Source organism: Nipponia nippon, unplaced genomic scaffold (assembly GCF_047370975.1).
Source record: "Nipponia nippon isolate SJK-2023a ecotype South Korea unplaced genomic scaffold, ASM4737097v1 scaffold_2, whole genome shotgun sequence".
In the NCBI taxonomy this organism is placed as follows: Eukaryota; Metazoa; Chordata; class Aves; order Pelecaniformes; family Threskiornithidae; genus Nipponia; species Nipponia nippon.
In genome coordinates this window covers 111,671,120-111,784,686 of record NW_028262336.1, presented here as the reverse complement: position 1 = coordinate 111,784,686, position 113,567 = coordinate 111,671,120, and the positions used below count along the sequence as shown (strand labels likewise).

Below are 113,567 nucleotides of genomic sequence, written 5' to 3'. Positions count from 1 at the left end.
AAAGCGTCAGAAAAATCAAATCTGATAACATCTGATAGATGTTAAGGTGAAAACAGTTGTTCCATGAGGTTCAAATATAGACGGGAGAAAAACTAGCAACGAGTTACATATCAGTCACAGTGGGTAACTGCAGCGTTCTTTTCGGACATGTAGATTTGCCTGGAATGTTTCCCAAAATAAAGATTTTATTATTTAATTAACAAAACTCACACCAATAGTATCGCATTTCATACAATTCCAAAATAGCACTTTCTCTTTTCCCCCAAAAATGTGCTGATGAAATGGCAGGCTTTTACTCATTCTTGTCAGGGTGACATGGGTTACCAAGTTATGGGATAACACTTGTATTATGGATTTCTTTTTCCTCTTACACATTAGCTTGATTTTTTTTTTTTTCTCCACATAAGGTTGCAAAATTTTTACTTTCTTCTCCTCCTCCTTCCCTTTTCCAGTTCATGTACGACCTTGGTTGACCTGCCAGGTAAATTCCACTTGGAAGATTGAACTTTCCTACCTTTCTGCTTGTAATACATGGCAAATCAGTGAAGGAAAAAAAACCCACCAACTCCACCACTCACGACTGAAGCAAATGTAAGTTTCATAAAGGCAAGATTGCTGGGTTTTGCGTACATTTCCACAAACAAGTGTGAATAAAGGCTTTGTAGCCAAATCATTCAAGTTTATTCCAGACCTTGTATTTAAGGTAATGCAGAATAGTTCCACTTTCTACATGAAAGGCTCTTGGATACGCTGCTGTTAATCTTACTGGCTGCTTTCAGGGATTTGCTCAAAATTACCTTAAACGTTTCTGTCCTTCACCAAAACACTCACTGAACTAAACCAAGCCAACATAAATATATAATTGCAATAATTTTACTTCTGAAACCAGTGAACTTCTAGTGATACATACAGCCAAGATGTATAGCAAGCTGTCACCACCATAGTTGCCGCGTAGTTTTACTTTCAGGATTTCTGAAGGTGTTTTTGTTTTTTGTTTTTTTTTTCCTTTTTTTAAAGATGTGAATGCATGAAAGTAAGAGGGGAGCAACAGAAGATAACTGTAGTTTATCCAAATGTAATTGTATTATAGCACATTAGGAACTGCTGCCTTTAACTGAATTTTTCTGATATACATGAAGTAACATACTGTTGGATGTTGCTCACATGGAAACAGATTACAAGCCTGGAGAACATTTCTGTGCCAGATATCATCAGAAACTGTTTTGATTAAATCTACACAAAAAAAAAAAATTCAAGACCCAGAAATCAGAATTCCTTCTGGGTAGACAAACACCACCAATAACAGTGACCTGAGAAGTCACCATTAAACTTTTTTTTGGAGGATGGGGGAAAAGATTAATTTCATTATATATTCATAGCCACTTCTGGTAATCGTAGTCCACCGTGAGATACTCAGGTCACACACCTAATCACTTTTTTTTCTGTTGATGGACAAACTCACGCCTTAAGTGCTGATGTAAATTAACGTTACCCCATCAACTTTAACTGAATTACTGCGCATTCCCAGTAGCCAAAGAGCACAACGTGTAGCCTGAGGTTTCATAACACTCCTATCTTTTTTTCTACCGTAAGGAGGTATAGCAAATGCTATCCCAGGGATTCAACACAGGTGAGATTTTAGAAAAATATTAAACAAGAATACACACAAATCACACACGGCCAAAACAAAATAATAAAAGTCTTTAGTGGAAAACAATTTTATCCTCCTCCTCCTTATGGATCTTAAAAATACAGAAAGTGTTCATTTCAAAATTGAAAATTCAGTTGTGATAAGGCTTGATTACACAGCCATTTCCCAAGTCTTATTGCAACAAATTGTGAAATATTTCTATGCAACTTCATATCTTCAACTGTACAGGTAAAACAATACTTGAAATCAACTTGCACTTCAATCCCTGTGGTTTTAATATATAAACTCAACATAGTACTGAATTATACATTTAAAATATTTACACGCTTGACCAACAGCAGTACTAGCATTTATTGCCTTAAAACTGCATGTTCACTGCATGGAGGTTCCTTATTTTGCACAAAGGGAACAAATAAACTCTAGAATGGTTCAATGGGAGATTGAAATATGCTGGGGAATGGTATTAGAAAGGATTTTATCAATTTCAAGTATCAAGCTGTAATAGATTGGAAAATCACATGGGTAGTATCTTTCCCTTGAGGTTGGAAAGGTTTTCCAAATCTTTTATAAGAATGGCTTAAAAGGACAGAAAAAGCAGGATAGGGAAAAGGGAAGAAATGGAAAAGCAGAATCTACTTTAATTCACTGAGGAGAAGGGAAAGCCAGGGATACCTTATTTCTCAGTTGCTAGGGCCCCAAGAAATCTCTCATTGAAAAAAGGGTTTTGTAAGACAGCCGAGAGCTTAAGGCTCTACAGCAAATCACACTTCGTGATTTGCTTCATGATTAGTGCTAGAAAGCATTAATCTCATTTACTGCAAAGAGGGCACAATCTACTCATATTAAAAGCTAATTTACGGGGGTGGCGCTGGCTCTTTAAATTTTAAGTGATATCATTAGGCTTTGGTTATACTGAGTGACTGGAACAGATAGGGGAGAAATAAGCAGTGTTTGTTCCTTGCAGAAAAGTGTAAAAAAAACAAAAAACAAACCCAAACCAAACAAAAAACCCTACCACCACAAGTGGCACTTGTCACAGAGGCACCAAAGCCTGAATAACTAGCAACTGTCCTTTCACTATTTAGACCAGAACCGAGGCACACTGGTGGGGAATCTTATCTTATTTAAGAAGAAGCCACCACTTCAGTTGGCTGTAATTGAAATAACTACAATTTACAGCAAGGATTACTGTACTGCAGTAGACCAGTCTTGGGGAATACTGCACCACTGCTGCCTCTACTGGGCTTTATAATTATGAAAATCTTCTGTTTTCATTACAGTAAATCTTACACCTCACAAAACTAAAATTAAAATATTTAATATTTACATAGCATCTCAGATCCTCAATGCATTTTATAGGCATAAGCTAATCCTCACAACATCCCTGTGAGGTAGGTAGGCATTATCGCTATTTTAACGACAACACAGTTCTAGCAACTTGCCAATAGCCACAGAGGATCCAGTGGGAAAACTGATACAAAATTAGAGGAGCCTGGCTCCTACTCCTGCGCTTATATTCATCAAGCTACTTCCATAAAAAACACCCCTTCTTTTGTAATTCTTTAACCAAAACTGAAATTACTTGAAGTGTTTTACAAGAGAAATGCTGCAATTTGTATTTTTGAATAGTTTTACAGCTCACAAATTAGAATTTGCTTTACCATTTAAAGAATTAGATTTTAAATGGACAACTGACTGCTCTGAACAAGCTTATTTTCTAGAACTACATGGCTTAGATATAAAGGGATTTACCCAGGTAAACACTGGGGCTTTAGTGAGTGCTATGCACTATCAATGAGATGACTCTGATTCAAACCCCTCTCTTTCAACTAGTAGGATTTGGACATGCTGAGAAAACAAGTTTCTCGTTCCTGAGGAAAATGGTGAGCCCTTGATCACTAAAGAGTGAAACACAAATCTCTGGGCAATAAGTAGCAGATTCTGGCAGTAATTCAGTGAAGATAATTAAGGCATAAATGCTCATGAAAGTGGAAGCTTCATGTACTAGTAGTCCACTTCTCCCGTCCATGTGTACCTGTGCTTTCAAGAAGGTCTTGAATTTCACGACCCAACTAGATGGTCATGCTTGCCAGCATCAAAAATTATAGGTTTAACAACAGAAAATTATTATGCCAGCATTAGAACTAGCTATTACAATGGGGAAGGAGCTGGCAAAATGGGAAAGAAGCTACTTGATTTCTAGTCTCAGAATGAAAACACTGGAGCAATAATCTGTATTAGCAAAAAAAGTCTAAACAAATATATTTGTTACAATTGTATCATGCAGCATTTATAATTCCGTTTGAATTGCCTTTTTTTTTTCCCCTTCAAAAAACAGGTGCATTTTTAGAACCATTATTCACTTTGCACAGTGAATGGAAAATCAATGCAGTGATGCTATAAAAATTTCAGAACACTTACATGGAGCCAACTCTCAGTGTTCACTAAAAATGGTCTATGAGTCTTTCCTATGGACTTGAATGAGCTTTTGCATCTAGATTTACAGCAACTGGACGTGTAGAAGATCACTGAAGGATTTTTTTTTTTTTTGTTTTTTTTGGAAGGGATATAGAAGCCAAATAGTTTAAGTAGAAGCAGCCACCTAGTCAGCAGGAGTACGAATTAATAAAATGTATTCCCAGAACCTTTTGCAACAATTTCATGGATGTCACTAAGCAGAGACATCTTAGCATTTGCTCTAAAAGAAACATAAAATGGCATGGAAAGATCCCTGTTGAATATATGAGAACGGAAGAAAAATTAAGAAACAAGAAAGGAAGAATGTTGTCTAGCATAACATCAAGCAGGAAAATTACAAAAACCACCTTACTAGGACAGCTTCCCTTTAACATATAATATTAATTTTAAATGAAGGGCAAAGGAAAGTTTTAAGCAACCTTCAAAACTAGTCTTTGAAAGTAAGTGTTCATACTTTAGCAAGTCTTGATAATCACAAAATGCTGTGCGTCTCTGCTTGTTATAACACAATGGGCCTGATTAGAAAAGTAATGGGTATGCACGTTACTTTGTCCTGAATACTAACTCAATTTGTGCTCCCATTCATCAATCGCAATATGCAAGAGGATTTCAAAATTTTAAAGTTAATAAATATTTTTAAATAGTGAGCCAGCTTTAGGATTACAAAAATGATAGTGACAGAGCTAGTTATAGAAGAAATGATGACTGAGAATATCAGTTATTCGGTCAGATCCAAAAAACTTGAAGGTATTTGCTATGATCTCTTTGAAGACTTTGGCCTAGATATTTGGCATTGAGCACACCATGACAAACTAGCAGCTCCTACTGCCGCTTACGTTCCCAGGCTTTAGTGACTTTCATCTGAAAAAATGAGGTTTCAGAGCTGCTGCCCTATCCAATGTACACACTCCGAGAAACTCCAGAAGCAGTTTCAAAAACATAGCGAAACCCAGACAAGTTTAAAAAATCAGCCATCAGAACAGTATAAAAACAGAAGGATCTGCCAGGATCATTATCTTTTGTGTAAGTGCACAGTCAGGAAATCTTTTAAAGAAAAGCATTAAAGTTTCAAGAAAAAAATTGAGAGCAATACCCCCGATCTAAAATACTATGCAAGTTATCTTAGAAATAAAATACTAGCTGGGAAGGTACATTATCTAACAAGTTTTATGGTCACTTTTTCCACGTGTAAATCTGCCCTAGCCAAGTTTTCACATAAATTAAAAGAGAAAAGTATAATGAAAAGATGGCATTTTTGGCCTTGTGGATCCGTGCTTGAGACAGGTATGGATTTAACTAAAAAATAAAAAAGCCTTAGACCACTTATAGCACAGAATTAGTCATTTATATCTTTTAAAAATTCTGGCTATTGTGACTAATTTTGAGATGAATAGCTGAAGAATGGCACAGAGTTGCAAACATGATGCTATACATAGCCATGTAAAGGTGTATACTGTACATTTTATATAAATTTTAAAAAGACATGGGAAATATTCAACACCATAATCTAGCAGAGGTCTTAAACAAAAGGGCCCACTTCTGCCTCCATCTATTTCCACAAAATATACTAGACATGCAGCATTTGTGTTTGCTTCAGTTTTCTCTGGCTCATGACTGGAGACAAAGCAGGCCTTGCTTTTGTACTCATGTGCTGCTCTCCCTTGTTGGTCCGCTATCCTCAGGGCACTATATTCTGCTGTCGTAATAGCTAAAGTGCTGATACAAAAAAAAACGAGCAAGAGCAGGGCAGCTGGGAGGGCTCTGCAGAAGTGGAGCTAGATTCAGCAAAACCAAAAATCCCCCACAGCACTACACATCCCAATTACCTTTCTCAGGTCAAACAAAGACGGCCCTTGCATAAAAGGGTTTGACGCCCCTGTTCTAGCATAATTGTTTTAGCTAATGCCCCAACTTTTAAAAGTTTGCCAGTAATTTACACCTTTTGAGTTATTGCTTAAGCAAACAGTTCAGTGTAGAAATACATTGCGTTTGCGTGCAACCCCGGTACGAATCAGAACAGATACTGAAAGTAAAACTACACATGAACCTTGCATTAGACACTCATTCCAAGATGACACATCAACATGAAGGGCTGCAACAGGTACACAGCAGCTTAATGCCAACATCCTAAACCAACTCTGAAGAGGCAAATCTTGCCTTAAATTTCTTATCTAAAGTATATGAGCTTTTTTTTTTTTTCTTTTAAATTAAGGCAATGAAATGGCTACAGTTCCTAAAGTTCATTTTAGGGGAACAAAAATATACACCTTTTTTCTTCTGAACTTTAGGCAGCAGAACATAATATAAAAACCTGCATTGCATTAAACATGCAATGTCAGATTGATGTAGAAAACCAGACCTAAACATGAGTTAAAAAATACCATTTGGTTTTTCTTCCCCATTGGAACACAAACTCAAACTTTAATAAGAGAGGAAAAATAAAGCTTAAAATCAGCTAAACTGTTTAGAGCTTTGTATGTATCTGCATCGCACTCTTAACATGATTTTGGGTAGAAAAGAAATCTGTATGTTTATCTGGCCATTCATATTTTAAACCAGTGGGGGGGGAAGGCACTGAATTTATTTTTCATTGTGCCCATATCTGTTTGCACATATATGGAAAAAAATTAAATTCAAATTTTCTGTTCATTCTCTCCCACACACAAGTATGACAGATTGCAGCTAACACGTAATAGCAGAAGCTGATTCAAAGTTGACCTCTCCTATTCCACTGTGTCATGTTCATACTTTCAGGCTCTCTAGAATCTGAGATGGCTGCAAAGAACCCAGAGACAGGTACAAGATTTAGTCAGCATTCAGCATTTCTCAGTGCATTTTGCAGAAAGGGTCTAAATTAGGCATAGAGTTTTGTTGTTTATTTTACACAGAGAAGTCCACCAACATTTGCCATAAATTCTTCTAAACTCTTTAAGAAGGCCATCTTCTGCTTACGGTCCAGTGTAGGAGGGGTGCTGCTTGCAGTAAGCTTGTTGAAGGCATCTGCTAACCGCTGGTAAATTACTGGATCTTGTTGAGTTGATAGCAATGTTTCAACTAGCTCTGAATATTCAGCCTGTTAAATAAACAAGAATCTTATTAACTTTAAAAAAAAAAAAAAGATACAATATATACAACTTCTCTCATCAGGACAAAATCCAGAATCAAGGCTGTGAGAGAAAACTACCAGTACCTCTCCACCCGTTATCCAGTTTCACTGATGAGGGTACCAGAAGTGACTACAGACCTGCAGCCTTTCACCTACCGCTAAACCAGATAAAGCCCTTCGATCAGACCAGGTTTTTCAGTAAGGCTAAAAGAAGCCTTTAGAGCTAGGTATAGTGCTTTGCAGTGCAGAGTAAAAAGAAAACTTTAAGGCACACCCTTCAAAGTGCCTTCTGCCTCTTACTTAGCATAGGCTTTGTCCTGCAAATGGCACTTCTCTTTCTTCACGCCTGCCCCACATTTGGTGTGCTGTACCAACCATCTCCTCCCACGGGTTTTCCCTACTCTAGATTCCCTTCCCTGGGACAGAGAGCTTAGATTCCTTTCTAAGTTTCCCTCTTACGCTTACTTGGACAGAAACAGGAGACAAAAACACGTTAAACATGACTAAAAGGCCAGCGAAAGAACCGTTGAGAGTTTTGAGAAAAGCAGCAAACTGACTGTAACAGGCGCCTGGCTCAGCCACTGTGGGGAACACCTGGCTACCTGGTATGCAGCAGCGCAGCTCCTGGAGAGGACTTAGCGGAGACTATGGAAGCTTGTGCAGCAGGGGCTGAGATGGACACCTAAAAAACGCTGCTGGGGGACAGGATCTGGGCTGCTACTGTGGACAGACTGCTGAGGATCATCCTCGGCCCTCAGTCTATCACTGCTTGTTCAGCCATATAGCCACCAATGACACTGCCAAGGGGCACCTGGAGCAAGTCCACAGTGACTACTGAGCTCTGGGAGCAAGGCTGAAGGACACAGGAGCCAGAATGGCAGTCCCCTCAATTCTACTGGTGAAGGGCTTGGGTGGGGGTAGATACAACATGAAGTTGCCACCCGTGGCTGGTGTCACAGGGTCTTTTTGTCTTACATGATCATGAGTCCCTCTTTGAGGGATGAGGGCTGCTAACAAGAGAGAGGATCCATATGACGAAGTGGCTTAGGAACATCTTTGCCAAAGGCTTGCCAGCTTGCAGGAAGGGCTTTAAAGGGCACGTTGGGGGATGGTGGTAACAGCTTGTAGGTAAGCGAGGAGACAGAAACCAAGAGTGGTAAGAACGCAAGGAAGTGTGATGGGTTTAAGAGTGCTCATCAAGAAGGATGAAACAGGTTGAAAGGAGGCCAACCTCAAATGCCTGTGCAGAAATGCATTCAGCTTTGGAAACAAACAGGGAGAGCTAGAGCTCCCTGTGCAGATGCAGAGCTGCAACATCACTGCAGGCACGGAGATGTGGTGGGACAGGTAGTATGACTGGAGTGCTCCAATGGACAGCTCTTTGGGGAAGAAGAAGACAGAAGATTGCCATTTATGTGAAAGGGCAGCTCAAACTAAGGATGCTTTTCTGTGGACAGGGCAACAATCTTATGGGTCACAATCAGAGGAGGGGCGGTAAAGATCACATCATGGTGGGAGCTTGCTACAAATCACGAAAACAGGATGAGTAGTCCATGTCAGGACCATGTCATCTTCAAGCAACTGGAGGAAGTTTCCAGATCAGACTTACGAGATATTATCCCCCTGACATTTGTTCAAATGCCAGATGAGCCACCCAGGGGTCACTTTGCATCTGCTACTGACAGCTAGGAAGAGCTGGTCAGGGATGTGGCAATTAATGGCAGCCTTGGCTAAAGTGATCATGAAATAGTGGAGTTCAGGATTCTTAGGAGAGCAAGGAAAGAGGGCAGGTGAGTACAGACCCTGGACACCACGAGAGCAGATTTCAGCTTATTCAGGAGGCTGGTGGGTGGGACCCTGTGGGAGGGAGCTCTGAAGACGAAAGGGGCTCAGGAGAGCTGACAGGTCTTTAAGGACAACCTCTTCCAAGCACAAGAATGCCCTGTCCAGATACTGAGGAAAACAAAATAAACACATCAGAACACTGACCCAGCTAAGCACAGAGTTCATGACTGAACTCCAGTGCAAGGAGGACACATGCAGGAGACAGAAAGCAGGGACAGCTACAAAAGAGGAAAACAGAAACATTGTCTGGACAAGAACAATGACAGAAAAGCGAAGTTCAGCTAAAGCGGAGTTTGGCAAGACATCAAGGACAACAAGAGCAGCTTCTACCAGTACATTAACCATAAAAGAAGGAACAGGGAAAATGTGGGTCCTGCCGCTGAATGGAGCAGGTGATTTAGTGGTAACAGACAAAAGATAAGGCTGAAATACTCAATGCTTTCTTTGCCTTCATCTTCACTGACAGGTTTTCCCAGACTTTTATGACTAGAAACAGGGTTCAAGGAGGAGAGGAACTACCAGTAGTAAAGAGGATCAACCCAGGATCTCTTGAGAAATCTTGATGCATACAAGCTCATGAGACCTGACAGAATCCACCCAAGGGTTCAGAAAGCTGGCTCATATCATTACAAGGTTGCTCTCCATCATCTTTGAACGACTAAGAAAATCATGAAGCAAGTAATCCTGGAAGCTATCTCTGGGCAGGTGAAAGAGAAAGGGATTGAGAACAGCCAGCATGGATTTACCAAGGGTAAAAACCATGCTTTACCAACCTGATTGTCTTCTGTGATGAAATGACTACATCTGTGGATGAGGGGAGAGCAGTGGATGCCTGATGTTAGTAAGCCTTTAGCAGTCTTGCACAGCATCCTTGTGCAAGCTGGGATTTTATTGTCTAGATGGGTGGACTACTACATGGGTGAAAACACACCTCTATCATCAGCCTCTAAAGGACTGTGGTTAATGGCTCATATTCCACCTGGAAGCTGGATACAAGTAGCACTGAGAGCGCTCATGTGGGCCTTGTCCTGTTAAATATTTTAGTCAGTGACCTAAGGAGCAGGACCTGAAATGCAGTCTCCTCAAGTCTGTGGATGAAACCAAACTGGGGGAGCACAGCCAGCGCATTCAAGGGCAGGACTGACATTCAGAGACACCTAGTCAGGCTGGAGGAATGAACTGACGGGAACCTCATGAAATCCAACAAGGAGAAATGCAAAGTCATGCAGCCGTAACAGACCAACCCCCTGCAACTATACAGACTGCGAACTGACAGGCTGGGGAGCCGTTCTGCTGAACAGAAGGACCTGAAGGTCCTGGTAGACAGCAGACTAAGCAAGTCAGCAGTGTGCCTTGTCAGCAATGAACACTAGCAGCTTTATTTATTATTTGTCTTCATGCAGCACTCATTAGATTAGATGTGGAATACTGCGTCCAGTTTTGGACTCCTTAACACAAGAAGGATATTGATAAAATTGAAGGAGTCCAGTGGTGGGCCACCAAGACTGTCTGGCAGGTGCTGAAAGCACATGAATTGTAAGGATAATAAAGCATTCAACAGGCTGCTCAGAGAGGCTTTGGAATATCCATCTTGGAGGTTTTCAAGACACAGTTAGAAAAAGTCCTGAGCAACCTGATCTGAATTCAGTGTTGACCCCTGCTTTGAGCAAGAGGTTGGACTACAGACCTCCTGAGGGTCCCTTCCAACCTGAACGATTCTATGATTTGCCAGATGCACAGTAACTAACCACTCTCCTTTAACAAATGACTGGTTTTCAGGGTTTAAGTGTCTAAATGACGTACCTGATGCAAACACACTAATGTGTAGAATGCTTCACCTGCTGCAGTTGTCATTTCTGTATTATGCTTCTGAAGTACCAGCATATCAAAGACCATCTGAAATCACAAAACAGAAGTAGTTATGGAAGTGTAAACTTAACTTTCTACTTCACCAACATCTCATCTTCACTTCTGATAATAATAATGAACATGCATTTACAAACATCCAAGTTTGTTGTTTGTTTTGTTGCCCTTTTTTTTTAAATTTAGGTATCAGTAATTGGAAAGCCTAGTTCTTTTAGAAGTCGAGTCTTGTTTCTCATTCTCTCAGCTTGGCTGATGTATGCTTTTAATGAGCAATCCTCAGAAGTTTGAATGTCAGTTTGGTAGGAAAAGATGTCTCAAGGAAAACTGAGGTCTTTACAAAATCAGAAGACACAAGTTTCCCAATTACTTTGTTCCCAGTTAGCAGGAACCTGGTTGCTACCAGGTCACTCCAAAATTCAATGAGATAGAGTGGATGGTCCTAAAAGGAAAGTACTAAATATGATACCGGATTAAGAAAACGCATAATTCACTGGATACATTGAATAAATGACAGCATTTTCTTTCTAGTTCCCAAATATGCTTTTTTTCCCCTCTCTCTTGTTTTAGTACTCTACCCAGCCTCCAGTTCACACAATTCTGGAAGCTTTCTATTTCACAGCTTTCACAGTAAATGTGAAATTTTTCAATCAGGTTCATTCTAGAGCTCACGTCCAGAGCATGGATAAATATAAATTGCATTCTGAGTGGCTCAGGTGTTTTGTTGATTGGCAGTAAGTAATTTCGTTCCTCTATGCCTCCATCCTCCTTTGCACCCCAGTCCTTCATGCTCTCTTTCTTCTTAAACTGCCACTTTTTTAGGTAACAGGCTGTTTCTTACTATATGTGTGATCATGATTAACCCAGTCGGATATGATCACTGTTTGGCCTCTTGATGCTACCTGTATGCAAAAAACCAAAGGAACACGAAACGCAGATGCCTTACCTTAAGAAAGTGCCTTGTTGCTAGAAAAAGGGTTGAATCTGTTTCTTGTGCTTTTGCACACTGTTCTGCTAATGGTGTTACAGCCTCCAGACAGAGCTGGCAAACCTCCGAACTCATTCTGGTAACGGGCGTTAACGAATCAAAGTCAGATTTCAATTAAATTGTGGTAAAACTTCCCAGTGGTGTCACTAGAAAATATTTTAAATGTTTGTATGTTCCAAGATTTCTTTTTACTATAAAGCTGTTAATTAAAAAATTAAATTAAAAGAAAAAAAAAAAGGGGACAAAAAGAATTCCAACTTTGTTGCCTTCTTATATTAGCTACATGCCCTAAGGTAACATAACCCTCTGACATAACATTTTCAGAAAGAGTCCCTTATGGTCAAGCTCATCTGTTTCTGACACGTGCCACAGATTAGTGAAAATGGTACTCCCATTATGAGAGGGAGAGCCCATTGGCACCCTGACAGGAAATGCTCTGGAGCCAGCCCAGTAGAACAGCAGCAGTGTTTTGTATTACCAGCTGAGAAACTAATTCAGGAATGGCTTTGGGATACCAGCTGAAGGCTTATGAAGTTACACACTCTGAAGTGAAGTAATGGAGGAGGCAGGAATGGCTGCCAGAAAAAACTTACACGCTAAACCACTTAAAGGCTGCATTCAGGCAACACGAGTCGGAGGAAATTCAGCTAATACTAGAATCTCAATAGCCACTACAGTGAAACTCCCAATCACCAGAGAGCAGAGAGTAAGAGTTGATTACCAATATATAATTATAGATACAGAGATTGATAGAAAAGGAAAAAAATGCAAAGAAAAATAAAATCAGATTTTTAACAGGTCCTTATAAAAGCAACTCAGATTTTTAAACACTCCCAAGCTCTAAAAAGGATACGATGACATCCCTAACTCCAGTGAGTACATTAGGCTCTTAAAGAGGTCCTCTGGAAGTTGTGGAATTTTCTCAGGGAATATCTCACAGATGAAAGTGATTAATTTGTAATATTGGTTACACAGGGATGGAAACTGTCAAAAGAAAAACATGGTAATTTTAGAATCAATCACGTAACTATTCTGACATAATTTCCATCTGTACAAAGAGACAGGACTGATGCTTTCCACTGAAGAAGAAAAGACAATTTTAGTAGACAACTTCAGAGTCATTAGAACGGCTACAACTTTATTAGCAAACACTGTGGTACAATAAAAAAGATTGCTAAAGCTAAGCAGTTGATGGTGGGAGTCTGGTGTCTGCTCTGTACAAATTCAAGGAGTTTTACTTCAGGCATGAGCAAGTCTAGGCCTGTGGGGTAAAAGCCTTGGTCACAGCAGAGGGGCTCCTAGGGTACATCCTTTGACTCAGTTTCATCTAAAATGGATGTAGCTCTCCTGCTCAGCGAGCGCCACCACATGAGAAAGCATGTTAAGAAGGGACCACTGAGATACACTTCAGAAGTGTTCCCCTGATTCAAAGTAAAACGTCAACACAGTGCAACCCAATGAAATAGTGCCAGTCCATTGTTTCGTATCTTACTGTTCTACTGACAGGCTGCTGCTGTCTATGATACGAAAGCCAGCTGTGTTGTGAAAATAATTAAAAGGTACTATGTGCTCCCGGATTTTTTTTTTTTTTTTTTTTTTTTTTACTAATATCACTGTTTATACTTACTATCACATTTCTGACACTATCAGAAAAAGGATTCCACAAGCCACGTTTCAGGTTTGGTTAATTGTTGACGTGCACGGACTCACTTTTAGAAAAAAAAAGTTTTGTTTAGGCCCTTCAAATATACATTTTTCTCGGCTTACAATATTTCTTTTCAAACAGTATGCAGAACTACAGAACAGTTATTTGCATTTTTGAAAGCCTAGAAAACTCAAGTTATGGAGGTGGAATGCATATAGGAATGAATTCTGGGAATTCAATACTATAAAGCTTTCATATTCTAGCAACTACATGTAAAAATATACTTACCTTCAGCAGATCCTGGGACATTAGAGGCAGAACTAGATTAACCCCATATAAGACAACATCTGCTGCTGATACAGATCTATTTGTAGCTTGCCCAGGCTCATGTCCTCTAAATACTTCATCTGTAAGAAGGACAAAAAATGTTTTGTATAAAAGGAGGATTAAACATTGAAGGAAGAGTCCCATTTATTTATAATGAAGACATTTTTAAAAATAGGACTATTCCCCTCTCCCCAAACAAAAACACGAGGCACTGTATTAAAATAGAAACGTAGTGAGTGGAGGCTGCCACATCACTCTATATTTATATTCATTAGGACTAAGCATTTCATAACCACGTGTCCCAGATGGCATGCTAAAACAGAACACTTCGGATACTCTGAGGGCTCCCTTCCGTTACAGAACATTGCATTTATTTCTAGTGATAGCTGCTTCATGCCTGCACACATAAACAGATAGTGAGCAAAATATTACTGCTTTTTTATACTTTATATGTACATTATATATTTACCTATGTTTATATATATTTTGTAAATACAAGGAGGAAAAAAACGGGGAGAGTTAATGCAGAAAATTCTGTAGGTTAGACGCTGCCGAGCTTTCTCCAGTTACAGGCAAGACCCACCTTTCCCATCAACTGGCAGTGACCTTACTTTTACATTTCCTGCATTGAGTCAGCAACAGCATGCAGACAACTTTCGATACATTTGATCTCTGGGTATTACATTTAGGTAGTATTCACATTCTTTAGTTTCACGGTAAGTATTTTACAGTGTTTTCCATGCGACTAACTTCCAATGTCTGACCTCAAAGAGAATATGTTACATGGCATCGAGTTGTCTATTCAATGGACAAAGTCTAAATCTGGCTCTGTATTTGTGTTGTGCATGCGTGACAAAAAAACTAGACTGATGCACTGAATTTTGGAGTACAAGGTTCTCTCTTTCAAGATGTACCTCAGAAGAGCAACGAACACCATCAAAACAACCTAGGCAGATTCAGTTTGTTACTGAGCAAGTTTTCTGTGCAAACTGTATAGGACATGGTGAGATCTGAATCATGCAAATGTGTTTCAACTTATTCAAAAGCAGCACAGCACAGCTAAGCTAGAACTGGCAGATCATATTCATGACTACTGCAATTTTAAGCGGCAAATATATGGAAGAAAGTAACAGGCTGGGATACAAAACCAGAACCCTTAACTACACCCATAAAGCATGTTCTGTGAATGAGGAATACAGAAAACCCTCAAACGTGATGGAATTTTAATGAGCTCAGCATTTCACAAAAGTTGGATCTTGTACTAGGATGATAATCCATCTGCCCTCTTGCGGTAATGTACTATTCTGACTTCTCTATGGATTTTTTTGTTAGAAAACTGCTGCTACTACACGTTCAGACTTGCAACATTCAGATTTCAAGCTGTTTCATACATGCCGTATTTATTTTATGAGAGCAATAATAATTTCAGATGCTAGAAGGCTGTGAAAAGTCCTTCCTTTGCTACTGGCACATTAAATAGTAATTTCCATATCTTGATCTAATCAAGCCTAAACTTCAGTTTTCACTTTACCTGGATTGAACACATGCCCCACAATGGTTTTTACAGTTTAGAACACAAGTTGTGGTTCAGCAATTACCAATTCCTTCATACCTGTATCACTGAAATCTATGAATTCTTTTGATAGAAGGTTAGTGAGAAGCTCCATAATAAGAAGGAGATCTTGGTACTGGTCTTCTTCTGCTGTAACATCTATCCGTTGTCGACCTAGATTATTCTTGGAATACACCTGGAGCAGCGTTAGGCAGGCCTCATACAAGTTCATGGCTTTGGCCTATAAAACAATGTTAGATAATAAGAAAAACTTCCACATGCTAAAAGCGACACACTTTGTTTTAAGATGGCGTTACTTGGTTGATGATACCTCAAGATTTTAATTTCAGTTATATAACCACTTTTTGTAACAACTGCACACAAAACCATCAAGAGAACAGCCACTTTAAACAATAAGAACACTTACAGCCATATATTGATGTCCTAACTGTTGAAACAGCAGAACATTACTTTTATCAATTCCTCCATCTTATTTTTTTTTTTTTTTAAGAGTGGCTTGGGACAGCACTGCAATTCTCCTAGAAAAGCCTTCAGAGAAGTCTGATATGGTTAAAAAAAAGTATTCAACACGGTCTGTACTCTTTTGCCACCCATGCATCGAGTTAGGTTAGTGATGAATTATGGTTAAGTTCATTGGTATAAGAACACTTTCGATCCTGCTTTTAGTCTTTGCAAGTGTATGTTTTTAAACAAAGGAATTCCTTTAACAGGTGTGACCATATAGCATTTCTTTCTCTATAGAATCTAAAAATCACTATCCTTTATTTTGTTTAAGGGATAGCACTGTACACACACGTACACGCACATACACACACACACACACTCTTCCCCTCCTTCCCCTTTTGGTTGTATTTACCTCTCCAAGATAGCAAATTTGTTTATGTGCAACTTCAACAAAGACTTCTATTATGAGATTAACAGTCTCTGGTGTGTTTTTGTATACTTCCATTAATCCAATGCAATTATTAAGGAAGTCCATTAGGAAATTGAAGAGAATTGCTACGTTATCAATCTGGGTAGCCTCAGCAATGCCACAGAGTGCTTCTAATGTAGCAGTGATCTCCTGTTTCACTTCCTCCTCCTGACAGATCTGCTGAAAGTTTTCTTGGTTTATCACATTCAAGAATCGCTGCTGAAGTGGCTGAAGAACCTTAAAATTTTTTTAGAAAAGTCACATTAAGATAAGCATACTATCACGTGAGATGTGAGGTGTAATTTAGCAAGCTCAGGAGCTGCTTTTGGCATGGCAGTACAAGAATCAATCACTTCCCGTTTCCAATGGCTCAGTTATGTTATTATCTGTCACATTAACATAAGCTGAAGTGGTAGGGATTAGTGATTCTCATTATCCATCACCACCTGCAGGCTGGTTTCAAAATGAGCACCTCCGTAAATATTTTTTGTTATTTTGTAGTCTTTAAACAAATGACAATGACTTCCTCTGGCTCACAGTATTTCATTCTCTTCCAAATGCAGTATTAGGGGAAAAAACTGTTACAGTTCATCAGTGAAAGCATTAATTAAGATTCATGTTCAAAATTATCTTTGTCATATTATGATTCTCAATAGCACAACATCTTTTGTAATCAGCTGTGTTTGTAACCAATTTAGAAACTTCCATAAAAATAGTTAAATGCTTTTTCCAATCACTTCCAGTGCATTATAGTCTTACCTTCAACCACTGATTTCGTAGCTTTGCTAATAAAAGCAAGTTTCTTTCAGAAGGCCAATGCTTTACAAACTCATGCGGTGCTCACTGATCACTTTTCAGCTACTTTCTAGCACCAATCTTCCTGGTATTACATATCGGAGCTTCAATGGAGCCAGGGCACAAAAAGCTGGTCAAGGCTCTTAATTATGTTCCACATTAGCTTTTTACTTACTGTCATTATCATTAAGTGAACAACTAAATAATTCGTAACACCATCAAATTAAAATAAAAGGAAGAAATGACAGTTCCAAGGGAAATTCTTAACTTTTTATAATAGTCTCTTTCAAGTGTACTGCTGTACTGGCTGTTTCATGAATCCTCCAGGTAACGATTAGTTGTTTCTGTTTAGGTTGTGATGTTTTAGATATAATTTTTGGCAGCTCCTGGGTGCCGTACAACTATTGACCTTCAAATACAGAATAATTTAAAAAACTATCAATATTACATATTCAAAATCAAAAGATTCTGTATGAGTTGATTTTGTGTCACCATAAAATTCCCTAAACTAAGTTTTTCGTACTACTTGCTAAAATGAAGGTGACAGAAGCATAAAAATAGCTTACCTCTGTCCAGTATTGTTGCTTTGTTTCCGTATCCATATGAGCAAAACCTCCTAAAACTAAAGCTTTCATTAGTGTTCTCTGCACAGAACTGGACAAATAGTGAAGAGGAGGGCTTCGCCTTGCAAATTGTTTAGCTAAATTCCACCAGTTTTCACACTGAATAACTAAGTTTGCCCTAGAAGAGGGAAAAAACAGTTTAATTAAAGAAAAGACTTCACAAAATTGTATGAACAGAGCGCATCAGGTTGCTAGCAGTTGTCAGAAGATTTTTTTTTTTTTAATTTTAATTCCTTTATTCTAAGGCTAAATCGCCTTGTGACTTTCATCTTATTAATGCCTCACCCCGAAGATTTCTAAAGTATATACTCTGAAAACAGCTCAATTCATATGGGAGAAAAGCAGGGAAGTGCTTTAGTTTTACACACGTACACACACAGAGTTAATGGACATATTGCATGGATTAAAAGCTTAGTCTCATTATGTCATGATAAAATAAGCAGTTTATTCCAAAACTAGCTCCTGTGGCTTTTAATTTTTTTTAAAAAATAAAATTCCTTAAGCGTTTAACTCCTCAGACTTCAGAACAGTCTTTCAGGAGACTGTGAATGCATGATTGCATGTAAAATTGCATGTCAGTTCACAAAAGTAAAACATTCAAGAATTTCCTGCTTCACAGTTTGCAATACCAAAGAAAACTTTGAAATTTGTCTGAATCCGCCAAATCCTGGATTTTTAAAAAAATTTTTATATGTTTACAAAACACATTTTATACTGACTTAGCCAGTATCTGAACTCTAAATCCGGAAGAACTTATTCAACAAAAATAAACAACAACACAAAAATCCTTGCAATAAGAGTGGAGACCAGGAGAGTCTTCCCTTCTCTCTGTTTAAGAGTGAGGCACAAAGGTAGGGGAAGGAGAGTGCACTTCTAAACAATAAGAAAAATTAGATTATGTTTTGTCAAACCTAGGTCTCACTCCTCACTTTGTCAGACAAATTTTTCCCACTTAAAGTATGTTACTAAAGTAATTTGACTTACAGAGACATGAATATGAAGTGCCCTATATCTGGATTACTTTGGCCAAAAAAATTTAAAGGAAGCAAAAGAAATTTTTTGACTTCCATAGGTATAGCAACTTACCGCTCTCTCCTTTCCACTAATGTTACTAGCAGTTGTACAGTATCATTTGCAAGGTCCTGCTCTGAACTCCACACTGCCAGGTTACTGATCACTTTTTCTAAAAGGTAACCCACAATCCACTGGGAACCCTCTGTATCAGCACCAAATGCTGTACTAAATGGCAGACTTATCTATAAGAAAAGCATTAAAATGAGTGAGTTTTACAGAAGCCAGAACCCCAAAGTGTATGGTAATCATTGTCAGCAAATTCTTTTCAGGCTGTCACTTCTTCCCTACTTAAAATACACAAATGTTACACAGACAAAGGCAAAGAATACCCGTAACAGGAAAATCTTTGCCAAATTTATCTTGCAATTTTAACCACAACACCTAAAACAAAGAAAAGTTCCAACCTCATTACAAAACCAGGTTTGAGTATGTCTAGCTTTTAATGCCAATGAAAGTTCAAAAGCTTTAAAAATTAAAAGATCCCCAAAGTGTTTCCATGAATTTACGTTGAAATTCCTCAAAATTCAGTGATAAAAATTATTACAAATAAACCTAGCTGTTGATCTAGATCCACTCTTGTAAAAACTTATTTTCATTGCAATTTTTCTGCATCTGCTTTCTGCAGATTCTTCCTTCAATCTATATATCTTTCAGGAAAGATGTCGCATTCTGGTCCTGGCACATTAAAATATGCTTCCTTGAAATTGCCTGTTCTCCTATCTTTAAAAAAAGTTTCTTAAGAGTGAAATCCAAGGATTTTGTAATAATAGTGCAGGGGCTTCCTGTCACCACACCACTAACATTTCTAACTTTAAAACTCATAATATATATGTGACTGAGCATAGGATTTAAATAGAGGTTTCAATCACTTTCACATGTCAACACAAACTAAACATGCCCATTTCCTAGATACTCTATTTTGTCTCTTCACATTGTTTCTCATGTGGATCTCCTTCTTACATGCTCTCCAATTCCTCCCCAACTAGTACCTTTACGAATTCTTCTCTCTGCTGTAACTACAAGCTGAATAACATGATTCCAAGTATTTACAAGTCTCTGGTATACCTATTTTTGTTAAGGAGGGGCATCCTGAAGCGTTAGTATTCTTAGTTGCTTCAGTAGTGGAAATAAAGGGGAAGAGGAGGAGGCTTCCTTCACGAAAGTTAGAGTCAATAGGACCTCCTCAGGATGAGTGGCCTCCGTCAGCTAGCTGGATTGCAGTTAGTTCTATAAGCAAAATCAGGATCAAGGTCTAATCGTGATTAGTGCTGTCCAAACAAGATAAGAAGTTGCCCTTTGCAAAGAATGCACCATTGAAATCATGATGTATACAATGAGAACATATGAGAATGGGGAGAGGAGAGAAAGCAGCATGACATTAGCTAATGTATACTACCTTGTGATTGTGTTAAATATCTAATTCAGAATCATGACCAGGTTACTCACTAAAGCATCTATCAAGGGCAACCACTGTATTAGAGATGAACTGTAAGATCTGATGGAGAGTGAGAAGCAGCTTATAAAATTGTCAGTGAGTTTCACCCACTATGCAGCTTGAGAACGCGCTGTGCTATTCTGCTATGGCAATGGCCACAAAAAAAAAAGAAAAAAAAAATCACATTTGCACCAAAATGTGCAAGAAGGGTCCTTTAACAACTTGTATTTCCAATTAAAAACCTGAAGAAAACATTAACTTTTAAACAAATTCCAAAATAAACCACAACCCATTTAGCATTAAAAATGCTTTATCATTGCACTTTAAAATAGCTACACTGACATCTGCATTCACAGGATAATATTATTGCTAATACTCACCAATTAATTCATAAAAGTTATACCCTTACCTGATCATACAGCTTTTCATCTACTAGGAGGTAAGTCTTTGCCCAGCGCTTGAGGAACCATACAATATCTTTGCCCATCTGCGGGCTCAGGAGGTGCGTGAGATTTGCTCTTATTGCTCTAGATTCTACTTCTGACACTCTTAAAATAGCAGATAACAACCTGCAGATTTAAAATACAATGAGAATGCTGAGAGTGGTTTTTGGAGAAGCAACATGACTACCAAACACACTTAATGAAAAACAAGTATGACAGAAGGAACGGGATAACACAAAGTAGCTCATCTCTAATGAAGTAAAAAGCACCTGAATTTATTGTTTCTTTAAATGCAAGGAGAGAGACGGGATAGACTGGCAAATACCCTCCAAAAAGTCAGAATATGCATTAAAAGATAGGGTGATTATCTTTGACATCAAAATTACTGCAACAAAGAATCCTCACAAGCATTCTGCCACCAAGGGAATGAAGACAAATGGACTACTTGGAGTGCTTGAAAAGCTTTTTTGAAAAACTGATTCTCCCTTCCTTGCATCATCAAGCTTAGATGTGCAGCTTTTGCAGTGTGGTGCATACTAAAGAGCAAGTACAGAAATGATCGGTTATTTCTCTCTTTTTTATTACTGCAGAGAAACAGTCTGAAATAGCAGATCACCAGGTGATTGCATTAATACAATCAGTCCATAAAACTACACCAAATAGTAGCTTTTGTAGTGTATCAATTAAATTTGGTAAGAATGTGATAGTGCACAAGGAATTTAGAAGTTGACAGTGGTCTATTTCTTGAAGGCATTTCAGAGCTATTGCAGAGAGCCTCAAATCTCTGCTTATTTAGATCTGATTTTATTCCCATCACCACTAAGACACTGCATCAAGAAATCCTCTTTCTTGGCCACTTCTTGAAGCTGCCAATAGTATCAGTGAGCAGTATTCAAACTTCTAAACATTAGGCAAATCATTGCCAATGAAGACTCATTTTTCTAGCCTCTTCCAGAAGAAGAAAATGTTAAGTACACAAAACAACTAATTGTGGGTGAAGAATCTTCCACGTCAACTAAAAGTGGAATACAATCTTCTGAAGTGTGAGGATTCAAATTGAGGAGTCCTTTGTGGGCATCAGCCTTCTTGCAAAAAGAGAATGGAAATCCCCTCCTGCTCCTTTTATAGGCTAATAGTGGTACGTGTACGTAAGTGACAACAACTCCTCCCGCACCGAGGACCAGCTGAGCTGCTACTGCCAAGTTGGGGCAGTAACTCGTGTTCAAAGTAGACAAGCTCACTGATGCTCTGGGAAGCGTTTGCGTAAGGCGTGCCTGTGCCGAATGAATTATAGAGCTTGTAGTATATTATCTAAAGATTTTGATGTACCAACTTTTTAGTAATTTAAGTCATTTTAAGGACTTTCTGTAAGAAATAGATCAAAGATGGGTTTTCAGTAGAGATATAAAAACATTTCTGTTTATTTCAAAGACTTTGGCTCATGTCCTCTGTTAAGACTATTAGGTCAGCAATCTAGTCATTTCAGCCTTCCCATCTTGACTCAGTTTTATCTGTTTCGATGCCTTACTCTCATTTTTTTTCAGTCCTCCCCTGGATCACCTCAACTTGAAATACCATCTATATTTACCCTGCCTTTCTCTACCCTAAAAAATGATCATGTAATCTTTTCTGTCTTTTCTTAATCTCTTTTACAGCATTGCCTTAATATGTCTGTTATAAAACCATTCTCATAAATTATTTGCCCTTACTTTCATACTAGTTAAGAGACATTTCTTTTCCAGTGTTCAGTGTTTACATATTGCTTTTTTACTTTTCAAATTCACAAAAGTCCACTCACATTCTCACTTTTTTTCCCCTCTGAAAAGGCATTTAACATACTTAATAGCACGAGACGCATCCTTACCTAATTACAGAATCAGTTCTGTTGTACCCTGGGATGGAAGAGGCCTTTTCTCCTGGAGATCCCAGAATCTGAAGTGTTGTATTGATGTCAACCTCAGCTGAATGTTTAATGGAATATTCCATTACTTCTGGAGGTATTAGCGGAGTCTCTCCCTGAGTATCATTAGCCAAGAGGTAGCCTTACATTAAAAAAGAAAGAGTGATCACAACTTTCTACCCTAGGTTAACTCACGGCTTTTTGATTAGAGAATCCATTGGCTTAACTGCACGCATCACACCAGAATCAAACGTTTGTACAAACCCTGACTAACACTGTTTAAATACGTATAAGTTAACTTTAGAATCCTTAAAGCCATTTAGTAGAGAAGAACCTAAAGAAACCAAGACTGGAAAAGAAACCACCAAATTAAAAAATAAAAGACAGATAAGCTTTGTTTCACATAAAAGTACTACAGTCAATTCAACTGGGGCAGGTGGGAGCAACGTTTTGTTGTCACTTCTTTCTCCTTCTGTTATGTGATAAAAAGCACCTTGATCTTACAGGTTCCCCACCAAGTCCACCTCATTTGGGACTTCAGTTCTGCTAACATTTCTAATCTGTCAGAGGCTTTCAGACACAAAGCACATGTGCTATAATAAAGCTTTCCTTGCATAGCAACTGCAGATCTGGTGAAGCATGGATTTTTATACAATACTCTGGTGTCCAGATAATTAATATTAATTCCAGCTTTAGTTGTAGTTTTCAACGTCTGACCTCATAACCATCTGTGAGCTACAAATACAAACTCCATCCCACAGTGATACGAAAAAATTATGAACACATTCATGTCAACACCTGAGAGCGACTAAAACATCAGATGTTCAAAAAAATATTCACAAAATATTCCATAAAGTATACATTTCTCCTAACAAAGTACAGACACTGTCTTGGTTGTTATTATGTTTTGCAAACAGATGAAAGATAGTTCCATCTAAAAATCAAAACCTAAAAGGTTCGAAATTCATGTTCCCCGAAACATAACAAAATGCCAGGACATGGATCATCAGCACTGACAGATTCTGGAACTTACCTGATTCTTTGCCACCACTGAGTAATACTGTTATCCTGATTCCCTTATAAAGTCATGTGCCCCCAGACAATACAACTGATTTCATGAACGGACTAATTTCTTGAATAGGTTGACTGATAACACATCTCAAAAAAATCTATAACAAAATTAGTTGCGGGAATTTCCAAAGGACATACCTCATGTAAAGATTTCATCAATCTTGTAAAGATAATGTTCATGTTACTCAAGGCAGATGAAAGTAAACCAAAGACTTTGAGTAGTGTATGTAAGATGAAAGCATCATAAGGGATAAAATGTGTAGTCAGTTAAGAGTAGTTGATATACAGAGATTTTATTTTTTTTCCTGGAGTGTTCCAGCTGCAATAAGAATTCCAGAATAATTACTGTTTACAGCGGTTCACTAACCTGTGACTAAAATAAGCCAATGAATATCCTCATATAGGTCATCAAGCACTTTATTGTCAATTGAGCCTGATGCTGGTGAGGCAAGTAACTGCTGCTGATGTCTTTGCAACTGACCATGGAGCCTCGTCACTCGGTCTTCTAATAAACTGTGGACAAATAACAATAAAATGAACTTCACTGTTTTAAAATTGTTTTAGCAAAGTCAGGCTTTTAATATTTCATGGCTTTATTGGTTTTCATTCATGACTATTTTTTTTTTATACCTTGTAAGAAGAGGTATACAGTGTTCTGCAGCAATTCTCCCCAGCATGCCTACGCTGGCCAGCTGGTCACAGAACTGGTCTCTGTCATCTTCCTGCAGTTCACTTATTTCTTCTTCTTCCCGAGAGGCCACACCATTGGCAGTCTTTGGTTATTTCAAAAAAATTAGTAGCAACCAGTTAGTGTTATACTTGTTAAATTGTATCATCACCACAATTTTCTACATGATTTTGGCTTTTTCTTTCAAGGTGTTTTGCATGGATGAACAACAGACAACTTGTACTAAATTAGACCGAGAAGAGTTAAACAGAGGAGTAAACATGGCTTCCTATTGCTTTGAAATCAGCATTTCACAAACTTATTAGCAAAATGCCACATTCAGTTAATTGTATATTTGCTACTGTTTCCAATAGTGCTCTCAAGTCAAAAGATTCACTGTTTGTGAAAAGAGTCAAGGATGAGAGTTATGAAAATGGATACTTGTTATTAAAAGGATAAGCACAGGCTGGACAATAGCAAAACAGCTTCTTCAAACCACAGGGTATGTAAATCAGCTCTGTTGAGCATCCACTGCTAGAAGTGCAATATAAGGTACTGAGTGACTCTGGCTCACAGAGATGGTCTGCAAACCCAGTGGTCAGAAGATTGCTGAAGTACATTTGCATTTCAAATCACATATATAGCAGACCAAGAACCATTTTAACCACTGGAACTTCCATGCATTCCCCTGTTCATTAGTCAAAGATAGTGTTCTCAGTTGTCCGAGATCTTCCATAAATCACAGAATAGGTAGTATTTTTCATGATGAAATGAAAATCATCTCTTTCATTAAAGATTTTCCATAACCCATTGTCAAGGGGAAAAAGCTTTAAAAAGTAAATGCTATAACCTCAGGGAAACAGAATACTGATAGCAATCATCATCTCCTCAGTTTTATTTCTTGCTGATGCAGAAGTTGCACTCTGATTTCTCAAAGCTTATCTTGGCTGCATTATAAAACTACTTAAATAATAATGAGACCTTATTCCTTGAAGAGATGAACCATTGCATGTAGAAACTAAGTATCGATGTTAAAATGTTTTAAAAAAAAATCTCTTAAAGAATCATAAAATTTACACAGCTAAAAAAGTAAAATACAAGTGACAGAGAAAGCTATCACTCTGCTTTGTTTCTATAAAGGCTCTGGAAAACTGAATCCACACACAGCTCCTTATCCGAAGTGCTTTTAACCCATCTTTTCTTTATGTAACCCAGCAAATCATTCTCTTTTGGCAACTTCAAAGTTGCAGCTGTTTACTGAAGAGTGAAGCCTCTGCTCTCAAAGCAGAGACTACAAGTTCCTGTTACTGCTTTGATATCGAACAAGAAGCATTCTGAAATGCCAGCTGTGGCTTTTAAAAGGTTACCCATGGGATAAATGACTTATCTCACAGAATGACATGAATTAACCTGTGTATACAAGTTATGTCAAGACCGCCTGATATGAATTCAAAGTTCCCTTACAAAATATTTCTCTCTGTTTTGGCACTGTTATTACCATCTGTTACATATTGAGATAGCAGAATTAAGTTTTATATGGTGCTTTTCAGAATGAGGTATCTCAGAGATCTTTGCACAGCATCAAATTAAAGAGAGATTTTATACAGTTATTGAATTGAATCTATGCAATAATTAATTCATCCAACATCTATGTCCAACTTTCTGTATGAGAATCTATTTTAGTAAGATCCAGACTCCTAGCAAAAAGACTAATCTGCTTGCTTTCTCAATGGTTCAAGAGATACTTGAGGTACTTTTAGGTTTTCTCTACAACAGTCACCTCAAAATTCAATTGGGAATTCATGTGCCATTTTATCTAAAAGAACCACATAATATTGCAAGTTTCTTCTAGTCTGAGCATAGTCATTCTACATTTTTTCAGATATTTATGCATGTCAATTACTTCAAAAGTATACTTCAAAAGTATACTTTGAAGATAATGTAGGGGAGGTAACAACCGTATAAAAGGCTTCCAATTTCAGTGGGGATTTTAACTAGGACCCTACTCCAGAGAAGGATGGTCAAAAGTTATGTCATTGCATCTGTGGGAAAAAGAGTAAGATATACATTGATTTGAGAAACAGATCTACTTTTTTCTATTTTTCTTAAAGTAATTTCCCACTTTGTATTCCTTTATTTCTTCTTCAGAATGAGAGAAACAGACTGGAAAATGACCGAGTAACAAATTCAGCAAGTTTTTCATTTCCAAAGTCATGAATAGTAATTCTATACTAGCTCCCTTGAGCTACATAATGTAGTACACACCAAAAGACATGGGCTAGTTACTATATATCATCATCAAGAACTACTAGATTAAGAGCTTACCAAATTCCTTGTACCATCAGGAGCAGCTAGATGGCACTGAATGTAGGAATTAAAGACCTGAACAGCATGTTGGGTAAAGAAACCTTTATGGAAATGTTTGTCATCTTGTACCAAAGTAAGCCAAGATTCCAGCAACTTATCATATGCTTCCATATAGACCATGTCATCTTTGTCAAGCTGTAAGAGATGAAAGAAAGAAAACAAAAATCTTATTCCTAAACTAAACCAGAGGAACATACTTATACTCATTATTATTTAACAGATGTTCTAATCTTGAAACAATTTAAAAAAAAAAAAAAACAACAAAAAACAAACCAGTCACAAAACCCGCCTAAGGATAGCCAAGAAAATATCAGAATGAACTGAAGCAACGCATCGAAAAGGTCAGTGCAGCTTTCATGCTTGCTAGGCTTCAAAAAACTGCCGGAGTGTTTAGTTATTTCTCTTCATCTGATGTTTAAAACCAACACTGTCTTAAATTGCCTTTAATGCATAATTACCTAAATACAGGAGCTACTCAACTTTTACCCCAAAGATGTCAAGCATCTCAGCTCTTATTAGTAACAACAAAGAATTGAGCCATTTCTCTTTAATTAAATAGACAAATATAGAACATGTGCATATAGATTTACATGTATTCCACTACTGTTGAAATGAAGAGAGAGAAAAGATGAGAATTCTCTGTTCCAGAGGAAATCATTGTAAGATTGCATGTGTTCAAGAAACCCTGCTGCAGGTAGCCAGTTTTGATGATGATATAAGACTTTTCATTCTATAAGCAACCAAAACAAGAGCAGAATGCCACAGAATAAGCCTGCACCTCTAGTTGCTTACTGCATTTTAACTGGTGCTTCATGTTTTTAGTTGTTCGTATGTGTTTCTACATGGTACTTAAGCTGCAAAAGGAAATAACATATCTGAAAAACAAAGTCCTGGGTTACAGGCAAACTAAAGAAGCCAGATAGCAAAGAGGCCATTTCTTTTTAAAAGTATTTTTAATGTACCTATCAACTTTTTGATCTGATGCAAAACCGGAACTTTAGTAAATATATCCAACTTCAAATAACTTATGTGTGACTGTACGGATAAACATGCTGCTAAAGCAGGACATTTCTTTCCTCTAAGAAGTCTTCTCAAGTTTTAACTAACAGGGTCACTCACAAAAGTTACTTTGAGATAGCAGAGCTTAGTAAAATGATTCCTTGGTGAAATAAAGAGATATTAGGGCCTTAATCATGCTCCAGACAGAAGAATTCCTGACTTTCAGTGAAGTTACAAACACGGCTGGATGAACAGGCAAGGAAAAGAAAACATTGGCTTGGATGGCTGATTAAGAGGGAAAACTGATATCACATTGGAAGCATTTCAAGATAACTTCACAGCATCATTTTGTAACTGCAAAGTGGTCATATTTACAGAAGTTAAAATATGGGACACACTGATGCAAGTGTGAAAACCAAAGCTGAAGATGACAAGGAGAGAGGCAAAATTGTATTCAACACTAACATAAGCCACAAATTTAGGATGGACACCACAACTTGTCTTTTTAAAACTTGGCTAAAGGACACACAAATTCATAGACAGTCATTCAATCCTGAAAATTTTGACGTGTGTGTATAATATATTTACATATATAACTTACATATAACTTTTAATGATTTATAAGAATGCAGAGCATAAACCAATAAACAGACATATCTTTTTATGAACAACAAAAGAACTCAAATCTATCCCATTCATTTATTTGAGAAGGTAATACAGAAGGTAGCGCCATGAAAAAAAATGTTTTAACGGTTTATGGTATTCGTATAAGGAAGCGAGGATTAATAAGTGCCTCCATAAAGTACATGCCAGATAGTAAAGAGTTTATCCATATTGAACAAATTTGGTCACAAAGGAACCTTACTAAAAATTCCCAATCCTTATTTCAGATCAGCTACAGCTGGGCTACCAAAGGTGTCATACACGTAAACTAAGTGACACGCTGCAGACTGGGGAGCTGGATCATCCTGATGGACCTAAGAGAAGCAATGGCAGATCCCAGTTCAGAACTCAGATCTTCAGGACAGGCAAGGTACAACCAGTAAAGTCAGAGCAAAGATGCTTAATTTCTCTAGTGTGGGAAAGGAAAAGAAACTTGGTGGTACTTTCTTCACAGTCTGCTGATGACTTGAAGAAAGAACACTTCTAAAATTTGTCAAGCAGCAACAAGCTGGGAAGAGTTGGAAGCACAGCAGAGAGGACCAAATTCAGAATGATCTCTCCCATCACATCGTCTTTGAAAAAAAAAAAATCATGGAACAAGAACAGTGCATTAAGATTCATTTTCAGAAAAAGAAGCTTTCGATATAATTTCTATTTATAGTTGACTTTTCATCCAACATCCTGCTCATACGCCTCCCTAATTCAGATGGACTGTTTGATTTCTATTTCTGCATAAGCACAAAGTGTTGAGCAAGGCAAAGCATAGCTGTGGACAAGCATCTTCTCTCAGACCCAGTGCTATTAAAGGAAGAGATTACTGGTCCAACTTGCACCATAAACTAACCCCCGGCCTGGCTGAAGCTTACTGCCTTCCACCAGTGTAGCTGTTCAGGCAAATGTTTCAACTTCCTTCAGCCAATCTCCGCAACCCCAACAGGCAGGTTAATATAAAACAGCATTTGAACATGATGTTTGGATTGTGGTTTTTTCCCCCTTAGTTGAAAATCAATATTAGCTGCTTTGAAGCAGTTTGCATACTATGGTTCAGGACTTCACAATTTTGACAGTATCCATAGCAGGTCTTCAGCTAAGTAGAATCCTTGTGCCTGATGGGGTTTCTGCAATGTTCACACGAGCTGTTCCGCTGGCATATGAAGTGGCAGAAATATGGGGAAAACAGCTTTTCCGATCAGCAAAGCTTGTGGAGTATGCCTGGCTGCATTTCAGATTTCTGAAAAGTTCCAGGAATATTATCTTAGGACTCTACTGAGCCCAATGCACATTGTATTTCATCTTTAATCAAAAGCTCTTAATTACAGACAGCGCATGAGCTCACTGAAGGTGTCACTACAAGCAATCTATACGCAAGAAGCTTGAAGAACACATTAACCATGGTTGGGACATGCCTAAGTCAAAAGATTGCTTTCAGGGATGCAAAGTAGTATTTTTTCAGCACACAGTATCGTTACACCATCTGGATTAAGTCAGCAATAGCTTGAAAGTCTCGGTAGCATGCCTTATTGCTGACACACTGCTAAGATTTTTTTTTTTTTTTTTTTAAGGCTCATCACCACAGAATTCTGTATCATCCCGGAAATCAGAGAAACAGCATGAAGTTGAGATATATACTATACATCTGAAAGGCCTACAACAGAATGGAAGTAGCCAAACTGTAATGCTTCTTTTTCCACATAATGATTTAAAGATTCAAGGACAGTGAGCAAATTCTCTCAAAAGAAAAAAAAAAAAAAATCTTGTATTCTCTCTTTCTGATGTTGCTGAATCTGAGAACATTTAAGTTTAATATTGAAAAGACATTCTTCAGCAAAAAGTACAGGATTATATAAGCATAGGCAGCCACAGTTTACCAGGCATAAGTGGCCAGTCATTTCCAAAACAAACTCTTTGTACCAGATAGTGGTACAAGCTTTTACCAAGCAATGAAGTGTTTTGAATGGTGTTATGCTAAGCACTCCTTTCATTAAACTTGGTTGCATATTCTAGCTCTCAAGTAACAGGAGGCTAACTGAGGAAACAACATCACTTTAGTCCCTTTAATTTAAATGATAGGTGCCTATGATTTCACTGAATCTTTTCTATAAAGGCTTCAGGAGCATTCCTAAATGTGTCGGTGAGCACCAGAACATCTGTTCAATGTTCTACTAAATAATCTCAAAAGCAAGGCAAGTTTTGACCAATAAGGTTTGGAAAGTAGCTGTATTTTAGATTCTAAATGTAATCATCAATTTCTGGATTAAAACATGAATACACTTAAAAGTTTAAGTGAGCACTGGGCCAAATGTAATACACTTTAACCTTGCAGCAAAGACATGATCTAATGCTCTGCAATGAATGCTGCTTAACACACCTGTGATCTCTGGTAAAGAAACACGTCCATCAACTTTATAACTAGATAATTCTATAATTATTTTCAAACTCGGGTAATTAAGCCCAGTCAATATAGCAAGACTGGTAAAAATTCATACTTTTTAATGATAATGGGGAAATATTGGCTAGTATCTTGATAGTCTAATTTTAAGTAAATAGCTACTGCACATAAATAGCTCAAGTGCAAGATTATTCACCTAAATTCTTACGGGCTTTTTTCCTTAACTAAGAAGTTTTTACTGTTAATATAATTTTTAGAAGCAGAAAACTGAAGACTACCCCTACTGCTCTTTAATGTTACAACCAAAGTTTAAGAGAAGTAAATAAACAGAAAAAAACCCTCTGAACTCCTGTGCTAGATTTGTACACAGAATTACCATTTGAACTGTGTCAGCAACGAAGGGATGATCTGAACAGCTTAGAAGTATGGACTAACAGCAGATCTTAACAGCTACATTCACTTAAAACAGAAGTTCCTGACTCAGAACTCCTGGCAGCAGTTAAGTTTCAGTCTGTCCATATGTTCATGTAGTCATTTTAAGCCTTCAGGACTGCAGCTCGTTCATTATCTACAACAGTTTTCAGAGAAGTCCTACAAGAGCAAGTCAGCGATATTTAAAGACTTCAATAGTTTTAAATGAATCCATTCTTTTAAAAATGAAAATACAAGAGAGGTGCTTTAAATCAAAACAAAGTCTGAAAGATGCACACAGTGTGTAATTATGTTTATTAGGTTGTTTGAAACAAAAAGAAAATCCTCTCAGATGTGATTTCAGAAATATCTAGAAGGAAACCACTGAATTCATTCACAACAGTTATTAATAAAACAGCCATGTCCCTTATGCTTATCACAAATAGAGAGAAACAAAAAAAGACTACCTACTATTTGAGAGTGGGCACTTACCACTTCTTCCAAGGCAGCACTTCTTCCAAAAGAACAAGTGAGGTGTGCGAGGCAGTTAACAAATGAAGAGAAAAGTTCATTTGGAATAGCAGTTAAAATATTGCGAGGAAATACGGTTATCAGGTTGCTGATAATACTGGAAATTCCCACTGCTTCAGAGTCTTCTATTTCAATTCTATAGATAGAAATAGCAGTTAGTTTTTTGCCAGTAAGAAAAACACTAAAAGTGAATTGATTTTGTTGATACATTCTCAATCAATAAATCTATTTCATATTACTTAAGAAGTACCTACTTTAAACTGCCTTTTCTTAATTTCAAGCAATCCAACAGTAAGCACAAATTATACCCAGAAATAAGCAAGCCATACCAGTTCGCCGCACAGATAGGCTACGCTCCAAACTAAAGATTAAAAGATGCCATCTAAATTTAGAGAGCAGGCATACATACCCATTGATAGTATTCAGTAATCCCTCAATGAAGTGTGCCAGGTAATCAACTTGTGAACCTTCATCGGGAAAGACTGGCCCATGCAAAGACGCCAGCTGTGCCAGACACTGTAATGAATCTTGGGCCATATCTGTATCTTCTCTGATTTTTCGATGTACCTTTCAGGAAGTGAGATAGTTAATAATACACGGAAAATAGGGTGTTCGTACAACAGTCACATGGCTCTCAATCCAAAAGAGCACACACCAAAAAAAGCTTACTATAACTTCCATTCAGTCTGAAATGCAAGGGTTTCTATAACCCTCTAAAACATAGTAAATGTCAAGATCGTGACTCAGCTCACAAAATCGCAAGCCTTGAATTAACTCACTGAAACTAACATTTAGTTAAGTCTCACCTACATGTTGAAAATTGAACTGTCTACTGAATGTTATGTCTTAAAGAGAGAAACAGATGCCAGCCAGTCAGACATGCTGCTCCTTCTAAAAACAGCAATAATGACAGTCATCTCTATTATGCCAACTATGCCTGGGCTACGGAGTCTTGCTAAAGTTAGTCAACAAGTTCAATCAAGATTATATAGATGCTTCTTTAGCAGAGGTAAACACTGCAGACACATACAAAAATGAATGCATCACTTCCTTGGCGACACCCTTACATTATACAAAGCCAACAGCAATCTTCCCGCATTTCTGCGAACAGTTATGTCATTACTTCTGCTGGTGAGACTCTAAATTCCAATCTTAATGTTTCAGTAATCGTATTCTCACATACTTATTTTAATTGTCAAGTATGGATTTAAAGAATTTTCTTAGGCTTGTGCCTCCTATTTTTTCACATAAGATTTACTGAATAAATAAATATAGGGTAGCTTTTTCACCCAGAAGCAAATATAGTTAAATTATTTCAGCAATATCATACAGTTACAAAAAAAAAGTACAGTTAAAACACTAACCGTTTCTCTGTGGCATTATGGTTGCAACTTCGCCCAACTCATAACTAGTTGGATTAGCTGCACAGTTAATCTCTGAAAGATCAAGCTAGCAGGAGAAACAAACCCCGCAACAGAAATACCCCTCCTAATAGTCATCCCACACTAGGCTGAGATTAGTACTGAAGGCTCTTTCTTTAACACGGCAGTCCTGCCAACTTTTGCAAGGTTATTAAAATTTCTCAGATCAGATAAATGAATATAAATTACTACCATTCACTTACATTACTTCAAACAGCAAACTAATACTACAAGCCTCAACCATTGCAAATCAGGAATCTAAAACCAAAACTGACAGCATACTGCCCTGGCTAACATTCATTATAAAAATAATCAAATACAGGCAGGTTTTGGTTACTATTAAGTAAAATGCAAATGTATTAAAACAATTCTACATGTTATTCAAAACATTATTTTTATCATGAATAAGTAATTGTAAACCAACCAAAGAAACAGATCTCTAACCCTGACAACTTCATGCTATTAAACGTGGAAGGGTTAATATGTAAGCCAAAAAGTTATTTGCATGTGGAGGTTCACAGCTGACAGTAGCAACTGTCTGGATAGTCTAGACAGCTGTTCAGATTGTGCCTAGCTGCTAAGAGTTCTGCCAGTGATTTTTTCACCTTTTCAAAACTGCTGGAACAGAAAAACTTGCAGTCAAAAAAATTAAAAAAAAAAACAAAACCAAAACTAATTTATCAAAAAAGCCTATAAAGTAAGGACATGTATCCAAGCACATATCAGAAAACTCTCAAGCAGCACTGGAGAGTTACGTTTTCTTTGTCTAATAACAACTTTGTCCAAGTTTTGAGCACGTTATTTCTCTGCTTTGCAAAAATGAAAATAGCCTGAGAATGCTGAGTTCTCAGGTCCCAAGAGATGTAACATAAGATAAAATAGCACAGTAAACGAATTTATAAGCCAATATATGTTGCCACTGCAGTAACCCCTAGCTGAGCAAAGACTACAAACTCTCTCCCCCCAACAGTGGCAGACAGAAAACAATACTAATTTTATTCAGTTTTAATATAATGGGTTTTTTAAGCTATAGAAATTGAATATTACATTCCCCTATCCCAATACTACCTATTCCCCATCCCTCCTAACTTTAATCTATTTTAACTTGTTTGGATTTACTTTGTGCTGAGGAAAGAGATGCAAAACTCTGTATGCTGAAACTGGCTAGAAAACTGTAATTACATTACTTATTTTCAGCTGCTCTGTTGAGCAAATGCTTTAAGATCAGCAAACACATACTGTTCATTTGATCTTTTCTGAAAGCCGTTACACCTTATCTGAAAGACATACTCTACTACCGCTCACCACACTTGGTGTCATTTGATGAATACATGTCCAAAAGTATTAAATGTATAAAAGTTTAGATAACTATACCCCTTTTTCTTTTGTTAATGCTCATCAATTTAAGGCAATTTATAGGCAAAATACATATTCAGTACCCTAGGAAAAATACAGTGCTTCTGTTTGCTTTGATAAGCAAGCTGAAGTTAACAGAATCAGTCCTACCTGATGCAAAAGGAAGAGTCCAACAAAACAGTTTTAGAACAGGAAGGAGCTGCTTTCCCTGCAGTCTGGACTATGAAAGTTGAAGAAAGAAACTTACTGTAAAGAAAAGCTCCATAACTCTGCTGTCCAGGAGGGTCTCACGCCAGGATTCTGTTGGCTTTAGCATCACATTTTGTGAGGATTCAAACATAGCTATATAATGTCTGCCCAGTTATCTGGTGTCAAGGTCAACAATAACATTCCTACTTGGCTTTAAAAAAATCCTAGATACAACAGGATCCATTCAGAAAGAATGTAATGGAAACAAACTTTAAGCCTCTTCACATACACAGCATAATTCATGCATGAGGCCAAGGAATAAAAGGTATTAAGTATTGAAAAAAAGAATGCTCCAGGAATGTTAGATAACAGTTTGATCATAATTATGAGACATACCATAGTGATACGATCACTTTGATAACCAGGGTGTCTAATGTGACACAGCGAGAAGGGAAAAAAGCAACCGCAATTAACAGGTGTTAAAATTTATGCAAAATGGGAAATAATTTTCTAAAAAATTTTCCTGGCAGCTTTTAAAAAGGCCTTATGATAGCTAAAGATAGCTCATTGAAATCTATATCCTATTTTTCTAAATAGCCAAATATGCGTCACAGAATGCAGATATGTTAGCCCTGCATTAATCTACATTTTCTAATCACACTGTGAAGAACAAAAGCATAAGGCACCACAAGGCATCGTCACATTAAACACGTTTGTAAGAGACGTGCGTGAAAAATGGGCACACGGTGAAGCCGTGATTTTGCTGCACTCATTTCAGTTCTTACCATGTGTTTTGGCATAACTTAATTTACAAGATTCTGCAAATGCTCTAGTACAGAAAAAAGAGAGACGTGAGCAAAATCGTTTAAACAAGCAGGTTACATTCTTTGTCAGTCTGATCACGCAGAAGAGTGTTTAGCAAAGATTTTTGAAAGTGCTTCCTTCTGTGATGCCCCCCCAATACAAAAAGTAGCAAAACTGCTTTAACTCAGCAACTTACGTTTTCATTTGTCTTTTTTAAACCCTTCTGATCCCTTTTCTAACCCCACCATCAGAATAAGTAACAGCATGTTCAGCTGCGTGTAATTTACTTATTGGTACTGAACTGTATTAACTTTTGTACTGTAAGTCATCAGGTATTATAAAAAACATGTATCAAAAAGTATTTATATGTCTAGAAGAAAATAAATTTCACAATGGTATCATTCAAGAAAGCAGACCTTGTAACTTGTGATGGGTTTTGTTTAAGAGAAGAATATATAAAGCAAACATCTAGCTTAATATGAAGGATTGTGGCACAAGGCAGGATGCACAATTTTACTTTATTTACACTTGTCTTCCGAGTTCTGCCAAAACTAGAAATTCCTAACAACACTGTGCAGAACCACATTCCAAAAAAGCGACTTCTTCCACGGCACAGTACCGAGTGGCCCTTCACTGGCGGTACGTGTCCAGAACTGTTGTCAGCACATTATAATGCATAACAACAATCAAGGATTTTCACATTAGTGCAAAACAAAACCAGTTTCACTATTTTCAAACTTAACAACGTGTGTTGAACCATACGAGATCTCCATTATTTCAGATGGGGAAAAATAAAAATAAAAAAAAATAATCACAGAATTGTCTATTTTACTTCCATTTGAAATACAGATGTCATTTAAGTAATCAAAGATGCTTCAGTTGTCCCAGATAAAAAAAAACAAAAACAAAAAAAAGGGCATGAAATTATCACATGCAAACATCCTTTATCAGGAGTAATATTACAAATTAAAACGAATTTTATCTGGCAAATTAAGCTATGCTTTTTTTCCTTGTCATTTGGAATATTTTAGGAAAAAAGTATTTTAAAGTTATTTAATGACAAGTGTCCTTTTCTGTAACTCTCCAATAAACAATGGGCTTGGAAATACATCAATATCAGAAGACTGTCATAGAGACATTATCAATCTCTGAAAATCAATTTGCTCTTCACTAGGTTGTTGAGTCTACAGAGGGGACCAGCTACATAACACTTTTCATGTGGAATGAAAGAAGGGCCAGTTTGCTGTCACTATTTTAACAAGCCTCAGTATTTAGCAGGCCTATCCTGTTATTTTTAGTACTGTTTCTCATGCTAACGGACCGATGACACATCTGACAATAGCAGATTTGTGGGTAAAATATCTGTTCATGGAACAATACAAATTACGCCTGCACCTATCATGGAGATCTTACACCCATTTTCCATCTCGTACTGGACGCAGGCAAACATTAGCATAAGCTGGCTGTGGAGATGCTTGCTACCATGAAATACCTTAACTTATACTCTGCTATGGTTCAGTCTTATTAGCAGCAGCCCGGTTATGCCAAACTTGAAGCAAAATGGCACTAAATTACCTAGTACATGGGTGTACACAGGATAAATGCAGTCTTCATCATCAAAAATTAATTTAATTCGCAATACTTACGAGGGAACAAAAAGTACAGAACTAGCACAACACTTTTTTGTAAGCGCTCAAGCTATAACGGATTTATGATAAGCATAGATAGTCTACTATGACATCTTGGAGGGTTTGGGGGTTTTTTTGTTTGTTTTTTAAGTGAAAAACAATTGTAAACCACTGCTGGTAGTAAATACAAATGTTCATAACAATCCCAGTTCTACTGAAGAATGAGTAACTCTCATTACAGTTCACTTTGAATGACACAGAAATCCAAGCTAAGAATCAGCTACCAGAAGCACAGCAATGTTTCACCCAGTTCACAGAACTTATGGCACCGATTCCTACAGAGACCAGAAATTTCAGCTTGAATCGCAAAAGATTTTTCTATAGCATGTACCAAGCTCTACTGAAAAGCATAAGACTACAACTAGATGCCTTCGTCTATGATAAGGCTCATATGCTCACTAAATAGTGCCCAGAGAGGAAGAGGAGAAGACCATAATGTGTAAGACAGATTTTCTTTTATGTTCGCCTAAATCTATATATGTAGCCATTAGCTCTATGCTTGGTTTTGTTTCATGAGCTCAAGAAATAAGAGTAATCTTTTTAAAATTATAAATTTGCAATTCTAAAATTGCAATTTGTAAAAAAAGATAAATTTGAAGTTTTATATGCTTCTTGCATATATTAATATATTGAATATATTAAAAGAAGAAAATAAAAGATTTCCTCCCACTCTTTGCCTCTGTCCCAGGAAGGGACTGATGGGTGAGGATGAGTATCAAAATATTTCATATCCTAAGGCAGCCACAAGGGATTATAATGTTTCACTTCAGGACTTCCCACAAATTCCAGTATCTGAGAATGGATCCCACAGTCTTTTTCCTAAGAGAGGCAAGGCTTGCCCTTCCACAATGCAGTAAATTAGGAACTCAAAAATCAAAGCTGAGATTTCTTCTGCCAGACCCCCATTCACAAATTTGTCCACAGGAATGAAGAACAACTCAGAAATGCAGGGAAAACTCCTGGACTGCTAAGGCCTGAATATCTTTCTTAAAAGTTATTTTAATCACTTTACCTTTGTTGTTTGGAACATTTCTGGAGAGCTTTGTGTCAGTCTTAGACTTACATTTTACAAATGAAAAACCGCATTGGAAAGGTAACTGCTTGGAAATCTGCCACCCAGTGTTATAATGCCAACATACTGATTATATTTGGATTTAAGACCTCCTCTGGCTTGCTAGGTTATCAGCCAAGCACATGGGATGAGTCTAGGAGCAAGCGTCTAACACTGATGCAGAGGCTTGCTGCCCCCTATGGAGAAAGGCCTCACAAACCTTTCTATAACTTACACTCTCAGCAAACCTATCCAGCAGTCAGAAGTAGGAATGTATGCTTAAATATTTAATTATTAAACACAAGTATGCTTAACTGCCATGGGAGTGAAACAACTACTTTTGTGTTGGAGACGCTGGATTCAGATGGCATCTGTGCAGCAACAGGCGTTGGAAGTGTAGGAAGACCCAAGCTAATTTTAAAGCTGGCCGATTCCGGAGCCGCTAGCGGTGTAGCCATGCCAGTACCAAGTCTCATGTTGACCACCCCAGTGGATTCTGCAGCTCCTGCTACATTTTGCTGCTATGGTTATACAGCTAACATATGCAAGCTAATGACTTTAAGCCTAGCTTACACCTAAAGCAGCTATGCAGAAGTGACTGCCATGCAGATGCAGCTCAAGAGTCACACCTTTCCACTATATACTGGCTGCCATCTATGAAGCCGATGACAAAGCACTGCAAAACTGGAAACTGGAAACCACTGGAGCAAGAGAGCAGAAGAGAAAAAAAAAAAACCAACTATGTATTTTATCAGTTCCCCTTCATAAAAAAAGGTCATTACTAGTTGCTTTTCCTCTTCTGATATTAATGCTTTTAAGATGCTCTTTCATTGCAAACTGATTTCGGAATTAATTCAGGAAAATGCAAATGATGAAACACTAATTATTAAGAAGTTCAATATCAATACAAATGTGTTTAATGCAATTATGACCAAATTCAGGGGATCTGTCTATCTTCTTGGTTTTACCCAACTCAGTCTTAAAAAGTTGCTAGAAAGGATTGTCAAGAAAACACATAGTACCCTAGAAATAATTTCTAAATATTGGGGATTTCAAAGTCAGGTCAGTTTTCACCTAAGAGTGTCTGATACAAGTAAAATGCAGCTCTCTTTCGCACTTTCCTAAATACAGCTATTTTACTGACATTGAATTTTTCTTTATATCCCAAACAATAGCCAGGATAGTATCCCAACCCTTCATCTTTCAGATAAGGACAGACTGCTGTAGTAAATTCAGGATAATCCCAGGCTGCTAACAAACACAAGACCTAAGGAAAGCAGCCCTGCTGCTGAAGGAAATCTGTGTTGTTGCTCCTTAGTACAGGTTCAATCATTTCTGTAGCTGTGCAACAAATCAAAACTGGGCACCTCAACCTGCTAAAAAAAGTTTTCAGCCAGGTGGTTCCCTGCTCAGTGTCACGCTCATGGGAGGTGCGAGGGCAGGACGCTTTTTCAGCAGCAATGCCAACTTGAATCATTCCTCAAAACAAACCTCAAGTTCTCTGGAGCATTCTGTGTGTTTTTCATGCACTTCCATTACACATAACAGATGCTACCAATCTGGGTTGGACCGAGTTCAAATCTTGAAAGTCTGCAGAGCTATATGGTTCACAGGATCTCCCAAAAAGGTGTCTCATTCTGGCTTGAGGTATAAAAGGCATTCTCAGAACAGAGATATGAAGAGCTTGTTCCTTTAACTGTGTGGCCGAGGAACCCACATACTTAAAAAAAAGTGTTCAGATCAGACAAAAGCTTCACTCAGTTCATACAATTGCCATCGCACCATCAGTGGAACAGCAACGATGCACATTAGTGGAATGCATCCCATTAGGTTTACGTAACTTGTATTTTAAATCCAAGCCCCTATTCCACATTCACTTGAAAATTTGCCAGCTTGCCTCCAAGCAAGTAGAGGCACCAAATCCAAAGCAAGAACTAAAGCTCAATTTCCTCTTTATTCACGTGCTATTAGCACTCTTTACAAAAAGCTATAAAAATCCATACCTTAATGAACAGAGGATAAGTAGTTCTATGACAGCTCCTAGTGACAGTTAATAAACACCCTTCTGTAGATGGGAGACAGCTGAACAAAATCTTATGTTCTGTTTAAGAACTTTTGCATTTGAGGACATTCATCGCAAGTCCATTAGAAGGTGGCTGCCAAGAACAAATAAATCCCAAAGTCAAGAAGAGGCGAGAAACACCTCTGGAGGTAAAGGAACATAAATTACAATTATATCCTGACTTCACAGGACACACTATATGTCCATGTCAAGGTGCATTAAAGCCCAGCAACATTCAGCTCCTTAACCGGAGACTCTGGATGCTGATAATGTACTAGGAATGGGACCCTTGAAGGCACTCTTGTAAAGGAGAGAGCTGTACCTCTTAGTACTGATCACCTGTACTTCCTTAATTAGTCAAAACATTCATTTAAGAAAAGATGCAGTTAAAACTAGTTCCATCCGAGTAAACAGTATTTAACAGTGCTGTAACGGCACTGAAAAAAGAAACTCTGCAGAAGCCAACATGCCACAACAGACTGCCATATGTTCTTAGTGCAAAATAGGAATCCTACGTTATTGTCATTTCCAACAGTACTGCCAAAAACCTCCGAAGCATCCGCAAACACCAGGTGAACTAATACCTTGAGGTAGCAGATAAAAATAACAATAGATGATTGCTTGTGTGTTAGAAAATCAAATGGAAGAAACTGCGTATGACTGGAAGGAGGCCTCCTAGGTCGCCACGCCCTGCCCTTCCTACTGCAGGCACTACATCCTAAGACACTCAAAAATTATTGAGTTCCAACTTAAGAGTAGGTAGGTCCCAGCCTCTCTTCTTTCGTTGCTCCAATGAGATGGCTATTCCAGAATGCATCTTTCATGCCAGCTCTTCTTGCTAGCAATAGACAATACAGACTTACTACAGCTCTTCTGTTATAATTGGTGCCAGCACTGTCCATTTAACAATGTAACACATACTAAGTTATCCCATAACAGCACAAGAACTCTTGAAAATTTATACGTTTTGACGTAATTCTCGCACTTTAGTGATTTAAATAACGTGCTTCTTGGAGACGGTCACTGTAGAGTTAATGCACGTTTATGCTACTTCCTTTTTTTGGAGATACAAGAATCTTGCTAAAGATTATATACAAATACTGCAGATTACAGTTATGCTGTAGGGAATACGAAGAATCAATACCATCTTGCCAGGGGAAATGCCAACTAAAGGAAAAAAGATACATCTGTGGATACAATGGATCGTTTTACTCCACGCTTCGAGTATTAAATTTATGCCCATTGCTTCGGCATATGTACTGTCAAGATTTGGAAAGAGGATACCAAAAGGATACCAACTGATCAATCAACACAGCAATTCTTACATTCTTATGTAACGTGCTACCTATTTGGAAACTGCAATCAAGTTTCACTGCCCATGAGCTAACGATCACCAGTTACTTTTAAACCAGTCTTCTTAAGGAAGAGAGATTTATGCCACAATATAATCAACATGGTGCTGTAAACCCCAACAGTTATTGAATCTTCGTCAGCTAAGACCCGCATTTCTCGAGGACGATTAAAGCCATTCCAACTTCTGTGAAAACAGGCTTCTACACAGAGGAGGGAGACTCAAGCTGGTGCTGTAATTCTTACAGCAAAATGAAACGTCCCAGTGATAGAAAACAAAAAGATAGTATCAAGTGGAGCAGAAGTTATGAAAAGATTTGAAATAGAGCCATGCAAGAGCACTTGTGGTGGTTCAGACTAAAGGTCCATCTGATCTCCAGAAGTGGCCAGGATTTGTTTAACAGCTGTAGTATCTCAAGTAGGCCAAGTAGCAGAAGACACTGTTAACCTTAAGCAGCAGTATGGCTTGCTTAGCTATTTAAATTAACACTTATTTAGTAGCACCTATAGACTAAATCACTTCATATTATATAGAGTTATAAATGAAAGCTGGAACTCCCAAGGCTTCACATCTTGCTTGTATACATCTAGCTCCACCACTGCAAACCTTAGCCTAGGATAAAGTGCTCATGAAGAACCAGAGCCTTCATTTTCAAACTGTAACATCATCAGTATTTGGGACTACATCAGAGGTTTGCACAGAGCAAGACTGAAGTTGAGGGAACCACCTTTACCCACCACTGCACAACACAAGAGCATTTCCTTTCTATTTAAGATTACAGTTTAGGGAAACAAAAAGTGTTCACGCATCATTTGAATTCTTACAAATCCCAAATCCTCTTCCAAAAACTTTTATAAGATGCAATAATTTAACTCCGGTCTCAGTCTTGTAGGCACATGCATTAAATTCCTCTCTGGGCCCCTGCCAAATCACTTCAGTAATTAATAGGAGTAGGATATTTACTTTTAATCCACGACACCTTCAATAAAGACAATATAACAGGCATTCTGCTTTACAGATGTGAACCAAGGAATATCCAGTTCCAAATAAATTTCCCTTTTGCTGCCCACTGCATAATGAACAGAATCAAAGACAACAGAAACACACAGATCTTGCATTCTGACTATCAAACCAGGAAGCAAATAAAATCCTTCACAGTGGATTTGAAGGCAACATCCAGATTCCTGCAGTATGTATAACTTAATAGCAACTTCAAAAAGGTCTTAAGAAAAAAGTTTATAAACCAGCTTAAAAATTTGGCTCTTGGAAAGTTTGCTGAGCATCTTACAGACAGTCTAGCTATTAAAAGAGGCATTGTAATGTTTTACTGCAAGTGCTGTCTTAACCCTCCATAAAATAGAGAATGTGATTGATTATTTCTACAAAATTCTTCTAGCCCATTTTTTGAGCTGAGCATTTTTGTATCTTTTTTCTTCTCTCCTTCCCTAAGACTCTTTCTGATTCCCATTTCCTCCTCTACTTTCCATCTCCACCTTTCTCTGGACTTTCGTAATCAGCACACATCACAAATATGTCCAAATGGAAGCAATGGCACCTATGTATTGCCAAAAAAAGGAGATGCCATTTCTTCTCTCAGCCAGCAAATACTTCTTCTTCAGACTAAAGAGAACCTGTTACATGTTGTAGTATATGACCATGCTCTTTTACAGGGAGTCAGTTGAGCAGCCACATACCTAGATGATGGGGCATTTACCTGCCCCCTCCTCTTCTCTGAGGGAGAAAAGTAGGACAGATCAGGTCTCCACATAAAAATTCAACAGAGCTTAGACCTCTTCCCCTACAGCAGCATACTACACTTTTCCTCTCCCTGGCACCAACCAGATAGACCATCAACCCATAACTAGGGGCTGCTCTATGGAACTTGTTTTGCCTTTTATATAAAACACTTTAAAACTTTAATGAACAGCAACAGCAGCTTCTGTACGTAAGCATCTGTTAGCAAGCACAGGGGTGACCAAGAGCACTAATGGAAGAAAACATAAACCAAGGACTAAATGTCAGGCTTGTAAGTTTTACATTTTTCTCTCCTCACAAAGACTTTATTTATCGCCTGGTAGAAGCACCCCAAGTCAGCTGAAATAAAGGGCCTGACGTTAAAAGGATATAATTTGGAGGAAGGAAGTTCCAGCTTAAGACCTGATTGGCTAGTGCAAGATAACGCTGAAACACTGAAGACATCTGAGCATTGAGGTTTTCACGTCTGCTGAATTCCTGAAGTACCTCTACTGTGAGCATGAAGATCTGCCGCAGATCGTCCTCCTATAGTCAGGACGAACACAATATATTAATAGAGTCTCCCAGTCATTAATTAAAAGGTTGATTAGAAAGAAATACTTTTCTAAAGAGAAAAGAATTTTCTGTTTTCACCCTATTTTTCATTAAAATACAGAAGATATTCTGAAGTTGTCAGTCAGAACCCGCCCCCCCCCGCTTTTGCCAAAATTAATAGATTGTGTTTGTAAAGAATAAGAAAAAAAAAAATCTTCTCATAAATGCTAGTCATTAAAAGGAAAACATAACAATATCTTTTTAACAACTGGTGGAGGAGAGGGTTGGTCTTTGGCATGAAAAAAAGTTGATAAGTTGTTCCACAACAGTCAGTTTAAAGCAATGCCTTCACAAAAACATTTCTGCCTGGCCAAACAATACATCTGAGACAACCAGACTACACCATCTGCAATAATATTTTTAAATACATAGCTCTCCTTGGCTTTAAACCAAAGCTATATTTAAGACTATCATTGTTCCACAGAGTGTTCGTTTTGTTTGCAATTGGTAGCCAAGGAATTAAAGAGTCCAACCACATAAAGATCTGTAGCTCTACATTCATAAAATGAGCAAAAAGGGATTGCACCTTTTTGATATAAGTTTTTAAAAAATACGTTATCAACTTTCCTGAAGTAGCCAGTATCTGCATTTATAATATAATATTTGTCCTGTTAAATGCTGTTAGGCACACACTGTACCTGAATGCACCTGGCACAAGAAAGTACTTCTGCTTCTCAGTGTTTAAATTTTAGAAAGACAGGTAGCATATATTGACACAGAACTAGTTTACCTGAAATATACGTTTACAGTTACCATGGAACTCCATGCTTAGTCCAATGTTGCTGGTTTTACTTGAACTTGAGAACTCGCTCAACAACGCCGTTAAAATGGAACAGGCCAAAGTTTGCTATAAAAAAAATAAGGGGGAATAATATAACTAAAAGATGTCCAATAACGTAATATCACCTACATTGTCCGTAAATTATTTTATTAGCATATTTCTATGTTTATTACTTCAGTTTCTTCTAATGCAAACTAGAACAACTCAAACTTTCAGGAGTATAGATCCTTGGGTGAACCACCTCTGGGATCATCCAGGCTCCGTCCTTGCAAAAGAAATTCAAGTATTTGAGCAATATAAAAGCTAGCACCTGTGTAATCAGCACTACAAAATGGAAACAAACATATTGCAATCCATTTCCCAGCCTTGCTGTTTACTTTCTCTCCCTGTGCGCAGGGCTTTACAGGTACCAGTTTCAGGGAAGATTGGGTTTCCACTTATTTCTATTGATCTAATAGCTCAGGTCACTCCGAAGTTTGCTTTGGCCCTTCTTTGCATTTGCTACACTTACCGTGCTGGTATTTGATCGTGATTAAATTTATACCACCGAAAGTGATAAAAGCTAGTCAAAAACACCACCTGCAATACACCACCTACTACATCTTTTCCCTCTCCCCCCATCAAAAAAAAAAAAAAAAAAAAAAGACAAATACGCAGAAAGCCCTGACGCTTGAAAGCTTTTGGATACCTCCCTCCAAAGCACAACATCCCCAAGCCTCAGAAAGAACCTTTAAAACTACTCCATTAGAACGATGTCTCTGAAGCAATATAGAAATTGGTGAGAAAAAGGCACGTTAATTTTGGAGAAACAGATACATGAAGACTGAAGGTTTAAGTATTTTTTTCATTCTCAAAATTTAAGGTAAGGTAAATTAAATGCTTATCCTAAAACCCAACTTAAAAGACAACTTTCCTTTATGAAACACACTGCTCCAGCCTTTGTTGCTGTTCTTTGAAATAAAAAAAAGCTTTTTTTCCTGATGCCAAAGTCCAGTAACCATCAACACCAGTTTTAATACGTGTTTTTTTTTTTTAACTGATCATTACATACAAAGGGGAGTAAATATTCTAGAGTGGAGATGCAAGAAGTACTTCAGAAGTGTGCCATACACTACTGTAACAAGCACAATAGAAACTGTATACCGATGAAATGAAAACACTTTTTGTTAAAGAGATGTTCTTAACAAAAAACTTCAAAATTACTGGCTATCCTCCCAGACTGTTTGGAGCCAAGGTGCCAGGGATGGACAGAGGGATAGGAATTGTTAAAGGGTCATGCATGCCAGCAAGTGTCCAGGGGTTAAACAGAAATATGCACACTACCTCTGAACACCCGAAAGATTAAAGTGGAGATGATACTATTTATGCAAGCTCATACAACAGCTGAGACCAGTGCCATCCACCCACCAACTGCAACATCTTTGTTCAGAAATGCCTCTGAAGTCAGTACCTTGACCCCCCGGACAACTAGTTATCTTAGCCAGTATACACTAAATTAACATTCTTACTTGCTAAATAAGTCCCAGACAGATCAAACATAATGGCTTCATGATAATACATGGGGTTTCTCTTCTACTATATAATAAAGCTGTACAGTGGACCAGCATATTGCTGATCAGCTGCTAAATCCAAGCTTTCCCATTTTAAAGAAGTAACTTTATTTCAAGTGGACTATTTCTCATCTACAGTCACCACTTCACACGTCACATATGATAAAAGCAAAATTTAGCCAGTGAAAAACAACATCACGCTTCAAACTACTCCAGCAAAAGTGCAATTTTGCTAGTTCTATACTAAACTTAGAAACATTTCTAATTAGCTCAAACATTTCAGTATTTTATTTCCACATTTCTGTGTAAGCTATTTACACAATAAATATCTTTTATTTAGAGGAAATCCAGATTTGATCCAATATAAAAAAAAAAATTACTGTAGGCTAACACTGAGTTTTAGATCCAACGTTAAAAGTTCCATATGAAAAGAATTAAGGGGGGGGGGGGCCGGGAACCCTGACTTAAAAAATAAAAAAAAACCCAAACCAAAAAACAACCAAACCCAAAGACTGGCTCTAGAACAATGCTTCAGATAAGAATACATGTTTTTAAAGGAATAATGCAAAGTTGCCAGGGAACACTGCCCAATTTCATTATGTGCCAGGAGATGCAGAAGTCTCACAATGTTCTTTAAATACTTTAAAATGCAGGCTTTTATTTTATGCTTGAATTACTGACACACTGATACTTTTCAGCACAGAGAAGCCATGATGTAAGGACATCATTAGTTGCAATTACAAATCTGTACAGTTTGATGCTCTATAACATACCATGATTACCATGTGGTATTAATGATTACAACAGTACAAGAGCCTGGCTAAAGCTAAGCTGATTCTGCTTTATCACGCAAAGATCTTCACACCAATCCACCACCCAGACCACCACAGGGTAGTGATGCAGACTACCCATCATCTGCACTCAGTTGCCCATTATTGAAAAATAAATCAGTAAGTTCAAATGATAGGTAAGGAGCAACAGGAAAAAAAGTGTTTGTTCCCACTGTGATTACAAATAGTTAATATTAGCTGAAATAATAGACACTTTCTCCTTCCATTTTCTCCAGTTTGCTTATATGGTATATAATGATTTATCCTTTCTGTTTGGATAGTAATGTGCTATTGCATGATAAAACTGTGTTCTTTTTTTTTCTGTGTGCTTTTCTCCTGATTTCAAGAAATTTAGAAGGAAGGTTAAATTTTATGATTGATGGTACAGAAATCTCTTCAAAGATGTTAAGAGCAATGGATGCAGCTAGGCTGACTGAATCTGCTAAGAGCCTGATAAAGGAGCTTGAGCAGTGACCTGCCCCCCTGATTTCAGTAAGAGCTATTTCATGTAGTTCTGACATCCATACCTGCTATGAGCATGAAAGGAGAAGCGTGACATTACTAGAGATTTACACACTTTATTCCCTCCACAGCAGCCTAGCGCACAGCAAACAGCAGGGCACACTGCATCTCCTCCCTCCCACTGAATTCTCAGCATCCCACCAACTCCTTCACCTTGGTATTTCGATACCTGGGGTGCAAATCCCGCCCCATTCCCTCACCATCCCAAGGGCGCTGCATGCACTACAGGCACGTCCATGCCTTCCTGTCACTCCCTGCATCCGCACTTACCCCTTGCATCCATGAGGAATTGTCAGTACACCCGTATATCCAGGTCACCAGAGCAGCAGAAGACCAAAGATAAGACATTGGCCAGTAATTTAAAATTTACTGTAACGACAGGCTGAGAGGAGACTGCTTGAGACTGGTTTCCTAGAAGGTAGGTGCCAGCCCCCAGGAGTTTAGCTTATACACAAGAGCAGAAGAACAGATCAAGACCTGTAACCTGTCCTTGCAACGTCAAGCATTTGCAGAGAGCTGCATACAAACCACCACTGCTTTCCAAAACTGCCATAGGACTATAGGAATTTATACAGATTGTTGTGCATAGCAGTAAGATTGCTATTTTTATATGAATATTAACAAAATAATTAGCATAAAAGAACATGTGCCCTGCCATCTATTGAACTCTTCTCAATACACAGTAATATGTCAGAAACTCTGAAATAAAGCTTAAGTAAACTTTACTAAAAGTAAAATTTTACTTTATGAAAAGTAACTTTACTAAAAGTTAACTACTAATATTTTGAAATAAATTTTTTTTTAATTTACATGTGTGCTTGGTAGGAAGACACTAAGTACCTCAACACAAATGCAGGCTATTAGAAGAAAGATTTCAAAAATGTGAACAAAAACATAATTTCAGATAAACTAATACAGTTGTGCCCTGTGAAACACAACTGAATGCAGTTAATACATGTAAAGTTCTAGGGTGGAGGGTTTTTTTGTTGTTTTGTAGTGTGTTTTTTTTAAGGGTTTTGCGATGCCACAGGAGAGATTAACAATCCAATTTAATAATACCATACAGTAATAAGTAGAAAATGCACATCATTCTGGGCATCATATTAAAAGTCAGATCTGAATGTGTACTGTGCAGTAATGCCATTAACTTCATACCAGTAAGAGTACACCTCTGAACCTAGTTTGACTCACTCACTAGCAATTTCACTAGTTCTGCCACAAGTACATACCCAAACAATAACCCCATCTAACAAAATAAAATACTTCTCTTGTCGAGAGCAGACTGCCTCTGAGAATAGCTTGGCACTCACCCCAGTTAGCTTTATTACCAGGAATAAACTTCATGAAAGATCGCTATACATAAAATAGACTCTCAGCTGCTCAAACAGAAGATCAATGGGACTTGTGATAAGAGATTAACTTGGCAATCAGACACCCAGTAGTAACATCGTTTTAGTGTTTTTCTTTTTAAATTACTCCAATAGAACACAGACACTACAGAAATATCATGCACCATTTTAACAATAAACAACATTTATATATAATTCATAAAACTCAGATGCTGAAGGTAAATGCAACTTATTCCTCCAAATGGAATGTCCCCTATAACAAAAGTTAAAGCCATAATGTTTGAAGGGATTTCACACTTGTGCCTGGACTGCCCATGGAATAAGTGAACTGCTTCATTTGAGGGTAGTTAGGTTACAAAGCATCTGAAAGGAAGAAGAGTTCAAATACAGCTTAGGAAAAAATGGACATGTGGTACACCAGCTCCAAGGCAGAAAAGCCAACAGACAAAGCAGAATGAACTACACCACCAAAAGCGTTTCCTCTGTTCTGAAATTCAGAGACAACAGCTAGCTTGTCAGAGGCTTGATTAAATTCTTCATTTTACTACAAAACCTAAACTACCAAGCAACCCCCCCGCCTTCTGCAAGTGTCATTTATACCTACAGAAAAATGAGTAAGTATATTTAATAGAATAAAGGTCTCACCTGAACAGAGCAAATCGTAACATCTACCCTGTTACATTAGATCACTGCCAGCCTGAATGTGCATTTAGAGGACTTTTTGTCTCCATCCCTATAATGTAAACTCTGTTACTGAAACCAAAGGGAAACCACAAGAAGAATTTAATAATATCCCTAAACCAGCTAATTTTAACTTGCACAAGAGCAGGAAGAATCAAAGAGTAAATCTATCAGGGGCAGAATTTGCTATGCTGCTCCTAGATGATAAAATTCTGTAGTGAGAACGTGTCAAAAGCAATTTTACCAAATAAATTGTTTAAAGCAAGGCTTCCTTTATAAAGGTGGCAATATACTTCTTCCCTAACTTCCTTGAATAAGCACAGCTGTATTTGCTAACATTTTCAGAATATCTAAATCACTAGAATGTAAGCTGCAACTCCAAATGGAAAGGTTAACAGGATGGCCACAGGACCAAAAGAAATACCATTATGTACACAGAGTAACTGGGGCCACTCCAGCTTTTCAACTTGTGAGTATTGCAATGGGGCGGGGGGAACCCAGGAGCTGAAGTAGTAGTTCCCAACCAAAGAAAACCAGAATATATTCTGAAGAAATATAAGCAAGCACCAGGAAGAACCCACTGGATTTTATCTTTGTTCCTTCCCAAATGAGCCAACTGGTGGAAAAAAGCTGTAAAGCAGGGACAGGACGATAGGAATAGGACCCACAGCTGCAGTTTTGTGCTGTCAGCAGTGAGGGACTGGCTGGGCAGCGCACCCCTTTCCTCCCATTCCCTCTCTGCCACCGTGCAAAGACAGACGAGCAGCACCAGGTTAACACACCATGCCTAGAGCGGCGCAACGGGCGAGACCCCGCTTCCCTTCCTTGGGGGGAACCAGCCAAACCAAGCAAGGGAAATCCCCAAGGTTGAGCTGAGAAAGAGAAAACCAATTCCTCTGCGAATCACTGGGGGCCACAGGAAGATGATCTTGTGGCATGTGAAGCATGCAGGCTTTGGCCAAAGAGAGAAGGGAAGTAGCAGCCTCTATTAATAATGGAAGAGGTCCAGGCAGAGTTTGCTGGAGTTTAGGGTGCAAAACATGCTTTTTTTTGTTTCTCTGGGGACAGGCAAAGTTGTGAAGCAGAAATCAGGAGGAGGCAAAAAAAAAAAAAGTAATCTCATGAAAAAAAAAAATGAAGGTCTGAAAACCATTTATCTAGAGGTCCTTCTTCAGGTTCTTGTCTGAAAGGCACCAGTTGAATCTTCACTCCTACAGTAGCTGCATGAACAAATCCAAGACTTCCAACTAAATTCAAAATAATGAATAGTAAGACTAGCCATGCAGCTCGCCATCAGTATCACCCTTTAAATGTACATCATCCTGGCAAGTGCTCTTTGGCGGGCAGGTGTCCCCTCTCCCCCGACTTTTCCCAGTACTCATTCCTGGTCCTTCTTGCCCGCCTCTGCCTGCCATACTGCCAGATATGCCAAATGAGCTGCATCACATGGCTGTGCTCCACAGCAGATTGGCTTAAAGAGAAAAATAATGTTAGGAGGGCGAAGGCTGGTTGTTTTTAAGTAGACTCCCACACAGATCCAGTTTATTACTGAACGTATATATTCAGAAGGGCAGTACCTCAGAGGAAGAGGGACTAAAGACCAAGCAGCTAGGGTCAATAAACTTCTTAAAGAAGCTTTTCCCCTCAAGCCTGTTTATTTGTGTGTCACCACAATAACAAATAAATGTAGGTGTAACACATGGAAAGCCATCATTTCTCCCTTCCCAGTGAGTCTCTGAGGTGAGGGCCTCCACACCTGCACATCTCATGAGATGGTCGAATTGAGGAAACGACGAGTCCCGGATGCCGTACGTAGAACAGGGGGCACACATCTCTCCTCTGAATCACATCTCCTCACTTCCCAGCCCTGTCTTTGAAACTGTAGCTCTATTGTAAATAATAATACTGGGAGCTATCAATTTCTAATATTGAAGTTATTAAGCAACTAAGCTGCAGTCTTGCTGTACTACATCTCCAGTAAAGTAGGCTCTCTTTCAAAATAAAAATGGGAAAACTTTAGAAGGCACCCTGGTTAATACAACTACTAAAAAAATACTGATGTTTTAAAGTTCTCTTACACTTCTACTACCAAGTTTTAACGTCATATTTGGAGTAGTTTCTGGATCCCTAGAATTCCCAAACCAATCTTTAACACACTAACTTACGCCTTTATAGACCACTTGTCAGCATGAAGGAAACAGCTTAAATATCCTGGTTTACCATCTGGTTTTTATACTCAACATGTCTCAAGGGCAGTAAGGTTCATAGGACAAGGTAATAATTTTATTAGACCAGAAGATACAGCTGAGGGTAGAGGGGGGAAAATGATATAGATATGTTTTTGTCTAAATGTGAAAGTCATGAGAGCTTCTCCAACTCCCACCCGACCACAAGACAGCAACAGCTAGACAAGGATCCAAAAGTAAAATACCTCTTAAAGAACAGAAATAAGAATGATAAATGCTAAATAAATGTAACTAATTATCTATGCAGCGATTATTATTGATAGATTAATCTCAATGAAGATGAATGCCTGGAGTTCTGCTTATTAATATTTCCCACTGTTCACATAAGATCCATTCACAGCATATTCCTCAGCAGTTTTAGGTAACCTGAAGCATCTGAATCTCCTCTCTAGCTCAACCATGAATATTGGGAAACAGACCAACAGATTTACAGATTTTAAGAGAGAAGGAACTGTTAGGATCCCAGAGCTGTTCCAGTAAGTCTTGACAAGTCTTCTTGCATATACAGAAAAATGTAGGCTTCAGGTACGGAGCTTTATATTAGAATACATTCTACTGTATGCGTTGTAGATCTTAAAAGACACAGCTTCTGTTGCTTCCCAGTCCCATGTCAGGTCTACAGCAGTTGGACCCCTCTGCATTTGCCCACCCATATTCTGGAACAAATCGAGGTGTGGCCCATATGCTAGTCCAGCTTTAAACAAAGTCCATCTGATTGTGTTCACATGCAGACCAGTTCCTCCTCCTGGGAATCAGTCACCTCAGCTGCCAGGATTCCTGTCCTTCTGGCAGGGATGAAGGACAAAGGAAATCCTTCAGCTATGCGAAAGCAGAATATTCTAACACAAAAAGAAAAGGCCAAGAAATTGAAGGCATTCATAGTTGAGAAGAACTTGGCCCACAGTTCTCCAAATTCTTGAAATCAGTGATAGGAAACATGTATTTAGCATTTTAAGATTGGCCCCTGATACTGTGTCTACTGCCAGAAGCTCTGTCCCCCAGAGATGAAGATTTTGAAAAGAGATCCTGAAATTGCTATTGGAGGGAGATTACAGGCTCTCCTTCATGAGCAGGAGGATGGCTTGTATTAAAGTTACAGGAGGAGCTCGGAAAAACAAAACCAGGAACTCTAAAGCTAATTCTTGTCCTCCCAGAGGAATACTACCTAAAGTAATTTATAAATTAATAGGCAGCCAGACCCTTCTCAGGGTCTAGTTTGCTTTCCCTTCTCAGACAGAGGTTTCTTCCATGAGATCCGTAAAGGTCCATACAGCAGAGAAGCAGCAGCAGGAGCCAACGCTCCAGGTTCAAACCCTGGCTCTAACCATGCATCCTTTCCATCCTTGTAGTATTACCTCTCCTTAGTGCCCTGTTATTTCCTTAACATGTACAGTGTGTTCCACTATTAAGAGATTACTCAATACTAAAGACATCTTTTTCATCTCCTGCCCACTTTCTTCCTCTCATCACTATTCCTCTCCTTCTCTTCCTTCCAATCTACTTCTCATTTTTTCATTCTCAACAGTTCATCCATCAGTCTTGCTCCCATGTCAGTGTGCCACAGCAATACTCAACATACCTTCAAGTTCCATCCTCAAAATACATCCATTTCTAAAGATATTTTTAACTAAAACTCAAGAAGTTAGATATTAAGCGTATCAAATCCTGCAAAAGGACACATGAAAAAGACTTGGTACCATCTACAGTCACTGTTCTCCTCATTACACCAACCTTCAGGACTTGACCCTGACAACACGCTACTGAAAAGTCCCAAAGATTCTAAGGAGCCCGAGTGTAACACACACAAAGCTAGTACAGATGTCTGACAGGAACCGGGTGGAGGGCTGCAGGGAATAGAAAAGATTAAGTACCTACTTTGTTCTTGTAAGATAAAGAAGGGCCAGGAAGCTTCAGAGACAGCAGAGAGGAGAAAGCAAGCGGGAAGCAGGCATGGGACCACTTTGCTTTTTAAAAAAGGACTTTCTCTCAATTACAAACTGTTGTAGAAAGCCATTACCAACAGCTAAGAGCCATGCTTGAGAGCTTTAAATGTTTTTAAATGTGAAGTGGCCTGCTGCTGACTCCATATGTTATTTCTCAGCTGCTGGAGTGAACCTCAGGTAGGAAGACACAAATGGGTGGGCAGTAGGTCGGAGGAAACACAGAGCAGAAGTCTGGGAAGGATAGAGAAAGGGACTAAGAGACCCAACAGAGAACTGGGAGTCACAAAGGTGTGACAGACTCCTGAAGCTTGAGTGTACAAGGCTCAAGGCAAGAGTGCACATCACAGGAAAGAAGTGTTAAAAAAGTGGAAGGAGTTGGGGAGGCACAGAGGGCTGGAAAACATCTCCTGATCTCTCTCACAACACCCATATCCTAGCCTCCTCCCTGACTTGGGTTGAGGCACATTGTTATGAATAACTAATATAAACACCTCTCCAGTGAAGTGCAGAAACACCTGTGACGCTGCATGGCACTATCCTGACAGCACAACTTGGATCTTGAAAGCAGTACCACTCCCTTAGCTTCATACCGTACCCTGAAGCACCCTTCGCTGAGACTCCACACAGCAACAAGGCAACACCACTGTGGTTCCACACGGCCTGATGGGCATGGCTGAAGACCACAGAGACACTAGTAAAAACACCCACCCATGTTTGAAAATATAAGTAGATAATTCATTGTATGAATTATTTCATACAACCTTTCAAAGTTATTATATATTTATACAAGAGGCATGCCCTGAACCCACTCAGAGCTCAGTTGTGGCAGGTACTGTGCTAACACGCAATTTTATTACTGCTTGGGAATTGTGTATGCCAAGTCCTGGGTCACATAAAGCTGTGCCAGTACCAGAGTTTCTATGCAGCAAAGTCTCAGAAGATTACAAGAACATTTTCATGAATGAGAACTATTTTATAATATAAAACCTCATACGTACATGGGAGCATGTGTTTAACACCAGCCTGGCAAAGACATACTGCACCTTACAGAAAAGATGTTCCAGCAGCATCATGTGTTATTTTTTACTAGTACACTGTATTAGCATACTGGAATAGAAAACATCTTTATATACTAAAGACGTTTTAAATACCCTTCTGAAAACCTAAGTGCAAATACTTTGGAAAAACTATGGAGAAAGTAATACTTGTCAAGAGGGGTAGATAAAGGGAAATAAAAAGCTGAGTTGAACTTTATCTCTGTATGGTGGCAGCGAGTGAAACTTGGAGAAGAGGAGAGTGAAATATTGTCCCTTCCCCCAGCCAGAGCTCCTCTGCGATGTGCTCTGCTCTGCAGCAAGCCCAGGGTGATATACTTACAGCTGGCAGTCTTAGCTTGCTGCATGCTGTGTTCAGTGTAGCGTGTCTGTGTATTAGTGCATGCACAGAACACAACCGCAGAAGTTGGACTGTGCAAGAGTTAGTTCAGAAAGGACTTCTCTGTCAACATCCAGGTTTCTATTTACTCCACTTTTGTATCTTTACGGAAAGATCATATAAACTACATAAGCATACACACCAGCATGCAAAAAAACTTGAAAATTTCAGTTTTAACTCCATTTTATAACAAGGCTATGTTCCCTGGAAAAAAGCATGAACTTAACATTGTTCTCCTAAACAAATACCCATTTCTATCCAAATTATGCACGACCAAAAAGGCTGAAATGTTCTCCTTAAGCTAAATAACAGTGAAATTAGGGTTTAGAAGTGTAACTGAAATTTCCATACCCTGGGGGCATATCACTTGTGCTCAGAGGTGACACACTATTTTTAGGACCATGACATGAGCTGCATTACTTCTAGTACATTTTGATCGAATTTTCAGAGTTAAACATTTGCTGCTCACATCTAGTACAACTGTTGCTCTAAATGCTCAGCAATGTTAGCAGTCTGGTCCCTCAAGGTCTGTTTTGTTTGAGAAACGCTTCGGTTAAAAGTTTCAGCACAGAATCTACATAATCTTTGATTTGCATTTGGTAGGAGAAAAATCACTTCTCTTTAATCTCTAGTTACATGCCTCTATTATGACCTATTCTAAACTTATCTCCTGGCATAGCAAACGGAATTTCGCTAAATGCATAGATAGATATTGGACACCTTGTTTCCACTTTGAGCTCAGTATGGAAGGTAACACTTACCCCTAGTAGTATGACATTAAATCTAGAGTGAGTTTTGTATTTCCATTCCACGTTTTACTTCCTCACACCCCTTTCTCTCCACCTACCCGTCTCCCAGAGAACAGCAGAGGCTATGCCTCTTGCTGGGTAGCCTATTCTGACAGCTGAGGCACAGGAGGGTGCAGCACTGCACAGATGGAAGGGGAACAGAGTGTGTAGAGAACCTGCCAGCTAATGGAAAACCCATTTTAGATCATGCTGTTTTATTAAAAAAACCCAGAGAAACAGGAAAAAAAACCTAAACCATCACATTAGTGACAGTTAAAGCAGCTATTGAAACCTGTTCCCTAAGAAATGTGGTGTAATTGTGTACCAAAGAACTACACATACTATTAGTCGTCCCAAAACATTCTTACTCCAAAATCTGACCTAGTAAATGATTGCTTGAATAGCTATCAACTAATTACTAATTTAGATAAGTATACAAGATTTTATAGTCACGAAGTATATAGCTTATGCTGCTGATACAGATTGCTTAAATTTTGAAGAAAATAAAATGCTTACCACAGTGGGGTTACCGCTGCTGATCAACTGGCTGACTTCATGAAAAATGCTTTTGCAGTCGATTGATTTGTCTAATGATCCCCGTTTCACTATCACCGCTACTGCTAATAGAATCTGCTCCCGAACGTACTTTTGAAGGCTGTAAACAACATTGCAAAAATATGTTTGCAAATAATTTTGAACATCAATGTGCAATAACATTTTAAACTCATTTATTTTTCAAACATTTTGTGTGAATTCATAAGGGAAAGCTGACAACTCTACAGAATTCAATTAAGTGTTAAGAATGGGAGACAAATTGTTGAAATGTCTTCCACTGCTACCCTTGGAAACAAAAAGGTAACCCAGACTTTATGCAGAATCCTACATGTTCAGAGCTGGTTTTTCTATACTTACTTAGGCCTTTGTAAGACATAGGTTAGAAGGAATGTTCGCAGTGACTCGATGCTAGTTTTTTCCAAGAGAATCCATTCTCTTACAACTGCTTCCATTATCGCTGTAGCAGCTTGAAAAAGGACATAGTCCACTTTACTAGTTTCTGTGGGGAAAAACAAAGGCAATTTGAGTATCAGAAGACATAAGTATTTAGCTCGTATGTATTTCTACCAAAAAAAAAAAAATGGAATTTACTATTAGTTAATTTATTATTAAACAGAATTTTGTTCCTATGAAATCAGACAAAGAATTTACAGCTCAAAAGGGAGCGGAAACCAATAACCTCATTATCAAATTGTCCAATATTATTTGAGTCAGAGACTCAGGGGAAGAAAAGTTGACTGCATGAGGAGACTGACCAAAAAAATCAAGAATAAGAATGCTAACACAACTGTGGAACAAAAAATAAATATGACAGATTTAATCACAATACAATAAGATATGATTAAATTGTCAGGCATGCCAGAGCTGAAGATTCTTCTTTCATTCGTGTGCTTGCCTTTGGAACCAACAGTGCATAAAATTACATGTATTTTATGGATAGTAATGAGAAGCAAGTCCACTTACACATAAAGACAACATTTGTGTTTAATTATTACAACAAAAGGCTTACAGACTGGTGTATTTAAGGTTATGTTCAAGCTTCCGTATTTATCTTGAGGTAATCAAAATATAACTTTCTAACAAACTGTAGGAATCACTAGCCTTTATTATCCGAATATCTGATTGCTTTGTATATAGATGCACTAAAGAAAATAGAAAAAGATGTTATGGAAAAAGGTGACAGTTTGTGTGACTACAAAATATAATTTACAGAAAAAACCCAGAATTTGAATTTAATTTATATGGCAACAGAAAGCTACAGAGAATTTATTTTTGTTGTTGTTCCTTTGCTTTTAAAAATTGTAACTTAGGAATAGCAGGTATTATCTCAGTAGCTAGATTCAAAACATTCTGAGCTCTGTAGGAAGCATAGAAAGAGCATTTGGAAAAGGTGTAGCCATGGGGTGGCAAGAGCATAAAATATGAAATGGTGAAATAAAATTCTTGAACACAAAGTGGAGTTTGAGCTATGGTGGGCAACCTGCCAGGACTAGAAAAACTGGGTTTATTCGAGAAAGCCTCAGTCAGGGGATGATGGGCTTTAAATAACTACAAAACAAACTTTCTTCCCCTGATGACATATACACAAGTTCATAACATCTATTTCCTTTATACGCAAGTTCTATATCCAAGATAGCAGCCAATTTGCTAAAATGTTTTTAAGTAATTTAACCAGGCTCCAAATCTAAAACCTACACAGGTAAACATGATTAAATCAAAATAAACCACCTATAAATCTACTTAGCTTAATTTGGAAAACTAAGTAACCACTTAATTAAAAGATTTATGTATGTGTCTAACACACACATAAAAATGAGCTAGATTATTCCTGCATGGGTATTTTAATTGTGGCATTTTCTGCCTTCTGGGTCTTTGGCTTTTCAAGCTCATACAAAAAGAGAATGCTATTAAAAAAAAAAAAAGAGGATGGAATTTCTCCTTTGCATCAAGTACTGCAGATGCACAATTGCAATCATTCACAGACGTCCAGCACTTGCTGTAAGCTTATAACTAGTCAGGGCACCACTATCCTCTACATGAAGTTACTAAAGAAAAGCAGGACAAGTTTTGCCAGTACATTTGAGAGCTATAAGCTTATAGCAGAAGAACGTAAAGCCTCATACTTCCTGGGTTCAACTCCAGGTTTCTAAAGCAACGATACAGTAGTGGCTGTTCCCCTTTTCCTTATGCACATCGTATCCGTTGCTCTCCCTGTATTACTCATACGCTCTTCTTTCCATGAACGCTGTCAACATCCTTGTTATCTCTGTCTACCTCCATTCCAACTCCTGTCTTGACTGTTTTTCCTGTTTCTTTTTAAACCCATCTGCTCTGATCCTCTGGTTCCTACCCATCCTTACCTGCACATGTCCCTTCAGAACACGTTAACTCTTTTATTCATCACGAACAGCTTGTTTCCCTTCTTGGTTCCTGATTTCATAATCCCCGCCTTTCCCTTCTCACCTCCCAGGTGTTAACCAGCCGTTCTTTCTGTCCAGACTGTACAAACTCACGAAGAACAAAGTTTTCAGAAAAAGTTTCTCGTTTCTAGATCTCAGCATCACAACTGCCTACTGGAGAAGCCACCGCCAGGAAAAACCTGCCCCATGTGGAAACATGCTCGTTTCTTAATGGTGATAGCACATGAGCAGTTTAAGGATGTAATATTTCTAGACATCCAAAAGGTGTTAAAAACAGGATCACATTCCTTCCAACCAGCCACATTTCAGAAGAAAAAAAAAGAAAAATATCTGCAGTGATATTTCATTATTAATACTAAACTGTATTCCCTTCTTTGAGAACAAGATGCAGTGATGTAACCCTTAGCACAGATAGCACTACTAGGTACTTATTTCATAAATTTCCATTACTTACTTCTGAGTAGTGACAAATACATCACTTATAAAGGACCAAAATCTTCTGCAAAGTTACTGAAGTATGTTTTTTTTCCCCACTTAAAATTCTCTAAAAATCAATGTGAAAATAAAAAGCACCAATTTTGCAGACCCATAAAGCAAAAAGTGTGGTTATAGTCTTCAGGACCGGATGAAATACTAATATAATACACTAAGACTACAAGAAACTCATTTGTAGAAAAAATTTTGGTTGGGGAATGGGTGTAGGAAAGAAACCACAGCCTGCTCTGTATATCACAGTATAATTTAACAACATAGTAGTAGGCCTGCAATATTGACATCACAATATTCATGAATTGTATGTCTCTAATCCAGTAAATTTATAAATAACTGTTAAAAAAATTACTGTGAAATGAATTAAGCATGAAAATAATCATATTTTGAACACAATTCTAGTATTTCTCTGTCCATTCTGGCTACTTCTTTGAAAGAAAAGTTGCTTTTTGTGGTTTTGGCATGTGTTCTTTTCCACGGATTTCCAGGTTTTCCTCACCAGGCTTCGGAGTCAGCTTTCACTGTAACTTCCCCCTTGCCTCCCCCCAACAGTCACATCTGGTCAGTACAGTGCTGCTGGGCAGGAATCTTACATGCTTACTGCTCCTGCAATTTTCAGATTATTTAGCTGCCAAACTCTAATAAGTCTCTACAGCGCCTGTAAAAACAGACTTGTTTTTAAAGACTTGTAACACAACCACATTTACAGTATTTCCATTAAAACCCAAGAAATTTCTGAGAAAAGGTGATACCTACCCATCTCTCTCCTTTCTCCACAGGTATAATCCCACAAAACTTTGACTCAATACTCTATTGCTTCCACCACATGGACAGAAAATTTTCTAACTACTTTTTAAAAAAAAAAAAAAAAACCAAACCAGAACAGTTGGTCTGTTAACAGCAACTTACTAAGACACTCAACCTGAAATAAATTCTCACCATGGAAAAGTGCAGCAACAGTGCAGAATCTGGCAAAAGTATCTAAAATTGCATTGTTGGTTCATTCAATGGGAAGCATCAAGCCAAGCAATCGCACTACAGGCAGTTCTACAAGCTCCACAGATTAGACAGTATTACAATAATCATGTAGCAGAGGAAACCTGAATCTATTAAATCAGTTTAGGAACTTTAGCTACATGAAGTTGTGTGTTGTAGACTTTAAAGCTGCCAGAAACAAAACCGGAGGGCAGCAGTAATCTTCACGCTCCATCAAAGGGTACCTCCATCAAAAGCTATCAAAACTGATGTTCATATTCCCAGCTGCAGAAGAACAGCACAGTTCCAGTTTTTAAAACAGGTACATGCTTAACTTAAGTTATCAAAACTTACCCAAAATGTGTTTGCAAACAGCAAATGGTGATTTTGATTTTCTAAATGATAAAAATATGTGCTCGGCATGTTGGCGTTGTTCGTTATTGACCATGGAAGGTGGTGCCTGAAAGAAAAAAAAAAAAATTAAAGTTATTCAAGTCCTAAGACCCCACCCCTATTGTAAACACATATGAACAATGTCATGAACTTATAAATATTTGCTAGTTAAACATCAAAACTACGTATGTTGGTAAAACTGCCTGTTCTTTCTCACTCATGGCCTCTTCTTATATACCACTGTGTATTTACGTTGTGTACACATAAGCCTGAATATTGAGACATCAGGCAGAGAGTGAATAATTCTAAGTATTGGGTTCCTAATGATGCTTCTGAAGAAAGATAAGTCAGATCTACATCCAATCTAATCCTTTTTCTACTTAAACCAAAAATATCATTGCACACCACGCTCACAGTTACAGAAACAAAGCACTATTTTTTCTTTAATTCCACGCTTGTTTTAAAATATTGAATTGTATAATAAATTCAAGGGATTAAAAAATCGTGACTATGGATATGTTCTAAAATAAAGTATTGGCAGTAACATACTACCCTCTAGTGTTTCACATTACAGTTGACATCTTAAAGACTGAGTAAGGGCTTGAATTTGAGAGAGGGGTCAGCTCATTTGGGGATGGTTCCCCAGCTGCCTACGCCCATCCTCTTATATACCCATGCCTTTCCATCATGGGCACCTTAACTGCTCAGGTAGCACCTGCTGCTCCACTGCTGCTGGAAGGCAGCTCCATGGTGGTTTCTACCTGAAAATCAACTATAGGTAAAGCATGAAACTAAGCGGTAACCTGGATCATTGCGAGGTAGGATGTCACCTACGGAGCGCAGGTGAGAGCTAACCGCCTGTACTGCAGCCTCGCCTCACCAAGCAACCCTTAGATCCCCCCGCTGCTGTCCCACAAGGTAAAAAACAACCCGGCAGAAAACACCGGCTGTTCATAACACCACACTGCTCTCCACTTTTGCCATTAATATTCTCCAATTTCTGCTATTTGGGATTTATCTGAACAAGCAGACGGTACAAAATACTCTTAGAGGGGACTGATACCACAAGGCAGCGTAAGCTGAACTGATGCACCTTTGAGAAAGGAACATGCACACGTAGAAAGATTGCATAAAAACTACACAGCCGGGTCAGGGTGACAGAGTAGGTTATTGAACTGCAGCTGGACTTCCAAACTCCAAACTCGACTCCTGTCCCTGGCAATCTCAGGAGAACATAGGTGCCACGTATCTTTTGGTTTTGATTTGTACCTGATGCTTTGGGAATAAAAGCATGAAGACCTCAGCATAAAGACCAAGGTTTTTAACTTAAGAGAAATGTTTTCCAGTAAATAAAACATATCAAATCTGATTTAATTCTTTCACCCTTCAGAAAACACAGACAACAGAAGATTCAAATATGAGCTAATAACACCACAGATTAAAGCTGCTGCTCCTCAATCATTTCTTCAATAATCTGACTACATGAAGCAAAGAAAAGCAGATTGCTGATCCTCGGATCAAGGGGGTCCTAATAAACAGCTGTGCTCCTTCTTACACAGCCAATTTCTGACTCTCACAACTTTTCCAGATATTATGAATGCCTTGGGAAGGGAGCAAAAAAATAAATGGAAGAAGGCGGCTGGAAAAAAGCCTCATGGATGCAGAATAAATGCTCTGCCCCTTACAAACCTGCTCTGCTACAGCCGATTCGGGGCAGGACCTCCCTGGACAGTGATTTGAACGTATATGGGACAGCTCAACCTTAGCAGCTCTGGGGACAAATCAGTGTTTGTCCATGCCCCCTTCTGGGCAGGCGGCAGTGGGCGTTAGGTTGTGCGCACATGTAGAAGGCAGCGTGCCTTCAGTTCAAGTCTGTCTGCTGTGTGCTCGGAGCCACGTTGCAGGGTGTAAGTCAGCAGGCTGCACACAGATGCACACAGAAAAGCTTTTGGATTTTTGGGGCGTTACGCACTGCTGAACAACTGACACAGAAGTAAGCTCCATGGCAGCACCCGAATCCTTCCAGGACACTGAGCTTCAGCAAACTCCAACCCAATGCAGGAACTCAAACTTTTAATAACTTTTTAAGCAAATTTAAATTTGTAAAGAAGCAGCCTCACTGAATTGGGGCACATGACACTTCTGTGATAAAAACTTAACTCTCCTGCATGCAACCAGGCATCAGCAGGAGCTGTTGCCAACCACTCGTGCTTTCTGCAGTCTGAAGGACAGTGCTTCTCTGTGTGGACTCTAGCTACATTCACTGCAGAGCCAGCTGTACTGAATGCCAGAAGAATATTTGAAGCAAGTTATCAAAAACACAGGAATGGCCTATACAGCAACAGCTTGACATGCACTTCAGTCAGTGCTATCACAAATAAACCAAACCAAACAAAGAAGCAGTCCCCACTTTTTTTTCCCCATTGTATGGGCAAGCATTTCTGCAAGCACCCAGAGAAACAGATTGGGGAAGTGATCACCAAAAAGCATCCCACCAAAGGCAGGTTATTTTCATCTGGATCAGTCCCCCAGCCTGGTTCACCATAAGCCAGCAGAGAAGCCTGTGCCAGCACAGTATAGGACATAATGGCTGGTGACAGGCTGTTTTTTTCCAGCACCAACAGCTTCTGTTGCTGTGCAATGCCATGGGAATACTCAGAAGTCTCAAGGAACACATAGCTTTGGTCAATGAAGTTTCATGAGAATTAAGAATCAAATTTATTGAGACAAGTGACTTATTTTAATAACTCTCTGCTACCAAAAAGAGAGATCCCACTCCTCTCTTGCTCTCACCTGCATGGTCTTGTCACCTCCTTGCATTATCCCTTCTATCAATTAAGCCACAAAAAAAAAGGGGGCTGGGGGAAGGGGAATGAACATTCTTTTGTTACTTTAATAAGCATCAAGAAGTCAGGCAAGTGCCAGAGCCAGTGCAACAACGGGGAGAAAAGGAGTGACATGCCCTTTCAGCAGTACTGACCTTGCAGCTCACAGCTCTGCAGTCTCGTGAACCCTCACTAATTACAGCCAAGTTAGAGAGAATCCTAATACTTTGCAAGTCTGGGGTCACTGATATTCACATTCTTAGAGCAAGAGCAGCAAGTCAGGGCTACCTGATCTTGAAATGATTTTGCATTAACAGCACATTTGAGTTTATCATATAGAAATCATATCTATTTTATGTGTTCTGTAATACTTATGGGCACTTTCAGGGACATCAGTAGCAAATTATGGCACCATTAAAAAAAAAACAGGATTAAAGTTTTATGGGAAATACCCCCTTATGCTTACAATAACTAGAAGAGAGACCTCTAACTTTACGTTATTTTAACTCTTCTACTTCATAGAATCATAGAATCGTCAAGGTTGGAAAAGACCCTTAAGATCATCAAGTCCAACCGTTAACCTAGCACTGCCAAGTCCATCTATACCATGTCCTCGAGCACCACATCTATCCGTTCTTTAAATACCTCCAGGGATGGAGACTCAACCACTTCCCTGGGCAGCCTGGTCCAATGCTTGACCACCCTTTAGGTGAAGAAGTTTTTCCTAATGTCTAACCTAAACCTCCCCTGGCGCAGCTTGAGGCCGTTTCCTCTTGTCCTATCGCTTGTTACTAGGGAGAAGAGACCGACCCCCACCTCGCTACAACCTCCTTTCAGGTAGTTGTAGAGAGCAATAAGGTCTCCCCTCAGCCTCCTCTTCTCCAGGCTAAACAACCCCAGCTCCCTCAGCTGCTCCTCATAAGACTTGTGCTCCAGACCCTTCACCAGCTTCGTTGCCCTCCTCTGGACACGCTCCAGCACCTCGATGTCCTTCTTGTAGTGAGGGGCTCAAAACTGAACACAGTACTCGAGGTGCGGCCTCACCAGTGCCAAGTACAGGGGGACGATCCCTTCCCTAGCCCTGCTGGCCACACTATTCCTGATACAAGCCAGGATGCCATTGGCCCTCTTGGCCACCTGAGCACACTGCTGGCTCATGTTCAGGCGACTGTCAACCACCACCCCCAGGTCCTTTTCTGCCAGGCAGCTCTCCAGCCACTCCTCCCCCAGCCTGTAGTGTTGCATGGGGTTGTTGTGACCCAAGTGCAGGACTCAGCACTGAGCCTTCTTGAACCTCATACAGTTGGCCCCGGCCCATCGATCCAGCCTGTCCAGGTCCCTCTGTAGGGCCTTCCTACCCTCCAGCAGATCGACACTTCCACCCAACTTGGTGTCACCTGCAAACTTACTGAGGGTGCACTCGATCCCCTCATCCTGATCATCAATGAAGATGTTGAACAGGACCGGCCCCAGTACTGAGCCCTGGGGAACACCACTCATGACTGGCCACCAACTGGATTTGACTCCATTCACCACCACTCTCTGGGCTCAGCCGTCCAGCCAGTTTTTAACCCAGCACAGAGTGCACCCATCCAAGCTGTGTGCAGCTAGCTTCTCCAGGAGAATGCTGTGGGAGACAGTATCAAAGGCCTTACTAATGTCCAGGTAGACAACATGCACAGCCTTCCCCTCATCCACTAAGCGGGTCACCTTGTCATAGAAGGAGACCAGGTTAGTGAAACAGGATCTCCCTTTCATAAACCCATGCTGGCTGGGCCTGATCCCCCAGTTGTCCTCCACTTGCTGCATAATGGCACTCAAGATGATCTGCTCCATGACCTTTCCTGGCACCGAGGTCAGGCTGACAGGCCTGTAGTTCCCCGGATCCTCCTTCCGACCCTTCTTGTAGAGGAGCGTCACATTTGCTAACTTCCAGGCATCCGGGACCTCCCCGTTTGACCAGAACTGCTGATAAATAATGTAGAGTGGCTTGGCCAGCTCCTCTGTCAGCTCCCTCAGTATCCTCAGGTGGATCCCATCTGGCCCCATGGACTTGTGCACATCCAGGTAGAGGAGCAGGTCAGTGACTGCCACCTCTTCAACAACTGGGACTTCACTCTGCATCCTATCTCCATCTCCCAGCTCAGGGGCCTGAAAAACCCAAGGATGACTAGCTTGACTATTAAAGACTGAGGCAAAGAAGGCATTAAGTACCTCTGCCTTCTCCTCATCCTTCATGGCAAGGTTACCTTCTGCATCCAACAAAGGAGGGAGATTCTCCCTGGCCCTCCTTTTGTCGCTGATATATTTATAAATAACTTTTTTGTTGTCTTTAACAGTGGTGGCCAGTTTAAGTTCCAGCTGCGCCTTCGCCTTTCTGATCTTCTCCCTTCTCTTAAGTCTGAAAACAGAAGACCCTTGGCACCTTGGAAAGGCATACGGCACATCATATTCTTGTATTAATTTTAAAAATCACAATATTTTAATAATACATTATGCACTTACACTCTCAAAACTGCCCAGAACAGACAAGTGCAACAGGTAAGCTTTAAACTGTACTATATAGCCACCAGAGGGAGCTTAAAGCTCACAGTCTACTGCCTTCACTTCATTCAAACAGTAGTTATCTGTACACTGAAAGTAAAGTCCAGCTAATTCAAGGCTTTAAAGCAAAGCCCAGCATACACATATTCTGTGTACAAATTCCACATTACAGGAACACTGGCTTAGGTGAGTGCCCAGCATCCCCTCAGCACAATAAGGACAGAAATGTACCCCTAGTACCCACCGTGCTTGGAAGGTCCCCCCAAAATACCTACGCGTTCACTGTTTTCTTTCTAATTGTCTCCTTCAAACTCTTCTCTACCATCCAGCTTACAGGGAATTAAAAACCTGGCATATTGAAACTATTTCCAGCTATACCACTTTGCTTTCTCTACTGTCTGATGATGTTATTGCTAACACCCATCTGTTCTCTCTTTTGTCTTTCAAGTTACCTCTAAAAAGTTCTGCAGGACAATGATCACCTTTCTAGTTTTAGCATAGCAAGATACTGCCCCATAAGAATGGAGTTCCTATATAACATAGCATTATAAATAAAATTACATCCTTTCAGCTACAAAGGTTGTCTGGATGCAGAACAGGAACAACAATAGCAGTGCCTACTGCTCAGATCCAGCAGGACTACCGACTCAAATGGCGATTATTGACACAAGGGAGAGAGAAACTGAAAAGAGACAAGACTAGAAACACTCTGGCAGACTAGCACTAATACTTTAAGACCACTAAACTTATCTGAAAGCCTGGACAACTAATAAGGAAGTGATGTAACCCCTTCCCTTTCATGTCAACCAGTTTATAAAAAAAAAAAAGAAACACAGTTTGTTCTACTTCATTATGTCCTACTATCACTAGTCTGAACAAAAAAAGGAGGGGGGGGGAGGAGGGGAGGGGGAGAGAGAAAAATTAAGGTAAGGTATTTGATGACAAAATTGTACCAATGCCAATAAGCATGTTAGAAGATCTAAATCCTGCACGTGCTTACAGAAACGCCATACTTTCTCCGTGTGGTTGTGAAAAAAAATTACTGTGGTTTTCCTGCTCAAAAAAAAAGGCAAGGGAAAGCCAAGGTCCTTGCTTCCCTTCTCACTCTTCTTCAAAGAGCACAAATCATTGTGATGATTCTCCTCAAGCCATCAACAGTAAATGAACCAGTGGAAAAAAAAAAATCTTTTTGAAAGGAGCAGAAACACTAAACTTCAGGAGGAAATAGAGTCTGTGAAGTCAAAAGTAGAAAACACCTTTAACACCTCACAGTCAGAAAAGAGGACTGAGAAAAAAAGAAGAGCTGGAGATTGAGCTTCTCCATATTATGGAAAATACAGGACTGAGTCCTCAGCAGTCAGCATCTTTCTAATATTTTGGGATACAGGCAGACAGGTGCAGTTTGAAGGAATGTGTTGGCACAGGTCAGCCAAACAGAAAAGCTGTCCAAATCATAGGTACAAACACATTTTTCTGGTGTAGTTTAAGCATGCTCCAACTCTCTTTATGAAGACTGAATGCACAGGGAATGACTACAGCTCCTGCTGTACATAAAGATCAGTTCTACCAAGAGCAAGTCCTTCGGTCTGTATCTGAGATGCAGGCAAGCCTTTCAAAAGTTCTTCAAAAGATCTTCAATAGCAGGAAGAGAGATTAGGCTCTTATATCCTTCATTAGAGTCTTAATAGTTTCCTTTCACAGACTCAGATATCACCTTACATTTGATTTTTCACTTTTTGTACATTTAAAGAAAAACAATAAAATCAGCCCACTCTCGGGAGATCACTTATCTCAGCTTACATGGGTGTTACAGCAATGAGACAATTATTTTGGAAGGACAGCAACTGTCATATAAAACTAATCGCAAGTCGGGTTTTGCCTTCCTTGACTATTAGACCAGATACTTTACAAAAATCTGAACATAACTTCCATGCAATTACCTTTTCTTTCCAGTGTGGAACCTGATAAAAACAAAATTGGATTTAGCTTTCCCTCAGAAATAAAAGATTTTCCTCAAGGAGTTCGAGGTCAGCACACCCCCTTTAAATCCTCCTTCTCCCCTTTCTAACCACTATGAGAATGTTATGAGAAAGCGTATCACAGAGGAAACTCCATTGCCCCTCTCCCTACTAACAAAACAGGAGGAGCATCAACATTGTTCATAACAACTGTTTACCTCTAGCGATCTTAGTATAAGCAATCCACTGATGTGAAAAATGCAGAAGTTACAAATGCAACAAATTAACAATATTAAATGCTCCAAACAGCATGGGTTCCGCAACAACCATGACAGTACTGGTACGTTTCTAACTAGCTTTCCTGTTCTTACTGCCTGCAACCATCCTTTTCTGCCATGGGAAGATAAAGAAGTGCACCTGATACAGCAGCACCATCTAATTCCGTAAGTTTATATATTGCCACTTACTTTTTTCCTCTCCACAATAACCCATCTTTGTTTCTTCCTCATATAACACAGATTTCTCATTTCTAACTTTGATCATCTTTTTTTCTGCTCCTCCCTTGATGGTACACCATCAATTTAAGTGATATCCTATTACTCACTGATGCTACAAGAAAGGACAGCACAACTCGGAACAATTAAAAAGGCTAAAAATTTGGCATACATTACCTAAGCAGAAGTTGATTAATACAAACAGATATTACAAATAATTTAAAATATTAATGCATAGTGACACTCAGAACAGGAAAGAAGTAGATATGAGAAAGGGTTAGACCAACTGTCATTTGGAAAATACATACATGACTAGGAATCATCTGGTGGAGGTACATGTGGAAAAAATAAGGGGTAAAAATAAGGGGCTTGGGGGTTTTGTTTTGTTTTAAACAGAAGTAGTAGTTAGATGCAGACAGAGGATCTGAAGCTACACATATATATGGAGAACCACATGCTTAGTACAAGCATTTCCTACCTCAGTAACATACCTTTAAAAAATACATATAATTATGACCTGTCAGGATGGAGAGTGCCAAGCAACAGAGACATGACAAAGGCAGCAAATGGGTTGCAAATATCAGATGCACTCTTCATAAGACTGAAGTTGAAGTCACCGCGTATTTGCCAATAACAGGCTGAAGAAGTAACACCACATCCACATTTGAAGTGGTGTCTGCTCTTTTAGCTTCTTCCCCTTATTTCTGAAAACACTTTTTGCCTTTTTAAAAAAAAAACAGGTATCAAATCCCCCCCCCCCCAAGTGATTCTGTTCAGGCAGTTTCATGTTGATCATCACAGACATACAAAATACAACATTTTTTGATCATAAATTAGAAGTGATGTTATTTTCTAAAGTGATTTTAGATGCCAGAGTATATTACTTATTTGTCACTTGTGGACAGTGGCAGTATCTTAAAATTAACAACTTCTAACATTCAAGTGACAACATTATTATTAAAATCAATAATGGAATAGTTTCTTATTTAAGTATGATTTAGTTAACCAGTTTGCACTGTTATCTCTGCAACGTACTTTCGCTAAGAAAAATCCTGCCCACGATTGTGTATGAACATAATTAAGGATGGGATGAACAGTGTTCATTCCTTGCAGACAGAAAAGTTTGCTAGAAACAAATTCTGATTTTTCAGACTTTTGCTATGGCAAGACAGCACTGAATACAACTGAATTCAGCATCTTTCTACAATTACACTGGGGGAAATCTGCAAATTAGCATGTCACAAAGAACAGCCACACACTCCTCCAGATTTTGCTGCATAAGAGCACACAGAGGGAGTGCACCGGAGTGTTTTAAACTGACACCCACAGTATTCCCACCTACAAAAAAGGTCCCCTGTGAACAGTACAGCCTAAACACTAGTAGGATTAAGGAAAGGCAAACATGCCTACTAAGATAATTTTCTTGGGTTTAAAAATAAAAAGATCAAATTGCTTGTACCTGCTACAACTAAAGCCAAGAAGGAACTTTCTTGCCAAAGGCAATGTTTATGTCTGCAAGTAAAGCACATTACAAACTTGACAAGGTTAGAAATAAAAATCTGAGATTTCTACTGAAGTGTGACTTCATAAAATTCACCGCAAACTCTCCAAACTGAGCTTCCCCAAATATGTAGGGGAATCTTGCCTTCCCTGCAGTCAAGAGGTAAAATAAAACTGTTCCCAACCTCTGGTCTGTGGGCCGTTATCAGCTTATGAAAAACCAATTAAACACGTTAGCTATTCTTCAGAATGGTGTCTAGACTCCATGCTGCAGAGAGCCTGGAAGCCTAGCAGAAACAAGAATAAGAAACTGAATCTCTATCAATATACAAGGATAAGCAAAAGCCACCACAGACGGCAATGGCACCACTGGGTCTGGACCTTGCTGACAGCCACCATCAGGCAAGGCACGCTCGGAGAAGCAAAGAATAAAGGAAGCCCAGATGGCCTGCCAACATGTCCCAGCAGGCAGGGAAGCCAAGTAACAGCAAGGCATATGCAAAGGAGAGAGATCATGAGTGAAACTGAGAAGCATGTGCAGGGGAACACCATGTGATGGTGATAACGTATCTGAGGATTATAGGCAAAAATAGAAGGAGAAAGAAAAAAAAAAAGAAAAAACATAATCAAACACAAGGGCAAGCAATAATTTTTAACTAGTGCACTTAGGACATTTAGGACAGCTATATATATTACTCTATCCATGTAAGCAATTGTTATAGCTGCAACACACCTAAATAATCAAAAGTCATGAAATTTTAACTTACTGTGCTCTTCTACTAAGAAGTTCAAAACCCCCTAAAAACAGATTTCTATATCTTAAATAACAAAAAACACCTTAAGATAATTACACCCCAGCACAGTTCTGATATATAGGTGAGATATACAAAAGAATCAGATTCTCAGAATAAGGAGATTCCAAGTTTAACTCTACCAAAGTCACGTCAAGCAACATGCCCCAGAACTGCATTACCCCAGCTTCTGTGGAGTCAAGCCATGAGTCTCCACCCCAGTTTTACCAGTAACACTTTTCAAGTGTTTTAAATAAGCTTTTTCTTACAGCGTATCATGGCGCATTCAATAACTGTTGCCTGCCTTATTAAAACAGCTAATAAAAGAGATCAAATACAGGGGTCAGACACAGATAACTGGATGATTAGATACTTTCATTCTCAGCTATTCACCCTACTTCTCTAGCAGACGCTGATACCTAACAAGGCAGGGATGTCTGATCCACTCATGAAGGAGATGCCACCAGCCAACAATTCAGGCTACAAGAAGGTGCTCAGCTCTACAGCGTTCGGCAACTGCTTCACAAGTGGATCAGACGTTCCTGCCTCAGGCACCGGGCCAGAAGGCAGTTTGGACAACTGGTATCAATAGCAGCTTCTGCTGTCCAATTTGATCTGTCGTTACACGACTGCCAAAGCGTTGAGTAATAGCTAAGTTACTACAGAAAATGTAGCTAGTGTAATAAACAACTTCAAGTATGCTCCAATTACCTCATTTGCACTTGCTTTTTGGAATAATCACTTAAATTACAGCAGTAACTCATCTCCCAATTTAAAAGATACTCAAGATTATTTTTGAAGATTGGTAAGAAAGATGCAATAGATGGCTTCCAATCAGACCTGCAATAAAGACAACATGGTAGAAATTTAAGACTTTCTGAACAAAAACTTTGTTTGATTTAAAAAAAAAAATTCTTTCCCAAAAGTAATTATGATTTGAATTATTTAAACCCCAGAGTGCCCAGTATTTTTCGGTATATATTTGGAACAAATGCGTGACTGCTGGAGGAATTACCTCCTACACATCTACTCGCTCATGTCTTCCTTTCATGCAGAGACGTAACAATAGGGAAAAAAAGATTTTTTTTTTTTTCCCTTCGTATCAGAGTTTGCTTTGTATTTTGGAGCTAAAGTACTTAATGTGAAGTCTTTTGCAAGTAAAACAGGAGATAAATTGCGGTTTGTGAGAAGATCTGTTCTCAGTTTTGAAATGGTCTTATATAAGATACTATATATACACATTGATTGACTAGAGAGCCAAAGTAAATCATTACCATCAGTATCAAAATGTTTTCTGAGATAAGACTTCCTCTCCAAGATAAGCAGCAAAGACTCCCAAGATTTTACTTCTCTACTAACAATTCGACCCTCAAATATAGACTGTTACAGGTTTTCCAATGAAATTACCATTCATTTATAGGCACAAGACACTTCAGATCCATGATTCGTGGTAACCAGTCTGCATAGGAACTGTCCTCACTGCCTGAGGACACCGCTTCCACTGTTCATGTCTGCTTCTCAGCATCAGAACAGGTACCGAAGACCTACTGCTTGAAGAAGAGCGGGTAGGACTTGAACAGCAAAAGGGAGGAAGGTGGAGTGAAGTCTTTGTTCAAGGAAGCAGGACCATAGAGGAGCAAGAGAAAAGAATCGAGGATGATGAAGGCATAGCCCTCAGCTAGCTGTGGTAGGACACTGAAAAACAGATGTCTGTAGCTGCTCTATGTATCTACGTGAGCCGTTCATCCACTATCAGCTCTGACTGTTGTTGGTCTCCTCACAGGATTCATTTAGGACTTTCTCTTTTCTGACCACTGTGCACATCGCTCAACAAGAAAATGAACAAATTCAACTAAACTAACAGTACATCGACTCACGCCAACCTTCTGGAAGCATTAGGTGAACATGATCAGCCTAGACTCCATCCACCCCACGGAGGATTGCTCCAGCAGAATTTGGGAAAATGACTGAATTCTGCATGGGAAATTCTGCATATGAAAATTATGTGTGCACTTTATACCTATTTGTTGCTGTTTCCTCTGCAACTGCAGTTAGGACATCGGTTTAAGCACACTGACAACAGATAAATCTGAGAAATGCCCTATAATGGATATTTAGCTTACAGTAGTCTGGCCGTGGACAGCCAGAGGATGAATGCTGACACAAGGTTACGGTTCAGACTGTTAAATAAAACGTTATTTCCTAATCTCCACATTCACTGTTCTAACGTTTCAAAGCACAAGCAAGGTCCGACAGGCAGCTCTGTTCAGCAAAGTAATTTCTGTAAAACGCCTGGCTGACGGCAGTGAGCAAATCCATGCCCAGTCCCTTGAAGCCAGTAAGATCCTACAAAGCAACAAGAAGTCAACCCATGCAGACCAGAGAAAGCTCAGTCAAGACAGAACAAGTGCAACTCAATACAGAAGAGAAGGGCAAAGATAAGAAAAATATCATAACTACACAGAACAGCTATGGAAAACCTCATTGTTCCAAATCTTTTTAAACCATTTAATGTTAGAAAATAAAATCAGCTTGCTTTGACTTCTGCAGGAATGAAACATCACTACTGCAGTAGCACAGGAACCATAAAAATATACATTCCTAAAGGATACAAAAAGTCACAAAGTGCCCTTACTACAACTGCACTTGCACTAGCCTCCAGTCCTGCTCTCCTGCCTCCTTCCTCTGACTGTTCTCCTGGAGCTGGCGTGAACTTGGCCTCCTCATCCTGCAGCAAGGAGGAGAAGGGTGGGTGGAAACGAACCAAGCTTTTCCCTCAGCTCCGACTAATTACAGGTGCTTCTCTCTTTTCCCTACAAGGAGGCATGGAAGACAAATGGGTCCCAAGTTCAGGCCCTGAGTCTGTTATTCTAGAGGGTGGGAAGGAGAGAAGCCTCAGCATCAACACACACTGCAGCCTCCACTGCAGGGTGGACTATCCCCACAACACATCCTGGTCCTCCAGCAAGAGACAGGATCCTAGCCCACCCACAGCTCCTGAAATCACAATCGCAACTCGATCATAAGATTCAAGTAGCTCATCTCAATATTGTCCATTTCTGTACCTATGAGACAGCGTAGGCACAGCTTAAAAAAGAAAGCCAGGACTGTGGCAGCGAATTTCAAGACAAAGCTTTAAGTCAAGGAAGGACTCCTCTTCAACTAGACAGCAGATCATAATAATGCTGGTAATGGCCATACTCATTTTCCAAAGCTCACAAGTTGAGATGTAGGTGATATATAGCCTATTTATCAGGCTCACTGTACATCAAGTATTGCTATCAACTGCTCTCCTACTGCAAGAGAAACTTTAATATTACCTGCATATGAAGAAGTATCTTGTAGTATCTATTTCTTCCTGCTGTCCAGTTTCAAATTAAACTTGCTGAAACTACAGCTATAACCACCTATTGTCGCAGGGGTGACATTATTTTTACTTACAGGTAGCCTTCTACAGTAAGCATGTGCAGATGGAGTAGGACATTACAGGGGTAACAGGACATCACACGGGTAATGCCCCAGCTGCCTCACACACCCCCCCCCAACACAGAAGTTGAAAGTCATCACTCCGTGAAAGATTTAAACCGAGATAATGATGCATTTTAGTTTCTGAGAGTTTTAGGCTTTGCCTCCAATCACAAAAGCATTTCCTGTCATCAAGCTAATGAAGAAAGGCAGGCACACAGGGCAGCCAGCTCCCCTGCCAAAATTCAGGTTTTAGCACTTCCTCCTCCATCAATCCTGCTAAAATTTCAAAACTAATTGGTCCCAGCATAGTTATTTGGAAGGAGTTGATTAAAAGCCAGATATGGAATTTTTTTTTTTTAAGTTTTCAAAGTTTATCTAAATTTGACAGGGAAAACTCCTTTTGTTTAGTGTACTTTCAAAATGGCACGGCCTAAAACCTTTACTAACGGCTTTTAGCTGTTAGCACATTAATGGAAACTTACAGACAGACACAAGTAAAATACACATGAAACACAATACCTGCATTGTGTAAGCAAACAGAAACGTAACTACAGGGAACATGAAATCAAGACATAGCAAAAAAAAGAGCAACAGAATAGAGGCCAGAGGAGGAAGCTCATCACCTAAGCCAGCCTGCAGGATAAGGAAGCCAAGAGGAACTGTAAAACTGAAAGAGATTTTGTAAAGTGAATAACTTCTTTCACTCAAAAAACAGGAAAAACTCTGGACTTCCACTCAACACCTAGAAAAAGCTCCTTTCCCTAACATTTAGCCCACTACTGGGAAATGGCAAAAATACCTCTAGAATTGTACACACTTGAGAGGGTAGGATGTCATTTACTTTTACCTTGTTTCACCGATTTGTTCTGCTCTTGCAGGTACAGCCTGAACCATGTTACCAAAGAAGTTAATCTCTGTATTCATCCTCCAATATACAAAGGAGCAAACACATGATAGGTATTTTGAGAGATCCTCTTCTAAAACACACTTCTTTTATGAAGACATTTATTTTTTTATTCCACATACACAGATTTGGGGGTTTTGTTTAGAAAAGGCAATTTTTAAGACTCCCTTACAGTTAAGGGCCTGAGTTCACTCTAAGAACCTGCATAAATTAGCTAAGTCTCAAGCTCTGAACAGTCACAGGGCTCCACATACCTACTGAAAAAATGATTGTGAAGAAATGTGGTCATAATTATATATTTTATTCTTAGCGCTGTTAGTGGGAATGTTATTGTAACATGAACAGAAGAATAGCTCCAGAAACAATATTGTCATTTCTCTTGATATTAGAATGTAATATTTATATATTCCCCGCTAAACAATTCATTATCCCGCAGCTACCCAACATCTGTTCTTAATCCCACTTAAAACAACCTCACAAAATAAAGACTTTGCAGCTAAGCCTCCCTAATTCACTCAGGAAGAAGCACGTTTGTTTTTTGGGTTGGACTTCTGTTGTTGTTGTTGGCAGGTAAGGAAAGCACTATTCATGTTTTCTTCACCAGAGAGGAGCCTGCGTGTTTTGTAAACCCATTCACACATTTTGTCTATAAAGATGCAAGACTTCAGCCATCTGGGAAGCTACCAAAAAAACATGGTTGACAGAAAAGGCAAATAGCAGCAACATTATTAGCAAAGCAAATAGTAGAAGCCAGTGACCGAAGACATGATAGAGCTAAGCTAAGTGTGAATGGTTAAGACCTTAACAAAAAAAAAACCAACCAAAACTATGGTCAGTGCAGAAAACACCCAAAGCTCTGTTTGCACATAAGATCAGTGAAGTTTTAAAGAAATGCTTTTAAGCCCCTACTTTAAAACCACACAAACTCAGCTTTAAGGCACCTAATATCAAACCAGCATCTATAGCTGCAAGGGAGAACATATTTTTTTCCCCCCAGGGCTGCAGTCCTGTTGCAACAGAGATACAGATCCGGTCTCCCATCTGGGGATACTGTATACACATATATACATATAGACGCTGTGGAGGAGTCATCATGAAATCTACCAGTGACAAGTGCGTAAAATGTAGCTTTAAGACGAGGGGTGTAACATAAGAGGAAACTAACTGAGCTGTAAGGTGAAACCCAGAGCAGGCACGGGGGGTCCGCCAGCGCCAACCATGCCTGGGTAAAGTCATGGCAAGATGAATGAGGAACTGACTGAAGGGCCCACGTGATGCCAAGACCACCGATATGAGCCCAAGCTGTGGCAGATGGAGTCTGGGGAAGTTCATTCCAAAACCTTGAAGACCACCTATTTGCACAGCCAGACAAAATCAGCAAAAAGAGAAGAGGACCCTGCCTTCGCTGCGTGCCCAAGGCAGAGAAGCTACACATGGAGATCCTGGCCCAAAGAAGACCCCAGATTGATGACGCTTGCCCCCACACCACCAGCCTGGGAACCCTCCCCGTCCCCCGCCAGGCAGTGGATGGAGGTACGACTTCTCTTGTGCTGCCACGTGACAGAAAGGTGGCAGTTCTGCAGTAACTCATCAACAAACACATAAACGAGCCAGTGTGGTTTGTGTTTGCACAATTGTTTCTGCTATTGCGTTAGCTTTGATCCTGTTTGCATATCATCACCAATGTCACAAGTAACAATAGTTGGAATATTGTTTTATAATAACAAAGGATGGTATAACTCAATGTTGGTTTTCATCCAATTGCACTGTTGCTCTGCACAAACCAATGCTTAAGTCCCAGCCGCAGATGCCCTGTGGCACAGGTCAATGCACCAGCCTCTGGAGTACATGCAACTACTGGATTTTCAGACTCAGTGTTAATGATGCTGCACCCTGTTCTGTGAGTTCTACGAACTGTCTCTGTTCTCCTTCACCTGTTGTTGGAGCAAAAACCTCAGCGGCCAGGATATTTACTTCTGATGTGAAAGAGTCAAATTTAAGGTCCTTCCAAAGCAGCCTGATGAACTGATTCAACATGGCTCAACCACCTCTGGGTGTCTTAAAAGCTATCAAGTTACCCGTTTCTGAAAAACTGGAAATATGAAGTCAAGGAATACACCACCCACTCCAGTACAGCCTTAATGCCATACTGCAGCAACGCCCCCAGAACACCAGCACTCTAAACATTACAGTCCACTCTTACCAGGAAAACAGAATACTTCTGTAAAGTACACAAAAAGACAAGTATCATGTAACTTTTCTGCAGCTCTCCCCATGAACATATTTCGAAACATATTTGTGAAGGATGCCGGTTTTATTCTTTTTGCTTTGTCACAACAGGATCCTGGTCTAAGTTAATAGTTAATAGCTGCCTCTCCAGAACGCCAAGGCTGTGGTTCCCAGAGAGGCAATGCAGTGATGGAGACCTTGCTCCTCTCCTTCCAACCACGTTAATTCCTCTCCACTCCTAGACACACATTATTAACATTATCATGTGCTAGCTTTGGCAACTGGCAGGTCCTCCCTAAACCAGTCCAGCTCACTAAACTAGCAGATAATCCATCCAGCAAAAAGACAAGTAATGGTTTTCCTCAGGCCCTGTTAGGCTGGTTTAGGCTTCTGTGAAAACATAGCCTACGTCTGCATCATGCTTACAAGCCTGGGACTCCAGATGTTTGTCACCTTGGCCAAGCCTTTTGAAATCCCAGGGACCGCCATCATAAACAGCAAAATTCCATGGAAAAACACCTTTATGCACTTCATTGATTTCACAGCCACAAGTTAATTATACAAAGCCTTCAAGAGACCCTGGCATAAGGCTTATTTTCAACACTACCACAGCTGTGCCTCTACGATTTTGCCCAGCTGCACGTAACACAGCTGGACTGCATCAGGATAAACACTGAAATTCATAACTTCAGCACAAACCATTATATATATTTAGCCTTTCTTCATACTCACTTTTATAGTTCTGTAAATTTCTAATTTGGTAGGCACCATTAAACCAACTTATCTTCTAGAGTAACAAAAGCAATACAACTTCATCCACTTGCTCCTATATTAATCCAAATAACTTTAAGTGTATTTTCCATTAAAAAAAAGAAGTCAGCCATGATCTGAAGATAATTATATCTGCTACTTCCTAAGTGGTTTAACAGCATAATTTTTCCAAAGTTTCTTTTAGGAGCATAGGCAAGCTGTTTCATCTCAGTCAAGGTAGCAAAATTGTTTATAACGCAACAGAGTAAAAATTACCAGAATTTAAAAAAGTTTTTCTTCTTCCATCCACTTCCCAATCCAGTTCACCATGCAGCCACTCAGGTGGACGCACTACCACTCTATGTATTGGTAGAGCCAAAGGCAGCACTGTACAGCTGCCACTCATCATTAAGTCTCAGAAGTAAGAAAGTTCGGGAAGGCAGGGAAGGGAAAGAATAGGGACTACTTAAAATATATCCTCCCGCCAGCTTTCCTCTATGTCTTAAACTCCCTATTCAAACAACTACTCCCTATTCAACAGGATGTTTTAGACAGACTTTAAAGGGATGAAAAAGAACCAAAGACCCGTATCAATGTCTCCTACAGCTCAGACCTGACACCATCCCTTCTATGCTGCATCTCCCAGTATATACGTGGTTTTATGCCACTCATACACACCACTATGCATCAAAATTGCTCCAAATGTTATTGCATTCCCTTTGCCAGGTCACTGCCCCAACAGGCATCAGCTCCACTTTCTTTTGTTCTGGGGAAGCCAAGGAAGAATACATTCTCCCCTGGTAAAATGGAAAAGAACATGATCATCAAAATCCAGAATTCCACCCCTACATCAAGCCAGGACACAGAAATGGAGATCTTATGTATACCTAATCCAGACAGACTTTTTAGTGTCCAAACAGTGTCAGAAATTTATGAAAAGGAATATACTACTTAGCTGCTTGTAACAGCATCAGCTCAACTTAATAATCAACAGGATTTCTTCCATCCTTCCATATGCAATGGAATTAACTAATGAATAGAGATTAGCATAACAACAGTAAGACTCTTAGGAATCAGGTTGAAGGGAGCAGTAGGTAGCGCCTGAAGAATTATCCACTAACGAAGCTCCCCAGCGGATGAACCTAGGAGCAGACACACAGTATTTTCATTGATGACTCAGAACAAACTATAGAAATATGCCAGTGCAACAGTGACATGTCAAATGAGTGTGAAACATCATCTTGAATCAAAGATGAATACTCCCTCCGTGAAACAATCAGGGGAAATAAACCCTACGCATGAAGAATCCCATTTCATTAGATTTTCATTTCATCAGATGCTATGTTTGCTTTTCGAAGGTATCGGAATCTGTATCAATCCTCATATTCCTATTCTCAACTCCTCACCCTTAGTACTGTGTGCTTGGGTTTGCTCCACACACATTTGTTCTCAGCTCCCAGGGAAGTTTCATTAGCATGCCGCACGCTGCACGTACTTACCTTCCAAGCTGTAACCTGAAGCGTGTGCCTGTAAAATGCACCAACCATACCAGTTCTTAAGCAAAAGTAGGAAAAACTATACATACACATCATGGACTGTAAGTAACCCAGTACTGCTCCAGAAAAAGATCCGGACTGCTCAGGCACAGCCCTCTGAAAACATCACCTTGCTGCTCTGAAGTAGTAAAGAAACGCACAGTGTTAAGTACTATTATGAAAGGAATACAGAAGAATACCAAAAATTTACAACCATCTAAAATCCTCACATACCCACATCACAAAAGAATGCAGGTCTGGTTAGTCCATCTCAAAAATGGTATCATAAATCTAAAAACCTACAGAGGAGTGCAGGGATGATTAGATGTATGGGGAATCTCCCACACAAAACTGACAAGACCCTTCAGTTTAGCTAACAGGTGACTGGAGGATGCAATATGATAGACAGCTATAAAAATCATAAAGGATACCATAGAAGAAAAATCAGAACAACGGATCGGGCATTTCTCATAATTCAAGAACAAATGATATGATCAAACAGCAGGCTTTGTCAACTAACATTATGTTGGGGTTTTTTTTCAAAAACACCTGTGAAACTCATTACTACCAGACAAGTATAATATAAAAACTAAGAAAATAAAAAAATATAAACACATTCCAGAAACAACTGGATGCATTTGTGGAGGAAAAGTTGATCAGCAATCACTAAACACAATGATGCTACCTCGAGCTCTTGAAATTGCTAATTCAAATAAGGTAAAGTGTATACTAGTGAAAGGATTATCCTCATTTTTCAGACCCTTTCCCTAAAGCAGCAGCTAGAGGCCATCACTGGAAACAGAACTCAACTGGGCAGATGTTTGGTCTAATCCAGCCATAACATAGCACACATCCAGCTTGTTTTGCCGGGTGATGACTTGGAGGACTTCAACAAATCTTCTCAGCATTTGAATGATTCATTTGTCTGATTTCTTCCAACAGGCAGCCTGTCATAACAAAATCAGAACTAGTCCATCTCTTCCTTTCACCCTTACTATTAGCCATGCTTCAGTCTGAAAAACTGCCCTGCAATGAAGACAGAAACTGAACTTCCTCATGGAAGGAGGATTGTCATGGTCCTGAACTCCAAGAAAGGCAAGTCAAAAAAAAGCCAACCATACAAATTGTCAGCGTAGATGATATAAACAATTTGTTCTTGGATTTTAAGGATACTAATGTGCTCCCTTATGCTCTTATTCTATAAGCTTATTTCAACATCTCAAAGAGAAGTTTGTATGACCAGTGTCAGACTACCCAACTTTAGCCTGAAACCTCCCTCAGAAGGGCAGGACAAGCCACAAACTGAAGTAGTACCCTGAGAAGACAGTAACGTGTGAATCCCCTACCACCCCCAAAATAGACCACAGTGAAACGAGAACATTTACAAACTTTTCAGGAAGGGAATTCTTCTGCAAAAGCCTTTGCTCAAGTGTCCTTGAACCTGTTAATGCCACCCAGACCCATATAGCATAGAATAGCTTAGGATGACAGGGACCTCTGGACCTCAATTTGCTCAGTCCCCTGCCCAAAAGAGAACTCGTTTCAAAGTCAGATCAGGTTGTTCAGGGCCTTGTTCAGTCAAGTTTTAAACATCTCCAAAGATAGGAGATCCCAGAGCCTCTCCAGGTAGCCTGCTCCACTGCCTTCACCAACCATACTTATGGAGATTTTTTTTTTTTTTCTTTTTGCCTACTCTCCAGCTAGAATTTCCCTTTCTGAAACCTGTAACCTCTTGTCTTTTCACTGCGCACCTCTGAGAAAAGTCTGACATTTCTAATATCAAGACAGTCTGAGTTAGCAAGTAAATTGTACAGTGAAGGTATATGATACACTTGAGCCAACCTGACAGCTCACCACTGCTAATAGGGGCAGACCAGCCCTGTACATGACCAACAATCTAATTTCAGCCCCCCCCCGTGCTAGCTCTGCAACTTAAATGGCTGCACAAACAGCCAATTCGCCTTGCTAACTTGACAGAAATCTATTCCCTTGTTTAATTCCTATGTCATCTCAGCAATATGAGTATTTTCAGCACAGGGTCACAAGGGAGAAGGTGGGGCTGCAGGTAGGAACAGAGCACCCCTTTTTGGAGGGGGGCAGGGGGAACAAGCTATAACCTGTGAATTTAGATTTAGGTGTCACAGAGCATCATATGCTAAAAAATTTCAGCCTGCTTTAATAAACTCCCAGCAATAACTAAACAGTCTTACGCATGCTTCCTACTTCATTCTCTCACCTATGGGATGACATTTACATTTCTTTTCTCAATAATACAACCTATGTCTTCTCTCATCCATGAAGACAGTTATTAAAACAGTGCTTAACTGATACTAATTACATTCGGCAGTAATTACCACCTGAGCTAAACAGAACATAATAGATAGGAACCATATACATTTGCTTAGGGGATGCCATGCCAGTTGGAAATGGAGGAGCAGTAAATTCATTCGGTTCATACAGATGCTGGTGTACGGTCTTCACCCAGCCGCAGACACACAGGTCCAAGGCGCGTATCAGCCTATGGCAGTGAATGACTGCACAGCATTTTAAGTTACAAGGCACTATGGGGACCTTACTTTAAGTAAACACCGTTAGATTTGCCAGAAAGGAATTAAGTACCCAAAAAGCGCATAGTTTTTATATAGCAAATACTCTTACACACACCAAAGAAAACTGTCACAGGACCAGCATTTAAAGTTGCATTTGGCAGCTAATAACAACTCAAGCTTCATCTTTTATAACAACTCTTCAACTTATACCAAATTTCAGGCATTTTCCAAACTAAGCCTTTTGAACATGGGCTACCTAGAACCTGTTGAAAGGCGTTACTGGTAACAAAGGAAAAGCATTTCTATACAGCTGTAGAGGAGCTTGGTGAGAGAACAGATTGAATCTTTTCAGTTTTCATACGCTGCACGACATGGTTTGCAAAGTCCATAAAGATCAGCAATTTATGAGATCGAACTAACGTATCTCTTATCTGACACATAAAAACTAGTTTTCCAAAGGAAAACTCAACTAATCCAGAGCAATTAAAAAAAAAAAAAAAAACAAACTATGAAAATACTTATCAAAGATTGGAAGAGCTCATGATAATCCATATTTACCCTCAAGGAAAGTTAATTAAACACATTCAGGTCTTTTTATTTAGCATGTCTGAATTTGTCTAGTCCATTATTCTCCCCAAGGCTCAGTATTTCAGTTTGAAATCAAGAGAAGTATCACATAAACCACCACCGCTCCCTGCTCCATCCTCAGATACGTTGCACCACCTCTGATGCCTCCCTAGCCAACTGTATTTTGCACAGATTGCTACTGTCTCAGCTGCCACAAGAAAACCTCACTGAATCCTTCCACCACTCCCTGCCCAGTTAAAACTTGCTGCCATCTATTGTCAGACCACTCACAGCTCTGCCGTTTCCCATCGCTTCAGGTACGGCTCCACTGCAAGGTGCCAGCCTCTACGCATGACCTCCATTACCAGCACCAAGTTCACCACCCTCCCCCAAGTCCGCAGATTTTTACATAAATACCTTTCTAAGTGATCCCACCAGTTTGTTTGATGCGTTCACACCTCCCAGCTGCCACACACAGTTACTCCTTGCCCTCATCCCCAGGTAGACATTTTACCAGTGTAGTCCCCCGGCTAAGTTAAATTAAGATCATCACTGTCCAGGTGCAGTCCTGAAACACGGTTCAGCCCTTGTTTTTCCACAGTTGCTAGTGAGAAAGAACAGGAGCAGAGTGCATAACCCTTTCAGTCTCTGGGGTCTCACATCAATCTTTGTAAAGCAGCATACACAGCAAGCTGCACTCCTCCTCTCCTTCATCGCTCCAAAGACCTGATGATTTTTGAGAAGAAACACAAAGCAATAACCCTAAGCAGTTCTCACAGCTCTTCTAGAGTCAAAGCAGCTTAAAGCCTGATTCTGGGTCCTTCGCCTCATGGACAGCTTTAGTAAATATCTCTGGTTTATGCAGCTTCCTCAGGAAGAGCCATCTAACTAATTCTTGTCAGTTCAGTGCTGTCTATGAGACTTCCAAGAGCAGCTGTGGAAAAGAAAAAAGAAGAACAAGAAAAAGCTAATGACTGCAACAAGTCAGCTTTCATACTGTCAGAGGCTGGAGGGAGAGAAGAAGCCAGAAATTCAACAAAGATCCTAACAACCACATGCTTAAAGACCTGAGACTTAGTTTTACCAGCAAGTTTAGCACCTATTCTTCAACAGAAACACAAACATAACCATAAAAGGCTTGCATCTTTTCACTGTATTAACATTCTTATTTACTTAAGTTCCACATTAAGTTGCATTTCCCTCTCTATGGCAGCAGGGCTAGGCTAGCGAAACTACGCCAACACAAGTAACGTTAAGTTTTCTAGCACAGATGCAAAACTTTGGACATGCCACTCCACGTGCTATCAGTTTGATACTGAAAAGTACCTAACCGCCAGCTTCCTTTTCACACACGTGTTCTGTCTCATAAAAATACTTATGACGTATTTCCCCTACGCAGTCAAACACTTCTGGTAATTACAGCAACTGCGTTATGTTTAGAACTGAGATACACGGGCATGATGAGAACGTCCAATAATCTCCGCAGTTATGTTTTGCAAAGGCACGCATGAATCAAAAGCAGCTCAAAGCTTCAAACGCATCACTGTTCACGTACTTGGAGAAGTTTTTTTCTAAAAGGATTAGCACTTGTTGGTAAGCTATCCACCTTTACTTTCCTGTTTGGATACCCAGTCAACGTTTTTCAGGCTTTGATTTCACAAGGAGTAACAGACAAGTATTTTGATGAGGACACCTGTGAGCAAAGCTAATCACCTGCCACTTTACAGTCCAGCCGCTTTGGCTAGCGGTTAAACTCGCAATCATTCAAGCTCTGGTCACTGATCAATTACCAGGCAAACTCTCCTACTATTTACTTGGTTCTTCTGAAATCCCTTTAATACTGACAACCTACAAACGTTATTTCTGTTGGAATCACCCAAGTTGGTAAGATAAATTTTGTAGGGAAGGCTTTAAGCGAGCCGTTTTTAGAAGATCTGCAAGTCAGGCCTGTAAACGACATAGGCCAATATACAGCTTTCCATTCAAAGGAACAAAAAACTTTTACAACGACGCGCGACGAGGACGCTTTAACATCAACAGTCGCTACAGCCGTCTGGCTCCACCGCGGTTCTGATCTTTGCCGTGTAGGCTTTCTCTTCCACGCGATCGTGGACAACGAGGCCCAACGCGCTCGCAGTCAGCACGAACGGTTAACCGGCAATAAAGAGGTCAGGGCGCGGAGCACCGCTAACGGCTTTGCCCCAGCGCAGCGGCGGCGGCACCGGCGCCCCCGGCTGCTCCCCGCTCCGCCAGCGAAAGGAAAGCTCTGGAACGCGGCGGCGCTCAGCCCGCGCCGCGCCGCACTTCCCAGGTCGCCTCCACGCTGCCGCCGGCGCCCCGCTGCCCCCGCTGGGCCGGGGGCCGGGCACGACCTCCCACCGCCCCGCCGCTGCCGCGGGAGGCGCCCCGGGGCCCCGGCCGCCGCCGCCGCCGCCGGGAGGGAGGGAGGGAGAGCTCCTCACCGGCAACTTCGCCGCGGGTTGGCGCGGCGGGCAATGGCGGTGCGGGGGCTGGGGGCGTGGGGGGCCGGGCCGCCCCGCCGGGGCGCGGGCAGCCTGCCCGGGGCGGAGGGGAGCGGGCGGCACATGGAGGACCGGCGCGCCGTGCCGCGGCGGGGGCCGAGCCCGGCTGTGGGGCGACAGGCAACGACCCGCTGCGGCGGCGGCCGCCCGCCGAGGGGGGAAGGAGGGAGGGAGAGAGGCCGGGGAGCGGGAGGGGGCGGCGGGGGCACCGCGCCCCGAGCCCCGCGCCTGAGGGGCGAGGGCGGCGGGAGGCTCCGCGGGCGGCGGGAGCGGAGGGGGGGGGGGTGTGGGGAAGGAGGGAGCCGGCGCGGGCGCCCCCGCCGCCAGGCGCCGCCGGCCGCCTCACCATCAGCACTTTGGCCGCGTTCTCCAGCTGGGCGATCACCTCGGGGGCCCCCCCCGCCGCCGCGGCCGCCGCCATCATGGTCTCTCTTCAATGACGCGCCATGCGCTGCATTCTGGGACGAGGCGGCCGCCCAGCCAATCCCGGCCGCGCCGCGGCCAGCCCCGGCCCCGGCGCGGAGGCGAAGCGGCGTCGCCGCCGCAGCAGCGTGACCGCCGGCCGCCAGCCAGGGGCCTGCGCCGCGCCGCCGGAGACAGCCCCCAGCGCCGCGCACCTTCCTCCCCTCCCGCCCCGCCGGCCGACAGACGACGGACCGACCGACCGACCGCCTCCGGGGCGGGCCCGGCGCACGCGGCGGGACCTGCGGAGCCCCGGGGCGGGGCCCGCCGCCGGTTCGCGGCCGCCGCACCTGCCGGGGCCGGCGGGCGGGCGGAGGAGCGCCGCAGGGCCGCGGACCGCGGTGGCGGGGTCGCGGGGCGGGGCGAGGCCGCGGCGCGGGCCCCTGTGGGCGCTGCCCGCTTCGGTCGCGTTTCCCGGTGCTGCCGGTGAGCTGCGGCGCCGGCGAGGCCGCGGGCGCTGTCTGCGCGCCGTTCCTGGTCTTCAGCCCTGCTTGCAGGTCTTCGCTGGGATGAGAAGGACTCGTTTTTAATACACAGCTTAGAACATGGTGGCCAGCGGCTTTCCAAATGGAAATGCTTTATGGCAGACAAAAATAAACGGCCAAGGCTTAAAACTGACCTAAAATGCATTTTTCGCCATGTGACTCCATCTGGGGCTCAGTTCACGTTATTGAATGTGAGTTACAAGACAGCGTCACCTCTGAAAAATATGCTGGAGAGAACGTTGTACACCTGTAGGAGCGAAAGGACTCTCAGGTCGTGCCTTCACTGGCGTTCCGTTTCAGTTTAGGGGTCTGCCTTTTAAACAAATCTGATGGTTTCCACCCCAGTTTGCACACTGGAGCAGACCTGGAGCTTTGATACCTTCAGATGAAACTAAATTGGAAGATCTGCAGCAGCCAAGGGGTGTTCTGTGCATAGGAGCGGGCTGGATCTCCTTCAAAGTCCCTCACGGTGCGGACTGCTGACCAGCGCCGGCGGTTTTGTTCCCCAGACCCCGCTAGACCGCTCTGCTCTTAACAGCAGTCGGGCATTTCCAACCGTATATCTCCCATCCTCCTAACCTTGAGAAGATATTAGCTGACCTCTAGTGCTCTAGTTCCAAAGTTTGGAACATGTCAGCTAACGGAGCAGGCTGACACGAGTCGTGAATGCTCACCGGCTGTTCACATAAACCCAGTGTGAGTGTGCAATGTTGCCATGCAGGTGATACAATGTAATAGCCAAAGGCAGAAGAAAGGATCAAGGAAATGGGATGACAGCAAGAAATACAACTTTCCCGTTGAAAAAAGAAGTGACGGCTTTCAGTGCTGAAGGGGGCATGGCAGTGCTCACTACTAGACAAGATTAGAAGTAGCAACAGAACCATGTAAAAGATTGATTTTGTGGCTCACCTAGGAGGTAATGTAATTCATGCTAGAACATTAAATGTATTTCAGGGTATCATTCTTCAACTTCACAGCTGAAGAATGTGGGGAAATCAGCAGGGCTGCACTGAAAGGAGAGATGAGTATAAGGAAAATCGAACCAACAGTCAGAGATGGAAGAGTTCGAAGGTAGTGAAAGTGTGGCAACACACTGAAGTCCTGAGTGTGTTTATTGGGCAAACAGTGCAACGTACAATGAGTTTGCACAATGAGCAAAACAAGAGCTAATGACTTAGAAGTTTGTGTACAAAAAGGTAACGTCAAAAAAAACCTGGAGAGTATGAAAAAAGCTATTTTAAAGAATTCTGTGTTCAGTAAAGGACTACTTCAGTATTTCTGTACTTGTAGCTTGTATTCAAAACCAGATTCTTCAACAACTTCTTCAGGATGCTCAAAGGTCCCTCATTCTCCTGTGGACTTGTGTGTTCAGCAGCACACTTGAATAGGCATGGGAGCAATAGAAATGGGATACTGTTGTTCAGGTTGGGGGGCTCAAGAGGTCTCTAGACCAACCTTCTGCTTCTTCAGCCTTCTGACGAAGTTGCTTCTAACTCCAGCAGAGTCTTGAAAAACTCCAAGAATGGAGAGTGCACAACTTATCTGGCCAGCCTGTGCCGATACTTGATTGTTGTCACAGTGATTTTTTTTCCCCTTAAATCAGAACCTCCCCATGTGACTATTGCCTCACATCCTGCTGCCATGCACCTCAGAAGAGAGTTTTGCTCCAGTTCCTTGATAATCTCAGGTACTGGAAGGAAGCTCTTGGGTTCCCCTTCAAGCCTTCTGACTGAACGCAGTTCCCTCCGCCTCTCCTCACAGGGCATGTGCTCCCACCCCTCACCATCTTGATTGATTGCCCTCCGCTGCACTCACTGCAATTTGTCAACTTCTTTCTCATACTGGGGGACCCAAAGTGTGATGTGGTTTTCCAGATGTGATCTAACAAGTGCTGAGTAAAGAGGACTAATAATTCTCTTGATCTACTGGCTTCAAGAAGACCTGTCACCAACCCAGCCCTGCCCAAATCCTATGGCACTGCACCCTGGTTGGTGAGGGCCCTGCCCTGCCTGTCCTGTGGTCAGCCTCGGTTCCAAGCTTATCTATCCGCCCTCATGGAGTAGCCCTGCTCTTGTTGTCCATGACACAGTCCACTGGGGCCTCCAGATTCCTTTTTCAGTCAGTCGTCAGTCTATACTGCTGTGGTGGTTATTCCATCACAGGTAAGGTATGACAGCTTAGGATCCATCCGTCAGTTCCCTGAATAGGCATAGTGGTTTGATCTCCCCCTGAAGCTGTCTATTTGAGCATACTTCAAAAGTAGCATGTTCGTTGAATCCACTCTTCTTTCACAAATGTATACAATATGTGCAGACAAAGTCTTGCATTTTACCATATCATCATCAGGTGCATCTTGCCCTCATTTCCAGTGGAAGGACTGAGTGGAGTAATCCGCAGTAAAAATGAACATGTTCAAGTAGTGACATTTTCTCTCAGCTATATTACAATCTGAATGTTCTCTTGGCTAGTCTTAGAAAAGCTGATTGTTCATTTATCTTGTCAGAGTGAATGCTGAAGCTATTTCTGCTGTTGGCTAAAAAAGATGCATCACATTCTTCCTTAACGCTTCCCTCTTTTGTGGTGTTAATACTCTTAAAATAGTTCAAAGCTTTTGGACTTGCTGCCAGAAAGAATGTTGTGGGTAGTGGAGGCTGTGCTTCCTGCTCTAGCAGTCCTCTAGCTTGCTTTCTTCCACAGCTGAAAACATCCAACTAGTGCTAGTTTTGGATAAAGATTAAAATGTTAAGGAAAATGAGCCAACAGTGGGTAGTAAAACAGTCATTAATTAAGTTTTTTGTTTTGTTTTAAATATGTGTTAATCAGACCATCCTATGCATGCACACAGTAACACTAGGAAAGATCTGTCTTAGTCAGGAGCATCTGACAAAGTCTAAGGTAAGGAAATAGAAGTGACTGAGCACTAAATTAGATGAGATAAGGAATTCAAAGTCAGTAGGGAAGTGAATCACTAGTGTGAAAGCGCAATGACAATTGCAAGTGGCAAGCTTGGGAGGAATTAATCTTTCATCATTGGTTAGGTAGAAGCTTTCAAAACCATCCTCTCCTATCAGGACGTGCATCTTGATTTATTTCCTATTCTTGATTTCCTGGTGTTCTTGAGACTGTTTCCCTCCCGTTTCCCAAATGTGTTCAAGAGATCTCTTCCCACATAGCCTGCACTTATTTTTTCGGTAGACCTCACTTCTCTGGGCAGGACGTCCAGTTTGCTTCCTTTCCCAGGCACTTTTTTCCTAACATCTACCTTCACTGGCTGGATTTCTGCAACAAATCCTGCAGTAAATTTTGCAAATAAATTGCAAATAAATTCTACAATAAATTCCTGCAATACCTTTGATTTATTGCTGGCTTTTCACCAGCGCCTAGCAGAAGTCTGTTCAGAGTAGTGGCTCCAGTACTAGCTCTTCCAGTTGTAGTAGTCTGTGATGCTCATATTCCATGACACAGGAGATCTCCCACCAGTGTGAACTACTTGATGGGGTCACTTCAAACAATTCTGCTTCATTACTCCAGACACCCTGGCTAGATTTCCATGCAAATGGCCTCCGTCAGGTTACAGAGGCTCATAAGTCACTGTTCCCCTCTTGAGGAAAAGCTTCTGCTGAAGTTATTGTAGGCAAGTCTGGTAGCACTGCCCAGTGCTGTTGGTCAGTACTTCCTATGATGAACCCAGTTCTCCATTGCCTTTGAAGTTGGGCAAAGTTTAAAATTTTGGGAATATAGGTTTTTGTGTGCAAGGTATCTATTACAAGCTTAGAGAATACGTACGCTTGGGCTAAAATGGTAGTTGCTTCTGAGAACAAAGCCAGGGAAAAAATAAAGTTGAAAGATTGAATTGAGGCTTTTGCAGAAAGCCACTATTTTTTGGAAAATAGGTTTAAAGTTTGAGAAAGAGCAAAATTTTGATTGGAAAGTGTCTCTTCCCATACCTGATAATCAGTTTGTGTTTGGCCACGTTTGAACTAATAAACTGGGAAGGCTTATACGTACTTGATTTGATAAAGCAAATGCAGCCTGCAGATTTCCCTTCTCAATGACAATTCATCTTAATGTTCACGGAGGATGTCAGAACAATCCTTTGCCTCAGAGCTCTCATGTGTGACAGGACCGCACGTCTCATCTTCCAGGGCACGCCTCGGCCCCTCACAGCTTTTGCTTCTGGCTGAAGCCTCTGCATTCATTTCTCCCTTATTCCGCCTTTCCTTCAGGATGCAGAGAGTGGTACTCTTCCTGTTGTTCCCCAAAGTCTTTTTCATGAATAAATTAAGATCCAGCTCTAAATCAGAGGTCTGTGAGAGAAGCAGCTCATCCGTAGTAGGAACCTTACCTTTCTTGTTGAGGAAGTGCAGGATGAATGAAAATTATTAAGCAGATTCTAGGAAACCTGGGAGAGTACCTGTCTCTGCCTGCCAGTTCTTGCATTGCTCTGGTGAGGGGCTTAAACCAGGCTTCATATTTTTGCTGTGTGTCTTATTTTATGGGTCTTGACTTGATTTCTGGGGTCTATTTGTAGCAGCGCTGAAGGTCTACAACTGCAAGTAAAGACAATGAGAGCTTCATTGGAGTAATTAAACTTATTTGGTGTCTGAAGAAGAGTTCCTTCAGGTTGTTCACACTCTGAAGTAGACATTGGCTCTTTGGTTGTTTTTTTTTTACAAGCCAACTGTATGCAGTGCTGCAAAGATAGATTAGTCATTCAAGTAATTCATTTGAAGTTCTCAGTTTTGTTAAGAATGGAGTTTGACTAGGAATGGAATGTGTCGTAAGTGAGGTTAATGGGGAAGAGGTAAAACATCAGGTATTTAAGTGAACAACCTCCACATTGTAAGACTGGGTCTTACTGGAAGGAAGGTACAAACCATATTAACCAGTGGTACACAGGCAGAGATACAGAGGATAAGAATGAGATTATAGAGAATTAGTGCATTGTGTAGCTGTGTGTGTGCAGTACCTGTGACGCTGTCAGAGCAGTGAACAGTGACAGTGGCTGGGAGCAGCCACGGCACACCCAGAGCGGCGGTCGAGTTGCCACAACAGCAGCCTGCAGAAGGGGAATTCAGGAGGATGTCAGACACGCAGATGACTGAGTCACACTCAGTATTTATTAAAATAACATTCCGCCCAAGAATTGAGGCACACACCTCTCACTTAACCTGGCTTTTCACAAGCGAGGCATTACGTTGGGGTAGATACAATTGACACCGGGAGGCAAAATGTCAGTAGAAGAAAGAAATGTAGGCTAGGTGGACAGTGTTACTAGATGTAGACTTTTGGCATCTTGTGACACTTGTTCCTGTATTTGAAGCTGTACTAGTAAGAGTTAAGCATTGTTTAAAACCAGTGAGTGAATTAATTGTTTTACAGGAAACCTGCTGTATTTGGTTTTGTATCTGCTTACATTCCATTTCTTCCTGGCTCTGCTTGTCTAGCAACCACCGTGTCAGTTAGCACTTCAGTGTACCGAGAAAGGGGGAGCTGAACATAACAGTCACCAAGTTTAGCTATTTTGACCTTCAGAGTTATCTTGAGGATTTATGACTGGTTGACCAGAACATGTTGCTTATGAATCACACTTGGAAGCTTATCAGCAAGAACTTAAACTAAGTATTTGGAAAACATGTGTGCTTTCCTTCACATGGCCTCTGTGCTGCCTCTACCATGGTCTTCTAGGGTATTTGGGAACACTTTACCGGTACACTAAATGGTAGGATGATAGCTTAAGCTAGCCTGTTTCATCTTGTCTGTAACAAACACTTAAAAATCTTCATGCAGCAGATATCTATGTTCAAGCACACAAAATGCCAACTCAGATTGCCAGCTTACTGCCTCTTTCATCTCAAGACTATTGTGAAGGCAAACTTCCCAACCCAAAAGGGGTCAATGCAGCACCAGTGTATTTTAGGCTACTGTCTCTAGACACTTACTTGTTTCATATAAGTGTCATTCGCTCAAGATTAAGTCATGCTTTTCATTGGCATAGGCTACAGTACTGATGCTTTAGTCTCTCCTCTGAAAACGTTCTGTTTTGACCCTGCTCTAAATATGCCTGCAAAGGACTTCCTACTCCTGACAGTTTATTCCCAGGACCTTAGGATGTGACTTTTCCTTTCTCTCAGTAGCTTACAAGTCACAACCAAGTTCTCACTGGCCCTGCATAAAAAGCAAGGACCTAAGCGGAAGGCCTCAGCAAGATCCTTAGGTAAGACTTGCTGTCTTAGTGCTAGGGGAATTGATGGGCCTCATCTGGATGCCTGACTCTCCCTGTGTGGTATATAGGTACAAAGGAGAGGGGTTTGGAGAAGCTGACAGGTGAAACATCTGTGCTGGCTCACAGAAGAAGGTGCCAAGGAAGCCATTGCAGCTTAAAACGTACACACACACGCATGCATGGACTTGTTTTACTTGTAGTATTTGGGAACACTGCTATACTACTTTGGAGGTTTTCCCGTAGGCAGCTGTGACACAAGCTGAGAACTTTTCCCTGAAAGTTCTCCTCCTGGCTGCAGAAATACTGTGGAGTACTCGCAAGTCAGATCATCATCTACCCATTTCCCATTTTGAAGGCAGTTGGGGGAAAGCAAGCTCATAACTCGGCTGACCTGTCCTCTGAACAATTGCCATAGGCATGTGCCATGTAAAGAAATCAATTGCAACAGAGAAAGGTCCAGCAGCTAGTTGGACATAGGCTATCTAAAGGTGGTTAACTTCTGAAGTCACAGCAGAAATATGCAACAGGACTCATCATTTAGTTTCTCTGTATTTCTGTTCCATATATAGCAGAGGCACGTAGTAGAAAGCAACTGCCCTGCCAGTTACAGATTCTCTAATAGATGGGGCTACACAGGCAAAATGGTCATTATATAGAAGCAATCTGCTGCTTCAGCTCAGCTCTATAGCTTGCACAAGCTCCCTGAAAACCAAATGACAGAGTACAGTGCTTATCTGAGCTTATCTTAAGGATGAGATTTTTCAGCTTTGGCAGTTCCGGAATAAATTAGGATTTTCAAAGGATTTCTTTCTCCCCTTCCTTGAGTTGTATGGATGGAACATAACAGCGTGTCTTAGAAGGAGATTCCTGGGTGATGGGTTAGTATGAACTGTGGGCATGACTCTTACCTGCCGTGTTTGCAGGGTGGATAACCACTGTCACCGTAGTTTTGAACTAATAGAAGTCTTTCCTCTGTTTTGCATCTCCCTACTGGCTCCTGCAACACACTGCAACACTGTTCGAAATGAACTCTTCTGTTAGTGTGAGGTGGATTTGACTGTTTTATTGAAAAAAAAAAAAAAGTTTTCATTTTCCTGGTGTGTTGAGACATTAAAAAGATCCTTTAGCAGCTCCAGTTATACCAGATAGTCCAAATATTTGCTAGCCGTATCAGAGATTAGACTTGTCCATCTGGATAGTTGGTATGACCAGACCTATGACAGCCTAATGATGTCAACCAGGAAAAAAAAGTTGTATATCATCCATGAGAGGAACATGATAAATCAGAAGTGCCTTACACGTCTTAAGTTTAAGCCCCTCACATTGCAGAGTCATGTGCAGCCATGCATAAGCTAATAGTGTCTAAGGTGAGTTAAGTTTCTTGTCCTCACATCTCTTATTGAACAGCTATTCCAGAGTTTGACTTTTCAGAGTTGTAAATCCTTCTGCCTTCCAACTTGTTTACTTCCACTCTATTTGCTGTTAGCTTGCTGGCACAGGCATAGATATTGTTCTTTATCCCAATTAGATTTTCTTCCTTCCTCATGTTTATTCTGGGTATATTTAGAAAGTTATGTTGCCCTTATTCTTCATTTTGTGAGTTCATATAGAATTAGAAGAGTTTTCTTCCCATAAATAAGTCCCCTCCCATAAATAGTGCTTCTCCTGTTCTAACACGAGTTGATCTATCTCAAAAAATGACCACCAGAATGATGATACTCCAGACTACATTTTACCAGGGCATTGCTTTTTCTGTAGCTCTGTTAGAAATGCATAGACTAAGGTTGTAAAATTGCCTCCGGTAGTTTCACATCTGCATCATTGTAGTGGCTTAGTTGTCCCCAAATCACCTGATGCACACACATACAGTACAGCAGGAATTTTAGGGTGTTAATCCCAGAAATCTGACAGTAAAAAACTTCCATGTCATTTCTATTATTCCATGCATCAAAGTAATTTAGTTTTTCCTTTTACAGTACTTTTAATAATCTTTTACGGAATGTGCCTGAGTACTATTTGCAGATTTCATTAACGTGCTCTACTTTTTGTTCTCAAGCCATTTGTAAAAGTATTAAAATTGGGTCTATTTATAGGCTTTCCACCCCTTGACATGCCCCCTTGCAATGCGGTGTATGTGGCAGAAATACCATCTCTTTTTACTTCATGAGCCCCTCAGGGACTTCCCTGCAGATTGTCTTAGTGCTAGAACCAGCTCTGTGTAGAGCAATTAATATAAACAACTATAGAGAAGTTCCTAATCCTTCTGATAAATTCAGAACAGGAATTCAGTTTTTCTCCATGTTGGAGGAGGGCCTTGGAAGTCTCAAGCAGCTGTATAAAAAATTTTAGATTAACCACTCTTTCCAAAGTTATACCCGCATCCCATTTATGTACCCAACTCCCATTTATTTACCCAGCCCTTCCTAGTGGGAGCTCTCTGAGATGCCCCAGCCGGCCCCTCCATCAGCAGTTGAGAGCCCTGATCTTGCTTTGCTTGCTCTGGTTTGAGATCTGGCAGGGTAGCAAGTGGGTACCTTGGCAGCCAACTCTGTGACTTTAGCTAAAGAAACTGGTCAGCAAATCCTTTTATTGCTGCTCTACCTCCGGTATGTCAGCATGGGGGAACTAGGGGACAGATCTTTCAAGCTGTTTTTCCTAGGTTAGGTTTTCCTTTGGTCCCCCAGACTTGGTGTTCTAGTTCTGGGAGGTCGATGGACAAGTCTCAGCTTCTCTCTGGTTTTCCAGGGGGGTATTGCAAGATCACAGTTCTTCGCATAGATATCTCACCTTATTCCAGTCAGAGGTTTTCCCCTGGTAGTCGCCAAACAATCCTGGGTGACCGCTACTGCTTGCCATTTATATGTTTCAGGTGCTGTCCGCCCTTTTGATGGGTCCAGCTAGGGTACGCTTACTCCACTGTTGAGACACTAGCCTTACTTCATGGTTACTATAAGCTGCCACTGACAAGAAAATGGGAGGAAAGTTATTAATAGATTGCTCTTTATGGCTCTAGAAGTTTTCGGTCAAGATCCTCTTCTCCCGTTTTCTTTCCAATGCAATCCATTCTAGTTTTCTCTCTGATAGCTTCCATTCTAACAATCTTACGCATCTCTAGTTTAACTAATAATTTTCTGTGGGACAACAGAACAACTTTTTTTGAACTCCAGAAAATTTAATCTGGAATAAAATAATGGTTTGACTCTGTAGTTTTTTTGGTTCTTCACAATAAATGCATAGGTACATAAGCATTCCCATTATGGATTAGACCTTATAGAGATCTGATACTATGCCTTGTATCTAGAGATGGTGAGAATGAAATGCTGAAGAGGAAGGTGGAAGTAGATCAACAGCTGGCAGATACGGACTTGTATGTCCTCAGTGTGTGCCATCCACATCTTTAATGGTTGAAGATAGACCTGGAATACGTCATCCTTTTGCTCTTCTCATCTCCATCAAAAATTAAAAATTAGAGAGAGGATGTGGAACTGGATGAAAGGTGCCACGTGGAGATATTCCACAGATTTGTTTAATATTATGATATATTCCCTGACCATTTTAACATTTTACATGCTTTCATGGCTATGCGGCATGTTTACCAGAGGTATTCAATAAGCTGCCTATGTTCATGCACGTGTGCTTTTCTTGAGCTGATCAAATTAACTTAGACCCTTTGAAGGTGTACAGATAGTTTACATTTTTGTCTCCAGTGTTTATTATATTGTATTTGTCACTATTGAATTTTCATTTGATATCATATTGTCCATTCATATATTCTTATTAAACCTCTTAGGTACCATGGCCTGTGCCTGTTTTAATTTAAATAATTAATTTACTTGTACAATCTGCAGATTTTTTATCTAATATTTCCCCTTCCAGATGGTAATATCTTAAACAATAATGGAATTAATACACAACCTTGAGGCACCTGTTCTTAATTTTTATCAGTTACAGCATAAATCTCTTTTAGGTTTTTGTATTTTTAACCAGTTCCTTTTTATTAGGAATTTGAATTCTCATTTCAGAGCCACTTAATTTCTTAAACAGTCTCGTGAAAGACTAAGTAAATATAAATTGCCTTTCCCTTTTACATCTTTTTATCACAATTTTTAAGTAACGCTATGCGATTGTCTTGTACAGAAAGCATGCTAGTTAAACATTAGCATAGCATCTCATGATTTTCTAGGCATTTTTGCATTCTCTTTTTAAGTATCATTTCAACAAATTTGTCAAGATACATATAAAAGTTTTATTGATCTGTGCTTTTCAAGATCCAACCTGGAGTTATTTTTCAAAGCAGGTACAGTTGTGGCCAACCCCTTAACCCTTTAGTGCTACAGCTGAGGGAGGCAGAAGAAGAGGACCTAAGAGATGGAGGGGGATGGAAACAGATGCCTGCTCGGCGCAGCAGGCGAATCCTCTCCCGGCTGACCTCACCCTCCCAGGTGCCCTTACACAATAGGTACGAGGCTCTGGAGCTTGAGGGCCAGGAGGATGAAGATGCAGACAGTGATCCATCCAAGGGGGTTGACTAAGGGGAACCAGTCAGCCCCATGCATTACAATGGCCACTGGTAAGAAAAAAAGAAGGGTAATTGTCATAGGCGGCTCCCTTCTGAGGGGAACAGAGGGCCCGAAGGACATCGAGGTGCTGGAGTGTGTCCAAAGAAAGGCAATGAAGTTGGTGAAGGGTCTAGAGCACGTCTCATGAGGAGCGGCTGAGGGAACTGGGGTTGTTCAGCCTGGAGAAGAGGAGGCTGAGGGGAGACCTTATCGCTCTCTACAACTACCCGAAAGGAGGTTGTAGCGAGGTGGGGGTCGGTCTCTTCTCCCAAGTAACAAGTGATAGGACGAGAAGAAACGTCCTCAAGCTGCGCCAGGGGAAGTTTAGGTTGGATATTAGGAAAAACTTCTTCACTGAAAGGGTAGTCAAGCATTGGAACAGGCTGCCCAGGGAAGTGGTTGAGTCCCCATCCCTGGAGGTATTTAAAAGAAGGGTAGACGTGGTGCTTAGGGACATGGTTTAGTGGTGGACTTGGCAGTGCTAGGTTAATGGTCGGACTTGATGATCTTAAGGGTCTTTTCCAACCTTAACGATTCTATGATTCTATGATTTAGGACATACATTCACATAATGACTGGGGTCAAAGATGAGTACTTTGAGCAGTATGGATATGAAGATTTTATGAGCCAATGCACCATCAGAATATGCTTTACCTCCTTGAGGCCATCACAGCTTTCTCGTGTCATGGCTTCCCTGTCTTCTTTCCTAGTTAACAGAGTATCAAAGGAAAGGATATTAAAAAATATTTCAAGAATGATTTTGTTATTAGTTGTCCATGTATAATGTTGTCAGTGAGGTCACATTGACATGATTATTCTCATAATGTAGATGAAGTAAGTTGCATTCATTTGTTTCTTCAGATAAAGGCTTTGATTTATTTAATCACATAATGGTTTTATTTTGTGATTATGTTTGTGTTGACCAGAAAAGCAAACACATAATAATTTGCTTAGCCAGTCAGAAATTGAAATATTACACTATGATATAAGGCATCATATCTCTTACGTAAGCAGCCTTGAGTATTAACTTCTCAAAGGAATATTTGTAGTAAACAGCTGAAATTTGCTGCAAACACAGCTTCCCGAACTAGGTCTGTTAAAATTGCGGTTTGCTTGCAAACATCTTGTGAATAAAGAAAACCATAATGTTTAATTTGTGAAACAATCTTCTTTCTTGATGAGCCGCTGGTCTCATACGCATGAAACTTCAGGACCTATTCCAGGTGTAATTCCCACGGAAGCCTGTGCACAAGGTAGGAAAGCTGATGACCTGAAATCAATGTGTGATCTGTTCCAAAAGAAAAACAGTAACGTGGAGAACGATGACTCATGACAGGCTGGACTGTACTCATGAATTTTCCTGCAGTGACAGAGCTAGTCTCATTACAGTTACACTGACATTTTTCAGCAAGAGGGACACTTCAGGCAGTCCTCACCCTGCCTGTCCTACCCCGACCTTCCAGCCCCCCCCCAGTTCCCTGTGCTCCTTCACCGTGCTGGCATGACTGTCCATGTCACCATGCACTGAAGTGCTTTAGAAAAATCAATCCAGCTAAAATCAGCAGCCGCTATTTCATTGGGTTATTTTTTGGCCAAACTCTCTGCTCTAAGTTTGCTGCCCAGTTGCACAATTACACCAGCACAATCAAGGGGGCATCGCAGGGGTGGTGGGGAGCAGCAGCATGGTCAAGCTCAGCTTCAGCGAGCTTGCCGTTAGCTGTGTAATCCTCACCTACACAAATCCAACACGCAACGTTTTCATCCTGTCATTGCTTCCTCTCCGCTGCCTCCTGCACTGTTCTGGCACAAGCATTTGTGAAGCTGCACAGTGGCCCATGCTGGGCAGCTTTCCTAACCAAAAAAAATAATCTACCATTTCTCCTGGTTTATTTTTCAGCAAGATTAATTCCCTGATCCACATAGTCCCACGGTCACACAACACCTGTCCTGGGAAGAGGGTGACACGGTGCTGAAACGTCAAGGCAGTAAGGAACGAGAGCGAGCACCTAGCATCTATTCAGATAGTACAGTTGCAGAATGTCAAATCACAGTTTTGGTAGCCCAGCAGCCTCATTAGTAGCCTAGTCTGCTCCCCAAAATGCTGCTCATTGAGGAAAGAACAGTAACAATCTTATAATGGAGATACGTTTTTTTATGTTACACATTTTGAAAATTTGCTTCCCAAATACCATGGGATTGACAGAATCATTCTTACTCCTCAGGGGTTGGATTGGGTTTGGTTTGGGGATTTGGGGGGCATCACCCTTAGAAGCATGCTTGATTATGAATTTACTGTATGAATTTACTATATGAAAAAAATTACAAGTTTAAAGCCAGCTTAACCCTTAATAAAAAAAAACAACTTGGTGAGCAAACAACCAATGTCAAATTTAAATATTGAGAGTAATTGTCCTATACGATCAAAAATAGTAGGTAAGGGTCCTGCTGTGGAGAAATGAAGGCAGCAATCCTAATTGATAATCAGTCTCTACACGTCATTTGTAAATGTTCTGACAGTTTATTTTATAACTTTTAATTTAAAAAGCAAATTGATAATTTATTGATAATTTGCCATCAGGAAAACATTCCCAATCAGGATTTTATCTCAAGAAAACAAGATTATTTGTTGGATTACTCATCTTCATAAGCAGAAGTTTCCCTGTGCAAATCACCTGACTTAGCTGTAGCATCTGCCAGCACATTTTTCAGTAATTCTACATAATGTGCCATTTGAAAGTGAGCATCAGAGTAAACAGTGTCCTAAATGGCTAGAACAACCAAGATAGATAAACAGTTTCATTAGCCTCAAAGGTAGTATTATTGATGAGTTTCTCAGAGGATGGTTTCCCTCAGACTCCAATTGCTCAAGAGGCCAGAGGGGTCAAGGTTTAAGGGTGACACAGTAAAATGCAGTGGAACCAGACATTTCTAAGGCTTGGAAGTGCCATTCTCTGAGCAGAAGTACTGACTAAAAATTGTCCTTTACCTTGTCTTAGAGAGAAGATGGTATCATCCAAACGTGGCTTCTGGTATGGATAAAGGAGGGAGAAATGCCACACGTGTAACAAGAAGGTATTGTGCTGAGTTAGATTTGGATTGTTTCTATTTAGCATTCAAAGGACTTACACATTGAACAAAATGCTGAAGGAGGTTTTCTGTCGGGATGTTGGGACAGTAAGTGTGACAGGAATTAAGTGATGACTGTGTTTGCTTTGTTCTATTGCTACTGTTTTGACTCCTTCCATTCTTCAAAGCTGTTAGTGCAGAACTTGTTTTACTTGCTACCATAGGTATAACTTATTGTCAGCAGCTGCATTTAGGAATAACCCATCCAGAGTAATTTAAGTAAAATGTGTATCAGTGCTAATATGCTGAAAAAATGGGAAGAAACATCACAACAAGCAATAGCAGGTCTGTAGGATCCAACACAGGAACATTTCAACAGTTCAGGCAATGCCACTAACAGTAGCTCCCTTTTCTGGGATCCAGCAGTGCAATGTCCCCTGTCCTCTTCCTTCGCTAGCTGTAGTTCTGACATCAGGATGTGTCTAAAAAAAAAAAAAAAAAGAAATGCAATAGCATTGTTTTGGGCTGGATGAACTCTGAAGCGGAAGGCCAAGGTGATTAAGGCAAATAAACTCTGAGACTGTGTTTATTAGCCAGGAAGTGGTTATTACCAAATTGGCAGGAAATGCACTGGAAGCTGATGTACCAACTCTGACATAGCTATACATATCAGTCATCTTTTCTCAGTGTTGTCAAAATCTTGGAATAACGATGGCAACTGCATTAACTTTTATTTGAGAACAGGCAACTTCATTTTTTTCAGCCAATCCTGCAAATACATCCACCTTTATTTAGACGGAGTGTGTCTAGTTTCTCTACTCCAAATATTTTGGTGAAGATAGTGTTCATGAAGCGGGACTGGCCACCCATGTCACACAGAGTGTTTTGAGGGATGGAAGCTGCACTGTATGACACTGTGGCAAATGGCAAGAACGAGCAGGGAGAGGCAGGATGGAGCAGGAGCAACACCAGAGGGATCCCTTTAACAGCTGTCATTGCTGGAGGCAGCTTCTCATGAAACGCTATGACACTGTTCAGAGAGAGGTGGGATTCCAGAGGCAGGATGGATCGCACCCTGGGATTCACCTTCTCTCTATTCATGAAGCACTTTTAGCAAAATGCTCCCTCCCGTGCTGGTAGCAGCCATGCAAGATTCCCAGATGACCAACAGCATCCTTGACTGGAGGAATCTCTTCTAGAATCCACAGGATGGTTCAGCCTCCATGACCTGTTTAACTCAGGACTGTATCCAGACACTGCTGGTAAACTTGTCCATGGGCTACCTGAAGCTGCCTAAGAGACCACCAGCTGCCTGTGTTTGAATCCCATCCTTCCTTTCCTCATGTTCTCTTTCTGTGTAAGGCATTGCTGTACTTACTCCAGGGGTGCTGTATTCTCAATAGTGGAGGGAGGAGGGAGGCAGAACAGCCGCTCTAGCGCAACTAAAGGCAAAAGGAAAACTGTCTCCTCCTGCCTGAGCTGAGCAATGCTCCTGTGCGCATTCCTCCTCACCTGATACAGGTGAGCTGCTCCCCAACATCCGTCTGTCCTAACTGTTACATGACCACGGATGGAAAGCGAGTTGGCTGGCAACAATCACCCCTAAACTGGGGTCCAAACTGAGAAAGAGCAGGGTAGGGCTGACTCCTCAAGCAATAGTATTCCCCAGAGTAACGCAGTGATTGATCCAGTTTCTCTGGCATGAAGATAAGAGTCCTTTCTAGGTGTCTTTTTCCTTCTTTTTTTTGTATTGGAACTATTCTTCAAATATCTTGCTGTTGCCAGTTATTTGAAGCACAGGATTACCTTATAGTCAGCTCTGTGAATGGATGCTTTTCTGAAAACCGAGTATTAAAAAACAGGTACGTAAGTGCCACTTGTTAGACATTAATATTCTTTAAGCTGTAAGTAGTGATACAGCCTAGGCAACAGTGAGAACAATATATTAGAGTAATACATAATGTAATTCAATTTCGAAGTTTTATTAGCAAAAGTCAAGACATTAAAGCAAAAAAGGACTTTTTTGTTTACTATTTTTTAATATTTGGAAAATTCCAGAAGACAACCAGTTTACTGCTGTTTACAAAATGGTGTAATGTTGTTTTAAGCACCTATTGAGGTGGCAGTTGTCTTGGTTCTGCTTCAAAGGAAGCCAAGCTACACGTCTTTGTGGTTTGGCCAAAATACGCAGCAGCAGAGCATCTCCATCACAGTTTCAAAGGTTATTCAGCTCTGACACCACTATTTTTGCTTCCTTACTTGGCCGTACGACAGCCTGCAATACTCTGCTCCAGCGTGAAGATGATGACCCCAACTGGGGTAGCCTGTGTGTCACAAATTTGTTATAGTTTTGTTTTAGCATTTCTGTGGAGTTGTCGTAACTATGGTATTTATTTTAAAAAGTATTCTGAGACGCCATTCTTAAAACTGCCAGGCAATTAAGGTTAAAACCTGAGAAGTTTCTAAAATCTACCTGAAAAAGATAAAATCTATTTTTCATTGCAGTCTGGCTTGGCCTGTTGCTGAGGCCTGACTGTTTGCAGGCCCTTGCCCAGTCTGCATTTAATGCAAATGGTTATCACACAGTCATCTTCATTTTTGGGTTACTAAAATACTATCAGTTACACAAAAAGGTCAGAGGAAACTCAAATTGTTCTTTTTAACCTAATGGTATCTCCTTATGGACCGTTTTAAAACGAGTGTACGAGCGTCTTACCACAAGATGGCCCCTACCAACCGCTGCATGGCGGTGCAGGGAAGTGGTGACTGTTGGCTTCTGTTTCTTACAGGGTCCGGGAATTATTATCATTACGTTTCACTCTACGAAATGCTTTTCCAGCATATCAAGCCTGTGGGACATGATTAGCCTTGAGCTCCACAGTGACTAAATGCCGAGTCCTCTCTGCCCAGTTCATGAGGTGACAAACATCACAAACATAAATTTTTACACAGTTAACTTGGTTGTATTTATGTGAAGACTGGACAATGTCTAAAGCGATCAGATTTAGGCTGAGATTTTAGCCCTGTGTCAGCAAGTCCCTCAAAGGCAGTGGCTGAGGTGTTCTGTGAGGAGACGGACCAGCAGTGGGGACGAGGCCCACAGGGGATGCTCGTCCTGAGAGATTAAATTAAATTTCCAGAGCATTTTTCCTCTCCTTGGCTGCTGGAGTGGGAAAGTTTAGATCAGCAGTTATTAAGGTTAGTGCTTAATCTCCTGAGATCATGGAATGCTCTCAGCTCTCATTAGCATCAGCGGTTGCTCAGGACATCCGGACCTCAGCCTTAAAGATCACCGAGAGCAGATCAACAAAAGGGACATCAGGGCCTGAACTTGTGGTGTCATGTATTTTCTATAGCCTTAAATTACATAGCCAGGTCCCATAAATAATTCTTAGGGCAAGCTGGGTATCTTATTAGAAGCTTATAATAAATACAGTCCTTTGTTGAGGGAGCCACCTGAGACAGCCAAGTCTGATATAAAGAAAAACCCAACACTTATGCCACCCATTTGATACCTCTGGCCAGAGAGCTGCATCTGTTCACAGGCACTAGACACCCAAAGCCCAGCTGACTCACCTGTGAACAAGTGGGAAGCTGCTTTCACTTGAGCATCGTCAGTGGCCTCATGGGGCTCGTGTTGGACCTCTGCCTCTCCTGGAGCCAGAAGTTTCTCTTACCCTTCTTGTGACAGTCCATCTCGTCAGACCACTGGCTGTTGTATCATGGAAGCTCTCTTGATTTCACATGTTAAAGATGTTTTATTTTGTATAAATAGCAATATTAAGCTAGCAAGGGACCAACTCTATTTCCAGTTAATAAGACACTCCTTTAAAAGATGAATACACACTTACCAAACAAATCTCTTGCAAAAAAACCCATATAAGTTTGTACAGGTTATACAGTAGCATCTGCCTTCAGATATGGAAGAAAGAAAATGAAAAATCTTGCTCTGAGGTAGAGTTCACCCTATGCCCCACTCCAGTACCCTAATGAGCAAGACACAATGAGCCACCATTTGCCTTAGAGATACCCAGAACATGTCTAACAAAATGGGCTCTGATGGTCAGGTAAGCACTCCCTTGTCTAGGTGGACAATCTTATCTTGTGCTAACCTGGCATTAGCTTGAAGAAGGACCCTCAGCAGCCTGTAAGGAGTGGGGCAAGGTTTGGTGTTTGAGCATCTTTGTCCCATGAATTCAGGGACCCCATGGGATTTGGATTTAGGGGGGGCTTTTGTGGCAGCTGTGCAGAAACCTGAGAGTTGCCAGAGCTGTCTAAATGAGGCAAGAGACAATTAAGAAATCAGATGCATGTAAGCACCTTTTAGGAACTGGGTTTCAGCACCTTTCAAAGATACGACACACAAGGCATCCATCTTTCAACCCACTGCTGAAGAGTCTGTTAGGGAGAGCTGTGATGGGGAAGGGAAAATAATCCTAGCGACAAGCCTTTGCATCTCCTCTGCTTAACCTCAGTGATAAAAGTGAAGCCCAAGGCAAAGGCAGACTGGAGGGATCACACAACAACACATTTTCTAAACCTCCATCTCCCCTCATTTCACTTTTTGGCCACTGGCAACAAGCATGAAAGAGGAAGGAAGGCGTGCCACCCAGGGACAGGCTTTTTCCCCCCAAATCTCCACTGATTCCATACTGCCCACCTCTTCCTTCTTCTCACAGGGGCTGATCAGCTATAGCTGCCCCGTGCAGGGACTCAAAGGGAAATGTTTCACCTTTGACTCATATCCCAGGATTTAAAAATAAACTAGAAGCTGATTTGCAAAGGCACAGGTGTTCTTTAATGTCTTTTTGCTGGGCTTTAAACATCCTTCTCTGCCTCTACATTTCTACTGCCTTTGTCTTGGGACGTTTACCTGTATCTACTCTGACAGATTCTGGTATCCCCCTTGTGACCACTTAACTGCTGTTACTTGCTTTAAAAATAAATACAGACACTAGAGGAAAGAGTCTTAACAGAAGCACAATATGTTCATGTTACTATAAGTATATATTAACTCTGAGCTTCCCAGTGCAAGAGAAAGCCATCTGAAAATCAGGTTACGGAGACTGGATAAACCTATGTTATTCTCCCCGGTATTCTGTAAGCAATTGAAACTCATGCCGACAATATGAATTTGTGATCCACAGTGTCCTGCAGCACGGAGTTGTTGGGTGCCCACAGGAACCTCGGAAGAAGAACGGGGAGACACAGAAACTGTCACTGACCGCAGAAGTCCTTTATAGGCAAGCTGCTGTTAATTGTAAAGGAAGGTACAAGCAGCATGTGGAATTTGGGGTATTAAAGGATATTATGCTGTGTACAAAACTATTCCATCACTGTGCTCCCAACACTGAGATAATTCAGTATCTGTTTGTTGGTGGTAGAGTATCTCGACAGAGATGAGCAGTATTTATCCTACCCAAAAGAGGGCAGCAGTTAAACTTCTATAGCCTATGCCATGTTATGCTAAGAAACGGATTTTAGAAATGACAAATGTTGTTTCAAGTAGCTCAATAACTGGGAACTGTGCCAGAGCCTGACAGTAGAAGCTGTTATTTTATTGATATTTCTCAAAAGGAAGTCAAGCCTTATTATGTATGTTGACACTCAGAAAATGCAAAGTAACATTTAAATTCATAATAAAGGGATAAGGAAGCTTTATATAAGCATGAGGATGTTAATCATTAAATTAAAATCAGTCATTTAGCTGCAAAGTGGATTTAAATGTATTAGGAAAGAGGGGGGAAAAAAACAGAGATCTGCAGTCTGTTTTGGAAAGTTTCTTCCCTGTCCCTTGAACTCCAGCTGCTGTCGCTGGGGTTGGGGTTGGCCTGTCTGTACTGCGCCACGACTCTTCCTTAGCAGGGAACCACAAAGTTACTCCAAGGCTCGCTAATCATCACTGTTTTCTTCTTCTCGCTGGGTACAGCTGTGCTTCATTTTCCCTGCTGGTTCTCAGCTGCTAGAAAAGAGGATTTTTCCTTCCAGATAAACTGTTTTCCATCTTATTTATTGTCCCTTTTTTCTGCTGCTGAGACTTCCACCCTCTGGCTGGGGGAGCCTCCAGCAGATCCTGGCCATCCTTGGCCCAGAGCCACAGACGTCTCTGGGTTGGAAGGGGCCCTGCAGGTCTCTAGTCCAACCTCCTGTGCTGAATTCAGACCAGGCTGCTTAGGGCAGCATAAGGTCACCTCAAGGTGTCTTACAGCTGAGGTGGAGCAGGAACCAAAGCAGGAATGTGCTGGAAACAATTTACGCTGCTTTGGCAAAACCACTTATTAAATCAGCTGACTCCCGAACCAGCTGTTAAAAATCCCTCCAAGCAATCTCCACACCGAGCAATTATAATTTTGCAGCATGCCACCAGATTTCTCACCCTACGTAGGAGATTTTGAAGTAGACTCAATTTAAGAGACCAAACACAAGAGTAAAGCACTGTAGACACACAGGCACTGCAGTCACAGTTGCTCAGCAGGCTGCCTCTAGTACCTCACCTCCAATTTTGAGGTTCTTCATTTTACTGTGACCTTGAGTAATTAGCCTTCAAGGTCATAGAACCATAGAATCGTTAAGGTTGGAAAAGACCTTTAAGATCATCGAGTCCAACCGTTAACCTAGCACTGCCAAGTCCACCACTAAACCATGTCCCTAAGCACCACATCTACCTGGCTTTTAAATACCTCCAGGCATGGAGACTTAACCACTTCCCTGGGCAGCCTGTTCCAGTGCCTGACTACCCTTTTGGTGAAGAGGTTTTTTCTAATATCCAACCTAAACTTCCCCTGGTGCAGCTTGAGGCTGTTTCCTCTCGTCCTATCGCTTGTTACTTGGGAGAAGAGACTGACCCCCACCTGGCTACAACCTCCTTTCAGGTAGTTGTAGAGAGCAATAAGGTCTCCCCTCAGCCTCCTCTTCTCCAGACTAAACAACCCCAGCTCCCTCAGCCGCTCCTCATAAGACTTGTGCTCCAGACCCTTCACCAGCTTCGTTGCCCTCCTCTGGACACGCTCCAGCACCTCGATGTCCTTCTTGTAGCGAGGGGCCCAAAACTGAACACAGTACTCGAGGTGCGGCCTCACCAGTATTAATTACCAGGGCCAAGTGCAAGTCTGTTAGGAACATGGAACTGGCTTTGGCTAGGCATTGCTTTTGGCAGGGATTGCTTTTGATTGCCATAACTATGTGGGCTTTGTTTTCAGTCAGGGAACACCAGGAGGGCCCTCTGTCAAACAGCAACGGTCTGTGGGGATAGGAAGGGCGGAGGTGCCCCAGAACGCGGCATCCTGTGGGCATCACGTGCCGTGCTCAGTCTGACATGTGCCAGGCACCCCATGTGCCATGCTCCTCTGCGACAGCAGAGATGGAGGCGTGGCTATCACCCACGGATGGCTGCACGTCTCCCAGACTGTGTCCTTCTGTAACGGCGAGATGACAGACCTGCTGGGCTGTGACCATCCGCACTGGTTGGCTACTCACTGGCCCTGTGTTAGGCTGTCCCAGCTAGTGGGGACAGAAAAACACCCCTGGGGATGGGACGCTAGTCCCGGTCCGTGCGGACACAAGCCCATTGGTACCACTTGGCTTCAGGAGCAGTGATCAGTCCCTGGTCCACTTCTGTCAGAACAGCTATAGCCCGCACAGAAGTCATGCCCTTGCCACATGCTCACTCCTTCCAGTCTGCACATGGCCTTATGTCGGCATGCCTTAAACTTGCCAACCCTGAAAAGCTTTCACATCCCTATGTTTTGCTGTCTATATTACTTTTTACCTTCCGTTGGGAAAGCAGCAAAGCAGATTTGGGCTACAGTTCATTTTGAAAACAACAATAACAAAACATTCCTGCATTGCTGCAGACATGCAGCCACTCAGGACACCGATTCCAGTGGCCGCCATTACCATGAGCTGAATCATAACAGAAAAAAACCACTTACAAATCAGCAAGCCACAATATTTCAATAAACTAAAGCAAACTGTGTACGCAGCAGTGTCAATCCCTCAGCTACGAGCCTGGGTAAATAAGATCTTGCTTGTCTCGCGTTGGCACTTTACAAAGCGATGCTTCCCAGCGATCGGCTCGGCCACAGGTATCGGCGGCTGCGGCACAAGTCCAGCAGCTTGGCTTAAACCCCGTCAGGCAGGGTGTCGCGGCTGTGCTGCTGTGTGTGCGGACGGTCCCCCCCGCCTGTGACACCCTCCGCCGAAGGACGGTGCGGACACCGGCCCAGCGCGTCACCACCTCGGTACCGTTTCTGCCGTGACCCCCATTCCTAGCCCTGGCCGGGGTATGGATTAAATTTAAAAAGAGGGCAAGAAGACTGATGACATCAGAGTTACATGCGAGATGAGGTTGCCAATTAAGTTCATTTTAATTCCAGATATTACTCAGATTTGTTTGACCTCTTTTGTTATTTTTAGAGCTAGTTTAAATTGGCAGGTCCTGTTATGTGGGAAATTGAATGTTAATAAAAAAGTCCTTTAGGCCTAAATTGGAACACACAGTTGGAAATTTCCAAGAAATTATATTTCCAAAATCCGTTCTGGAAACATCAAAATGACCTAGTCACAGGAGTTCATTTTTATTTTTATAATTTTGAATATAATGTGTTATATACAATACAAGCCCTTGGCCTTTCTATTACATTTTTTGCTTTGACTTTTGGAAACAAAGTATTTTTATCATTTTTTTGGAAGTATGATTGTAAATGCATCAGTAAGTTCACCCAAAATATTTCCATTTTGTCAAGCCAGTATTTTCCTATGAGAAGCGTTTTCTTTGGGAAAAAAACCCACTATGGATTTGGATTCACCTCTTTCTGCCCAGTGGTTTGGTCTTCAGTGACACAGATAGAATTCCCTGAGGGAAACGGCCTGTCCCTGCCCCATCCCTGGGAACGGAAAGATGACTTTCTTCTGGGAGATACTTTTATTTAGATAATTCCTCCAGTATTAAGCCTTTGGGGGCAGAGCACTGATCGTGGCAGTGTTACAGTCCTACTGCGCAGCCGGGAGAAGGCACACCCTGAGAGGCTGAATACAGCAAAGGCATCGCTCCCCCCGGTGACATGCCACCCGTGTCCCACAAGGCTTGCGGCAGATCCTCGCCATCCCTCCCAGTGCTCTGCCATTCGTCGGGCACTTCCAGCTGTGAAACGGCGTCCGGTCTCTGGCAGTCGCCCCATTTACCTGCGGCTGTCTGGGTGCACATTTTCTGAAAAGGATCCCTTTCGGGTGAGACTTGTGTGCTGGTTGCACACGCCTCCGTTCAGTGGCGGGCGAAGGCTGTGGACGTAGCCGAGATGATATGTGCACCAACATCTCAACAGCTTCATAATCCTTCATGCAGCCCCTTAGCTGCACTTTCTTTCAAGGTCTTTTGGCTGGACACTGTCTCTCTGTGCATTCCTACAGCTGTGGTACAATGCTCGATGGCGATATGAGGCTTTTGTGCAGTGCCACGATGCCAAGAAGAACAACAACCGTGCAATCCCCATTGGCAGGCTTCTCCGAAGGGCTTGGAGAGCAGCAGATCTGGCTGGGGACAGCCATCTCCTGCTCCGCACAGCCTCAGCCCCTCGTGCTGGGGGAGGACGTGCCATCCCCGGGGGCTTTTGCTGGACAAAGCGCCAGCCAGCCAGGCCCAGCGCTGGCCACGGGCCCGTGCTGAGTGGGAGGTTGGACTGCGGATCTCCAGAGGTCCCTTCCAACTGGCATTTCTATGGCCCTATTGTTTATTCACCCCTGGCCCCATCCAAAGCAAATGCAGCTGTAAAGCCAGCCTTGATACCCACTGCTGCTTCTGTCACTCCCTGTTCAGTTTGGGTATCTGCAGTCTCCCCGGTTTCCACCCAAGTGAGTTCCTCCTTTAAGAAACCTCCTTCTGTTGGAGTTTCATCGTAACAGCAGGTTAAACCACACTCTACGCAGATGCTTTTGAAGCTGTTATCCTGTAAATCAGTCCTGCATTTTGACCTTCCTTACCTGTTAGATTTCGTGTCTAGAAAACCAAACCAAACCAAACCAAAAAACCTCTTACCAATCCCCCAATGTTGAGCTAAAACCAAACACTACAAATAGCTGGTGAACATACCTGCAAGGTATGTATACATTCATTGGGCAACTGAGCCTTTCGTAAGAATGTGCTAATGCACGTTTGCCCTTGTGAGGAGGACCCAGTAGCAAAGTTAAGACACACAAAAAGTAAACGTTGTGTTCCTTTCTTTCATTTTTGATGGCTGCATTATTCAGCACAGTCAGGTAGCTTTTTAGTGAAATTAACTACTCTGAAACTGTCATCAGACCAACGAAAGCCACAGGCAGTTATTAAGCCGAGCTTACTGGTGCTATTAAGGCCAAGTGCTATGGAAAGCAATTCTCAAAAAGACACAATAACTCATCAGACCACGAGGCTGCCGCAACGAGAGGCTGAGCACCTGCCCTCAGGAGCGGTGACTGCATTTTCAGACTTTGCGTTACTTCAGACTTGCCACGTTACTGAGTGACCTGCAGATCCTTCTCCTTTCTAGCCCCACTTCCCCTCGTGCCGTAGAAAGCCATCAGTGCTCCCTTTGGCAAGGAGCAGAGTTGTGCAGCCAACTGTTGCCCTGAAAAAAGAAAAGAAAAAAACCCCACCCATAGCTGCCCAACAGCATACAACTAGGGGGAAAAAAAAGTTATTACTTATGAGAAGTGTATTTATGGGACGGTTGATGCAGCCTTCAGAAGCACAGTCAGGAGTTTAGGGGAAAAACTTACCACCTGTGATAAGCACTTCAGGGCACACGGCGAGCTCCTCTGTGGCACGGGGCTGGGCAAAGCACCAGCATCGCGGTGAGCTACCGCTGTGCTCTCCCTTAAGGCAGCCCAGGGACGGAGGCGGCGTGGGAGCCGGGCACCAACGCGGTCTCTTTCTTCCCCGTACAGCGTGACCCAAAGCCGTGGGTCCGGCTCACTACGTGACCACGTGTGCAGGCTCTCTCCTGCCCAGCAGGACCCTCTGAGGAGGGCGTTGTGTGCTGCGTGCTCCCAAAAAGTGTGAGACAAACAGGAGGTGCCAACATCCAAGTTCTCAACACCCGCACCCCCTGGGGTAACCGCTGCATGCTGCAGCAAGGCTGGACCAACTTTAAAGCCTTTCCCTGGCTGCCGCTCGTGATCTAACACCATCAGCTATTTCCCCTCACCCTTCGTGCATTCAATTCCCCCTTTTCTTACAACAGCCAAGGGGGCCGAGTGCCTGGGGATGTGGGGATCCCAGGACGGAGACCAGGAGATGAGCTGTGCCTTACACCCTGCTACTTTTTAAGCCCCACTGAAGTTTAAGAAATACTTAAGATCACACAAGGCCTGCTTCATGAAGCCCTGTTTTCTTCACATATCTAAAAATTAGCAGATGCAGGCAAAGCTATTTTTCATCTCACGGAACTGAAGTAAAGGCACCTTCCAAACCACGAGAGCTGAAGCCGCTGCATCCGTCAGTCCATTTGAATTTAAATTGTCCATGTCACCAGGCTCCAGCTTCTTCTGCGGGGCTTGGAGCTGCCCTGCGTGCGCAGGCGGTGCCCACCGCTTCACGGATCAGATCCTGTTCGTTTTGGGAAGCACGAGCCCAGGACTCTCTTTTTACCCAGTGCCGCTCGCTGCTCACTCACTGCTCAGAACAGAAACCGGAGGAAGGCACAACTTCCATGTTCTTGCTGCAGCAGATTTCTTTGCCAGGAAAAACATTTTTACACTTTTTTTTTTGGTGTGTTTTAACAGTTTCTATTTCTACATTATCTATTCTTGAGATTATTTCCTGTGGGAAAGATTTAATATTTTTAATTCCAATAATAATTTTAGTAACAGTTGCCATTTTCTGCCAATGTTTCTGTATTTTGGGATAGAACCAAATTATACGTCCTAAATTCCTCTTCTCATTACAGCTTCTCTAGGAAAGCTTTAAGGCAGTTATTTCATACCTCAAAAATCACAGGGAGAAGAACACAGTTTTCTTACGTTCATGAGACCGATTTTCCATCAAGTTCCAGGCTGTCGCCTGCTTCCTGCAGTTAACCTCATTCCTCCATTTCCATTTAAAAGCCAAATGCTTCTCTCCCTCATTTAGCTTTCATGTTATTCAAGCTAGGTACCTGGTTATAACTTCTACTGCTAGCTCTTTTGCATCCCACTAGGAATAAGTTGCTTATCAAGAATCGTTCCTGCTTCTTGGCAAATCTGGCCGCACCAAGGAACGCAGGTCTGAGAGGCTGCAGAGGCCCTCTCTGTTCCTGTGCCACCGCCACCCTGGCACTATAAAGTTTCCGTTCTGGAAACAGCACTTACTTACATTTTTTGAGGCAATTATTTAGACTTTCGTACACCCCCGTAAGTGGCGTTACTGCGCACACGCATCTTTGCCGAGAGCCAGGAACGCAATTCCTGTCTCGCCGAGATCAGCAGCAGGTTCAGCCTTGACTTCGAAGTCAGGATTACATCTCAAATGTCACCTCTGGCCTTAACCAAGAACGCTACTTCACAATTAATGAACTCCTTGCTTTCAGTCAGGAATAAATACATCTAAGGGGCTTTTTTGCTGTTTATTTTTTTAAAGGAAGATTTTTTTTTAAAACAAACCCTGAATCGATATAACTTCTTACAAGACGACATTAGATGCTTTTTGCAGGAAGTTCAGCAGAAATGAGAATGCTTGGAGCGAGTCCCAATATATGGCATGCGGTTTACTTGTCCAAATTCCATAAAATTTACTCCAAGTTTCTGTTTACCCCTGGAATGTCTGAGAAAGATGTGAGCCTTCTAGAGACAGCACCTGATAAGCTGGAAAAGATTTGTTTTCCAAACCACTTCTTCTTCAGGTGAAATGGGAGTTGGCTCCTGTTCCCTGCAGCATAGATTTTAAATGAGTAATATCGTCATTGTGGAAGCACCTCTTTCCTTCTGGGCTAGTTTCTCTTGCTTGGCTGAGTTGCAAAGGTGAATTATTTGTATTTGCAGGTGAATTATTTGTATTGTAGAAGTACATCAGAGGCAACAGCCAGAGGGGGCAAGCACACTGGTTGTGGTTGCCCTGGCAGAGCTTCTGCTGCAGAGAAAGCGACTGTGTTGAATTTTATGCCACCTGCTGAGCTGGTCCCCCCAAAGCAAGTTTCAGCC

The 113,567-nt window shown here is 40.9% G+C and overlaps 1 protein-coding gene and 1 long non-coding RNA gene across 3 annotated transcripts; one reads left to right on the top strand and one right to left on the bottom strand.

Moving 5' to 3' along the window:
* Positions 1 to 6,983: 6,983 nt before the first annotated feature.
* Positions 6,984 to 86,180, bottom strand: XPO4 (exportin 4). 2 transcript variants are annotated; one of them, XM_087758419.1, is made up of 23 exons: positions 85,967 to 86,180; positions 60,946 to 61,051; positions 57,065 to 57,206; positions 56,669 to 56,807; positions 44,759 to 44,875; positions 43,806 to 43,959; positions 34,782 to 34,894; positions 32,167 to 32,324; positions 31,719 to 31,893; positions 26,723 to 26,899; positions 24,361 to 24,503; positions 24,098 to 24,243; positions 22,624 to 22,801; positions 20,726 to 20,885; positions 18,894 to 19,063; positions 17,751 to 17,925; positions 16,333 to 16,626; positions 15,516 to 15,696; positions 13,865 to 13,983; positions 12,785 to 12,915; positions 11,890 to 12,007; positions 10,884 to 10,976; positions 6,984 to 7,202 (listed from the first exon to the last, which is right to left on the bottom strand). In XM_087758419.1, exons 1-23 carry the CDS (start codon positions 86,042 to 86,044, stop codon positions 7,005 to 7,007), a joined length of 3,465 nt encoding a protein of 1,154 aa, XP_087614545.1. In that variant the 5' UTR covers positions 86,045 to 86,180; the 3' UTR covers positions 6,984 to 7,004. The 2 variants fall into 2 exon arrangements, with proteins under 2 accessions (XP_087614545.1, XP_087614546.1); XM_087758420.1 differs by lacking the exon at positions 85,967 to 86,180 and adding an exon at positions 85,561 to 85,569.
* Positions 86,181 to 86,468: 288 nt separating this feature from the next.
* LOC148055925 (uncharacterized) lies at positions 86,469 to 105,774 on the top strand. Its single transcript, XR_015704894.1, has 3 exons — positions 86,469 to 87,483; positions 100,349 to 100,424; positions 105,566 to 105,774. It is a non-coding gene; the product is annotated as an uncharacterized LOC148055925 (long non-coding RNA).
* Positions 105,775 to 113,567: the final 7,793 nt, after the last annotated feature.

Excerpts from the sequence above, each read along its gene's own strand:
- XPO4 (XM_087758419.1), bottom strand. The coding sequence starts at position 86,044 with ATGATGGCGGCGGCCGCGGCGGCGGGGGGGGCCCCCGAGGTGATCGCC. Across the intron at positions 61,052-85,966 it reads ACGCGGCCAAAGTGCTGATG|GCACCACCTTCCATGGTCAA; the intron begins GTGAGGCGGCCG and ends TTTTTCTTTCAG. Across the intron at positions 7,203-10,883 it reads CATTAGTGTGTTTGCATCAG|GCTGAATATTCAGAGCTAGT; the intron begins GTACGTCATTTA and ends TTTATTTAACAG.